General features: G+C 43.3%; 1 protein-coding gene across 4 annotated transcripts; it reads right to left on the bottom strand.

The window, feature by feature from the left end:
* Positions 1 to 21,671: 21,671 nt before the first annotated feature.
* Positions 21,672 to 97,575, bottom strand: LOC133344612 (zinc finger E-box-binding homeobox 2-like). 4 transcript variants are annotated; one of them, XM_061554624.1, is made up of 9 exons: positions 96,642 to 97,575; positions 37,904 to 38,173; positions 36,064 to 36,129; positions 34,061 to 34,312; positions 31,666 to 31,817; positions 29,874 to 29,976; positions 27,465 to 29,302; positions 24,764 to 24,956; positions 21,672 to 23,839 (listed from the first exon to the last, which is right to left on the bottom strand). In XM_061554624.1, the coding sequence occupies exons 1-9, from the start codon at positions 96,733 to 96,735 to the stop codon at positions 23,124 to 23,126; spliced, it is 3,684 nt and encodes a 1,227-aa protein (XP_061410608.1). In that variant the 5' UTR covers positions 96,736 to 97,575; the 3' UTR covers positions 21,672 to 23,123. The 4 variants fall into 4 exon arrangements, with proteins under 4 accessions (XP_061410608.1, XP_061410607.1, XP_061410609.1 ...); XM_061554623.1 differs by having other exon boundaries at positions 31,666 to 31,826; positions 96,642 to 97,572; XM_061554625.1 differs by lacking the exon at positions 96,642 to 97,575 and adding an exon at positions 50,838 to 50,968 and having other exon boundaries at positions 31,666 to 31,826.
* Between the last annotated feature and the right edge of the window lie 45,356 nt (positions 97,576 to 142,931).

The following is a 142,931-nucleotide window of genomic DNA, read 5'->3' as shown; positions in this document are numbered from 1 at the left end:
GAAGTAAGGGGTGAGGGGGTGGTGGTCAGGACCAGTTGTGTAAATCTGTGTCAGCGGTCAAATTGCAATCAGTTGTTCTCTTCATATTCAAATACTCAACCGTGTGACAGCAGCAATTGCATGCATAGTGCATATTTCAAGAAGGGTGCTATCTATAGGAGGTGCGAGTGAACGACAGAGTGATAGAGAAAGAGAGCTGCACAGGCGATTGAGGTGGTGGTGGTGGGGGGGGGGGTGGGATAAAGAATAATCGGGAGAGGTGCAGAGGAAAAGATTGCGTGAACAGGATCGCAACAGAGCAAAGAGAGGGGAGCGGCAAAGCAAGCGAGCGAGGGAGAGAGATTGTACACAGGAGGAAAAGCAGTGTGCTGTGACAGCGTGACAAACGCTTCCCCTCGCCCTATCTGTCAGCGCGCCTTCGACTTCCCACTCCCATTTCACCGACAGCTTAATAAACCCGGCTGCACACTCCATTAGACAGAAATATTAAAAAAGAATTAGGTTAATGGAACTGCAATTGCAATAAATGAGCCAACAAAGGCTTCATGACAAAAATGGCCTTTTATCTGCGGTCGGCGTGGGCTAATGACAAAGTGCGGAGCAATTGGCGATTGCTATTCCACACTTAAATTCTTTAGAACGTAATGGCCCATGGATGATGTACAATGCAGCACTGGCGTTGTGCGGAGTTCAGCAAATTAATACACTTTGCACTAAAGGTGCTACCAGTGAGTGGCTGGGATGGCAGCTTGCCCGGCATGTTCCTGGGCTTGCTAACTGCTGTGTTGAACATTAAGCCTTCACAGGAAGTGTGCCACTCTGGGGGAAACCCACTGAGCCTTAAAAACACCTTTGGTAGCAGACCAATATCTGGCTCACTATGACAAAAGTTAAGTGTGTAATTTTAAACATTGATAACATTAGTAAAACTATTCATACCACAATCATCGTGTTGGTCTTCACATGAGATTCATTTTGACCAATGTGGAACAATAAAAGAGGTTGTTTTGCTCTTAAGGTGACGTTAGGAATACATCCAAATAGTTTTTGCATGATATTTTTTCAAATCATAATTCCAGGTACACACTCGTATGTCAAAGAGCTGATTGTGACGTGGTTTCACTCTCTTTCGCGTAATGCAGGTGATGCAACCACCTGCATAATGTGCAGCATGTTTAAAAATAATTTTGATCGAAGAATATAACTAGAATGTAGAGTTTCACAAGTTGACACACATTTCAGAACTCCGTTTGCGCAGCAGCATATGCAGGAGAGGAAAATTTGCCTCCAACAAGACAAGACTTGGATATAAAGAATACGTGAAGGGCAAGTGGAAAGCAAAGAAGGTGAATGAACACAAATCCTCAGACACTCTTAAGAACACAAGTCTGTTATTTTGTCATTGTAGTAATTAAAAAATTCAAGAGTTGTGTGTGTATATGGATAAGAACGCTCGCTGGAATTAAAATCTGCCAGGTTGCCCTTCGTCACTTCTAAGATAGATAAACATTTTGTTCATTGACATTTGCTCATTTCACATGCTTTTTTTTACGGATGGTTGAATGAAATGTTGGATGGGCGGATTAATGTATTATGGAAGGATGGGAGCAATGTCATATTAGATGAATGAATGAAAGGCTGGATGGATGGTTGATGGATAGATGTAATGATGCACAAACTTAGGATGAATTGATGAATGTTCGATGGTGGACATGAGTATAAATGGACCGAAGCTTGGCTAAGACGCAGCACTCGTGTTTATCAGCATGGTCACGGGACCACATCTTAACGTCTCCACGGATCGTGAGCACTACTGACTTCAGAAACACCCAACAGAGCAGTCACACAAAGACCATCTCACAATCACCAACACTGTGTCACCTCGACCTCACGCAAACAATAAACCGTGCAACACAAGGTGGGTCGGTGTATTACGACTCTCGCCAGAATCTATTGATGATCCGAACTGTGTAATAAGGTAGAATGTTAATGATAATAACAATACGGCTCGCAAAAAGCCACATTGTAAATATGGTAGCAAGTATTCGGTTAGGTCCCTTAAAATAATTATAGGTTTTGAATAAACAATTAAATTAAATGCTCAGATGGTTCAAAGTGATTTTAAGTGGCGTTCTTAACTTACCCTATCAACTGTTGAGAATTCACATATAATCCTTGTATTATAATACTTTGTCATTTATCTAAGAGGCAATAATAATAATATGAGAGCGTGAGACACTGAAAACGAAGTTGCATATACAGCACTTATTGTTTGATTCATTCGGAATCCAACCGTGTACACAATAATCATACACATAATTGATTTTAGAGGTGACTATATTTGATTTTGGTGTATGTGTGTTCATGCTAATCTCGTTAAGGAGCATAACCAGTAATCCTCGCAGCGGCTTTTGGATGGACAGCGAACAAAGACGGTCACCGCATCGCGCGCTTTCAGATGCGCTTCTGTGGCCGTCTGGAACGTTCTTCCTTCCAATATTAGGTAGCCACTGGGTCTATGCACTTTTAGGTCTAGACTAAAAATATCAATTTAGAACTGCTTTTTGTGTTTAGTTTGTTGTCCTTCCCCTGCACCTCCGATTAGCACGGTTGGCTACGTACAGTGCAAACGAAGTTCAACATACACATGCTGTCTCTCCACTGCTTGATGAAGACCTGCCCATGCCATCAACAACCCTTGCAGTCGAGCAACTGCACAACCTATCTCACGCTAGCAAAATTAAATGTAGTTCCACCTTACATTTTTGTCATACTGTAAATAGTTAATTGTTCATCCACATGTCATTACTGGCAATACGTAGTGATTGAAAACTTTATCTTTAGAAAAAACAGAACCGTGTAAAACCATTACCAAAACATGAGAAAAAAAATCAGTGAACGCGGTGGCAAAATTATCAATTATTTTCATAAACAAGGAGACATGAAAGCAATACAATTTTGATGATTGGTAAATCATAAATGTTAGCTGTTAGAGAGAACATTTTTTTTACCATAAAGCATGATAGAGACAGAATCCTAAAACTATTGGGATAATTGTATGCAACTATCTATAGCAATATACAATCACATAGCATAGGAGAAAAGCAATGTCTCTGATAAGGAGGATGGTGTTATAGATGTCACACCTGAATACGTATTCACTGCCATTCACAGTAGGAGTAAAGCTACAGCTCTCATGCCAGATAGAATAACTGTGTAGGCATCATCAGAGAAGCGGGACCAGCTGTTAAAATACAATTAATGGACCTATTCACCAAATGTTTACACAGAAATGTATTAATTGAATGATGCAATGATGCCTCAAAAATGTGTATATCCCAAATGGAAGACAAACTGATTTGAAGAATTACAGATCTCCAAGACAAGGTATTTAATAGCTCATACATATCTTAGAAAACTGAATTACAGAGATGTTCGACTCCTTTTATACTATTTTTCCGGTAACTCCTATTCATAGTATTTGTAATATTTCTCCTTTTTAGCATTTTAATTTTGGGAGAAACCTTGAATACTTAATGTATATCAGAGTAAAATGGCCAAGCTCCCCTGAGATTTGTCAGAAACTTGGTCTACGGTCTCCTAGAGGTTCCATTGTACCCCTTATCTCGGCATAATTCACCAAGCTCAACTCCAAATCACTGAAATGCAGGCAGCAAGATTTCCCCATATCCAGCCAGGTGGCTCAGCGGTAGAGCGAGCAATGCGCAATCGGAGGGATGTGGGTTCAAATCCTGGTTGGGGGGGTTAACTTAGCCCGTTAATAAAATGAGAACCACTTTGTGGCGAAGGCAAACGTGGTGTCCTATGGATATACTCACACGTGTGGTCGAAGTATGGAGTTTCCATCACTGGCTCAGGGCTGTAAACAGGAGACTGGCTCCAACGTTATGCTCATTTGAGCCAGAAATCACTTTGACTTTCTTTGCATATTTCTCGAGACCACAGATTGTTTTAACCTCAGTTCCACCAGAAAAAAAAACATTGCCCATGTAGCAAGCTTTACAAAAGACTTATAAAACCTCTGCAGAAGCGCAGTCGCTTCATGTATAATGAACATTTCATAAATGGCTGCGTGAAAAGCAATTTAAAATTTAAATGTATAAAATGTGAGCTGAATGCCAAGGTAATAAATAAGCAGAGATAAATTCTCATGTAGAGCAAAATAAACATTTTGTCTAGTTGCCTACATTAGCATGTACTGACAAATCCAGTAATCCCTACCTTTTGTTTTGTGTTCGTTCCCTGGATTACATTTGTGTGGTTATAAAGGCAGATTAGAATAGGGAAGGATTTGGAGCTGTTTTTTTTTACGCGAGATAAAATGCTGTTCATATACCCTATCCCTTTGGCATTAAGATATAGCAAGGGACAACCCGTTGCGGAGGGGAAAAAGTGAATATGAAACACACAGGAGAACTGAATAATTTAGGACGTAGAAATTAATGCAATAAGTTTACTCTTGCAGCACAATGCGTTTCCACCAACAGTAACATACATCACTGCGGCAAAACACACACACACAATGTCTCCTTATTGCATGGCAGGGGCACATCAATTATGTGCGAGGCTGCGGTTAGTGTTTGAGAAATGTTATATGCTTTAGCTGAGCAATACTGAGAACATTTGTTTTGGATGGCCAGTTGAATGGGGCAAAGGAATTGATTAAAACATTAATGAGTCATATATATATACTGTAGTCGAGTATACATTGAGGGAGATAGAAAACTGTGTTATTAAAATGGCAACCTGAGTTACATTTCCAGCCGTGGTTAACATGAGTAGTGAGTGATAACCGGCATTTAGCCACGCCCTTCAGCAACTTGCACTGACCAGGTTGGTGAAGTATGGTGAAATAACGCCCGTGACTGACATAGCCCATCATGGGTTGTACATTATATTTCTTACACAATATCTGGCTTCACAAATGGAAGGTTGCACACTGGGAGCGACTCAGCACATTGTCCCACTGGAGTCAATTATACGAGTGATTGCCCATGTAGGGACTGACCCCGGCCACAGCAATGTGGAATATCCACCCATGTCGCCAATGGAAATGAACACCGCCCCATTCAGTAGTTGTCTTGAACATGGTGCCACCTTGTCTTGATTCGTGACGTGCACTTGTCACGTGCATGCTCATGAACCTCATCATCGTAATTGGATCTCCGAAGCCGAGCAGGAGAGTTGAGCCTGGAGAGTGCTGGGATCGGTGACCAACGTGACCCGAACAGGGCGCTGTGGGGCAGTGGCGATAAAGCCCCCATTGTTGTACTGCACTATGCTCCAACGACTTCCTTGCGCCCACCGTCACCAAACCCGCACTGACCAGAGTGGGGAATTACGGTCAAATAACCACCCACGAGCCACGTTTAAATGGGGGTGGTGGTGGTGGTGTTGGAGGTTGTTGTCCAGCAGTGGACACAAGGGTTACACGCGCGTGCGTGTTGTTCAAATCCCGGTCGGGAAACAACTTTCATCAGCCCTTGGCGGATGATCACTTCGCGGCAAAGTCCGCAGTGGTCGTAACTGTGCAGAAAACGGACGTTGAATTTTCATCTTTTTGGCTCAGGACTGTGAACGGATATCATCATCACCCAATTGCTCATTCGAGCAGGGATAGTCTTCGACTTTGATTCGCCATCAGTGGAGCCTGTGAAACTCGTGCAAATGCGGAAAGCAAGTCGGTATGAAACACAAGTCCTGTGCCAACGCGTGGAGTACAATGCTGAACGAGATCAAAGGATCATATTCTAAGCACTTAAAGTCACTTTGAGCCATCGCGAGCTTGCACGGAAAGGTGTGCTCCAGACACTTACCACATTCGAGTATCTAAACGGTGAGTCCGTGTCGCCTGCGGTGCGGGTGGGAGTGTAGCCACAGGAAACGCTGCATGTTGTGTGACCTTGCTGCGTGGGACGCAGAGGGCTCGATGAATCCCCCAGGGTGACACGAGAGGCAGGGACCCACTCGGGGCAGCATTTGCTGATCAATACGGGGCACAACGAAAAGCAATTATTACCGTTCGCGATTCTGGTGTACATCTCTCCATCCGTTTATTGTTGCAAAGGGGGTGTGTGTGTGGGTGGTGGTGGGGGGGGGGGTCGAAATGTACGCGCCGCTCTTTGGCTTTCAACAAATAACGCGTCGTTGTCGGATGTGTACCGCGCTGAATAATGCTAAACTTGCTGATCGGAGATTCCAAGCACAATTTATGGAACAATAGATTTACTGTATGAAGAGAGTGAACGCAGGCGATTTGTGAGAGTGTTTCTCATCAGTTGTTTGGGATTGTATAAACAAGGTTGGAAATTAAATGACAGACTATACAGTAATGCATTATGAGGAAATATCAATCATGAGTTCATTTTACGAATGATACCAAACTCTTAAGCAAGAATAGATGCTTTCGCTTTTCCAGTGATTTTTAAAAAATATTTCTAAAGGAAAAGCTGATCATTTGTCATTCCAGAACTTCGGTGAACCCTCAGTATAAATGAATCGGGTAAACATTTGTATATGTATTGTATAATTGAGACGATACATCTAGACTGTCCAGACGGTATATGCAACGGGGATTTGTGAAGTATGCAGTTTCATGTCACTCGGCTCTCTTCTACTCCATGCCAATGTAGAGGGCACCTTCAACGCTCTACGTTAACTAAACGCAAAGTTTACAATGCGTCACACTAAATGACGATTCCCTCCGCAGATGTGCACCCTCCAAGGTATGCTTCACTGCAGCGCGACGAACTTCTCCCTGACATCTCTCTCGAGGTATGAGTATCGGAGCCTTTCCCACTGGCCACCCACGGTCGATCCAGCAATCGATCCAGCGCTGGGTAATAATTATTGCTACCCAGCAAACGCAATTCCCCGACACATTCGTGCCCGTTTAACTGTGTTAATGTCAGGAACTGTGGCCTCATTAAACCGTCGTGACCCTTCGCTTGACCCTGGACCTACATATGCTGCTGTAAACAAACAGTGCATTGCAAAAAAAGAAACATCTATCACGTGATCATCTCAGTCATTCAATTTTTAAGTGCAGCATTCAGCCATCGATGCTACTGCTTGTAAATACCACGCTGTTTCCAGAGGTACGAATAAAACTCGCGTCCTTGTGCCTCGTTACACCAATGCTAACAACATAACAAACGCATTTTCTGCTGTGAAATGAACGTCACCAGACTTAGAGACCCCTTGTCCTGCAGTGTTATTCCAAGGCGCAGGTCATTGTGAACCTGTGTCAAAGTAGAGAATTGTCAGAACCAAAAATATATATAAAAAGTAAAAATATGTTAGCATGTACGCTCAGTTAACCCAAAAGTCTCCTTTGAAAATGAGATAATGAATCACATTTAGCTCTCACCTGGTTAAATAAGGGACATCGATTGATTGATTGATTAAACCTAATTACTGTGATGTATATCCCTCTGTCCAACCAGCGTCCAGACTCAGTCTGCCCTCTGTCGTGACCTTCTAACCTTGGACCAACTTGATCAAAAAACGCCTTCTCAGCCATTCTCTTTGCTCCTCTCCCTGCTCCGTGTATTAAAGTAACATCTCTCATCTTCAGTTTGCACATCATCATCAATGGAATCTTCATCTAACATTTCGATTCCACCTTTTGCATTGAATCCATCTGAAGGTGTACATGCACCAGCTAGGCAGGCCGAGATGGTCAGCCAGTCAGCTTAGAGCCAGTGAAGCTTTTTGAATTGATCAAAGAGGACATGTAGCCTCATCACTACACACGGAGGTAGATGAAACCCTTGTCTTTGACACCCACTGTACAAGGAGCTTGGCTTTGGTATTCCTTTCCAGCAAGAGCTCTTTTGGGTCAATGGGACGGTTAAACGGCACATTCACTCCAGCAAAAATCGTGTTTCATAGAAACAAATAATAAATGTACGAACAGCAACAACAACAACAAAAAACTCCCAGAAAATGCACATCGGTATTTTGGCGCGCACACAAAAAAAATGGCATATGCAGAAAATAATGGCCGCTAATTCGTGCATTTGCAAGAGGTTCACAGTTAACCAGAGAGCCCCAAGCAGCTACAGTAGATTGCAGGTTGCACTTTTGTGGTGCATTGTGCAGAATAACTGATTTCAGTCATTCAGACTCCAAGGCAACATTAAGCCAGCGGTTTAGTATGCCTGCCGACGTTACATTTCCCATGACAGCCTGCTAGCAGACGCATTATTTCCTCGTGTGCCAAACAGGCCCGGAATGTACCAAACCCTTGTATATCTGAGGCACGCGGTACAAAGCAAAGAAGACATTCAGCGCTGACAATGATGAGAAGGATGGTGGCCAATAAAGCATTTGCAAGGGTCTGCTGGTAACGAGACTGCAGACACTACATTTTTACAAGGTTGTGGAAATTGAAGGAATTCCATAGGTACTTTCCGAGAAAGGTGAAAGAGAATTTAAAAAGAGTGTGGAGCTAATTTGCCCTGTAGATGTTAGCTTGACATCTCAAAAGGAGCTGCAGAACATTCAGGGATGCACAAGGCAGCTGTGTTAATACAAAGGCATAAAGGGCTCAGGGTTGAAGTAGACTGACGTATGAAGGAGCTAAGCTTGATGGGTGAAGGGCAGGCCTGTCAGGACCCAAGTATTAAACGAAATCACATTAGTGCCGATTCCTACGACTCTAAATCAACCGCATACCATCGCACACACCCACGGCGGAGCCACATCTAAGAGAAAGAAATCAAGAGCGTGTGAAAAAAAGCGGGCAAAATATAGAGGAGGGAAGTTTGTTTTATATGCAGATGCTGATGTTCTTGTGTGATTCCTTCTAGCCCTTGTCGGTCTATGCGTGCGTGCACGAAAATGCCCTTGCAGCGATGCGTGTATAGAACAGTGTCAATATCGGGGGCAAAAACATCTCTACGTTGCGTCTTGGCAGGGCTTCATTTCTCAGCGATTCGCATTATCACTGAATGAGAGAACCTGGACATGTAAAAAAGTTGACGTGAAATGTGAACAAGGTGCCAGAGAGCCTCGCAATACGCCAGGACTCCCCGAGATAATTACAACCACTCACTCAAAACATCAGATATAGTTCATATTCCTTTAAACAGAATATTTAAAGCTGCTTGATTATAATTCAACCAAATACAGAGATTTATGTCCCGCAGAAAGTACTGCTTCTGTTTACTACCTAACTTGTAAACACAAATGTCAGAACGTTTTTGTTGAATTTAAAACTTAATGAATACAATAATACCATTGGAACCTCATTTGCCAGTAAAAAAAAAAAAATATGATAATTGTTTTTTTACCCTTCTATCTAGCAACAAAACTGACACCTTTTTTACAAGGAGTCATGCTTGCATAGACCACAATACCTGCAGTCATAATGCAAACAAAAAACGTAACACTGATAATGCATGCACTGTCCTTGAAGTTCATTGGTCCACACCCGAGACAGCTTTCCTTAGAGCCTAGTCTCACATGGGTTGGACCAGATGACGCCAAAAGGCTCTAAGGAAAGCTGTCTCGGGTTTGGACCAATCAACTTCAAGGACAGTGCATACATTATCAGAGTTATGTTTTTTGTTTGCATTATGACTGCAGGTATTGTGGTCTATGCAAACATGACTCCTTGTAAAAAAGGTGTCAGTTTTGTTGCCAGATAGAAGGGATAAAAACCCAATTATAATACAATAATACGTAATAATTTGCAGTCCTTCGGCAATCCACATCTGTATGAAGACATCCCCAAGGCCGTATCAGTTATGGGGGGCATTTGACCATACATCAGTCCCCTGGTCAGTGTGGGTTTGTGAAGGGTAGGACCGATGCAGGTAAAATTCGCCACTGATATTAGCCGTAGGCTGGAAAATAAAACTCAGATTGCCAGGGTTCGGAATACAGCTCGATTACCACTACCCCACTGGGTCCCACCCACTAATAAAGTGCACAAATCAAAACCAAATATATTCCCGTCTGTCTATTCGTGCATTGGTTGGTTGAACCGTAATAAAAAAAAAAACTGCAACAACACGCGCTCATTTGGTGCAATGAGGTATATGCATAAGGTTACATTAAGCACGTATGCATTTAATTTTTCATAAAAGTTACATCAATTGGCAACATAAACACGGTCGTGATGCACACAGAAATATGGCACGTAATAATTACACTCTTGCACGGTAGACAGCTACAAGCCCCTATGCAGCAAACATTACTATGGGCGCTCTGTCGAGAGGCATAAATAATTTAGAGAACCTTTTGAAGGGCGGTTAGATCAACCCCAGTGTGGGGCAGTTTACTCCGTACAAAAATGTTTGTTTGTAACAAGGTGGCTTCTTCCTGTGCGCTTGGTAAACACAACCGTAGAGAATTCTGATGTTTAACTTCAAAAGCAATAATAGTTCGGAACGCATTCAAGTCATGTGCTACCAGCCCTGGGGAATAGCCGTGTTTTCAATGAGGCAATGGAAGGATAGCATTGGCAGCCAACTTCCTTTAACAATTCGTTCCATGGGAATTTTACCGATAATTTACTTTAATGAGCAACATAGCTACTAATTTTAGTCTGTCTCACATACAACAACTGCTGAACGGATCCGTTTGGCTTTTTGGTCTTTAAGATTTTCTGTAAAATGCTGACTATTCACAAAGCCGCAGAGTCCTCAAAACAGACCCTAAAGCGATGTGCTGTGAAGAAAAAAGGGAAGATGAACATTTTTGAGCATCCACTCCTTAAAACAAACCTAATTGCAGATGGATTGTGTAAATAAGAGCCAGAAATAAATACATTCATATGTGCAGTTGGAGCGTTCCACTTGAATACGGTAATATTATGCAGTCAATAGTTATCAAAGGATTGATACAACGAAAAAACAAATCAGGCGTGGGTATAGGAATATAATGGGCATGCCAGAGCTGAGCGTCATTCATGGACTTCAACTATAACCCACAATTTTCCTTCAGTGGAGATTTTTTTTTTTACAACAAATTGCCTGTATTTGTATTGAATAAGACAACCTGTACTTTAACGTGGTTGGCTACGTACGGTGCGAAAGAAGTTCAACATACGGTATAAACATACATACATAGGCAGGGGTAAAGGCTGGATAGTGCTTCGATGGGTGACCGCCGCAGACAATAGGGTTGTTACAGGCTGCTGTGGGGCTATGTGGAGCGTAGCAGCGGAGGGTAGCAGAGGAGGTAGCGCAGCAAAATTCATGGCTTAACGTTACTTCTACGCTCCCTTGCCAATGCTCGTCGCCTTTACTAACACGCACTGACCAGGCGACTTGGTCAAATAACCTCCACAATGCACACGGTAGAGAGAGTCCCTCATCCAGCAGTGGATTGACAAGGGGCTGTACCTATTGAATCCACGTAAAAAATTATGAACGCGTAAAAAAAAAATCCAGTACAGAAATATGCAATTTTATTATGTGCGAATCATTTTCATGCACGCACGCAGAATAACCGCGTTTCTGCGATACAAGCATCCAGCTTGCCACGGCCAAAGGTTAATATCGTCGATTTAAAGCTTTCGTGACTGCAGGGATTCATCTTCTTGGTTCTTTCGGTAAAGTCACGTAGAAGGGAAATAATAAAATAATAAAAATAAAACATGATAAAATAATTCTCACGACGTTTCGGCCACAACGCAAGCAGCCGTCCTCAGGTGAAGACGCTGTCTCCCCGACAGACCTGGTCTTCACCTGAGGACGACTGCTTGCGTTGTGGCCGAAACGTCGTGAGAATTATTTTATTAAGTTTTATTTTTATTATTTTATTACGTGACTTTTTTAATAGAAACTGGGCCGAAAGATAACTTTGTGACCATTGTACAATTGCACTCGAACCTGACTTTACTTGCTCCGTAACGGACTGGCTGCACAGTTAACAAAAGCATGAACTCAAAGCTTCCAATGCCTTATTTCCCCCCCCATTAAAATGTTCTTTTTTTTAAGCAGTAATGATTATGTATGATGTGTATACAGTCTCTCAACTATACAATGTATACTGCGGACGCCACGTGATACTGTCTTGCTTATCGCAATTGTGAATTACATGATAACCTGCACAAACACAAAATACGCTGGTTTGTACCCAAGCAAACGCACTTCATTATTTATACAAAACAACATGCCCATACACGAGGGCAATTAATAACTGAAGTCCCTGCATGTGCGATTTACATTACGTATGGGCATAATAAGAGGCCGGTTGCAATACAGATCACGTTCCCATTACCTGCAATGTACGAAAATGCCGCCCTAATGGACATGAACAGGCCAAGTAGCACGTGCAGACACTGACATTACACAACATATGTATGTGTGTGGTGGTAAATAAAGATATAAATGCACCTCGCACCCATGGATACTAAACACACAAAAAACGAGTGCTAGATGATGCAAAGGCACATTACCAAAAGCATTCACAAACAGGAGCTCAGTGCAATAAAATAGTCCTTAACACTTGTTGTATTATGTAAATGAGATGCTCTTCACAGCAGTGTGACATATACAATATTACATTTAAATACGGAACGCAGTATGTGGGTACAATTTAAAGTTGACAAAATGACTACATTGATATACAAATCAAAGTATATCCCTGCCACAAAACATCTCTTGGCAGTCCTGAGACATGGCTGCAAATTATACATTCTCATAATAAGAGGTCTGTCTCTCTTTTAGAAGGCCACCGTCTAAGAATAATATTCAAATATTTAACTAACTTCTGTAGAAATGCGTTTTGTGTTTAGTTTGTTGTCCTTCCACCGCACCTCCAATTATCACTGTTAGCTACGTACGGTGCGAAAAGAGTTCAGCATACATACTAAATGTGGTTAAAAGTTCACTGGATAAACAGCAGTTGCCTAGCAGTGAAATAGGCCATGCAATGAGTTTAAGACGTGGGTAAGGGAGGAAACATTTAGAGACAACACAAACTGCTCATGATGGAATATGAGATGAGATTTTAAAGCGAAAGGAGATGTGACCTGAAGGTGAAGTGGTGGAAACTCAAGTGAATGAGCGGTGTGAATACATTTGCAGACATGGTGGTGAAGGGACTTAAAGCAAATCTAGTGGTTTCAAGTCAACAATGAGACCTGGACAGAAATAATAGAGAGGATGCTTGAAGTGGCAACAAAACAGCCTTGTTAAAAATCAAAGGGGAGGCGGGAGGAACCAATCGAGAAACATGGTGGTGGAATAAGAATGTCCAACATGTTTTTTACGAAGGAAAATAAATTGAATTTCGAGAAGTGAAATAATTTCTCATTTCAATGAAGAGCTTCAGCAATATCTTGCAGCACGAAGGAGTGCAAATAAGGCATTATACAATTCCAAAACGAATGCTGCGCATGCCACACGGTGCAACGAGGAGACACGTGACTGTACAGGCTGGCCAGGACGAGAGAAAACCAAATTAGAGATTTCAGATAGAAAGCCAATCGGAAACAAAACACCGATTAGAGCACGTGGAAGGGGTATTTTCACAAACTCCGAAATGACGAGAACTCCAGGGAGAAACTACCCGAGGAGGTAGTGATTAAAGGTGTGGTATATGCAGTCAAGGTAGAAGAGGTTGAGGAAGAATAATTTTAAAAACTAAATAATGGTAAGGCAGTGGGCCCCCCCATGGAATACCAGTCGAGGTGTGGAAGAGACGAGGAAGAGAAGGGTTACCCCACCCTGACGAGGTTCTTCATGAAGGAAGAAAACCATGCCAAATATTAATGAAGAAAATACCCTCGTACTTCTTCTGTTCAAGGAATGTCCAAGCTATGAAAGTGCAAAACTGACCAGTCATACCTTGAAACTGCTGGGAAAAGTGATTGAAAAGCAAATTGAAAGCACAAGTGGAGACCAATGAAAACCAATTTGTCTTCACGCCAGGAAGTGTGACTAAAGATAACCATCTCTTACTTTGAATATCAGCGTATATGTAGGAGATAATTTTTTCACATGGTCTTTATGGATGTGATATAAGTGTACAGTCGTACCATGGAAATTACCCTGGAGCTGATAATTGTTTTTTTACCCTTTCATCTGGCAACAAAACTGACACCTTTTTAACGAGCAGTCATGTTTGCATAGACCACAATACCTGCAGTCATAATGCAAACAAAAAACATAACTCTGATAATCAATGCACTGTCCTTGAAGTTGAATGGTCCACACCCGAGACAGCTTTCTTTAGAGCCTAGTCTCACATATTTTTTACTGGCAAATGAGGTACCAATGGTGACCCTGGAGCTATCTGAGAAGAAAAGGGGATCCCTGAAACCTCAGTGAGGACGAGTCTAAGACATGTAGGCCAGAGCAAGCACCTCTGTGAAGATCTCCTTGTGAAGCACGGAAGACTTTGCTATGGGAGTCTGAGGGTATCAGGGCTCCAGCACTGAGCTCCTCCCGCTTCTCGCTTGCACTCGACAAGGGGAAATAGACGGTGGCGCACCTCGTTTGCGGGCGACGTTGTGCAATGTGGGGCAAGCTGGGAAACGGTGCAGCAACTCCTCGACACGAAGAGTAACTGCATGGAAGAAGAAGAAGAAGAAGAAAAAAAACATGTTATGAGGGTTAATTAAATAAATATTAGTTGATTACTAGGATTAAATAGAAAGAGCAAGGTGAACACAACGTGGTGATGTTGTGGCAGACAACTTTCCCGAAAGCCAAAGCGTCCAAGTCATCGTGGTCCACATTGAAGAATAATGGCAGACTGGACAAGGATATCGAAGCGAGTCTCCAAAAGGCAACGCAGATATGGGGAGAAACCAGTGAAGAGATGTATGCCAGGAACATCCAGACCTGGTTGAAGATGTAAGGCATTCATCAGACCCAGTATTAAGATACGGGTATGAACGTTGCATGGAAATTTAGAGGAACAGGCGTTGTGCACGGCAGAAATGAGGACAGCGAGATGGAGCTTAGGGACCGCAGGGCTATATCGGTGTTTAAATGAAGAGCGATGAGGAGTGGAACAGGGCAACAAGCCCATTTCACACAAACTGAAGGCAAGTCAATTCGGATGACCCAGACGTGCCGTAACAAAAGTGGAAATTGCATCGAAATAAGAAAGATGATGAACGTGGAAACACCAGGGTGGAGAACAGGAAGGCAGGCCTAGAATGTTGTTTTCATTGGTGAACCAGGATAGGAGTAAATGTCGATTCTGGCCAGGACAGGAAGAAGCCAAATTACAGCCCTTTGACGATTCATCGCTGGATTGAGGTTTTCCCACACCGTGAGATTTGGTGAATGGGGAGGTCCAAAGGCTGGTTCAGATACCATTCTGCACTGATATTAGCCATGGCTGGGAATCAAACTTGGGGCAGGCTTCTCACAAATGTGGCATCCAAAAGCACACAACCAAATAAACAAACATTACCTTTTCTCACGCACTGGTTCTTTATACATATATATGCAGTATATATATTTAAAAAAATCAGTAGTTTACATTGGATACATTACTATTCAAGGGTCCGTTCCACCTATTTGTTGCCCCAGAAGCTCAATCTTGGCTTATTTTAATACACAATAATAGCCCTTTAAGAAAGTCATCTGACTACCCCATTTTTACCTTGGACTCGAGACTGAGTCACTGTCATTTGTTTCTATTGGAGGCCCCACTCATGTGTCGTCTTGATGCCGTGTCAACCGAGCTCTGGAAATTGTATCCAACCATAACAGTGTCGGCCATGAGGTGATGGGGTTTTTACCCTTGGTATTTTATAATAAATATGTGCAGATATTTGATTTGTGTGCATACACACCAGAATTCAACAAATGCAGCAAATGAAAATTGAATGGCCTGAAACATTCTAACAAATTGCATGTTAATACATTTACCTCCCACGAGGCTATATCTGTAGTTTTACACGTTTTTTTTTCAAATATGAAAATTGGTAAACAAATGCAAATACAATCTAATTATACAAAAACAATAACATTATTAATTTGTGCTTAATTGGTGTACCGGTGCATGGATAGGAGTAAAAAAATATAACAAACTAATTCCATTCGGATTAGTAGCCGATGTTAATCTTTGGTATATATCAGGCATGGCTGTTTGATTAAACAAACCAGCCTGAGATATATATATATATATGCAGATAGGTATTTAGTAATGTTCAATTTAAATCGTCTCCAAAAATATGTTGCAATGCATTTGAAGACTTTCAATTTTGTCTTTAAAAAATACATGTGTCTGTGCTTCCCATTAAAAAAAATGTATACAGATAAAACAAACCTGTTATTTTCTTTCCATTCACCTGTTTAGAAGTGGTAAATGTTAGACAAAATTTAGAAACCACTACATTAATTTGCGCAGCCCGTCAAATGTACCATAACTCTTATGCGGTGGCCAATCAACAGAAGAATCACACAAATCAATAGCTTACACCAGCACCACGTATGTACACATTCAACTTGCATAGAGCAATCATCATCATCATCATCATCCTCAATTCACTGCTGGATGAATTCCTCCCCCAAGTCGTCGCAATCTCTCACCATCCTGCGATGCAAAACGTCCCCCCTTTAGCACCTTGTTGGACAAAAGCTAACATCAAAATTTACATCATGCACAGTCTGTCCGAAATATTTTACAGCTCAATTTTTAAGCGACACGCGACGAAGTGACCCCCGCCATGTGTGTTACACCTCTGGGTTGGGCGAGTCACATTTATAAGTAGGTGAAAGCCGTTTCTCACAGGGTGACTCGTAACATGTGCACATTTGAACTAACCTCAAAAGTCGACTCGGTCCATTAACCCCTGGTGGAGTCTCTGGCGTTTCGGCGTGTGCCAAAGCGATGCACGAAGACGCTCCGATCATTTTTATGCACGCTTGTGTTACGCTTGATGGCGATTTGAAAAGGTCGCTGATGCGCAGTGAGAAAAACCAACGGTCCCAAAAAACACAGCTTTTGAACGACGCAGTACAGTGTCAGATTGAAAGTTGATCGGCAAAGTGTCCCTCAGGTTTCAGAAGCTAATTCTGGGGAAACAGGTACCGGTTTCCAGCTGGGAAATTGATTTAAGTACAAGGGTTGCATTTCCCCCTCCTTCTTGCATAGGGTTGCAAAAAAAAAAATCTGCTGCACAAACATTTATTGTGTCATATGTGTTATATGAATATGAATAAAAATCTGTGTATTTGCACGTGTTAAATGGATTGTTGCCTCGCAAAAGCATGAGAGATGTCCACGGCTTGGGGAAGCCCTTACTCCAGCAGTGGATTGATCACAGCTTTTGGTGGCCTTGTGCAATTGCCAAATTGGTCAAAGAAGCGCATTGTCAGAGATCGTGCCCTCTAATGAATCTATCTTTGCCGGCTTCTGCAGGGCTCATCACAGCCACTGGGATTTAATTCCAGCTGCGGGTTCTGGAAACGAGTCAGCGTAAACCTTTCCGACACAGTGCTCCTTGAAGAGATAACTCCTTTCGGTGGCTTTACAAACACCCAGACAACGCCGGCATGAGACGGTGCCGCTGTACAAACGACGCTGCATTCATGATGTATAAAGTCCGCTTGCTCCTCCGAGCAACACTTTAGCGGTGTGAGCTTAGTGCATCCACTGAGCCTCGAGGCTTTTTCACCTTTTGTGAAGCGAACACAAAAAAAAGTTGGCCTGTAAAAGTCTTCGTAATCACGCATTGTTCGTGAGCGTTCGGATCAATGCACCAGAAATGGGGAATTGTGCATCAGCAATTGGAGAATTGTAAAAGACTCTCGGTTCTGTCAACACTTTTCTACCTACACTTCTATGTTAACACAATGCCGTTGCTCTCAGTACATTGACAATTGCACCACTGCTGATGCATTGCCTCGCATTCCGAGCCCCGACTCTTCCATTACGCTCCACGCTGCATCGTCCGCCTCATAGTTAACAGACTGGCTGGCACGAAAGCAATCAGACGACACAAAACAATCAATGGCACTACAAGAAGCGATACTGTTATTCGTGAGAAGTACACTCTGCGGCTGATTAACAAGCATTTGAGCACACCTCATTGCTGTAGATCATTAAAACTCAGCCACACAATAGGGCATATATTGGATTATTTATGACTCATGTCTCACTTAACAGTTGCGCCACTGTCATCCGCAGCAGGTTTTTTTTTTAGAATATTAATCTGTGGGGATGTCACCTGACAACTGATTGTGCATTTAAAGGTGAGTGGCATTTCTTAATGAGCACTAGCAACAGTATAATTACAGGGACCTGTCAAGCTGCAAGCACATTAAGCACTGCATTTTTACTTTATTATCGGTGGAGGAGGAAAAAAAAGGGACACGCAATTCATTCTCAGGGTCCATGCATTCACGCATTGCCCCCATTCCGAACGCCCGCACTTGTAAAAGTGAATCGACGATGTAGCAATTAACCTTTATTGAGGACCAGAGCCATGAAATGCCCCTTCCCTCCGCCCCTCTGCTCCTGCCACCCTTCCCCTCCCCACCACAAGCCTCGATTTCTGGGAAAGCTTTCTCATTGCCCGAGCACCGCTGCCATTGTAACTCTTTTGTTTTGCCACAGAGGGAGAGAGATTTGTTCCACGGCTTTGATGTCACTAGGAATTAGGTTGACACGGCACACAGGCGAAATCCCACAGATTTGCCCTTTTAAACTCGGCCTGTGGGACCACCGAAAAGGTGACGCTGCGAGCCCACGTGCTTCTCCCACTTGAAGAGATACGAAGGGGAGCGAGAGCGTTACCTCCAACTTCGTGGCACCTCCTGGAGAGGAACCCCTGCCCGCTCCTCCTCCACCCCCCTCCGGTGCAGCACTCTAGGCGGCCTCATTATGCTGCCGGGGTCCTGTGGGGGGGCCCCCCAACAACGCCTTGAGGCATTGCCCCTCACGCTCTATCCCCGTCGTCTGCTGGCTGATAACACATCTGCGCGTGCTACGTTGCCGTTTTCTACAGGAGGCAGCAAGCAGGCGACAGCTGCTGCTGCTGCTGCGAGGGACTTTTGTTTCCCGGCAGATGAAAACAAATGTCAGGTTTGTGGTCAGGTGCGCAGACGCGTGGGGCCCTGCTGCTTGTGACCGTGGCTCGCAAGGTGCGCGCAGAGGAGGAAGAAGAACGGCAGCGGTGGCCACGCGAGGCCACAGGTGCCGTGAGCCTTTAGTGGCAACAAATGAGCACCGGGACCCATGCCCTCAATGTATTTTGTGTGGCGTGGGGTGGGGGGTGGTGGAATAAATAAATAAATATACACGTCTTGTTTTTGCTTTTAGGACAATTCTGTGTTGTAACGTTATGCTGTTGCGATACGAGAGTGATGTTGATGCTCCCACATTACACGTTGGCAAAAGAACGGGTTGCAATGACATTTGGTGGGGTAAAAAACAGGACAAATTGTTGCTTCTTGCGTGATTTGCATGTATTTCTGCCGAATATCAGTGGAGAAGACATTTCTGTAAATACATATTAGTTACTGCATAGATTTCCGCGCTTGTGCTTATGGATCTCCGATGTATTGTCAGATTTTTACTGCGTGTTGCTCGGCGTGACGTTCGACGTTTCGTTCCACGTGTTCGAAGCTTCTTCAGGAATTTAGAGCTCTCAGAAACTGAAGACGTTTCCAAGTGCATGGCAGTGTAAGGCATCGGACATGATGCTGAACAACACACAGTCCTACTAGAAAACACAAAGAGGAAGCTAGATTATGTATCCCTAACTTCTCCGTTGGCTGTAGAGAGATGAGCCTGCAGTGATAAACTAAACTATTCAACTTGTTTTTATTTTACCAGGTAAGGCCCACTCAACTATGAAACTCTCTGTCCGAAGCGACCTGGCCATATATGAAAGCTCAACGAAGTGGCTTATCACGTGGAAATTTATAGCAGCCAAATACTATAAACGCATGTTTCTAAATGTGGAAGGAAAAAAAACCGGCTTCACACTTCACATGCAAACTCCAAATTTGCAAGCGTCATGGAATCCACGACCTCCTGTATGCCAGGCAATGGTAGGAAACGTATCGCCACTGCAGCGCCCCTAAATCTGCACTAAATCTGGATATACAGTACTATAGACATGATTGAAGAGCCTTTACATTCAAATAATATTTTATAATTGAATCAGGTGGTTCAAATATTAATGCTGTTAAAACAATCTCACAGAATTTATGTTTGTTTTAAGGGTCCCATTAAAACTACGTGCGCTTAAAAAAAAAAACTTACAACTCGATTGCAGTGTTGATATTACACCCCCCTACCCCCCACGATGTTTATGATGCAATAGTACAATGCGCCCCCTTGCCGCATGCTTCGCAACGCAATTGCAGAGACTTCTCGGATGCGGCGAATCACGGAGACGCGCGTCCCCCAAACGGTTGTGTCGAGCGGCCACGTGTTAATGTCGGGCATTTAACGCCTCCTCCGGATGCCCCCGCAGACACGAGGAGCAGGCACGCCACCCCCTCCACACTCCACCGTAGCAGCACGCAAGTCTTGAAACGGAGCCAGCACACGGGTGTCTCGCGAAAAGAAGATCAGACCCGAGGCCGTGCGTCTACGTAGTTCATATCACGCTTGGGGAAACAAGGATTTTTGTTTCAGCGCGGGAGTAGACTTTTTAGTCTGCGGTCGTGAATGAAGCAATTCGGGAATGCGACCTGCATTTTATTTTGTATTTCATTGTACATGTGTACCTGCCAGAAACTGTGGTACTACTTAAAAACAAAATGTAGATATTGAGAAAATGTTAAGTCTTAAAATATTTTGAGGGTGAAGTTGGAAGAGATTTGGTAAAGTACATTGCCTCATTTGAAAGAAAATGTGACCTTTAAACCATTTCAGAGTTAATACAAATACACGATATGAGCCCTAAAACAAACATGCTGTTTATGAAAATTTTAATCAAACGGTAACCGTATTCCAAATGTAACATTTTGGACCATTACAAAATTTGTTAAAATTATTCGTCCGATATGTTCAGTATGTTATTAGCTCCCCGGACACAAAAGTTCAACACGAGGCCATTTCGGCGTCAAGGGTTTCTCTTCCTCTCTACCAGGGAGCGAGTGTGCAGAACTATTAGAGACTAACAGCCGCTTATTTTGATGGAAATGAGCTCGTTATCATATGGCACTTTTCATAGATATTTTTAGATCAATTATTTTAACTTCGCTCTCACTGGTGCCGACAGAATTTTTGAAAACTTACTAAATGAAACACATCAGAGGGATTTTCTTAATTGCTTTTGTGAGCCTGTGAACTATCCGCATGTCAAGATAGTATGACAGGGTGCATATTACATGCCTCATTAAAATAGTGTGTTAAGTTTAACGAGTAATAAAATGCAGGTGTGCTCGATCATGGGAGCGCAGAGGTTTGGTCCTTTTTTTCTTACATATTAACCTTTGCCCTTAACATTACTTACCTCGGCAAGTAGCAGTGGATAAGCAGCGGTATTCTTAGTTTTTTTCGGTAAAGTCAGGTAGGTAAAAAAATCAAAATTAATAAAAGTAAAATAAAATAAAAATCACGACGTTTCGGAGGCAACACAAGCTTCCGTCTTCGGGTGGAACCGTCACAGCACGCTTGCTGTAATCAAGTAAAAAAGATAAGCAGCGGCTTTTTTTGCTCCTTTGGCACTCAACAATCTCACCTCGAGAAACTGAGAAGACTGACCCGGAGTATGAAGAGGTGTTTCGGAAAGTTTATTGTCAATTAAATAAATGTTAATACTGTATAACGGTGATGCCGAAACAAGTCAAAATATAGACATTTCTGGCCCATCCAAAACTTAGCAAAGAAAAAAAAATTGACAGCAGATGGGGTTTGGTCAACAGGACACATTGGCTTGGGAAAAATGAACAAAAATAACAATTGATATACAGAAGGCACAACCAAAGTGATGCTTAGCAGAGGAGGAGGTGCGGGATGGGGATTGGTTAATCGCTAACGGGCTGTGCATTGGGCAGGCAAGCAGTGACTTTACCCTTGGCTTGATACATTATTATTATTATTATGCCAAGATGTCCTGGCAACTGAAACCCAAGCTGAGAGTAAAAGCACAGACCGAATGGTTAGAGGGGAAAAGTAACGTGCTACAAGGGGGCCTTTTGTGGCTGGTATTTATTTCCACAGTTAAAATTACAAATTCAAGTGTCAGCCATTTGGCTGCATCAGTAAACAAACTGCGATGAAATGTAAGGTCATTAAAAAGGGTTGGGCAGCTGGGAAATACTGTTGGGCAGATAAACAACAATTTAAAAAACAGAGGTTAACACTGCATGTAAATGTTACGGCAAGTACATTATCACGGGGAGAAGAGTGAAACATTTTTTTCTCCATGAACTGCATAAAATTCTAGCATCTATTTATAAAACCATCTAGTTTACTCTAAAGTATGAAATAAATTACAGAGATGAAAACAACAATTAAGAAACATAAATAGAAAAGTTATCGAAGCATTGTTTAAGAAAAATAACCACTAATTTGGGAGTTTAATTTGAAAACTTAGTGTAATGGCGACAATGTGAAATTGCACTAACAATGTACAATGCACAAAATCTGGCTACATAAAATAACGCCGGTGCATGTCATGAACTGAATACTGATGTAGTGTTGGAAGTATAAGCTACTTAAACTGGCTTGCCTAAAAAATAACACTGCTTTTACAAAAGAGTGGCACACAGATAAAAATGGTACAAAAATTTCTGCATATTAAAGGCTTTTCTACCTTTTTCACTTAAGGTAATTTCTCTTCATTTTATCCTTCAGGCTTAACAACGTCAAAATAAAATCTACCATACACTGATCAAAGTATTATGTTTAAATGTCTACATTAACAGGTTAGGGTACATCATACTTTTTTCTTTTTGTAAAACCAAAAGTCCAACAAAGTCCAAGAGAGCCTGTTGAATTGCAAGAAGTTTAGCCCGATATGGCAAGTTTGCAATCAAATGCTTTTCAAACAACACTGGCACATTGATTCGCTCGAACATCACTGGCACATCCTTTCACTCAACAAGGGGAAAAAAAAACAACTTAAGAGGACAGCTGAGGCACAGCAATGGTTAGAACAATAATGGTAGTCTTGGGCCACTAGGCCAGTGAGACGGCTCCAACAACAAGGAGCTGGAAAATCATCGAGAGGCCCCTAAGCTGCTGCTTGCATCTTCTTCATCATCTTCGTCGTCGTCGTCGTCGTCATCTTCACACTTTATTTGCGTCTGTCCTACTTGTATGCCTCTGTCCAACTCCCCGCTCAACTCCATTTCCTCATCTTCATTACCTGCTCTCTCTTCTTCTGCTGCTGCCTCGGAACACTTTTCCTCGGCCTCCTCGTCTGCGGCGTCTTCAAAGCCCCGTCGCTCGTAATCATTCACCTTCGCACACTGCTCTTCCTCCTCTCCCCACGCCTCCTCCTCTTGGGAACATTTTGATCCATTTTCTGTGGCACTCCCCTCTTCTCCTCCCTCCTCTTCCATCATGCTTTCCTCCTGTCCGACCGCCCCCTTGTCGGCATCCTCCACCACCGAGGCATCCTCTTGCGCTCCCCGAATGCCCAGCTCTTCTCCCACAATTCCTTGCTCCTCCCCCAGCATGCTGCGCTCCTCTCCCATAATGCTTCGCTCCAATCCCATAATGCTCGGCTCGCCATCCCGGTCGCCCTCTCCGCGCCGACAGTAGGAGTAGCGGTGGTTCATGTGCTGCGAGTAGGAGCCCGAGTGCGAGAAGCGCTTGCCACAACGGTCGCATTGGTAGGGCTTCTCCCCCGAGTGCAGGCGCGAGTGCTCGATGAGGTGGTGCTTGTGTTTGAACGCCTTGTTGCACACGTCGCACTGGTGCGGACGCTTGCCTGAAATGCATAAAATTAACCCGTAAAAACAACGTTTTTCACTATAAATTCTTTATATGTGTGGCATCGATTTTATTTTATTATTCATTTCTGTTTTTCTTGAGTAAGAGTTTCATTTTTATCACATTGGTATTTTAAATTAAATATGATTTTTTTCCCTAAATTAGTGGAAAATTTTGGAAACATTTTTTCACGAAAATTAATTGTCACGCACAACGAGTCTGTGTGGAAAATGTCAGCTCGATTGGATCACGGGAAGTGGGTTAAAAAACGACCGAAAAATTTGCACGGTCGTAAGCAAGCAAGCAAGCACGCAAGCAAGCAAGCAAGCGAACTTAATATAAAGGATTTGAAAAAAGAGGGAAATCGAGCGTCGTGTTAGAACTCCCGTTCACGAAAGGCGATCTTTGTAATGCGATGTGCTTCTTTTGCACCGTACGTAGCCAACCGTACTAATCGGAGGTAGAAAGTGCCACGCGCTTAGGTGACTTTCATAACGAGCGATATTATTTTTAGGAAGACACAGCACCAATATGCATTTGTGTAAATAACAATTTAATAATCAGTGGACAAGCAAATATTTCAATTGCAAAGCGGTATCGCAGGCGTTCGAGCAACCCGATATTATTTTCACGTGGCTAATGAAAAGTAATTTAAGCACATTATTAATCACATGAAAATGGATCATGAATCAATTACCTAATTTGTCAGATGAATATGCAAAACAGTAACTCCAGCATTTAAATTGGGATTCTTTAAAAAAAAAAATTTCATAAGACGACATTACAATTCCGTCCATGAATCAAGATCGCAGCTCGTCATGCTGCCAGTGACATCGCGACGCAAAGGCACGTTTAAGAAATGGTGTTGTGAAGGCCTGCTGCGATACGCTTTGCTTAAGGCGGCACACGCGATGAGACATACCCGTGTGTTCATACTTGTGCCGCAGCAGCGAGCTACTCTTGTGAAAGGTTTTGTCGCACAGGTCACAGGAGTACGAGCCCCCCAGTGCACTCTCCCCTTTCTTCTGACGCTTGCGCACAGAGAGACCCGACTCGGAGTCCGTCACCTCATCTGAGCCCAAAGGACTCCCCATGCCTTCTTCTGGCGAATCCGCCTGTCCAGACACGATGACAAGCATGATTATCTCGAACTCATCGCGTGGACATCACAAACGGTCTGTTATTTGGCACACACACATGTTTGCTAAGCCTTTGCAGTAACTTGATGACAGATTTAAAGGAGTCTCTTTTATTCGTTTTACGAAAATATTTTCTTGAAGTCATAAATGACTCAACGAGTCTTATTCACAAGGGCCTTGCAATGGAGTGGTGACAAGAGTAGTTGGAACACTGCGTTATAAGCCCCGCGACCTAAGTTTGATACCCGGCAATGGGTAACATCAGTGGTGAGTGATCAGAATCATAATATTTTATTCGTACTGGAGGAATCAGATGACCTACAAAGCTCTTTTTGACTGATGTCCAGTCGGGGTGGCTCAGAACGTTACAACAACAAAGAGTACAACAACACGATAGGAGTGCAAAGTATAGGCAAGGTTAACAAATCACTTTAAAAAAATATACAAATAAAACTAAACTATTGTTTTTCTTAGCGGGTTAAGCCTACGGAGCTATTAACGTATTTTTCAGAAGCGACCTGGTCCACAAATGACGGCTCAACAAAGTGGCTTATCGCGTGCAAATTTAAAGCAGGGAAATTATCTAAGTAATCTAAACGTGATATCTGATCTGGTCCTGTTGGGCTACCCTCCACCCTCTTGATCAACCGACATGGAGTAGCTTCGTGAAGTGCACACTCAAACAAATCCCCGTGACCTTTATCCAGCGGCGGATGAAGGGCCGGCCGTACGCGATTTAATTATTATAGCCTGCATCGGTATGTGTGGCCAATTATTTTAACGAGTGTGAATGTAGGAATAAAAATCTAGGAGGATAGGTCAGGATCACACTCGATGTACTTCTACCTACTGACCATCTTGAGCTCTTCGGAGTATTTCGTGCATGATGAAATGTGCGTGATCCAACCCACGCTGAGTAAAGAACCCCATTAGCAGCATTCAGAATCGTGTGACTTTTGGATATCAGGGCTGAGGTAATGTGCTAAAGGATGTCAAATTAGTTTTCAATAGCCTGCAATTAGTAATGCTTTTGGCAGTACCATTCAAATGCATTGACATGATGCTCGAATGCCCTGCCAAAATGCCCTTTTCTCTGCATTATCACATCTTTCATCAGTGACTGCTGCCTCATTATGTTTAAGGGCTACATTATACCTGTTCGCGAGGGTTAATTGAAACCCTGATAATTATTTCATAGAATTTGAACGTGATGTAAGTTATGCTTTTTTTTTAGTTAGTATTAAGCATTTAATTTGTAGTTGCCAAATGGGCTGATAGGGCGCAATTTTAAGTTAAATATACATATGGCACAATTATGTCTAATTCAGTTAGAATTTTATTTAAGTGTCTCAAAAACTAATTTATTAACAGGTAACACGTATTTTGTCGCAGATATGGTTTAGGGGTAGGCGTTAATGCACGCTTAGATTTTGCCTGCGCTGGATGAGCTTAAGGTGAAAATAGTAATTAACAGCATCCCACACCACTGCCTTCATTTTATGGTCAATCCGGTGAATTGTGATATGTAAAAACTACCAATATATGCTAATTAAGCTTAACATGCCCTCACATATATAGCACGGTTGCCTCTATAATGCTTCCAATTAGATACAACATTCGGTTGAGTTAAAATAGCCGCAGGGCAACGTTTCTCGATTCAACCACAAATATATCCACTGAGTGTACAGCAGTGGCAGTTTATGACTCCAGGTTGAGGACGAAACAAAGTCCGCCTCGGGTTTTTCAGTCTCACGTGTAGGTGGATCCAGTGAGAAACTGGAATGCACTGGCGGTGGCTTCAACAAAAGCCATTTTTTTTGTTCCACCGCATGGCCAACACGCAGGCCGAGAGGCTTCCCAGGAGGCCTGGTCTGGTGGGAGCCCAGCGCTGGTGCATCACCACACGCGTCCGCTCGCTGCCGTTGTGCTCAAATCAAATTACCAATTGGTCCACCTGAACGCATCGTCCGTGATTGCAAATCCAAAGGTGAACTTTACCGTTGGCCTCCTCATGTCTCGAGACACAAACCGCCACTGGTGTGCAGTGCATTAATGTGTGAACATTTGGCCGGATGATGTCGGCAGCTCGAGAGATTAACTCACAATCGACACATCGTGAGCTTGAACCCAGGTTGGGAGTTTAATCAGCCTATCATCCCACCAGTGTCTGTAAAATGTCCACCGCTTTGCAGGAAGCCGAACAGTAGCTGTTCTATGGAAATACTGACCATACCAGAGACGCCAATGGGGATGTACATCACCCCCATGTCACCCCAGGGTAACAACTGCTTTTACCAGGGTGAAAGTGACCTTTTAACGCGAAGAGCCAAATAGCAGCATCTCAAAGAATATCGGTAAAGTTCCGTTTAGCATAACCAGCCTTTACAGGAGTCTGCCACTTAATACTAATAATGCAATGTTCTCATAGGCAAATGCATTCACACATCTCTATGGTACCCAAAACCTATTGTCTGCACAGCTCACCTGTGTGAGGTGTCGTCTCTGCAGGCCTCTTCTGTCTTGTCCGTCAGTCAAGGATGCTGCCTCTGCCAAGCCTCCATAGGGCGGGATTCTCGGAAGAAAAGAACCTGTGTCCATCCCTCCATAATGCCCCAGCCCTGGAAAGCCCATGTGGAGCGTCGGCATTAAGCCCAGAGGTGGGGGAAAGCCCGTGAACACCTGACCACCAGGAGCATAGCTTGCTACGGATGCCACGCTTATAACAGGCTTATTCTCTGGAAGATCATCGGTGCTGTGGCTCGGCGAGGTCTTCAAACTATGAAAGGAGTTTAACACTGACTTGGAAACGCCTGTGCCGGTTGTCAAGTTTAACGGCTGCTCTTCTCCACCGTGGCCACCCAAACGGTGGCTGGGGGGGGACTCTTTGCCCCTCCTCTTCACCTGGCTCAGTTTTGGCACGGACAGGTCGAGTGGCTCGCACTGATCCTGCAGCCCGTTGGTCAGGCCATTGGGGTGGCCGTTTCTCACGCACGCGCTCCCTCCGTGCGGGGATGACGTCGGTGCTGTGGCTGCTGGAATGCCATCACTGCTCGGCAAGAACATTCCGGAGCGCTGGAGCGGGCTGCTTCCCCTGCTGCCCACACCCTGCCTGGCTGGAGAATGGCTCTGTGATGCCTCCTGGATGTTGTACGATGGAGAACTTCCCGATGTGCAGTAGCTGGGTACAGCATCTGTCACTGGTCCTTTCTTGTCCATCCATTGCCGCAACAAATCACCCGGGAGGCTCATGGCTAGAGAAATCTTTATGAGCTCCTCCGGGCTTGGTTCGATGTTTCGAGCGTAGAGGTATGACTTCAGCAATGCGAGCTGGTCATCAATAGTGGGCACATGGCAGCCTCCAACCAATGCTTTTCCAGCTGTGTGTGAGGTGATTGAGTTCTTTGTCTTTTTCTTGGGTGTGGGACAAGTGGAATGTGGTGGCGATGGCTGCAAGACGGCCTTAATTTCCTCGTTCATCTTACACAGATAGCGCTCATGTTGGTGGAGAGGAATGGGGCCTGCGAACGATTCGCTGCAGAACTGGCAGGCATAGCAGGGCCTCTCTCTGGTCACCGGCAAATGGCTCTCAGGTTCTGCGGCTTCGGTCTTTATCTTGACAGTCATCCGGCCGGTTTCCTCCGCGTCACTTTGCGTGCAATTCTCGTGGTCTTCTTCCATGCGCGCGGGGTCTTCTGCACTCTTCGCCACGACCGCTGCACTACCGCCGCCGGACATGTGGGGCGGAGAGGCAGTCGTCGTCGTCGAGTAGTTCTCCCGCTTGAACATCTCGCCACTGCCGTTCGAGCCTCGAAAGTCGCCGTTGCGCTTTTCGAGCGACGGGTCGTACGCCACCTCGGGCGTCTTGCGCGCGCCGGACTTTGCCCCGGATGCGGTCGCGGTGGCCACATAATGCGGGACGCCGAGGCAGTGAGCCGCCCGGATGCCGCCGTTAAGAAAGGGGGCGAGTCCCGACAGCCCCCGCGAGGCCATCACCACCATGGCGCGATAGTCCCCGTTGGGGTAGTCCACCGGCTCCGCCTTCACCTGCACGCCTCTGTGCAGGTCCGAGCTGGCGGTGGTCACGGCGCTTGCCGTGGAAACGAGTCGCGCGCTCTCCGAGGGCGGGCTGCTGCAAGCGGCCGGGGAGCCGGAAGGGGAAAGGCAAGCTGCGGACACCTGTGCGGAAGCCCCCGCTCTGCCCCCGTGTGTCCTGCCATTGGCTGGCAGAGCCCCGATGCACTTCTTGCTGCTGATGTGAGAGCTGTAGGATCCCGAGTGGGAGAAACGCTTCTTGCAGTTGGGACATTCGTATGGCTTCTCACCTGCGCACGACAGGCGAAGGAATCGCGGTTAGTGGTCACGATTTTTTGCGCCGCCTGTCAGAAGATCATCTAAGCAGTGCTTTGAAAGTGAATAAAAGATACCAAGCATTCATTCATGTTCTTTCCTGAAGTTGTGTGAACGTAATTTAAAAACCCCTCCACATTCATCATTAACTGCCTCATTCACATAAAATGTATACTTGGCTAATGTTTTGGCATTGTACCTTTGCCAGCAATATGGAGAGCCATTGTATAAAGTGATTGGCGTATTGTCCATCACATTTATGAAGCAGTGTTAATAATGAACATGATGAGCTTATGTGTGTGTGTGCATCCGAGCCAATGCAATCGTTTATTGCCATTTTATTTCAACGTAACTTCTACTTACGTGTATATGCATATACTTTTACATTTCAGAAACACCGTTTTTTAACACCATAAAGAAAAGTGACCCGCAATGTTCTGCCACCTCATAAGCAGTGTCACATTTATTGCTTCTAAAATAAATGCCAATTATTATCAGGGAGAGCAGACACATCCTCAACTTGAGAGCTACTCCCAGGAGACTCACCACTGTGAATGCGGAAGTGCTCTTTCAGGTGGTGCTTGTACTTGAAGGCCTTTCCACACTCTGTGCACTTAAATTTCCGGTTCCCAGTGCTCTGCGATTGACTCTGTAAATAAAGATGTTGGGAACAAACTGTTATATATAAACTTCAGTAACTATTTTCTTTTACTGCTCGTGCTTTTAAGACGCTGCAAAGATTAGTAGTGACATTCAACTGCCAGTAAAAAAAACTACCCTGAAAGTGTCTCTATACATTTCCGAATTTTTTTTTTAAAATAAGTCCACTGAATAAAGTGTACGGTGGTTTTTCACTTCTACTGGTGGTGCTGAGTCAATGATTGTAATTACACATTACTGTGGCAATTCCATGAGACAACTGTCGACTACTCACAAAATTGTACGAAGAATATAAAACAATATTACAACATTTAAAGCAATTACTTCTCACATGTATCAGTATTCCCAGGGTCCGCCTTGAAAAAAAACAAACTATATTTATAACCCCACTGATCTAAAAAAAGGAATTGATTAATGAGTCATTTTCCTGATGTAAACACTGTGTATTTTAATTAACTCCATTAACTGCACCTCTTTGTCAAAAGGCTGAAGAATTGTAATGGACTTAAAAATGAATTCATGATCTATGCTCACTATAATTCATAGAAGCAATTGCTAATAATAACTGTATAACCCCAACCAGTTTATAATAAATGTAAATGCCCAAATATTAAAATTATGCTACCGTCACACAATAAATCAAAGTATTCTTTTTTCTAAAGCAGGCAAGAAGAGAATGTTGTAACACAGAACATCGTGGGATTCTGTGCATGTGAGAACACCCTGACAATGAGGAAATTGCACAACAACAAGAGTTTGATAAGTGAATCAACCAAAATTCTATCCAATGTTTAACAACAGCGATGACTATGGAAGTGGCTCAACCGACTAAGCATATTCCTTATTTTAGACTGGAGGATTTTCTTTTCTCTGAAATAACATTTGGGGTTGCGAGGCGGTGGCTGGATTGCAATTACATTTCGAAGATTTGGCAAAGATATAGCAAATCAGAATTCAATAGCATTTCAGAGTTTGGGTCTGTTCCCTGCTGCCCACCATGAAACTCTCTCCCACTGAGCCATGACCATCTCCACAGGTCATGTTTGCACCATTCATACTTCCTACATCCACCTACTACTTTACAGAGGCTTAATAAAATAGATATCTATGGAACAGCATGTTAGCAATTCCATAGGTAGCTCTTAATAATGTTCAAATTAACCGCACAGCCCATCCTGGTTACGACTATAAAGCATGAAGAGTAGAAATAATCTATCTAGCTATGTGCTATATATGTGTACCGTGTCTGTGAGGATTTCCTTCGAATCAGGAGAACAGAGGGCACATTGACACGGAGGACTACTTCAGCAGTAGATAAAAAAAAACTCGTTAAGAAAGTAGCTCAAACAAAAGTCAATTTGGAGTTATATATATAAAAAAAAAATCTGAGAATTATATAGCAGATTAACATTTGGAGCAATAACCCTTCATCGGAGCATAGGTAAGCAAGGCTTGTGTCCTGAGTGTCCTCCTTCCGCGGTGCGCATCTTTCAGTCACGGGGCAGGGATAACGACAGCGGCGGTGCGTTTGGTGCGAGCTCGTACACCGCGGGCGATGCCCTACCTAGTTGTCGGATACAAGGCGGGGGGAGGGAGGCATGCGTGCGTGCGTGCGTGCGTCGGGCACTGTGCGTGCCCTGCGCACGCTGCGAGCCCTGCGCACGCTGCGAGCCATCACCTGGGCACGCTGCTGCTTGTGGCTGTCGGCGAGGCCGCCGGCGGTGTCGTTGATGGCGCGTTCGTGCCGGTAGCGGATGTGCTCTCGCAGGGAGCTGAGCCGCTTGTAGCCCCGGTTGCAGTAGGGGCAGGCGAGGAGCCCTGCGAACGCGTCTGGCGTCCCTGGGCACGCGACAACGCACAAAGGTAAAGATCTCACCCCCCGTATGTAGCCTTTAACAGATGGTAGGGGCAAGTGCTGCTGAGCAGCATGATGCACACGAGGAGGTGGTGTGGCCGGAGAAACCACGCGCCCGCTGCCCGTCTCCACAGTGCTGACGGCTACACACTGCACCGGGGTACTAATTTAAGGCCGAGCTAACTTAAGGGGAGAACTCAGGATTGGTGGAAAAAAAATTGCCACCGATGTTGCCGTAAGAGGGATTAAAACGAATATCACTGGGCTCCTACTGCAATGCGCGTACTGCAGTAACACTTTTCTTCGAGAGGACAACGAAAACTCGCATGCATGCACACACACCCTTTGCAGACACACAGGAGGGGCATAGCAATAGTTGCTGGTGTTTTTTTTTCACATTTCCTTTTGAAAGGAATTTCTGAACGTGCATAATTGTTATTTTTTATTGTTGCTTTTTTTTAGGATCAATGAAAGAGAATAATGAGAGCATAGTAAATTAATTAACAAAGGTCTGGTCATTAAATGTTGAATTAGAGCTTTCGTGACTGCAGGAATTCATATTGTTTGGGTCTTTCGGTAAAGTCACATAGGTAGGTTCTAAGAAAATAACCAAAAACTACGACGTTTCGATCACAACAAGGTTGAAAATGCCTTTAGAAGCTAACGAGCACTTTGTGTTGTGATCGAAACGTCGTAGTTTTTTGTTATTTTCTTTGAACCTATCTACATGACTTTTCCCGAAAGACCCAAAGAATATGAAGTCTGGTCATTAGCAGTTCATACTAGAATCTGCGATGACTGGAATATGGTAGGAATATTGAAGCATTGTTATAGCTATATATACGTTTAAAAAAATATTAAAAGATAATTCAATGAGTTTATTTATAATCTTTACCATGCATTATTGTGGCAGGGGTAATTAGTACATTGTGCTCTAATATATGCAGTACATTTTAGTGAAGTGTGTGTTAACAGCAGCATGAGAGAGAGCTCGGAAACAATGTAGCCAAGCCAACACGATGAATCATTACATATTAATTATACTACTTTTACAGCTCAGAATCTATCAAGGGGGTTTTCACATTCACATTGTAGCCATGGTGGAGGAAGGTTATTAGCATCTTCCAAATAGCAGCCTGTTCTCTGGGAGCATCGTGCCATTTTTGCTTCTTTAGAACTGTGGGCTTCTAAATGTGTTGTCACGTTGGCCTAACATTGAAAATGCAACAGTTATGAATGTCGGAATTACGGAAATATAGCTATCACCTTCCACAGGAATAGACGTATCTTGATGCAAGACTGCCTTCTTCATTGCCAGTAATTAACTGTATAATACCATCAAATATTAAAAATGTGTAATTACAGGCTGCGCTTGTGGAATCTGCAGAAGGCAAAGGCAGCCATTGCCTCGCAAATACTCTAATTTGCCCAGCTAATTAATTAGTCAAGAGAGTAATGGTAACATGCAAGGTATTATATAATGGATTGCATCTTAATGTCTTATCATAGTTTAATTTACACGGAAGTTAGCATCTGGCTTGGCTTGCTATATGGCCCCTATAAATACATACGTCTGTACCGAGTGGTAAAAGAATGCTTAAAAGTGTCACATTAAAAATACACAGAGACTCATAAGCACTCATCATCATCGGCCATCATAAATCCACTGCTGGATGAAGGCCACACATTCCTGCAATGCCACAGTCTTTCTTGATCCTCCATCGCAGCCAATCTCATCGCTCCATCTCTGCGGTGGGCATCCTCCCAGGGTTTGTTCCCTCTTTTGGCTGACATTCCATCACCAGTCTCATCCTTTAGCCATCATCTCGTCTAGCGGTACGTCCTGGCCAAACGCCACTTACGTTCCTTGACAGTCAACATGATATCTCAAATGTTTTTGTCCACTGCTTCCATCTGTTCCTCTTTCTGTTGTATTGCCTTATTACAAACAATGCTCACCTCTCTCAGTAGAAACTTCACGCTGTCAAAGTTAGGGCCGTAATCCATATATATATAAAATAAACATGAAAAATTTTACTTGCTGGATTGGGAAGTCAACAGTAGTGAGAGAGACTGCCTCAGATGTTCCACGACTGTCTCAGAACCTCGGCACGTGACGAGAGCAGCCCAAAGCGCGTCTGAGCATGAGGCTACTCCGATGCCACTCGGCAACGCGACACACAGAAGGACAGCGGCAGGGCGCGTGTGCGTTGCTCACCGTTGTCATCTCGCACGCCAGTCTCGGGCGTTCCTGGCATCCCTCCGGACACCTCATCGGGGTCCTCGGGGTAGATGATGGCCGTGTCGTGCCGCTGCAGGAACTCGGCGAGGGTTCCCTCAACGGGGGCGGTGGCTCCCGGGCTGCCACCCACCATGGCCTCCTCGTCCTCGCCCTCCGCCTCCACCGCGTCCGCCTCCAACTCCTTCTCTGCCTCGTGTGGCCCAGCCTGGGTCTCCTCCGATGGGACCGCTGTGGGGGGGGGGGGGGGGGTGGCACAACATAGTATCCCAGTTGCGCTATGGTGCCTGAACGGGACGATTCACATTTTATACTTTGTTCAATTCCTCACAGAATTCTGGTTTGAGGTCGATTCAGAATGTTATTCGTGAAGAATGGAAACGACTGAGTTGTCATCCTGTGGAGACAACAGCCCTCTCTCGGGGAATTTGGAGTTTCCACCAGTGGCCCAGCGTCACACGTGTAGATGAGCATCATCCCATTTTGCATTTGAGTATGGATATATTTTTTGTATTAACAATGCAACTGAGTCTACACGAGGCGATCTTCGGCTCAGGGCTTTATTGTCCATCACTCACACTCGCAACCCATTTGCACTCAGAGGAATCTGTCTCTCCTCAAGAGCCAGACAGATGCATTGCAGGCTCTGAGTTGAAATGCTTTAAGCATATGTCATGCATTGGCCCTAAAAGCCATGTTTCCTTAGCTCTGCAGGTAAGTGAGTGGTCATTTACACTACCAATTAAGGTCTTAGAAATGGGGTGATAGAAATGAGTGCAATGTCAAATTTATACTTGTTTTTTTTGTGTGCAGTAAATTATGACTTTTAGCCAGCATGCAAACGTGGGCCAACGTTCCCTAGAGAGGGGCCTTGTAGGGATCCCTCTCTCAGAGACCGTTCTTCCATCAGCGGTCTGAGAATTTAATTGCAGAGCTGCATCTTTCTTTATCTTCCCGAATTGATTAATGGACTCAGACCGTCAAACTCATGAAGAACCTGGTCTTGTCTCCAATGGAATATCTGAATACAGGAATTCAGCGTGTTTGCTTAATACCTGAAATCAGACGTTCAGACATAGCCTTGGCCCCTGGTGCCATCCAGCCACATCAAACACATTTATTATTAATGTATGTCTACAGACCCACTATCAATAAATGAACAGGGCCAAATATTTATAGTTGCAGATTTCACTGTTAAAATATTTTCCATGAAAGTTTTTCCGATTTCTTTTTTTCCAGTAAGAGGGATGACGTTTCAGATTAATTCTAAAGTTCTGTGATGAGCACCCATTTGTTTTCACCAATTTTCATAAAAAATGTAATGTTTTGGATTCAAAATATTGCCCGACAAATTAAGCATATTAACAAAATATATATTTACAATGTCTAATAGAAGCAAGTGGTATGTATATGTGATTAACTTGTGTTTAATTCACTATAAACTCAACATTCCCCACCGCACTTATGTAACTATGATAGCATTTTTCTACGAAATTTCATTGACAAGAGGTGTTATCCAGTGAGAAAATATTTTTTGGTATTTTATTTTATTCCACAATTTTACTTATTTAGTCGTAAAATTATGCTTGTGTTTGTATATTTTTGGGGATTCTAAAAAAATACTTTGGGATTGAATAATTTATCACCCCTTGTGATTAAAATGTTTTCTCAATGCAAGGTCACGATTCGATTAAAGAATCCATAATTTTTTTTACATCCTATTCAATTTAGCGGCATCTAGTGTCTGGAGGGATCACATGAACCCATGACCTACGACATATACGAATGGAGAAACATTGATTCTTACGCATATAATTTGATACCTGCATCATGCGCTTGACGATCAATAATAATCCACTGATGGATACTGGTATTGCAGGACTGTGATGGATGGCGACATCACAGGTTAGCCATTGTTCAAGCGGTGGATATGCAACCTGTGAGCTCAGAACACTGCAAGAACAGCTCTCTGCAAAACTTACCTGGCTCCACTTGGGACAGAAGTAGATTTTCAAGCCCCAGGCCATCACTTTGATCCTTCACGTCCTCTGCACATAAGAGAGACAGAGAGGTGACTATTGACCTGTGTGAACAGGTGAAGCAAGCCAATTCCCAATAGACATCACCCTCTCTGCACCTGCCTAAGCACACCTGTGCAGTTACCTGGCCATGCGTACACAGATTTGATTATTAGGGACCACTGAGTTCTTATTGTGCCTCTGGCTGGTCGCAGATGGGTCACTTCAATAGACACTCTGACCACTAACCTGACCACCTTTATGGAGTATGCTGCATACCTGCAGAAATAGTGCAAGTATTATCCCTTAGGTTCAACACTTCATATTGCAATCACATACACAATTATTTGTGTTCCATTATGCAAATATATTTGTAAAAATTATATTCGCAGCACGGATTTGAAAATAAATAATAATAACTTGCTGAAATTTAAATGCAAGAACAGCCTTTGCACCTACACATGAATGGAAATGCACAGAAACAAACTTCATTGTTGTCAAGGGATATTAAAAAGTGCGCGTAGTTCAAAGCAATTCAACGCTTATCTAGCCAATAAACCAGACAGGGATTAGGATCCACAGCACATGCAAATGACAGAAGTACAACATTCCTCCAACAAAGTAAAACACAATATTAAAAGTCAACACGTAACTACTCACAACAACCGACATGAGCTACACCACGTACACAGGTTTAGACATACTTTATTGAAGTACATATTGAAGCGGCATTATTATTACCCTTACAACATAGATACATAATTGCATGAAGGCCTTTAACAGCTCCTTGCTGCATGCTGATATGTTCAAGTTGTTCGCTTCTCCCTGGAAGCTTTATTCCCCAATGTAATTATTTTGCAAGTAGACATCAAACACACGATTTGATTCAAATGTTATTTTGGGGCAAACATGTATACATTCTGCTGAATGAGTCACGTTATTCCATTTACCTTCATTGCCTGCTCTTTACTTAGTTGGCAACCCATTGTCTCCTGCTGTGTTAACAGAGCCAGGCTTGAAGGGGTGCACGCCTATGGTCCAGAACTTTGGCAAGCTGAAGGCCGGTGGATCACGCATATTTGTGATAAACTCCCAAACCTATCTGGGCTGAGAGGTGACCAGGAGATGGCAGTACGAAAATTCGTTTGACTTTCTCTGTCGTAGCTGCGCGTGCGATCCTGTGCACGAGTGGCTTTGCCCCGAGAACTCTGGTTTCCTCCTACATGCACGGCAATCATTAAAAGAATTGGCCAAGCATCACAATACAGGACCCTAATGAAAGAGTCTTGAGGCTGATAGTGAAGCTTTCGCGAATAATAATAGGGCATTATTCGTTCGTGTATTCTCTGAAGTAAGACGCACTCTGAAAATGTCGGGTTATTTTGAGAAAAAAAAGTGTGCTTTGCCATCGGAAGAATATGGCACCAGGGAGAGCCATCTTCCAAAAGACAATTATCAACGTGCCGATTTAAAATTGGGACAAATGTCTCCTGAAAGACTATTCTGAATGGCTGGTGTTAGTCTTCTGCCCTCTGGGTGATACTGTATTGGTATGGAGAATCGTTTTTCAGATGATAATTCGAAACAACTAGATTAAACCAAGTCTTCTAAAAGACAAATGTTTTCTCTGGACTATAAAACTCAATCCAAACTTTTGATGAAAAAAACAGGAAAAAGTGTAATGATAACCTAGGGAATAGGGTACTACAATGTTTCAACTGCTGTGCAGCAAACCAAAACATCACTTCAATATGCATGTGTAACGGAATGTCTGGAAGACTCCAGCTTTAGTATTGCTGCATACCATGGTCAGCATGGTCCTTCTCATCTGAGTTGAAGCTTCCCTTTCTCCTCCGGCCCCTCCTCCTGACCAGAGGGGCCATCTCGGCTGGTTGCGAAGGGCTGGGCTCACCGCCACCATCGGCCGTTTCGCTCTGGCCGTCGTTCATCCCCACGCGCCCATCATCATCGTCATCCTCGTCCTCCTGGTCCTCCACGTCCTCCACGATGTGCAGCCGGTCATCATCCTCCTCCAGGTCACACTCTCGCATCACCACGTTCTCGAAGCTCACCACTGCGCAGCGACACACGAGGGGGACCAGGCGCACACAAATCAGCAACGCGGTGCAACACAAGAGCACATCTACCGAGCACGTGTCAGTTACCCCAATTGCCGTTCTCAGCGTGAAGCGTATCTTTGCGGTGGCAGCAGCAGCAGCAGCTAGAAGCCAGCATGCTGTGACGGGCAATGTGATGTATTTTACAATCCAAGAGGAACAAGGTTACATTCTCAGTCGAAAGGTAAACAGCCACAGACAAGATAATATATATCTAAATTAAGTGACCCCTGGTGTAGATTTCTAAGTTCTATAAGTGCCTGTCACATAGCGCACTCATAGCTGAATAACTATCAGGGGCAGCAACTCAATAATGTTCTCGTTTTTTTTAAGACAAATAATTCCAGTCAGCATGCAAAATCAGAAAAGACAAAACGTGAAAACATTCTGAAATTGCTAACTTGCCAGGCATTGTTTATGTATATAATTCTGTAGTGGGGTAAAGTGTCTCTTATCTAGCTGTTTCCATGGGTGCGTTGACGTCAGGTGAGATAGAGAGTGGGTCAGCACCTTGCAGCGAACTGCACCAATGAAAATCCCTGTCCCCTTTTTGTCTAGAGGCTTGACATGGCACAACTGCCCATGCGTTGTCAGTCAGGTTGGAAAATGGCCAAACTTTCCCAACGTTGAGAAAGCCAATACATTCAAAAGAGTCAAATATATTTCCATTAAAAAAATTCCCAAAGTAATTCAACAGGTCAATGCAACTAATTGTGGTCATAGTAATGAACCAACATTAAATCATATTGTGCAGTGATTAAAGATTTGAGGTGTTTTCGTATATTCGACAAACTAACCACAATTTAGTTGCACGTACTTTAATCTTGAGAACTGCTTGAGATGCTGATGATTATGAATAGAGTGGCATTGGAAGAGATATCATTCGATCTACTCGACGCTTATTGGGATTTCAACAGAAGGCAAGTCGTTTAAAAGTTGCAAATTCACACTCCCACGTACACGTGAATTCGGCATCATAAATTATTATTGTTTTTAATTCAACTGCCGTCATGAATTGAAGATTTCCACGCTGCTCGCATCAGCAATTTAAATTTATGACGGCCCTGAAAACGGCCGAGAATTGTGTTGCAAAAGCCTTAGTAGGGTCATGAATTTAAAACCCACGAAAGCTGCCACATCCATGGAAGGGCCTTATGTAACTCAATTGCTTGATTGACTATAGAATTACAGCACCGTGCATATTTCACATTGTACGCTTGTATTTCTTTGCCATAAACCCACAGTAAAATATATGGAAAAAAAATACATGATTCATATGCTATATTTTATATACTATTCTTGTGTTGAGACTATTGTGGTTATTTTAAACTTCAACAATATTAATTGGTACTGTGTTTTGTGCACTCCTTACTTTCTTGTAAACTACATAGTGTTGTATTTGTAGACACAATATAATTTGATTGCTTATCTAGTAGTCATGGCTGCCAGCTATGACCTATGAATCAGTGCCGCCGCAATATGAATCACTATCATGTATTTAAAACCTGAACATCACAAAACAGAGTAACAAGCACAAATTGTACCGACGTGTAAAGCTGAAAGAAGAAATTCAGATTTTAGAAAACAATCTAAAACCCGAAACATCACGATCACACAACCGGACCTTGGCAGGACATTTACTGTTCACAGCAATGTCAACCGATGGACGAATCTCAAGTGACCCAATAACGGCAAAGAGATTTATATAACGGCAAAGAGATTTATAGCATGAATTAGGCGACAACCAAAGATGAGATAAAACGATGAATTCTCGGGACATGTACCAGTGATATTGATTGCGGCAACATGCCCCAAGTAACTGACCATGGGCCTGTGGCATTGGCTTGGAGAAATGTACCCGGCAGCAGCAACTTTAAACATTGCTCATGATGAAGATTCCCTCGGCAGCTGCATGCCCAAAAAACAAGTCAATATGAAAGTGACCCAATTATTACAATCTTGTACCGCTCCTGCCACTCCTATGACTTTACAAATAAAAATTAACAAACAAAAAATGACACACTTGTCACCAACGTTGCCTTAAAAAGAAAAAAAATGACTACAGCATGACACACACACACACCAGCAAACCACATTGCTTCACTGCCTTGAAGCTGTGACCCGAGTTCATTAAAATGTAAAGCGGTGTTGAGACACCTTGCTATATGCAGCGTTCCATGCCTCCTCTGGCACCTGCTGTGACTCGTTCCAAGAGCCGACAAGCGGCAATGAGCCCAGGGATCTCAGATCCACTCGCTCCCAAAGCTCACTGATCTGCACTAACTAACAAGGCGAGCGCACAGAAAGCTCATTGTTGCTGGCGTGAACAGCCGCGCGTGCATATGCACACGTGAGCACGCAAACACACACACGCGCGCGCGCACACACGCGCGCCTACACATGCACGCACGGACACAGATACACAAGCGACGCAGTAACAGCCGCCTGCCAGGAACAGGTGCAAATTAAGTCGCACCCTGGTGGGGAATTGCAAAGGGTGGGGAGTCAAGTTGGTGGTGAAGAACTTCGCAAATGTTCAAGAGCCAATCCATATGCCGGGCAGTCACCTGCATGAAGCATCACACACACACACGGAGACCAGAGGTGCCAGAATGTTTGAAGTTAACCCGAACTCAATCAGGGACAAAGAGCAGACACGTACAGGCTTCCTGCCTTGGTACAAGCTGTGTGGTCTTCCCTGCGACCCCAAAGACTCGACTCTTATCCAACATGCAACGCACCACTCAATAGCGTGTATTTGTCTTGGCAATACTTTTAGAGGAACACTTTGCTCTCCAATGAATAAATCACTGGTTACTGTAAAATATGACAGTTTTTTTTTATTGTAGAACTTTCTGCACAAATTGGAAAACCTTAATGTGCCACTGAAAATGTAATTTAGTGTTCAATGTAATGCAGTTGATTTTAAGCGAGAAGTACATACTCTATGTGTATGTTTAATATTCAAAATAAATATTTTAAAAAATTGTATTTGGTCCTTTCAACTGTAGGTCTACTTTTTTCAAGACTAATGCCAAAAAATAAAGGTATAGGGTTACAGTTAGGGTCACGGGTCACAAGGGGTGGCGTTTAGAGTTAGGCATCTGGTAATATTAGCTTTTATATGTTAGACTCTTAGTAAATGTTGACCCAACCAGTAACTTTCATTGTTCTCAGTTTGTATTAATGTGTTTGTTAACCGACAATCGTGTGTGTGGGGGGGGTAAACTCAAAAATGATATAAATAACTGCATAAAAAAACATTGCACAACATGTAACACGAGGCAAGCAATCCCATCGGGACTCAAGTGATTCAATTACAACGATGGCCCTCGCTGATTTCGCAGGCTTCTTTTTTTTCTTCCCCAGAGCAATATACCAACAACAACAACTGTACGTCATTCCAACAATTACGGTAGATTTTTACAAGCGAGTAGCAATCCCTTTTAACAATAACATCATTACGACACTGCGTGTACACCATCGGCCCGTGTGCTCGTGATCACAACAGGTGAAGAAAACAAAAAAAACAGAGGTTTGATTAGAAGGAACCTCCAGAGGGTTAGTTGAGGCTTATTCTCCCAAAGCATTCTTGGCACAGTGGACGCTAACACGCTCGGGTCAAGTTCCCCCGCTCTCCACGCAGACACAAACCAACAGGAATTTTATGTTTCCTTGAATTTCGCGAAGGGACAGGCATGGACTCTGTGTGGCCAGAGTAGTGCTCTAATACCTCAAGTCCCACCGGGCGCGTGCCCTTGCACACACCACGCAGAACACGAGGCTGTCTAAATAAACCAAATCTAAGCAGTGCATCAGAGAGGGGGGATCACCCCCCCCCCCCCCCCCACCACTAAAAACTTTCAGAAGTTTTTTTTTAACCTCACTTTGATGATAAAATATGCCCCGTGTCAATAACACTCCAGATTGAGACTATTCACACATACACACACCAAACCTTTTTAAGTATGTGTACATATATGGATGTTATACAAAACTTAATTTAATTTAAAAATGTCGAGATCAGCAAGACATGTTGTAGTTTTTTTTCTCTCTCTCTCTCCTGTTTGTCATAATGCAGTTCATAAGTTCAGAGCACAAATGTTTCCAGCCAGCAGCAGTCTTGTTGCCAAGTCAAACAGTTACACAGAGTTAACTTCAAAATAGAACTGAATAAAATACATTCTCTTTTACTTTATGCAATCAATAATATTACATACCTTGCTGAAGATCAACTGCCATGGCCTTTGAACGGTGATCCAAAATCTCAGTTTTGTTGAAGCACTCTAAAAGAGCTGCTACTAATAAAGAGGTCCCAAAATGATGCAGGATAAACAACCTATATAACTTGCACGACAAATCCACGTACGGTCACATATGCCATCCCATTGCTGTAGATGATAAGACATAAGACTGACTCTTAAGACCAAGCTATGCTGGACTGCCTAACTGTGTCCCCACGTGCAGAATAATGTATGCCTGGGTACACATGTTCTACCTTCTGTTTGGCCTCATCTGCCACCTGAGCCAGATCACCTGCCATCGGCACGGGCAGGAGGTGAAAATTAGCATGAGCCTAAGGGAGGGGGGCTATGCTAAATGTGCGTAGCCTGTGGGCAGGTTAGCTGCAATTGGATGCTTCCAGAACATAGTCACTGTGATTGGCTCTTGCTGTGGTTGGCTCTATGCTCTCTCCACCCTCCCCCGCTCAATTTTTCTCCTGCTTTCTCCCACCATCTCCCCGAACACACCCCTGTCCCCCTCGCCCCTCTCCAAACACCCCACATGCTCTACCCTTCTCTGTTCCTCCCCCACATCCCAAAGGGGCTTCAATACACACTGGGGTCTGACTCATTGCACCATCTGACACTAGAGTGTCCATTCCAGTTGTGCTTTACAAAAGAACATGAATATACACACGTGCCACGTACACAGGTCTGCACCTGTGCACTTGTGCGCACATACACCTAAGTGCCAGTGAAACTTGCATCCTCTGTGAAGTGTCTTGAAGTTAATTGCAGCAAGGTAGCGCAGAGCAGGTAACACCTCTTGAATTTGACTGAAAACTGTGATTCCCCATTTATTTACCTTAGCAGGTCTGTTTACGTTCGTTCTAAGCTGCCAGTGTGAGCTGGGTGAGGGCTGCACATGCTACATCCTGCTGAGATGAACAGAGGGACACGGGCACTTGAGATTTTTCATCTGGACCCTTCACACCGAGGCCTAAACTACTTAAAACAACAGCACGTTAGCAGACTTAGAGGCTTAATCTCTTCCTTATGTGGCTTAAGTGCGGATAATTGGCAAGCCATGTGAAAGAAAATAAAAAAAAATCAATGTGCTCATCAATCCTTTAATGAAAACAAAAAATAAGAAATTGTGGAATTTAGTTAGTTCTTCTAAATCAATTGAAAGTTTTTAAAAGACCACACTTTTTTTTTTACAAAAGACTGACGTTTTTTTAAAAGTAAAATACATGTGTCATGATGCTCAACTGAGAATTATTGGCAGTTTTCAGCCAATAATAGAAATAACACATTTTCATGACAGCTGCCTGTCCATCCATGGTTACCACTGCTGACGCCCACGAGTCGTGCTTATTTATGAACTCCAGAGGGATAATCGGCTGCGTTGACCCCAACCAGTTTGTGTGTTCATGTCTATAACAAAGACAAAAATCCCCTGTATAGCTTCAATACACTTTCTGGGGCAAGTGGTGTTAGCGAGCACCTATGAAGGCCAGGGCACGGCACACGAGGGGGTGGGTGGTCAGCACCACACCCGGCTGCTTTTGTCCCCCGAGTGGTGATGTTTACACACGACACCAGGTACTCATTTCAGGCTGAGTCGACCTAGGGAAGGTCCGGGACCGATTCAGATCATCGTCACTGGTGTTGGCCGTGAGCGGGAGTCGAACTCGGGTTGCCAGGTTCGTAGCGCGGCTCGCTAACCGCTACACTACCGCTCATGTATATACCACTGCATACACATGCACTGTGCACACATCAAGCATGTACATGCACAGACTAGCACACATATTCCGCATACACACACGGCACACACATACTAGAGGAGAGGCTTGTACACATGAATGGGCCATACGACTCTCAAAATACTATAAGCAGGCACGCAGAGGCAGAGCTTTGTAACAACAAGCAGTGTGTTTACAGAGCAAGCAACCATTTCAGACTTGATCACCCGTGTCAGGACTGACAGGGCAAACAGCACAGGTTGTGGCATTTTGGACGACCCCTGCGAGTCCCCTCGTGCCGAGCCTCGAAGCACGCCATCTGTTCAGGTTCATGCATATATCCTGGAGGGGTGTGTGATCCATGCTGCGCTTTACGCCAAGGTGACAGCCGGAACACAGGATCCAGTCCGACCATGTGTGTTGCCACTAACCCTCTCACTGACAGCATCATCTTATTTCATTAAGCGCCATCTGTGCCCAAAATGCTAAAATGCTTGTGGACAATTTATTTTATTTTTTGGTCTTATTTTATTTCGGTCCTTGTTTTGTGCCACATCATTTTATTACATGTCCCGAGTGAATGTTGAACACTGGGAGACAGTTTTCATATTTCAGAGCCTATGAATGGAAGCATTATGATTGACCTGTTGTGAAGTTATAAGTATTTCTTATTTACAGATTAGTTGATTAAATGGTTAAACTTTACTGGCACTTATCAAGCATGCTCTTTTAATATTGTGAGATCAAAATCATTGGCCTGAATAAAACACTAATTCAATTAAATTACACTGCTGTATTTTGTAAAAAAAAAAACATGTGAACATTACAGAGGTTATAGTGCAAATGTATGGTTTAAACGCAATTTTTATTATTCGTATTAACATTTATTATTATACTCTTATAACCTTTAATATAGCAAGGCCATATGAGAAAAGGCCCAAAGGCTTTCAGGATGTATTCTAATTGTGCAGTCGTACGTGCTGTCTTCGTTAATTTTTACTGCATAGGAAACACTAACGTAAATTTCCAGAATGAAGACAATGCTTAGTAATGAGCTTGAAATTATGTTTAAGAGTATTATAGTTTAATATCCCACTTTGTATTTAAATATTCAATATAAACCAAAAAACTAAATGGCTAAATTAGCCGAACATATTAATGTGAGTGTGAAAATATATACTTTATTGAATATGTATTGAATACAGGTGAGGAATTACATTCGTCAAACTTATTTTTTTAAGTGGCTGCATAATACATGATATTGGGTACATTTGCATTTTGGATAAAATTACGTTAGAAAGTGAATTCTGATTAATTTTATTTCACGCAGAGGAATTATTACTACTCTAGATTTAACTCTAGAATATGCCACTGCACTGAATTGCTTCCCTTCATTTAGTAATGCCAGCACTCAAGCTGCTAACTGGTACCAATTAAAACGCAATTTCTTTTCCAGTCTTAAAATAATAGGTTCTCATTCAAGATATTTAAACAGCCAACAAGCCATTGTACATGTCTCAGGCTCACCCAAATTACTCACTATTGAGATGTGTAAGCCATGCACAAACTTGAAACATAATCCTGTCCAGGCAGCAACAACAACAACAAAAAACCCCACAGCATATTAAATAAAGTAGGATGATGGTCATAGCACACAAGTACCTTCCGTTATCTCTCTCATACCAGTGGCTGTCAAGGGACTGCCAGTGAGGCAGCATGCAATTAGCAAGTTCAATGTATTCAACAATTAAGAGTTAATGCGGGTTAATTAATATGCAAATCCCACGGCAGATGTGCGTCCGTGTGGTTGCGAGCATACGGAAGGCCTTTTTTCATGCATCCCTCCCCAGGCGATCCTTGCTTGCGTCTCGCCAGCTGTCAGATTTGTTTGCCGCTACAAGTGGGAGGGCCGAGCACTCTCAAAAATACGGGCGCCGTTTCATAGCGCGTGTAACAGAGGGCCTCAAGGCTGATGGCGCCCCACTCCACCGTGAGAGGTCCACCCGTTCAGGACTTCCACATAGCCCCACGGGCATGCTGGGATACGCACATTAACCTCCACTGTGATAGCTGATCGGCTCCAATTTAGCGCTGTGTTTGACCGCAAATTAAAACTGTACAGAGTTATTATTAGTATTTTAACGTTTTTTTAGAAGGCGCAACACGCCCAACTAAGGTATTCAGAGCGCAGTAGAGAAAGAAAGAAAATTAAATATCTAGTTTATATCATGGGAAAATTGGTAGGTTTTTAGTTGCGTTTTAAATGGGAGAATCTCAGCGGTCAGGCACAGTTCTTCAGGCGGGAGCGTTCCAAATCCACGGGCCAAAGAGCGAAGAAGCCTGAGCTCCGAAACGTTTCTGATGACAGCGTGGTTGACGGAGGAGCATGGTCGCTGCATGTGAGGACCTCAAACTCCGAGAGCAGGGATTGCAAAGCTGCGGTTTGTCGGTCCAATATTGAGGCAATTGCTGACAGAGTGCTTTGTTAATTAAGCAGCATAGTCATTTTAATCATGCACAGAGCTCAATTAGGTCCAGTGTGGGGGAATTGTGTCCCGACGAGAATGAGCAGTCAAAATGCACAAAATACCAGGTTTATTAAAAATAACAGTTTTTTTTTTAATACTGTCAATGACAGGAAAGGATATACTCAATGTTTGGCTAACTTGCCTTCTTCAGGGAATACTGAGGTTTACATTGATAGTCACAGATAGTCATGATGTGTGAAGTTTAGTGATGGGTTGAGTCAGATGATGGACTCAATCGGGCAAAGTGACTCATCAGCAATGGTCAGTTCATCATCTGACACCACGCAACTTCACCCACCAATACGATTTAAGATTCTCAACGTCAACTTCAATACTTCCCGAATATGGCAGGTAGGCTGAAACGTTGAGATAGTCCTCTCATCAAGAATGTTTATGCAAGTACAGTAGTGGACCACAGTCGATTGAGAGGCTGCGTGTGTGTGGAGTAAAGTGTGGATAAGCTCACTCCTTCCAAGATGTGTGGCCAGCGTGGAAGAGTAGGCCAAAGGACCCGGTAGAGGTGCTCTCTAGAGCTCCCTCTAGTGGAGGACTTTCCACCAGCAGTGGCAAGAGAAAGCAAGTGCAGGGCTGCAACTTTGCCGTTATCTTTAACACTACTATGTGAACGTGCGTGTGGGTAATTACATGTCCTGTATACAGGGTAACGTGAATTCATGCGTGGAAAACATCGTGAAATTCTGTCATATATAGGGGAAAGCATACTAAAATCTGAGCATGGGATACAATTATCCAGATGTAGGCCCCCGTCGGCCCATCACCTCCACCCCGGGCTACAAGCTGTCCCTACCCCCTTTGTGCACCCTCAGGCACCAAATACGTTCTCCCCTTGGGACCCTGAAACAGCTGCGTCCCAAGACAACTGTCAATTGCCCCACATTCTCTGTGGCCTTGCCGCATGTCAAGCACTGTCGGAGACATTTAAAAAAGGACATCATTTTGTTTTATTTAACTCAAGTCGCCAGCAGGAAATACCGCAGAAAAGATAGTATATACACAAAAAGAACAGGCGTTTGTATATGTAATCACTTAAGATTTGGTGGCTAAGAGCAAAGCGAGGCTTTTGAGAAGATAGGTCTTAAAAATAAATTATGAATAGATTGTTTAGAGAATGTTGCTTTTATTTTGTTGTTTAATTGCATCAACAATTCCAAGAGCAGCAGATGGAGCTCATTTGGCAAAACCGGCTGACCAGTCGCTTTTCAGACCCTCGCACCTTTTGACCTCTAACCTTTACTCGTTATAAAAGGTCAAAACTCAAAATGTGACTCACAGAAAATTTGAAAGGTATTCACCCCACGACACATAATGAAGACTCACCAAATGAGCTGTACCAAGAAAGGCATGCAAGCGTAATGCCAAGTCATATGCGTGTTGCTTTTTTTTCTTGTCAGGCTTCGATAACTCACAAGTTTAATCACTTTGTGTGTGAGTCAGCGTGTACGTGTTGCGCATGACGTAGATTGTGCAAGGCTTCAGAACCTTAAACCGTTATTGCATGAGTGAAACTAAACACTGCACTCGCTCACCGTACGTATATAGGAGTGTGGCTAACTTAAAACATTTCGGTGGGACTCTGCGAATTGGTAGCTCGTTAGGAAAAGTCCTGCGACACGTGAAAGCAATATAGCAGGCAAGCGGGAGCTGATTAATGTTCCGCAACAAAGTCTCAGCAAGGTGCTTCCCTGACCCCCATCAAACCTGCATGCCTGCCCCGATACACATACCTGTCCCAGGTGCTGCCCAGCTGGAACCAAACAAAGGACTCAGGGGAGCAAGGAGACCTCCTCTTGCTTTTGTGACGGAAATGAGCCCCCACCCGCTGGGTTGCAGTTGGTCATGCAAGTGTAAGCATCCACTTCCCAGCCACCTGCAAGCCAGGAGCGGTTATGTGCTCTACCTTTCCTGTCCAGCCACTCCCCAGTACGGCCCTCCCAAAGTCACGAGTGCTATAATTCAGAAGCAAGGGTGGGAGGAAGAAATCACTGCTCCTCCTTTGTCATTTAATGTACTTTTCCTTCCTGTGCCTGATTAATGTGTTTAGGGATTCAAGAAGCCTCTTTATGGCCTATGGCCTAAGCGTGAACAAATGTGAGCACTAATTACCGATGCAGTTGAAACACAGTTGGTTTAAAAAAAAATATTACCGTTTTCTCATAAAATGTACAGTTGCTTTGCATGAGCTATATTTCGTCTTATATTCACAGTTAAATGGTAGGTGGGTAGAGCTATAGTTTCCACCTATCTAGATTTGACCCAGACAGTCCAGGAAATGGCATCTGGGTTTGGGTGGCAGGAATTTGTACCGAGATCTGGTGGAATTGTGTTGAACTTTATTTACAATTGAATGCACAGTTTTGATAGACTTTGGCTGATAAAAATGTGCGCAGGTTTGGTCTGGGTAGAAAATGGAAACCCCAATGATGGAGTAGCAGTGGAGTGGTTTGCGCGCTGCGCTATTCACCCGGTCACATGAGTTCAATCGCCGGCGGCCGTAATATGTGAACCGGTTCTGGCGCCCCTTCATGAAGGCTCATTCACCACCATGCAGAAGTGTCGTCAAATAACCCCCAGAATCGACACAAAATGACGACAGTTTTATCCATCCAGTGGTGTGACAAAAATAAGTACATTATCATTTATTACACAGTAATTAATGTAACCAAGCGTGGTTTACTGATGTGTGCGAATAGACCAATGACAATCCATTGCTGTTTTATTCCAGAATTTCTGATTGAAATAACAGATAAAGATTAAGTTTCAAGATACATTTTCAGGAGGATCTAGTATTGGGATGTTTAAGGCAATTCCATTACTGACTGTTTGTCTTACTAGAAGGTAACGCTCAAATTTCAAAACAGTTATACAGTACAACCACTATTCAAGAGTCAATTTGCTGTACTGCTCAGTGGATTTGGGAATTTCCGAAATCTGCATGAGCCACTATCCATTTCCTTCCTAAAGACTGCATCACAGGAATGCACCATCACAATGACTTTTTTAAATCAAATTATATCACAATATATTCTTATACGTGATGATCCATTCATATATACTTCACTGATTTCTATGGACCCTCTTACTTTCTTCCCAACACCGATTGAATCAGTATTGCGAAAGCAATGGGCTCCCTATCTTAGAGAGGAGATTGTTCAAAGACGCATTGAGTTTGTTGAGATTGGTGGGAGACTTGTCTACGTCTTGAAATTAAATTGTATCTTCTCTGTGATATCTCCCTGGTATTTTATTAAGGCATTTCTAAATAAACAAAATATTGATATTTTTGGCACAAAGCCTTAGACACAAATCAACAAAACATTAAATTAAACAGGATACAACCACACCTAATGCAATATTGTTCGCAATATTCACAATTTCAATTGTCATTGCACAGTGCAAAAGTGTTTTGGAGAGTGAAGATAACAAAACAGTTCTATAAATAAAAACCAAAGCCGATGAATGAGCCACATTGGCATTTGCCAAAAAAACACCGCTCATAAATAGGCACAGGTGTAGAGTCTTAGATGCGGACTGTGCTATTTCCTCCAAGGAGGTGCTTCCTTTGTCAGCACATCCTGCTCACACATCAGCATGTTCAGAACGTCCGTGTGGGGGCGAGTTCTAACATTGCCACATTTCCCAGAAGCCCTATATATATAAAAACTATAATTGTAACGGTGACGTATAAACGACAGAGGGTCTAGAGTTTAAATTACTCTATCAATTAAACTCAATGCGTTCCCATTACAATACTAAACCTTTTGGCAGAATTAAGTGCTAGAAGTGGATTATACAACAGAGCATCATTATAGTATCGGCCATGAGGACTCCTCTAGCACATGTTGAACTTTATAAGAGAAAATAAATATAACAACTGTGCGTGTGTCAGTTCTCAATGCCTATCACGCTGATCATATTATAGCCATATACGGTACCCCCGCTGCAGTTGTGACAGACTTCCAGCTAAGGCAGAAACACACCAGGACAAAAAACCAAACGCACTCAAGGGAAAACAGCTAAATTGAAGTCCCACCGCCCAAAAGCAAAGTAAGCGCCGTTAATTAAACTGGAAGCAAACGTAGAGGGAGAGAAACTGTCCGTTACCTGAACATTTCAGCAGTTCTCTCTGAATGCCAAGCTTCTTGGAGATCAGACACAGCATTGTGAACGCGTGATCTAAGCGAGGGAGAGGCGCGTATCTCTGTAAGGTCCATGGGCAAGTCGAAATAACGTGAGCTAGGCACTGAGGCTCGCTCTATTAATATAGCGTTCAAGAACACGAAGCCACCCCCTACACTTTCGGCACCACCCACTCACATTCCTGCACTATAACACAAACCTAGCACCCCCCCCCCACCTCCACGACCCAGAATCTCAACCACCCTTCCTCAAACCCCCCCCCCCCCCCCTTGGCGCCCCGGCAGTTTCGCCCCCGATAAATGTTGATAAAAAAAAAGACACACAACACACGAACCGTCACAAACTCGCTTTCCCACCGTGCTTTCCAAAAAAAAAAACCACCCCTCCACAAGGTAAGGGAGCAGCGATGGCATCCGCAGTCACCTCTTTCCCGTGAAAGAAATGACCCGACCGGTTTCCCGGAAACGTGACGAAAGGTGCACGGCCACCCCGAGTGAATGTGCTTCACAGCTCCGCGTGTGAGTGTTGGTGTTGTTGCTGCGTGTCCGCGAGTCGGGGAGCCACTCGAATTAGGCACCAGTTGTTGGCTTGGTCACAGCCATTGGGACTGCCTCAGCCTTCCCCCCCCCCACACACACACAACCCTCACCTTCCGTCTGGTTATTAGTAACTTTATAGCGTGCGTTCCCCGGACACTTACATATCTGAAAGGGTACAGTAACGGCCAATACGTCTGGTGATTTGCCATCTGGGATGAGATAAGCCAACAGGCAGTTTACGGGATTGCGAGAGCCCAATCATGATTTCCCAACGGAGTTTGTTAGACGTGGACTGTATATGGGCTTTGTACACGTGGTGTATACATAGTGTATTTAAAAGTGTGTGTGTGTGTTGTGGAGTATAAGCTGGGGATGGTCCATCAACTTATTTACGTTACTTTACGAGGGCTGATGCTGGGTGGGGTATGTGCGCCCATTTAGAATAACAGCACAGTACCTGGCACGGGCACATGGGCACTCTATTAGGTTAACCCAGTAGAAAAAACATACCGTGGGTATCAAGTGTAATAGGTATCAAGTGTATTAGGTATCAAGTGACAGCGGCCTCAGCCGTGGTAACAGAAGGTGGTTTCATCAGCCTACTTTACCTGCATTTCTAAAAGCTCTAGCTCACAGAACGTGCCACAGGTCTTAATTGCAATGCAAGCAGACGATGTGACTTGAGTGTAAGTGCTTGTGTGAAGAAAGTGCGCGCGCACGCACGCATTTCATGCGCGTTTACGAGTTTATGTTTCTTGTCACTCATCCGCAGGAGCTTGCGTGCGGTGTTTGAAGATCAAAACACGACCTCCTCGTGGACACAAAAAAAGGTACTGTCCATTTTTTACGACGAATACATGCCGTAAATGTGAGGTTCAGAGTACACATCTGCACGCAAACTTAGACAGGCAGTTTTAAAGTGAGTCATTTAAAACGTATGTCTTAAATGTTAAAGAGCATATAAAAGCACGCACGCAATCACTCATCTCTGTTGATATTCCTAAGCCAGCAGCGGCAGTCACCCCACGTGGCAACCAATACTGAGAATGAATCACCGATAGGAATGATAATTTACACAGGGCCCCGTTGAACGAACTACAACAGCGCATCCTTTCGTTTTAATTACATTGCGCTGATATTTCACGTATTTTTTTTCTTGTTGTCCAAACTCCACATTTGCCAGCGGCGGTCGACGCAGAGCGGACAAAATCATCGGTCACCACCGCGGAGCAATTCCGCTTTGCGGTGCCGAAGAAGGGCGGATGAGCAACGCATGCCACGTGCCCCTGCCTTCTGCGAGGGAGCAGACAGAACGTGAGAACGGGTCTGCAAGACTTCCTGTGAGCAATTTCCAGCACTCTCAGCCACGCGGGCACCTCAACGCCGCCACCGCCATCGGGTTTCAATTAGGTCCCCCTTGGTACCACGCTACACCTGGCAGAGGCTCCAATGCCGACCGCATGTGAAATGCGGGGGAGGGAAGGCCGTGGGGGGATGTGTACGTGTACAAGGGGAGGTATGGCTGTGGAGGCGGTGGGTGGGTGGGTATCGCACTTAAGGGAGGGTTGAGTCTGCGGGGAATATAACGGTGAGCCTGGACTCGGGGCCGAAAACACGCACCGCTCCCCAACCCTCCACACCCCCCCCAACCTCTGCCCCACCAATCCTCTCTCTCACTCTCGCTGGGCCGGATGGCAGCCCTTTTCCAGAAAGTTACATTCATGGGAAATTCCGTCGCTCTCCAGCTGCTCCCCAATACCTCGTGCAAAAACGTAACACGAAAAAAAAAACACACACACACCCCAAGATTAATAACAACCATGGGGCTCTGGAGCAGCTAGCTGTTCTTAGCATAGGCAACTTTCCCAACACGTAACAACAGTTGTGTGCTCTCCAAAGAGGGGCGGTTACATGAACGCTTCGGTATTTTCAACAAAAACATCCTACTACGTATAGGCGGAAAACAGTGTTGTTCTTAAGTAAGGAAAATACGTACGTCTACATGAAATGTGTTACTAGCTGTTAATGGCATCACCAGGTGCTCTTGTATTTTAAGCTGAATATTTTGCCTTGCTGAGGAATACAATTAAGGGTCAATATGGAATGTGTATCTGCTTAATGTGTACAAGTTACAACTTCTGACCAATCATACGTCTTATTATTTAGACATTAGCCACCCAATTAATATCAATTTTTGGTGGTCAGGTGCCAACTTTGCAATGGCTTCAGATTTTAAGAGAAGGCAGTGATGGTGAGGTGTGGGGGCATCAACAGCAGTGGCTGTGACGATCGCTAGGCCCACAATGTCTTGTTATTACTACTCTTTAAGATACTCAGCCAAGCTGTGTCTGTCCTTGTACCAACGTCATCGGGAGGACTATATTGGGTCTGAGTTATTTGTAAAGTCAGTTACTCAATAATTGTCCACGTTGTAGTTCTCCAGGGACCTCCACTGCATGCGAGGATGAAGAACCCAGGACCAAAGACCCTAGCAAACCTTCCCACATTTGTCAGTAGAATTGCTCACCAGAGTAGGCTGTTAACTCCGTACTCATGAGACTCACGTTGGCGGTTTAGGTAATGCCATTCCCAAATTGTAACCACATTCAAGTGACGAACGGTTAAGCTAGTGACTGTTGAAGATGTTCCTGAGATTATGAACGAGAAAATAGTTATTGAGCTGGCGTTTTACTAAATAAAATAAAAAACTACGTATAATTTATACACAAGAATAAAACTGTCCAATGGAAAAAAAAATCAGTCGAGAATTACGTGCAGAAACAGGATATAATCTATATTTGACCAACAATGTTCATTGTCTTTGTTAATGGTGAACAAGTACAATGAGAGAAGCATCACTCGCCATGCGAATGGGAACACTGTTGCTTGCCTGAGCCCACTTTAATAGTAACACAGCTAGAGCATCATCGTGCTCATGGGAATACCCCCGTAAAACGATGCAAGATAAATACAAGAACACAGCCCGAGTCTTTTATAGCCTTTGCTGTGAGCCGGAAAGAGAGCCTGCATCCAGGTCTCCCAGCAGAGCCTCCTGAAGCAGGCCACCCTTGAGAGGGCTTTGCATTAAGCTCACATTTAAACAGAAACATTTTCAGGGAACTTTCTCCAGCCATGAGGTTTTGTGAATCAGTGGGGACTTATCCTTTTTTGGCACGGAAAGTGTACAGATTTTTCTCCGCGTGGGTATTGTTTCTGACAGGGCCTCAAAACCATGGCAGCTTCTTACGGTGGGATAACAATGGGGTAAACACGGCTCACAGAGCCATGGAAACCTCGCTTAGGAATGGAAAGTGTGGGCAAGGGTCTAAGTTTAGTCCACGTGCAGAATATGCATACAGTACAGCATCTCCTTTGAGCTAAGTTTTGGCAAACAGACACCCAAGTGAAAAAAAAGCAAGGACTGAGGCTGCTCTACTTTCCGTGTGACTATTCGCACCAGCAAACCTGACGAGAACGAGGTGTGATGGTTGAAACCGTTTGCCAACTTTTAATTAAATTCACGGGATGGTGGCGGTGCACATTTAAAACACCTGTGTGAGCTGGCATCAAAGTTATTAGCTAAATTGCTGTGAAAGTGGTCCCAAAATAACTCGCCAACAACGAAGTGGAAATATTGGGAGGTTCAAACGTTTGCTTGACCTGCTCTCGGTGTACGTACCTGCTCTAATGCTCACCGCTGTAGGCCGGTGTGTAATTTCATCTAGTTCTTGATAAGCATTCTCACTCTGTCCATTACCTTCAGCCCGCTTACACTGCATGTGCATGCATATTTGCACTACACTTTACTATATTGTTACATAGGATAAGAGAAGGTTTATACCTAACTAACACAAACACCGCAGCCGGACTTTGCAGGTAACAAAAGGAATGGCACAGCTAACATCCATCGGGGCTGAAGCAGGCTGCGTTGCGTGCGCGCGTTACAATTGCCACGGGGCAAAGTGAGTATACAATTGTGTGCTAACTCGACTCTGGGGCATCAGACTTCACATCCCATTACAGCGCTGAACACAAGAGAGCCACTGCGGGCTCGCACAGCCAAAACGAGGGCCAGGGGCGAATGCCTTCCAGTAAATCTGTTCCCGATGTCAACACGTTTTATTCACAGAGCTGAAACCTACCCGATGAATAGATTTGCACAAGGACCCCCCCCCCCGCCCCCTGTGAGGGTGGGTGAAGTCAAACGGAGTTGGCCAGCGATGTTCTGGACAGAGTCACAGCACACAATCATTAGATACAGGACCTTTTGCATCCTGGTCTGAACAGTCCAAACATGTCCTGCAATGTTTTTTTTTTTACAAAACAGGGGGAAGGGTGTGGTGTCGGTACTTAACGATTATAAATTGTACAAGTCCAGATTTCTTGTTTAAGGAAACTTTAAAAGATACTATCATTGGCTAGACTGTAGGCACACACCACAGTGTTGAATCAGAGCCCCAGTTAGGTTAAAAACAATAAAAATCCCCATCACTTCATTTTGGGAATTTTCCACTTTCACACATTGAGACTCGTGAATTGTGCATTCAAGGTGATGATGACAATGTGAATGTCGTTTTACTTTGCGAGCAAACACACTAAACCAATATCTCTGTGAAGTATGCATCCAATGTGAGGTTATGACTTCCAATCCAAGTGACCATATGCATATCTATCCTTCCACGTATCTGTCCCTCCACGTAAAACAACAACTATCTTTCACACACCAGCCACACAGGCTTCTGGGAGTGTATAATTTCAACAGCATTGGTTCAACACGCGCATACTTTGAACAAGTTACAACATTCAGTATCTCATCAGCATTCAGGCTTACTTGAACTAATGAACTGCCAGATGTTTGAAAAGTTCAGTGAGGGCACCTGAGTCGTAAAATTAAACATTAACGGCAGTGAATCAGGGCAGGTTAAACAACCTTTAATCTCACAACTGTGGTACAACGACAATTACATTTCAATTTTTACAGGTTTGCAATATTTCTACATCGTATACATTTGTTATGTGTACAAGCATGTAATACATTCTGCAACGATGTTCTTCCTGCTCTACAAATTACACGTGTTATAAATGAATGCTACTTCATAACGATGCCGCTGGCCCTGGCCTTGCGGTATCTTGCAGGCATGTTAGTGCCTTGTAGCCACTCACTTAGGAGCGATGGAGCGGATAACGGTGCGAGTGTAAACATTGCTCAAAAGTGCTTCAGGAGTGAACTACCCCAGGCAGGGTGGCTCACCTCTTATCTTATGCATGTGCCACCGGCCGGCCAATCGGGAGTGGCCATCTAATGCCGTGGGTTGGTTTATTGCACGCTTGGCAAAATAACCATGGGAAAACACCAAGCGTTGGCCTTCGTTTTGCATCGTGAGTGCACACGAGGAACACATTCCTACTCCCTCCATTTAACGTGCAGTTAATGTACTAATATTCTGTAGATTACTGTGAACATGGGACTGCAGTGGACGGACGTATATAGTCGGGTGAGCAGAGTATTAATAACCACGTGAGAATCCATTCAGAGAAAAACAATTATGCAGCAGAGATCTTGGTTAAATACATGTAAAGAATACATACAGGGTACAATGTTGAGTACATTTGCCGAAGTGCAAATGATTAGTGTCACACGAACGTAGAAAACTTCGTGGCAGTTTATTTTTTATACATTTCCACATTTGCATATCCTTAATTACGGCAGAAAAAAACGACATCGCATTATAATGCTGAATTATTTATGTATGGTTATGAAGAAATTGTTTTTTATGCAAATAGTACATACCTGAAATGCATTTTGCCATTAACTCTACAAGGGACTTTCTACCAACTACATTTACTATTCCTGTATATACATTAATATATATAATGCATAGACCTATATCTCATGAAAGCACACTATATGCTGATCTGGAAATTCGACTGGGCCATGAAAGGGTTTCTGGTGCGGTGTACGCGATGACATTAGCAGGTGGGGGAAGCACACACCTGCTGAAAGCAACGTGCAGTGCACGCATCATCATCATCATCATCACTCCTCAGCATCCCAACCTGTTGTGACACCATTTCATAGCTGCGAGGGCTTATTTTAAAATATGACCACTGTACGCCACTCTTCACTGCACACATAACTGTCTTCAAGCTGCTACTCAAATGGATGTTCACTTAAATAGGATTATTTACGAGCACAACGGTCCTGCAGGTCTCCACTTATCCAGCACATGCATTTTAGCCCCAGCAGTGCATATAAGTTAAATCAAATTAACTATGAGTAAGGTTTGCCTGTTTTATACTTATTTCACACACGAAATAAAACACACTGGAAATGCCTGTTTTTGAGTAAAATATGGGTTTTTCTGGAACAATCTGTCTCCTTGGAACTTTAAAGTCACACGCTGGACCTAGTGTGGTAGACATAATGTGCATTGCAACGAAATAGCAAATAAACACAAATATAATAAAAAAAATATCAGGAGAAAATTAGCTCGATGTACTTAAATTCGTGGATAGTATATCATATTTGTACTGGTGACAGCCTGCTTTGTATGCCAATTTTTTGTATTTTTTGTTTGCTAAAAACTGATGAAAACATTTAGAAGTGACTAAATAATTAATTTACTTTGGCTACCTAATCAGTAACACCTCATGGAGATGACTGGATTTTTGTGCACGCTTTGCATAATGGTTGTGGCCACAGTGTTAACATTTTCAGGTAAGGCATGTAATCATGGTTTATATCATCCATGCTGGCAATGGTCGATATCTACACTACTTTTTTTACCCTAGCTTTCAGGCAAAGCACTCAAATCTAGCACACCTACTGCAACAGCAGTTTAACATTCGATTATATTTTTTTCTCCCACAGTACATCAAAGTGCTAAATTATGAGAGTTAACATTTTAGCTCGTGCCGAACTAAAGGTTAAACACACACACGTTACCAGAATAGTCTTTCAGGTTAGATTCACTGGGGGGGGGGGGGTGGTCCCCAAAAACTTTACACTGAAATGCACATTTCGCAGAAATTGCTATATTCTGTGAAAGCATGATTACAAACGGGTATATATTTATCAGGACTTCCGTCCTTTATTCACCGCTCGACCTTACCCTGCTCCGTAGATAGTAGGCACACAAACCCCTTGCCTACACCCAGGAAAACGCATTGTGTGGCATTCCGTGGCTTTGCCTGCACCCTTGTATACTGGGCTTCAATACAACACTTGGGAGGGCAGGTTCCGCAAACTTGGCAACTTCACAGTCAACATTTTACAATCATCGTCATCATCATCGTCATAATATATCCTGGGTGTTTTTTCGAAAGTTAAATATCTACAGATTGAAAAAAAATGGCTTGTAGTATATGGCACGAGCCGATGGTTTCAGACACATGACGTTTGCGCCTGTCACCATCCCAGAGTGGATGGAATTGTCTGACTCCGTACTTCCAGCACCACAGTATCCCATGAGCATTTCTCCCTCGTTAAACAAGTAGAGAAACTATGTATATTCAATTACAAACGTGACGATCAGTCGATCATTGCAAAGTGTGTGTGTCCGGTATTAAATGCACCTGCATTTAATACTGGTTGACATGGAAATGTTCACAGCATCAGATCACGAGACTCACGTTGACTCACATTATTTTTCCTGGCTCTCATAGACATTTGGAGCGGTATATACCATGACAGTGTGCGCAGGTGCGTTCATAAACATAATCATATCTCACAAACGAGCAGAGTGTTAATTGGGGGGGGGAGGGGGCGAGTCATGGGGTGGGGGGGTATGAAAGTGGTGATAATTAGAAATAGGCTTTATGGTCAAAGCTTAATGCTACAACACACTGTACTACAATACAGAGGGTGTACGTCTCCAGTAACAAGCAGCAGAGCATGAGTATTAATACAAAGTAAGCAGTGCCACTTCATAATACGGTACTCCAATAACTCCACTGGCTCCAAATGAAATCCCAAATCAATTTGAAGATCACACTCACGGTTTCCAAGACCCTCTCTCTTCCCGCTACTCCCTTCCACGCACTCTCCTACCTCACCCCTCTCATTTCACTCTACTCCCTTCCACGCACTCTCCTACCTCACCCCTCTCATTTCACTCTACTCCCTTCCACGCACTCTCCTACCTCTCCCGTCTCATCTAGCTCTACTCCCTTCCACGCACTCTACTACCTCTCCCGTCTCATCTAGCTCTACTCCCTTACACGCACTCTACTACCTCACCCTTCTCATTTCACTCTACTCCCCTCCACAAAATCTCCAACCACTCCCTTCCAACCTTGCAACCCATTGCATGTGTACATTTCACAAAACTACTTGATCTACCAACCATTGCCTCCAATGCACTGAATTACATGAGTGTGCCAGCATGTAAACTGACCAAACTTTAGAATTCTATAGTATAATGCACATCTTAGCTAGTTGAAGAGGGTATGTCCACCTCAGTCTCAGTGACCTTTACGTTCCCAAAAGTCAACTTTATAGAGAAACAATATTGCATCTACAAATTGTGCTCAATGAAATTGAGACTCCATTTGTTTTTGCTGACAGGTTTTTGTCATATATTTATACCTTAGCCTAAGTAAATTACCAATACCAGCAACTATAAAAATAGGGTCAAATCTGGCTGTAGCCTGATGAGGCCGCTTGTAATTACCAGTGAAACGTCGGAACTCGAATTGTAAATGTTGTGGGTTCAGTTTAACACGTAGGCTTTCGCGACCAATATCATCCATAATAGAGGTTTTTGGGTTAGATCGCGTTCACGCTCCAACACACCGGTGTCTTGAACTAGTACCAAATTGGCATGTTTTGTTTACGTGACAAACCTTACTAATTGGCTGTGTCGGGTGATGGTGGGTTTAACGACACATTTATTTACCTTTATTATGGACAGGGTCACTCTCACTGAAATCATCACTATTTTAGGCAAAGCTAAATGTGGCAGTACCACACTGGACTTGACTGTTGGGTACACCCTGAGTAGAGCCCTCTTGTGGATTAATACCAGCCAAGCTTTCTGGAGAAACATACGTGGTGATTCACATTAGGGATTTGCTATGGGCCAAGTATATTATTATATTATTGTCGACTAGTTTCCCACACAGAAAGAAAATTACAAGACTTTCAAGTGAGCAAAGCAGATGGTTGAGAAAGGCAGACAGGTTAATACATACATGCAGACAGGTTCAAATATGGTGTTGGAGGAACAAGGTGAATGGGTTACTCAGAAATAAAATTAGTCAATGCTGTTTGATAAACAGAGCTTCCTTGACGTACTTCCCTAAAATAACAAACTCAAGGCAAACATTTGAAACTATCACATCGGTTCTGTTTCTGAAATTCACAAAATAACACTTCAACTACACCATTTTACCAGTGTTATAGTATGCCAACACCAGTGTTCCCTAGAAACGATGTAACTGAGCAGACAGTTGAATGATCAGAAAGAAAAAAAGAAGTGTGCAGCTCAGAAACAAATGAGTTTTGAAGAGTAGGCCATCATACTTCTAACTGGGGTTCTCCAGAGCTTCCTCTTCTGCCAACAGTGACTTTAGCATTTTTTCATTTATTTTACCAGGTAAGGCCCACTGCGCTACATAGCTCTTTTTCAGAAGCAACCCAAAACTGCAATGAGGGCCAATCAACTTCAAGGACAGTGCATACATTATCAGAGTTATGCTTTTTGCATTATGACTGCAGGTATTGTGGTCTATGCAAACATGACTCCTCGTAAAAAAGGTGTCAGTTTTGTTGCCAGATAAAAGGGTAAAAAAACAATTATCATATGTTTTACTGGCAAATGAGGTACCAATGGTGCAATGAGGCCCGTTTACCTCCTTCCTCGGAATACGTTACCACCACAGTCAAGTGACGTAAGCTTTTGGACCAACTCACCTATTTGTCGCCTTAGGTCGGCGTTCTTCATTGCAAGGCCCGCGGGCCACTGGCGGGCCCTGGTGGCCTTTAGTATTTCCCCTGACGTGCGGCGCCCGGCAATACACAACACGTGACAATACCGCCCATCATCGTGCTGTTAAACCCAATGGTTTCAAATGTGTGGCGGCCCTCACACTGATGATTCCTTATCGGCGAAAATGGCCCCCCTCTGAACATTATTGAAGAACGCTGCCTAATGCAATTCTCGTACAAAAGAAAACCCTGTTATTCTATGGGTAACACGTTCACTGTGTTACATCTCCTTCACCTAAGTACGAACCAGAAAACCTTGCATCCATGTCGATTACGAGGTACACATTCACGTATTGCACTTATGATGTACCCCTCTTGGTATGGCAACATGGAGGACTTCTCAACAGGTCATTACTCCGGTAGCACGCTACACTGAGCTCTGGAGGAACTTGAGACTATGTCATTACGCTACCCTCACGGTGAGACTTCTCCATTGCTTTTTAATGTATCGAGCACGCACCTGCGAAACAAAATGAAATATACGAGCAGCTTCCGTGAAATGGTCATTTGTGTCGCCTTTCTCATGCAGGAGAACGCGTACAGGACTCGGAGCTGTCGCGATGGCAGTACCGTATGTATGGGGTACAGATGATTTGTTTGTTTAATATCACGCTTGCTGAGCACAGGTCCAAAGGCCCATATTGCCATGCAGCCAGCAACAAACAGTGCGAGTGAAGTAATAAAGAATTATTGCGCTTCATGTTTGTGACCAAGTGAATGAAGTAATGGCTGATACAATTTTGCAAGGGCTAGATAGATGGACATTTTACACAAATACGGTTGTGGCTGTAATTATTATTTAGAAAAATCTGTCGGGTCTCCAAAAATCATCGCCCAGAGGTTGATTGGTTTTAATTGTAAAACCAGGATTCGCCTTAAATTATATAATTCTATAGGTCTCCTGCTGTACACTAAAAAAAATATTCAATCCCTATTATCGGTGAACCAAGTAATTCGCCTCCTTTGGAGTGTGATGCCAAAAACTCATACCAAGTGTGCAAACTCTGCTACCAGGAACTAGATTGGAATACAAATTCGAGTTAAGCCTAATTGTCTTTTGGCCAGAAGTAAATGGCAAAAGCAAGGATAAAGCTCTCAGCAGTTTGTAGAGGATTTAGTCCTGCCAATGAATGTGCCAAACATAGCCTCTCATGGTACCGAATAAAAGGCTAGATAAGCTAAAGGACAGGGTAAGAAACACAACATTGACGGTAAATGTTGAAAAGTGTCCTGTCAAGCCTGTGTCATTTCTATACACTGACCCTCAACCCACCTCCACTCCATCACTACAAAGGGAAACTGGTGCTTGTTGTCCCAAACATGAAATTGGTAGTAGTCAACCTGACACAGACCGAGAGTGGTCGGCTTACGGCTCTGCCGTGGTGAAAGGACCTGCAGTCTTCTAAGGCTTCTAGTGATTTTACACCTTTCGGTATTTCAATAGACGCTCTCCATTTGTGCCGTGTTGGAGTGTATTGCCCTTCCTGTGTGGCAGGCGGGCCTGAGAAAAGTAACGGTCAGAAACACTGTGAGCTGGCGGTGAGTAATCGCCGTGTAATAGTAAAAGCACTGTTGTTGGGGGAATGACGTGATGTCCTGAGGCTGACCACATTCTTTTGGGAAAACTCGCCTACCACAGAATGCCATCGTGACATCATACCATCTGCATCACCACCCTCCACACACTCAAACCATGGTGACCAGACACCCATACCAGGGGGGAGCATTGTGCATTCCTGCATACTCAGCACACACTGCTGAAGGTATTACCCATACCACTCTCACCAATGACAAAACGGTGCAACATGCACGTACTGAACATGTAATGTAATACGTCTCAAGAATTTCCATGTAAAATGTGCTGAGAATAGCAATAACATTCTTATATAAGTTGCCTGAATTTTAAACATAACTGTTACATTCGCATCTGCTACTGGTATTGTATGACTATTGCTTACTATTATGCACGTAACAATACTTACATTGCTTTAAAAATATTTAACAAGATTATTCACGAGTGTGTGTTTTAGTCGAGTTTATAACTCTGTAATACTTCCGCGACAATGAAAGCGCTCAACAATGTGTGTAACATCAAAGTTATATATGACTAATAAACAAACTCAGCAAAATCACTATACGTAATTTACTGCAAAATCATACGCCAAAATGCAATAATACATCACGTTTTAATCACCACGAGAATCACCGCCTGCCCTTTTCATCAACTCACGTCGTGAGAGTATTACTCTCCTCTCATCTACCCCCCTGTTGTGACGACACAGTAGTTCCCTGTGCTATTATTTAGTGGCCCAATATCTTCAAACTCTGTGCGACTAAAAAAAAAGCATAGAGCCGCACATTATCATATATCATGTAATAATTAAACAAACATGACTCCTGCAACCATCTTTAATTCTTCATGACTGGATGCAAAAAAGCATCGAATCAGTCCATCGGGGTGTGAACAAATAATGCTTGAAGACAACCTCCGTTGGGCCTTTTGCCAACCCGAACTGATCCAAAAGTACACCCCTCATTCAAAAAGAAAAGTCTACGTGATTTCCGGGTTTAATTACATATTTAAGTGGTGCTCATATTCGGTTTACAGCCCTGAGTCAGTGGCAGAAACTCCACATTCCTACGGCGGGAGCGACTCTGCGCATAGGACAACCAGTGTTGACCTGATAATTGGTTCTTTACCCTTCTATCTGGCAACAAAACTGACACCTTTTTGCAAGGAGTCATGTTTGCATAGACCGCAATACCTGCAGTCATAATACAAACAAAAGAACATAACTCTGATAATGTGACTGCAGGTATTGCGGTCTATGCAAACATGACTCCTTGCAAAAAGGTGTCAGTTTTGTTGCCAGATAGAAGGGTAAAGAACCAATTATCATATTTTTACTGGCAAATGAGGTCCCCATAGTGCAGTGTTGACCTCTCCACAAAGTAGTAACTCCTTTTATTGACCCTGGAGGGATGATGGCCTGAGTTAACCTCTATCCCGGATCTGAACTCACAATCTTCCACTTGCAAGCCGCTCACTACCTCTGAGCCATCTAGCCAGTCGCTAATTCGTAGATAAAAGCACACAGTGGCTTGTGCTGGTCATTGTAAAAGTATGATTGTGTATGGACAAAGTCAGTGGATTTTGTTTGGAAAATAGGGAGCCCCATATGATCCCCGAGAGAGACAGCAGTGAGTATAATACCATCCCTCCGTGGGTTTGAAGCTGCCACAACTTGATTCTAGTATTTTATCTGAAGTCAAACTTCTTCATTGTGTTATGCAGGGCCTGGGATTGTAAACAGCTGTCAAATGTGGCAGCCTGGTTTGAGGAAAGGGGTCATGTGAGCTGCCAGCTTATGCATCCTCAGGACACAAGGGACATCGAGCTGGATTCACTTTATCTTGATAAAACAAGCCCCACCATTTAGTGCTCGTGTTGGTTAGTAAGTCAGTATAGAGCGGTATATGAAATGTGACTAATGAATGAACCCATGGGATAATTGTGGCCTGGAGAGAGGCACGGAACAATAGGTGCTTTTGGTGTCTTAAAGAAATTAAAACTGCTTGGATATAATGACACGTACATTTTATTATTTGAAATTCAATGTATTATTATTGTTTTATTAAATCCACCTCACATTTTCTGACGAAATATTCATTACACTGTCGAATAGAAAAATGAAGTGCATATAATGCTAAAAGAACTTAACAAAGAAGGCCACGAATTTGGGTTTGGGATAAACAAGAAAAACACAGAGGTGACTTACCACAACTTTGCTCAACAATTGGAAATATCCGTCAGAGTGATGCAGCTCAGAACCACCACGGAATGTCTATTGCTAAGACAGCTACTGAAAGTGGGCTGAAATCAAAACGAGAGCAGGTTATAGCGCCCTTGAAAAACGGAACTTAATAATTAAAAGCATAATATTGCGCCTATAAGCTAATCGTTTTTTTGTTAATAAATATGCACTACCTGGGATGACTCAAGGCTCAGAAACGTGGACATCAATGATTTGAACAAAGCTGAAAAGTGTAAAAAATAAATGTGGACAGATGCATGCTTGGAATTACATGGAGACCGAAAGAGAAGTACATGGATTAGAGAACATGCACACGGTTAAAGACATCGTTATGACTTCAGAAGGGTAAGTGGGCATCGGTAAGACACTTTGCTTGAAGGAATAATAGTCGATGGTCAAGAATAATTACGCAGCGGCAGCCAATTGAACGGAATGCGTGTGATAAGAGATCCACTGCACCGCCGAAGCAATGAAATCGGCTCATGGCCAGGCGCTAATGTTGATTGTTGCATCGTGGGATCATGAGGGAAGATGGCGACTTGGGGAGGCCTTCATTTAGCAGTGGATTGATCACGGATGACGATGAAGTTAAAACAATCAACCAGTATCATCAGTGTTGTGGCCAAAATGTAAATGAGAAACACATGTTGTATTTATGCATCTACCGCAAGTTTCCTGTAGTTTCCTCTAATGTTTCCGATTGTAACATTCATATATTATTTAAAAAAACTGCCCGGCAAGAAATATATTCTAATTTTGTTTTGGAGGGGATTTCCTACACGAGTTGGGAATTTCCACCCAGTAAATGGAATGCCCTCTTTTCCAAAGCCTCCACAAATTGGTAGCGCTGCGAAAACCGTATTTTAAGGGCACTTGATTTTTTTCACAAGTTAATTAAATTATCTCAGCACAGTACTGTACTTAACTTGGCAATGACTCACACACAAATGGTTTGTTTTAAATAAAAAAATTCAAACCTTCAATGTCTGCAAATTGTGGGTTTTCCCCCGGTTCAACATACCTTCCCAAGGACTGCACATTTCATCACACTTGGAGTTGCCACACTCAATGCACTCTGACAATAACGATGAGAGTGTCACACTTCTGGGACACCTGTCTCTGCACTATATCGTAGGAACCAGTGCTCTCATGCACAGCCTTGTTCAGTTCTATTTTGACGTTCCATTGCATGCCTTATGACATTCCTCCGACCGTGGCTTATATTTTTCCTAAATTGACAAACTAAGTGGAATAAATAAATAACAGAAATCCAGACAAAACTTCTCAACGTTGAGAAGCCACCATCGGAATGTTATAAGGCATAAAAAAAATCGAAGTTGTATATGCCGTCAGACGCATAGAAGAGAACGTGAGATAATAATTCAATTAAGAGATTTCCAACTGTGCTAGCACCCACAATAACATCGGGTGGGTGGGTGCGGGCTGGTCGTTGTGGAGGGAGGGAGGGAGGAGGAGGGAGATAGGCGGTGAGCTCGCCGACTCTGAACTTACAATGGTAAGTGATCGGGGCATTTGTGCTCTGACGCTTATACTTTGGCTAAGCCTGCGGTGTAGAATTTTGTCGAGATCGTTTCAAATGTCCATTAGAAGAGTGCTCATCTGGATAAAACATATCAGGGATAAACAGTACCTCCTCATACAGCTCATTATCCATGGTCTGGGAGAAAGAAGTCTGCTCCTCTCACTCCAGACAACCACAATGCCATCCTTTTCATGATATTGGATGTACATGTGGACACAGGCAAAGATCCCTCCGTATAGCTTTAATATACTGTAGGGGCAAGTGCTGTTAGCGAGTAGCACCTTATTGAAGGCCGGCACAGCACAAAGAGGGGGTGTGTGGCCAGCACCACGCCCGACCGCCTTTGTCTCTCCGGTGGCGATGTTTACACACCGTGCACCAAGGTATTCATTTGAGGCTGAGTCGATCTAGGGGAAGAGGCGCAGGACCGGTTGAGACATTCTAGATTTGAAGCTTTTGTGACTGCAAGGATTCATATTCTTAGGTTTTTTCGGTAAAGTCACGTAGGTAAAAATTTTAAATTAATAAAAGTAAAATAAAAAAAATAAAAATCACGACGTTTCGGAGGCAACACAAGCTTCCGTTGGCCGCGTAGCCCCGGGTTCGTAGCGCAGCGCTCCACACACACACACACGTGTGTACACCTAGACACATGCTATATTACATCTCGACTGACCATTGGAGAGAGTGCCGTTCGTGAGCACCGATTAAAAGGCCGGGGATACCACACAGAGGGGCCACACCTGGGCCGCCTTTGCCTTCCCATCGTCGACGTTTGCAATGCCAAACCAGGCACACTCGCGCAACGAGATGGGGGCAGCCCTGGCACGTTTCAGATGTTTGTCGCAGACGCCGTTTGGTCATAGAGTGAGAATCGAAGAAGCTCGGGTCGTCTAAGTTCCAGGGATGCAACGCACGAACCACTACAACCACCGCTCACCCGCAACGTGCACACGCACACACGTGTACAGGGACTGTTCAGCGTGGTCCAGATGTCTTGTGACCCCCCTCCAAATTAATTGACCCCCAACAATTTGTTTTTACCCCCCCCCCCTTTTGCTTATTCATTTCTGTTTTCACATTCATTGCTGTACACAAACAAGAGATCAAGTTGGAGGAAGGGGTCACAAGACATCTGCACCACCCTATCGATACTATACATACAAAGATCCCCCGTACAGCCTTTAACATGCTGTTAGGGCAAGTGCTGTTAGCAAGAACCACAAAGGCCGGCACAGTACACGAGGGGGTGGGTGGCCAACAGCACGCCAGACCGCCTTTGTCTCCCCAGTGGCGATGTTTACACACCGCACCGGGTACTCGTTTGAGGCTGAGGCAACCTAGGGGAGGCCCACGACCGGCTCAGACAATCGTCACTGCTGGCGTTGGCCGTGAGCGGGAATCGAACTCGGGTCGCCGGGTTCGTAGCGCAGCGTAGCGCTAACCACTACCCCACCGCTCCCCCATACAAACACAGACAAAGGTCCCCCCCCCCCCGTATAGCCTTAACAGACTGCTGGGGCAAGTGCTGTTAGCGAGCAAACACACAACAACACAGAGGCAAGGCAACCCCCAATCCACATCCTCGTTCTTAGTGCCTCACCCGTTCAAAAAATTGAAATTCCCATATCTCAACAACCACCACCACCACCACCTCCCTACCACCTGAATTTCAAAAATCCCGAGGCACCGATCTACCTATATTTGACGTTTTCGTGACTGCAGGGATCCATACTCTTTGGTTATTTCGGTAAAGTCACGTAGGTATATAAAAAACTATCACTGTGATTTCATTTATTTTATTGTTATAGCTACGTGACTTACCCAAAGAGCACCGATCTACCTGTCAGACAGGTGTACGGATCGCGGGGTCTCGGACTGTACATCGGCACTGTGTACGTCGCTGTCCGCCCATCCACCCCGCACCTCCATTACCTCCTCACCTTTGCCACCTACTACTTGAGTCGAGCACGGCGATCGTGGGGGGGGAATTGTTTGGACTCACGTTGACCGCGATCACCTTTTGCCGCGGTCGCTGGCACTTGGTTCGCCTTTGGGCGTTGTTCTCTGCTCTCTCACACTGCTGCTGCTGCTGAGACGAGGCCACGGATGAAAGCTGCCGCTGCTGCTGCTGCTACATCTCTGGCGTATGCCAAGCGGTGTCGAAGACGACGCATCTTATTAATTATCAAAGCATGCTTTGTTTGCGTGTTCACAGCCGAGTACTGCGTGTATGGTTTAATGCAGACTCGATTCCCAGCGGAAAAAAAAAGGTTTCCGATTCCATTTGATGTTTGAACATCTTAAACACCTGTACGTATTGCCGGAAAGGGTAACCGCCTATTCTTATTTTTTTCCAATGCGACTTTGTCGAACGAAGTTGCTAAAATCACCACCAAGCCTGCGGGTTCCAGCCAGTGGTTGAACATGGGCCGTGACACTACGGTTCCTTGATCTGCGGCAGTTTCCGTGCGTGTTGTTTGTGCAATGTGAGCCATCACACACTTTCCCCAAGACGTCCACTGTGAAACAGCCGGGCCGAATGCCCCTGTGTGGATGTTTAAATACTCTTTTTTTCGCGCCGTACCTATCTCTCCAGAGCTCCCTCGAGTGGAGGCTCTTGCACACCAGCAGTGGCCTGAGCGAGCAATTGCAAGGCTGCACCTTTACCTCTCAACGTGCGTTTAAGTTTAAGCAGCCACCCTACATTTGTTGAAACACAATTGGTAATTAATACTTTTTTAGAGAAAATCTCAAAGTATATATACTGTGCATACAAACCTTGCATGATGTTTCAGTAATCAAAGCCATTGCGGTTGTTTTTTCCACGTACTGCACATTACCATTTTGTTGAGGTTAATAATTATTCTGGAATAAAATATGAATTAACATTGCATTATGGGTAATGACCAAGGGTCAGTAATCGACAACAGATATGATCATCATACATGTAACATACATGCATTGAACAAAACCACTACGAAACATTGCGGGCTCTGTGTTAGGGAAAGGTGTCCTATCACAACACTGGGGAAATGTAGAACACTGCCAGTGTGGGGAATGGTATCTCTTTGCGACATTTGAGAGGTGAACATTTTAAGCAAAACAAGACCATGTTTTTCATATCGGGTCATTTATGCATTATTTGTGCTAAACGTCCCAATAGTGAACTTCATTCAAAATAACATAGAAAACCTGAAACCAAATTTCCAGACATGTTCAGACCACATTCAATATCTGCAATGTCAATATATTAATGATTGTCTTGCAATAACATGTTATTGCCTTCTTCAAAATGTTTTGAAATAATTGCATCAATATAGTCAACATGTGTTAAGTATAAATGTTTTAAAATACCCTGTGTACTCTGTGTACTTACTCTGTGTACTTAAACTTGCGTAATGTAAATAAAGGACACTGAATGTTTGGTATATAACAATTTTTATTAAGAAATTTATTAAAGGTATGGTTGTTTTTGCCAAGGAAGTGTCACTGAGCCTCCAGATTATTTTTCAGGAGGGACTTGCAAAGTTTTCACAAAAGGGGTGATGGTTGACAATTAAGTAATTTGCATGCCATTTTTAAGCATTGGGATGTTTAGCAAATGGCAGTTGTTTTTCTAGCGATGGGAGGAAACTGAAGAACTTGGAAGAAACCCATGCGGAACGGGAGATAACATGCAACTCGACACACAGAAAGGCACGTGAGTCAGGAATTGAACCCAGTACCTTTCAACTGTGAGGCACACATGTTACCCCTACGCCGACCTTCCGCTGAATGAAATTATTCACCTTGAGAAATGAAGCAAACAATCCCGAGCAAAATACAACTAATAGAATGTAAGCAAGCGAAAGTGAGTAAACTGCTTACCATGAAAAGCACGGTGTGTTTGAACTCTGATAGCACAAACTGCTGAGTCCACATGCCAGCGATAAGGACAGGGGAGCTAGCACACAAAGACACACGCCACGGTGACGAAGCGTACAACAGGGGCTGGCATGGCCACACAGCGCGCATTCAAATGGAAGGGCACATGTCCGTCCAATCATCCCTATCTCTTTGTTTGAACAAAAAAAATAATTTCACATGTGGCACAGTACACAATATACTGCACACATTGTGCAGGGCACAGGAACCCCATACACTGTAGGTAGGTCGATTGATTCATTCTTTGTTTATCTGTTTACATTAGTATACAGTGACTGCCAGGACGAGTGGCTTTTTGGGAATGTCACTTAATCATCATGTTAATTTTTATCAGTACTTACAGAGCTGCTGCAGTACACGGGGCATTTAGGCGAATAATAAAACTGAATTCCCACATTGATGAAGAAATAAATTCATAATTTACACTTGGTAGTGCCAATATGGTAACACTTGCGTTTATTTATTTTAATGCGAACACATGCCATTGCCTTTTTAAGATATGCATAAAAATGTCCTTGAACATTTTTTGTTTGGGGGGGTGGAATGTTATAAACTAAATGTTTATTGCAAAGAAAGAAACAATTTATTTCTATAAACATGGTCCTCTTCCATAAAACTCTACACTCAGATTGCAATGCTAATGGAGGGTTGGCTACAGCCTTACAATTTATAGAACACTACACTTTTTTGACAAACGTCAAAAATGGCTGTGGATGAATGCAATGCAGCAGAAGAACTGAACGGAACGTAAAATTCATGGAATGACAGCTAATTGCTTTCATTAGGGTTCAAGGTTGCTTGTAACTCCACTTCGGTGAAACTCTATGTCAGATGCTCACTGAAACGTGAAATTATTCAACATTTGTTGATGTACAGTGCTCTATTGGGAAACATAAACTAACGATATGTTAACCACAATGACTGGGTAAAAAGGTTAACAATGGAATAATTCTATTCCTCCAACTGTCGCCTTGCCTAAAATGCTTTTGGAGAAACTCCACAATAATGCCCAAGCAGATTTCATTGCTGCATACGTCGCCTTGATTTTGTGACGTTTCAGAGCGTAGGTTAACATTAAGGAAAGCAGAGTTGTGTAGAAATTATGGCAGTTGAGATGTGTCTTTGTGCCCAGGTCTGATTTGTCTAAGCCACTAAAAAAATAAAAAGCTCCACCACCCACCACAGCAGGACCTCAACCTCCTGCCACCAGGCGCACCATCTCACAAAGGCCTTACCAATCTCCCACAGGTCACACACTGTCCCATAGAACCCATAAAACCCTTCTCCCACCCCCTCCCGATCCTTTCGCACCCCCTCTGGCTGAATATCGTGAACTGGCGCTACACACACACACACACACAACCCACCCCCCTCCTTTACCTCTGGCTGAATATCGTGAACTGGTGCAACACACACACACACACAAAAACCCTCCCCCACCTCCTTTCCCGAGACACAAAGGCGGCGAGTTGGCATACGCGAATGAGATCCCAGTACCTCTGTTCACACAGCGCTGAACGTGAGGGGATTTATTTGAATAGCTGCCTGGCCTGATGCTTTCTTTTTTTTTGCACAGTGTACAGGGCCTACACTTGCCCAGGCTGTGCGGTCTGTGCACAAACACATCCTCTGTAGATGTTTCAATGCATATGGCACAGGTATTCATTCTGTCAATGTGCAATGGAACGTGCGCATATGTTTGCAAGCGATTGTTGGAAATGTAACGCTTTGGTTTGTAGGAACAAAACGTTTCTGTTAAATAGTAGACGGGACTTCTTATGTTGGGATTGTATGTTCAACGACGAATAATGTAGGGTTAGGGGAGAGGTTGCAATGAATTGACATATGAACGTTTCACCAATACTTTAGTTGCATCTGGTGCTCACCATCAGTCGCATCCTCACAACTCGACAGTTGTGTTTCAAAGAGCGCTGTGCAGCCCATCGTGAGAGAGAGAGGTTGTTGGAATTCAAATCAACAAAACTGCTGAATATTGTAGTTTTTAAAAATGCGTTTACTAAGAAGTTTCAGTTTTTCCGTTTTCAGTTTCATTTATTTGGTATAGTCCTGTGAGCCATTCGGCTCTTGAAAGTGAAAGCATGCTCATGGAGTTGGTGCTTGATTAGCCTTTTATGCTCTAATTGCCACATTACAGCCTCAGAACATAAGTATATTACCAGAGTAAATATTAGTAGCTGTCTATGGGGCTGTTTTTCCAGTAAGGAACCATGTTGTCGTAGTTCAGGAAAAGCGAGGAATCTGATCACATGGCCAAGAGAAACTGAATCGTGAGACTGCTATCTGATTGCAAACGATGTCTGGATTGCAAGCAACAACCAGAAGAAATTAGCCAGACACACAACACGGTTTCTGAAATAGGGCTTAGCAATGCTCTGCAAAGAACCAAGCTTCTGATTGGAAAAAAAAGATGATTAAATGACAATCACGTGGAATAATAACTTTGTGTAGATTTTAAGAAAGTGTTGTATCGTTTGAAAATATATATTAGGCCAAAATGCTCTGAGGGGACACACACAGACAGCTGGAGAAAGGCAAGTAAATGTAAGATCAGTGCAGGTGGACCAGGTCTCCAGAGACTGTTATTTCAGCTGTGTCACTGGGTATCACACAGATTGAGTTTTAGGGCCCGGCTAAAATCAATCACGTAATTAATGCCAGATGGGAGAAATGGTTACAAGCGAAGACACTTTCATAACCATTAAATATATCGACAATAGAAAGAAAAAAAGTTCCTATTAGGAGATAGGATGATTATGCAAGTAGTGCACGGAACGTCGGAATGAACACTTTTAAATATCAGCGTCTAATTACGTGTTAAGATCCCGATAGATTTTGTGAAGATGCAATAGCATCACCATTTTAATGAAAATTTGCGAGGATCTTTCTCATATAACATTTAAGGCAATGCATGCCCATAGCAGTGGTGGCAGAATGGTTAGCATATTACTCCATAAACCCAGCTACCTGAGTTTGATACCGATCCATGGCTAACACGAGTAGTGAGTCAACTATTAGAGAACAGAATCTGTCATAGCTACCTTTCATTCACCACAGGAAATCATAATTAGCCAGGGTTATATGAACCAATCTTCATATTATTTACCAACATGCACTGACCAGTATGGTGAAGTATGGTCAAACAACCCCCACGACCAACACGCAGTGTGGAGGCCTTTGTACACCACAAGGGCTGTAAAATAGTTTAATTATTGCGTGCACTATTTTCATACCGTACATGTAGATGCAAGCCTCTCCTTTACTTCATTGTACAGTGAGAACAGCGAATACATCTTATATAGTTTGAAGGATGTAGATGTTTCAAGTGCAGTTTGCAGTCTAAAAAAAACAATATTCAGGTAGCTTTTAATAATTCTTAATTATTTTCAGAGTTTACACTTGATGCTATAAAGGAATATAAATTACCTTGCGAAGGGGTATTTCAATTTTTATTGATGGTAGATATTTTCCATTGTGGCCAGATATTTCGTAATGAGTTCAGGAACATGTTTTACTTAAATCTGTAGCACTCACTGAGAAAATGCCTTGTACATTTTTCTGACACATACTTTTCACATGCACGCGAACACACTAAATATACAGGACGCATGGCTTGCACATTCACAACAGAATGTCTAACTGCAAATACAATGATCGCCCGTTTTCCCTTAAAGATTGTGGGGTGGGCGAGTACTTTAAGGGACTATCTGCTAAAGTCAGCACAACCCATGCAGAGGTGTGACCAACTCCATTCCCCGATGCCTCTATCGCCGCAGCGCAGATGTGAACACCACTGCGCCAGGTACTAATTCACGGGCTGAGTCGACCTGAGGATACCCAGCAGTGATTCAGATAATCACTTACCAATTTTTACACATGGCCGGGAGTTGAACTCAGGCACCCCGGGTTCATTTACGCGGTTACGCTAACTGCTGGGCTACTGCTCACGCTGTCTGCACGCATACACTCAGGTACGCTATTGTAATGATGCACACGTGATCACTGACATAGAGATGGATGCATGTGTCAACCAGGGTTATAAAATGTGGTACCACCCCTCACCTCTCGCCCTCTCTCTGTTTCCTGCAATCACTTGATCGGATTCAGCCAAATATAACCAATATGGGGCCTATTTGGTCCTTAATGAAAGCCAGATTTAGCCATTCTGTAAAGCCTCAACGTATAACATAAAAAAACATGTTGAAGACTACTGTGCAGTAGCAATTAATAATCCTATATTATATCCATTTGTATTGTGCTGTAAAAGCAATGCGATGCATGTGCATTGGCTTGGGACCAATATGACGTCAAAGTAGATCAGTGATAAGTGGGTCAGTAGTATGTGAACTATGTATATAGAAAACATTTGAATAGAAATATTCTGATACAGAGCGTTTAGAAGAATAGCAATTGATGAAAATCCTGCGAGTTTGTTGGGGCTATTTTTCCTCCGGTTGCATCACTGTACCATATCATGTTTCAACAAAGCTGGTTCGAGTTTATTTATAATTGGTAATTTGTTGCACTTATAAAATGGTAAAAAAAATATCAATATCCAGAGAATGACTGTATAAATACATTTGAATTAAACAACGGATAACATTGTACTGTGTACCATTTTTCCGTGCTATTTTGTGTATAGTTTTAGTTAAAAAAATCACTAAGAAACGTTATACACATATAATGGATAAATTTCTATACCATTAGCTGTAGAGACCAAAGAATGTACGGTATACTGAAAGTTTGATAGCAAATAACATATATGTGTAACCATCAGCATAATTAACTTTTAAGATTTACAAACAAATATCCTGTCCTACAATGAACTAATTTACTTCAGTTTAATTAACTCGTAATGCAATACAGGTATCCAAAATGTTCCTGACAGTTCTATTTCCCCAATTACCAATAGCTGTTCAAGAACGTTAGTGCTTTTAACAAGCCACTACGTGAACCAAAACCGCTAAAAGATCGATAACAACCAGGGCAGGTTCAAAAGCATGACTTTAGCTGAGAACAAGAAGAAGATACTCTCATGGTTCACTTGAAACATCGCACCAACTACAGCAGGACCCACATTGCAGATTAACCTACACACTGATCTGCCACTGATTAAAAACAATCTATGTGCCAGGCATGCCCAATAAATTAAATGAAGCATGCCTTTATAGTATTGCATGCACATTCACCCCATTAGCCACACCTGTCGCGAGGAATCACACACCAGGTTCACCGTGCGAGCAGAACTAGCTCGGTAGCAATGACGAGATGGAACTGTTAACATCTGGGGGATTCAATGCTGTGTACACATAACAAAGGCACAGGGAGAGCTGTTCAGTAATTTTCAAAAGTGCTGTTAGCGAGCACCTATGAAGCCTGACACAGCACACAAGGGGGTGAATGACCAGCACCATGCCCGGCCGCCTTTGTCTCCCTCGTGACCATGTTTACACATTGCACCAGGTACTCATTTGAGGGTGTGTCGATCCAGGGGAGGCCCAGGATAGGTTCAGGTAATTGTCACTGGTGTTGGCCTTGAACGGGAATCAAACTCAGATGATAGTGCAACGCACTAACTGCTACTCTATCGCTCAAGAGTACAGATACATACACACAATAACTCAACATATTTTGCTTTTAAATTATCCATAATCGTGACAGGAAATTGATAATTTTCCACTAGAATTTTTAAAATGTATCTTTTAATGATCAAATTTGTAGCCAAATAACTGGGCTTGTTTCAACAATGTTAAATCTGTAAAGTTACAAATACGATTTTTTCTTCTTCTAAAAGTGCACAAATTATATAAATTACTGACAGTGTATATATGTAAACATTTAATACCACTGATTTATGTTTTTTTTATATTGAATATTACATGTTTATTTCATTCACTTACCTTAAGTTTATGTTTTAGCCGGATAGGGCCAAGGAGCGGGTCTTCAATTGCTTGGTCAAGCCACCGTAGGGAGAAGTTCCTCCACTAGACGGAGCTCTAGAGAGCGCCTCTAGAGGGTATTTGGCCTACTCTTCCACACTAGCCAGACATCGTTGAATAAGTAGAAGTACTCACATTTTACCTCACCACAAGCGACAGATATGAATAATCAAATACTATAAAACTAAACTGCATTATAAATCCTAAAATTGCATGGTACGCTGCTTAAAGTGGAGCGTATTCTGCTTATGAGGTCCATAAGATGTCACTCGTATGCATTGTTTGCTGATTCGATACATCTGCACACTGCGTTTGATGTCCATTTTACTGCATGGCTGCTTCTGCAGCGGGGTCACCTCATAAACAAGGTACTTGTACCCCCGTGGCAAATAACCCATACAAAGAAGTTTCTGAATGAATTATTGAATGTGGTCGTTGTGCAGAGACACGACTATTTAAGGTCTGAGTTAGTGGCTTTTATTTAGGTGCTGTTGCATGCTACAGCTCCTGCCACAGAGATTTAAAGGCGGGAGGATTTTACGTACATAAACATAGCGTGCAGTGCAGGAAGGGCAGGGGGCAAAGATTTGTGTAGGATGAGATCTGCAGGCTTCATGCACTCTTCAACTTTCAACCGCGGGGCTTGCTTTGTTTATAACTCAGCAAGCGGACACCAACCACACACCACCTGGTGACAGGTATGCGTTAGTTCCGCATCAGTGGTAACGGTATCGTTAAACTTTGCACATTTTTGAACACTTCATGTTTGTGCGGAGCATACTTGGGGGCAGCAGTGGGCACAGTGGTTATCCGACTGCGCGACGAACCTGGCGGACCCGAGTTCGAATAAAAACCACAGCTTTAACCTCAGTTGTGCAAATGATGTCCACACGGATCTTTGCCCCTTCACTAACCCACATTGAGCAGTGTGATGAAGAATGGTGAAACGACTCCCGTGATCGACATGGCGTAGTGGACGCCTTCATCCAGCAGTGGATTGTATATCTCTCTGAAAGATACGTACACCGAATTATCATTCTGCTGTATATTCCCTACATTTTTTTTCTCTCTCTCTCCACTTTATTGGTGCCTTTAATAAAGAGGCATGAACACAAATAATCCTGGCTCCAACTCATGCGAACTCCTGGGAAACGCATGTTGGGACATGCCTCGGCTGAGGTCAAGGCCTATCTTAAACTAGGAGGCGCCAGCATTCATGCTGAATTGGCCATGGCATTGCTGCATGCAAGCCAAAATCATTACGAGTGCAAAGCCACATTACAGCACAACTTTCTGAAGTAAGATGTATGCTCAGATGCAAGCTGGTTTTTTTTCTTTGTTTTATATTCTGGAAGATTAAAGCGACAATACTAAATTAAGGCCATTATACTGTACATCAATAATTTATTTTATTAATAATTCAGGCATAATCACAGCCCGATGAATACTGACTGGAAACAATGTAATTACAAATGGGGAAAGAATGACATTTTTTCCTCTGTTTGGCATTTAATAATTGATCTAGAGTAAACAATAAAAATGCCCTCTAAATGTATGAAATAATCACAGACTGTAGATGTTAAGGAACTGATAAGGATATGTTTTAAACCTCTGGTTTCCTAATTAAACGGCCATGGGACGATGCTCACAGACTGTTTACAACACTGAGCGGGGAGTGTAAATTCCAAATTCCTATGACGGGATCAAGTCTATCCATGAACAGTGACTGTTAACTTTACAAAAAACTGAATTTTTCACCCCTGAAAAGGGATAAAGTGCTGAGTCAACCACCACTGGTATTGGAACTCACTTACTCTCCAACCGTGAGTTTCTTTGCTGTAAGCACTTCACCACTAGGCCATCTGATGATACCGAGAAGGGGGAAAATAACAACAACAACAACAAGCTGTTGTATGTCCCATCCTCAATTTGGCAGGGTCTCACCAATAGGCTTTACCATGAGAGCTTCGTGTCCCAGGGGGCGGTTAAAGGGGGTGGAAAAAAAATGACCAAAATTCCCGCCCCATGCTTTTAGTGTGATTTAGCTTGGGAGAAGCCCAGGACATGACCTGAGATGGGATGGCATTTCCATGACAACACCTTCTCCGCCGTTCTCTCCCCGTCTCCCCATGCGTCCCTCGTGGTCCCTGCCGTCTGCAGCCTTGTGGTGGGAGTGGCGAAAGAGGTAATGTAGCACTTGCGTTCCCGTGGGCCCGCTCATTGCAACCAGCGTTTGGTTTCCAATGCAGGATCACATTAATCCTTCCATCCACAGATTTGCTTTTTCATTTTGCTTTTATTTGTTCACTGCCGCCTGCTACTCGTTCATCGTTTCCAAATGGCCCTATATCGCTGCTGGCTTAAAGCGAACCACGTGGGGTTTTTGTTGTTGTTGTTGAGGGATATTTGTACACGGCCATATGTATACAGAGGTCTGAGTTATGGCATTTCAATGGAGAAAAATGCATGCAAGAATGGCCAGTCCTTATTCCGCTTCAACGCTTTGACGGACAAATTGAGACCTTAAAGGGTTAATGCGGTCCATATTTGTCGTCTGACTCACGTCCCGGCTAGATCAGTTGAGCCGTGATGTCAGACCCACTCCAGAGACAGCTTACGCTGTACTGACTAATCATCAGCTGACGGGGCTACTTACAGCCCCTGTGTCCGTGACTCAGCGAGTCTCTTCACGTATTGTCACGCTGCAGTATCTCTCATTGCAACAGTAACCGAACAAAACCCGTTTGAGTGTCACAGATGAACTCATGTGGGTGTAACATACACAAACATCCACAAGCAATGACAGACACTGCCAGCTGTTCCGTTCGGTCCAAACATTAAACCTCAGAAATACAAATTTGTGTCAAAGTGCCTCCATGTATAACAAGCATGGGCGCCCTTAGATAATCATGTAATTTCCACATTACTCCTGTACAACACATAGTATCTAAAGGACAACCACCAAAAAAGTCCTACTGTTATTATAGACCCAAGTGAAATGATGGCCAAATTCAATCATTACTCAACCACTGCGCATAAATAAGGAAGTGGAAAGCCATTACATTTCCCTGTATAATTTAATACGCTTTTGCATCTAAACTAAATAGGGACGTTGGATTGGTCTCCGCCACTCATGCAGTGATTTGTATCAACTGGCAAAACTGATGAGCATCTAAAAATAACAATGGCAATTAATCTGTTTATGGACTCACAATCTGCAAAGCTATTGTGTCAAATCATGTCATATTCCAACACAAACGTATTTATTTAAAATACATTTAATAAACGAATCACAGCAGTGCCTGGTAAAGAAGGTTACAGCAGAAGGGCACAGTGGTAGATGACACAAACTTACACTGCGAGAGGTGTAGTTCTCCACAATTAGAGGCTGACACCTGTGCTTTAAGAGGCAATCACATATCTGATGAATCCACTCTGGCACATGCTTATACTTACAAGGAAATGGGCTGCAGCCACAACCCCCACCTCCGGATCAGTGTCCGGCCTCTACAGGCCGTGATCACTGGGCAGGTGTACAGTGCTCAAAGTGCGCTTTAAATTGCTTCATTTTAAAACAACAAGCTTGGCCTAACCTCAAGAGGGCTTTACACAACTGGCTATCGATTGGGTCTGCCGCGTGGTGCGGCATGCTCAAAAGCAAAATGCTCACCATTTGTGTTGGGCGTTTTTTTTTAAACCACGCTCCATCGTTTAACCCGTGGTGCTTACCTCTTCCGCCTCTCAAGCTCCCAAACACTTTTTCTTACGTGCACGTCCACACACACACACGCGCACACGCGATCACATGCACACACACACGCACGCAAGTGAGCGTTATCCTTGTACGCGTGTGTCCATTTATTATGGGTTGCGAACGCTTGCACGTGGTGAGTGAGATCCTTGCTGCGTGCTTGTCATCTCCAAACAGACTGCTTGCTCTCCCAGCCGAACAGAATTAATTTGCCGAGGATTTAAGCAGCTCAGTGTCCGCAATGTCCAGCCATGGTGGCGCATGCTTTGTTCGCGTGAATCGCGATGGTGTGGTCTGGCAACAGCAGAGTGCATGCTTTAATAATTAGAGCAAGCAAGCTGCCTTTGTTGAGCAGCACGACGTCAAAACAGATCCATTCTTGGTGTGACCTCAGTGGCTTCCAATAATCCATCATAATACTGCAGTCAGAAAGATCAGTATACCTATCCTGGTACATCATAAATAATCTCAATTATACTTGCTTTCCAGGGTAGTTAATCTATTTAATGGTGAAAACCAATTTGTACGGTAATAAAAATTACTATCCACATATATTAATTTTAAATAATTGTTTGAGAGATTAATCAGTTTTAGGGCACAATTTTATGTGCAGGGAATTAAGAAATATACAATTTCTACAATAAACAATTTGTTCAATGAACGCTATATTGATTGAAATGCACGACGGAAAATAACAAACTGTTGTTTTCCACGTTAATACGATGTACTGAAAAACACTTTTTTTCAGGCCCAACTCTTTGATGAGTCGCTAATGGGTTTTTGTTGTTATTATTATTCAACAAGTGAAGTAACTTTCGTGCTGTTTTTCCACACGTGCCATTATTCACGACAGACAAGTGACAATCACGTGTTGTTCTGTTGCGTCAATGCGCCCACAACAGACGGTACCTACGAGGAAACTCCTTGTTCCCTGAACAGCACGGAATGTTCCCAAAACTTTATCTGAAGCTCTGGTTTACTCCCAAACTCAGCAAGGTCACCTTTCAAGTCACGCCATCTTGTCCACGTCCGTCAGGAATTGATTTTTTTTCAAACGCTACCCTCTTCGCCGTTTTCCGTCGCTTGGCCATCGCCTCTGCAATCCCCCCTCCTCCTCCTCCCCCCCATCTGCGCCATGCCACGGCAGAGTGACAGTACCGTAACCAGCAGCCAGGAGCAATGGTCGTCTTTTTCGCCTTGCCCCACCAACGCCCCAGCTCACCAATGGCCCCATACAAGGAAGTCACAGTGGGCGTCGCAAGCTCGGACAAAAGAGCCTGAATATATGCCCTGTACATTCGATATAAAAGAATCTTTTGTTTTGCTAAAACTAAACAATTTTGGTCAAACATTAGGTGATTTCATTGCCTTATAAATAACCTTTTTTGGAGGCCAGTAGCAAATTATCTAGCAGCTGCGGTAGCTGTGGCAACAAATGGAACACTAAAGTAATTCATCACTTGCTAAGTTCTTTAGTTTAGATTTTTTTCCCCTCTTTCTCCCCAAAGTGCAGCGCACATCAGGCACGGGGATTGACAGTTGATCTATTGACCCACCAACATGCAACCTCTGACTCCAGGAATAAATGACCTCTTTCCCCATGCTCAAAAAACGGCCAATGAAATATTTAAAATGCCATTCAGCTCATGAAACAGTGATGAAAATTTCAAGTTAAGTCCCCAGAGAAGTTTGTTAAAGACTAAATGTGTATTACTGGGACTAAAAATCCCTTTAATGTATATTGCATACCCATAAAGTGGCTGTTAAAAAATATACATCATCTTTTTGTCCGTGAAATAATTTCAGCAGTATCAAAGTACTGCTTTGGCACTCTTCCACGTTTTACTTTACGTCCCAATTTACGGCATTGAAATCCCATTACATTTAAAACAATGGTTTTACATCTGAAATTGCTCACCGCTGATTGAACGCTAAAGAGCTCTTCACGTGAATGCGAGCTTCGGAGAGAGAAAAAATAAAGCACGTATGGAATTCAGGGAATGGCATCCAAAGCATTCATAGAGTCTAATATAAGCAAATTACATTAATGACTCCAATTCCAAATACTCCGCGCCACATTGTTACAGGTACCTTTTTTACGAGCGCTTTACATGAAATGTGATCTTATTGTTAACTACAAGTGAATACACAATTAATTAGGCAATGCTGTGCCGTGCTCAGATGCTGTATACTTACAGTTAAATAAAAAAAAGTCACCTCATGGCCCGACAGGTCTGGCTCAATTTACAAGCATGTAATTAAGAAATATGTGCACACACGTGCCTTTGAAATATGCTCAAAAACTTGACAGCAACGAAAACAGACATTGCACCAAATGCAAGTCACCATGAAATCACGAAACATAAAAAATAAATTCATATACTATCAATTCAGCTTCACAATTCATGGCAGCACTAAACTGACAAAGGCACCCCAAATATGCTCGTGTTGAATGTGTAGAGCCACATGCCAATACAGATCTATAGATATACCGAACACTTTCAATACATATTGCGCATAACAAAAATAAGTGGCATCGACAAAGTAAAAAAAAATCGGTGCGATGTTTCTCTTTTTGTAGAGACAGGACGTGGAAGTTAATCATGGTAGCATTGTGACATGCGTGAATTAACATTCTAAAGTGACGACCTGGCACAGAGGTTTATTTTACATTCAAATTGTCCAGAGCAGATGGTACAAAACACGGGCGAGAAAAATAAACCGAAGTCAGTACACCAATATTCATGCTGTTTCAGCATATTCACGTGAAGCCGAAATGGTATCTGCCTTTCTAACTGCCCAGCGCACAGGTGTTCAGGTATCGGTCGCTCTGCATTCTCATGCTGCATCACCGCGTGCCACATTCTCGGCAAAACTTTGCTCGATTTGCCCCGCTCCGGTTTGGAATCTCACGGCGGGGTCCCTTGCTTGCTCAGGCCCAGGACAAATAAACACGCCAGAGAGCACGGGTAAAATCAGCCCTCTCCCGGGGAGAGCACAGGATGTGGAAGTCATTAAAGGGTGGCCTCTGGGAGCACCGATTACAGCAACCATAAACTACAAGCCCCACTCGCGCACAGAGGAACGCCGATGCCACCGCGGTGACACACGCATGTATAATAACGGGCCAGGTATTGCATTCTTGCGCGCTTCGTCACTTCATTTCAGGCTGCAATATTGTGTTGTTTTTATCGTAATAAGGCACTTCCTCATCGCGGTAGTGAAATAAACGCGCCAGTCAGAGTGGTATGATCAAACGCGTGTGTATTTAAACAATATTCCTTGCGAAGTTATTTCCATTACAAACACGTGCTTGAACAACAACAGCGATGCACATATTTTCGCGAAGAACAAGGCACTCGTAAGTAAATTGCAAATGAGCAGTCACTGTCAGTGCTGATTTGCAGCTAATATTTAATCACTTGCCAATCCATCGAGTCTTACAGCTGCACTTATGCTGCAGGACTTGGCTTCAGAAGCTCAGACAAGCCACAGGGCAGGCGTTCACTCAACGAGATAGCAAACTCAACTCCGAGCATTGACAGTTCACAACAAAAGTTTAGTCGATTGTCATTAGCAGTTGTGCTTTTTAAAAAATCAGCGCAAGTGTTCTCCAATTAAAGTCTACATGCGTATCCATTAATCCGTGCCTTTGCATGCAAGGGTTGATTTCCAGGCAGCTGTGCACGTATTGCGATCGTGAGAGAACGTGCGAGTGAGTTTGCCTTTGCCCGCTTGCATGTGCCTTTGTGTGGAGTGGCAGCGGTTAGCGCTGCGCTTGCGCTACGAACCCGGCCACCCGAGTTCGATTCTCGCTCACGGCCAACACAAGTCACGATTATTTGAACCGGTCCTGGGCCTCCCCAAGATCGACTCAGCCTCAAAACGAGTACCTGTGGCGGTGTGTAAACATCGCCACTGGGAAGACAAAGGTGACCGAGCGTGGTGACGGCCACTCACGCCCACGTGTGCCGTGCCCAGCCTCCATAGGTGCTCGCTAACAGCACTTGCACCAACAGTCTGTTACAGGCTATAGGGGAGGGGAGGGGGTGGGTCATTTAGTCTCTGTCTTTGCATGTGCCTCTGTGTTTTAGCCCGCTATCTCGCACCGTGCTGGACTGGAACGTCAAAGGTATGGAAACAGCCCGGCGGGCAGGTCGCCACCCAGAGGAAGAGGGGGGGACGGGGGGGTCACGTGTGAGCCTACTTCACCTCGCGAAGCCTGTAATTATGAGCGGAAGAGAAGGGCCGATTGTCACGAGCGCTCTCCAGCACTGCTTCCTTTGTGAGAATGAAAAGTGAGTCCCTCTAAGCCGGCACATCGGCCCTGATTCGCCGTTGGGGTGGACACTAAACAAATGAATGTATTCACACGGCGCGGACGTGTGAGACTTGAAGTGACATATTAACGGTTTAGCATATTTCTTTAATGAGTAAAGTGCCGACTGCCCAAATGCGACTGACAAGCAACAGCTCACAAGGATAGATTTCCTTGCAATGATTGACGTGGAATTGTTTGAGAAAATATGGCAGTATTTTGGTATTGAGCCACGTGAGTGCATTTAAGTAGTAGTTCTTACAAATGTCAATAATTTATTTAGTTTTTCAGTGATAAAAAGTACGGTCAATTTAAAAAGGTGGAATTATGCAACGAAAAAATATAATATTTTCACGAATATTTCCTTAAACACCCAGCGGAGTTCGATGTTTAGTCGACGGCATGAATGCTAACCGCTAAATTAAAGCAGTTTAATGCGGTGCCAAAACTAATACACTACGGCAAACAGTCAGAAATGTCACTTGTTAAGTCTTCGCGTTGCCGCGACATGCCAGTTTCACCACCTCCACGCTCCGAGGCTAACGGGTCTTGGTCCTTCCGCGAAGAGATCTCTCTCATCCACAGGGCGCACCACAAGGTAGACAGGGAGGGACAGAGAGAGAGAGACAGCGTCGGGGGAGATTTCGGCGCCTCTGTTAGCCCCCCCCCCCCATTTCGCCCACCGCGACTGACAATGAAATCCCCACAGCAACACCCCCCACATCGCTTTTAACCCACCCCAGCACCCGCTATGCGCCCCACGCTTAAACATCGGACCTTTTGCCCCCCCCCTCCACTGCCCCACGGCTGCCCTCCCCCCCCTCCTCCCCCTCCTCCATCTCCCCCTCCTCCTTTCTGCGTCCCATTCGTTCGCTCATTCCTCCTCCGCGTGCTTTCTCTCTCTCCCTTCTCTCTCTCGCTCTCCCCTTTTTTTCTTCGTCTTCTTCTTCTTTGGAAAACAAGGCGCGGGCACCGGGCATGAGAAAATGGCCACGTGAATGGTAAACTCCTGGCGGCCTTTTGATGGAAGGGTGAATGGGGGCCACTGAGTCAGGGCGTGGAGCTCAGAGGAGGCCATGTGGAACCTGCCCTGGGTGGGCGGGGTCGGGTCGGGTGCGGGGGGGGGGCGCCGTTTCTAAAGGGGCGAGCGATGATGATGATGAGCGTGGGGGGTGGTGAAGAGAAGGGTTGGTGGGGGGGGGCGGAGTGGTGAGGAGGGGTAAGGTGGCGAGATGTTAACTACCTCGTCTGGTATACAGGAGGTCATGGGTTCGAACCCAATCCTGAACACCTGTGTACTTGGAGTTTAATCTCACCGTGGTGGCGTGGGTTTTTCTCCGGGTCTTACGGTTGTTCCTTCAACATTTAGCATCAACGTGCGTTTGGAGTATTTGGCTGCTATACATTTCCACGTAATAAGCCACTTCGTTGAGCTTTCATTTGTGGCCAGTTTACTTCTGAAAAAGAGCTATGCAGCTCTGTTGTCTGTACCTGGTAAAATAAAAATATATATAGTTTATAGGTAAGATAAGTGGGGATCAAGCACTAGTAACGAGTTCTTAAAATCAAAACATGTTCAGTGAGCCAATAGCTGGGGCCCTCACTGCAGACAAATTACATTTGCAAAGGGGTTAATAAGATCTATCTGTGGGAAATAATTACTTGTGGCACTTACGTACCGATGCTAATAGGTTCTGATGAAGGCCTCCTAACTGGTATTGTACAGTACACATATATATGTTACACATGCCCGCACATGCGTTATAAAATTACTCAGAATCGTTTTAAAGTAGTGCTGTTGCCAATAAACAGATGTGTGATCTTGATTACATAATAAACACATATTTGACCTATGTAAACTCTCAATTGTTATTAATAGTATGCAGCATTGCCGTATTGTGCCTATTAAGCTATGTAATCATTGTGACCTGCATCTAAAATGCTAAATTGACATTATTTTGGGAATTTTTACATGTGCATAATTGTTTGAAAGTTAATAGAATGGTACTCTTCTCAAAAGCAGTTCATTGCCAACATTGGAGGCATAATAAATATAATTCGTAATATAGAGCACACCGCTTTCCCGCATGTCCTCTTGTGTTCTGCAGCATTGATTTAAACCGAAGCTTTTATTACAGTAACAATATAAATCATTAAATCACGTGCCACTGCTCTTGAAACATGAAGTACTAGCTGCCCATTCTGGACCGAAACACCATATGCACAGTTGTCTGTTAGATCAGAAACAATTATACAAAGTTATTAACCACGGTGACAATTACAGCTCCAAAGACATGCTCAATTTTGTAACCATTACGGCAGTAATTGTGAATATTAATAGTACATTAAAAATACACCCAGAAAAACATCAATATTTTTGGCATCCACAGTAGCCGTAGCTCAAGTTATCTGTTTTGTTAAAGGCTGTACTCGAAATATATCTCTTTTTTTTTTTTTAAAGGCAAACTGCTGCCAGCCTGCATCATGGAGGGGTGATGCGTTGGGCCTTTCACAGCGCGTTAGCATCACACGCTGGCTCTGGCCAGACCCCCAGGACAATCAATGCGTGCGATACCGCCAGCGGAGCCGCCCCCACAATGGGGTCCTTTCAGAGCTCGCCAAGAGAGTGGCCCCCCCTCTCTGCCCCCACCCACCCGTCCCCCCCAAACATTACCACCACCACCAACACCACCATCACCACCACCACCACCATCCTCCCCCTTGTCACAAGGTGTTTACGCATCAGGAGTCATCTGAATCATGGAACCAGCCCAGCATAGATTTGCCTTTTGCAAGGCAGCAATGCAAGACTGCCTAACACATGCATACGCGCAAGTATTTAAACGCCGTGGACATTCATGATACGCGGGCCGCTGTTTTGACAATTCCGATGATGTGTGCAGGTTCATTATTTTCTTACCTTTCCAGGTGGCAGCATTTATTTGAGAAAAGCCGATTGTAACTTCTGATCAGGCAGCGATCCATTTATTTTAACAGAGAGCAAACTGCCGGTTGTTACACTATATTTTACCTCGTCATTGGCACCTTGACTACAGGGTTATTATCGAATGTGTCGGGTTCGTTTTAATCAGCAGATGAATGTCATTCAACAGAACAAGTTGGGCATTCACATGTTTCTCCGTATCATAGGCACATGGAGCTTATCATCTTCCAAGACTTGAGAGCGACCAATAACTGAGCCAGACCTCATGACATTACATCGCAGCGTGATGTACACTGTTTACAAAATACCAATAATAAACTTAAATGAAATAATTAAATGCCATTCAAAATAATAATAAAAATTCTCCCTACTTCTTGTTAGCATTAGAGTGCCGTGCTTGTCAGATCTCATGTGATGATGCCAAGGCTTGGATGGAGAGACGCCCACAAGCTCTAATGAGCCTCGGAACATCAGATGCACCTCCTGCTACCGTCTCAAGCCCGCCTTCAAAGGCATTCCACCCCGGTGCCGCAAATAGCGCACAAACGTCAACCAGGATAGCAATCACATCAGCAGACTGCAAAAACACACACACACGCCAGCCAGCCAGCCACCCGTGTTGGCAGATGGCTCATGAAAGTGGCTTCCCACCTCCCCACCACCTCACCTTCCTTTCCACACCAACTGTCTGTCTTTGTGGGGGCTTGTAACCAAGGGAGGTTCGCACAATGGCTGCAGGCACCTTCGCTATTTCTCCTAAAATGTTCCAGTGGCTCTCTCCACTCGCACCCCCCCCCCCTCCTGCTCCCTCTCTTGCCTGGGTCCCTCTGTCAAAACCACAAAACCAAGCAAACCTCAACCAGCGTCCATCCTAGCCTGACCCACGCTGCCCCCAAACTCATGCTCTTGGCGTGTATTTTTGTGGCCAGACTGTAGGTTTGCAGGACTTTGCAGTCGAACCGATGATGACTCTGATTTTGTCTTTAGTTTGCTGTCCTTCCCCCGCACCTCCGATTAGCACGGTTGGTTACGTGCGGTGCGAAAAAAGTTCAACATACATTCCGAAACCATACTGAGTAAAGTTCCCACATGCTTTGATTTGAAAGTTGTCGAACAGAGGACACTATATTTTCCCCGAGCCAGTGTTAAAGATATATTGAATAAAAAAAAACAGACTTATACATTTGAGAGAGTGTAAAAAATAAACTCATTACACTTAATTTGAGCCATACAGTAATAAAGTACCCCTTCAGCAGCACTCCCTATTACAACACTTTGAAATGCAATTTAACTTGGTTGAATATAATATCAGTCCTTGTCGACACAATGACATGCTAGGTTTACAGGTTGCCATGTGTTCAACGCCACGCATATATATTTGTATAATCCGGTGTGAAGTTACTGCTCACATGTAGTCAAAGCTCATAATTTATTCCAACGTTGCAATATTGCAAGGAAGATGATTGAGCAAGGATGACAACAGCCAGTAAAAGAGGACACTGTTTTGCAGCAGCTCTCTGCTAGGTCTGTATGCTGGACTATTCACAGCGACCCTAAACTACACACAAGGTTCTCTTGAATCAAATCTCAATCGAACCGTATTTGAATTCCTAAAACATAATGTTTGACCATCTCGTAATGTTGTATTTGCTCCGCGTCACCCAGTGGGATTTTCAGATAGAATGAGGAACATTCTCCTAGATCAAGGGCAGCTAAAACAAGTGCTCACCATGTCATCCGGATTTTAATCATTCGTTGTGCGGTGAGCACACATTGCACCCACTCGGATATTAAAGGGGCACGGTTGGCGAAGGGATCACGTAGACAAGCAAGCATACCCATGAGACAATGCATACCCACGCCACAGCTCTCATAACCCCCATAACCCCATGCCCAAGACCCCAGACTGCCTCACACACAAGAGCTTGGGAGCTAAGCAGATCATACAGCCACCGGGGATTATAGCATAAGCTTATGCGCGCTGCGAGGCAACGCTGATTTTTTTTCATCCGAAGGCTACACCTGGCCAGACCAAGGGTATAAAGGAGATCAGGCTCCAAGGCTTAGCACAGGTCACAAGGCATTGCCGTGGCATTCGTTGGTAGGCACGCAATGTGTTCGCGGTCGAAAAACACCATTGAATGGACGCAGTTTTAGGTATGAGGATGCAGAAAGCGGTGCGTATGTGCGGTGATGCACATACCGCATATCAATACTTAAAATTAACATGGATGCCCTGAAAAAAATGATGGGGTCAAAGTTTATGATCGAGATACATGGCAAACATTTTTTTATACAATCCCCAAGGAACGTTTGCGTGAGAGGAATTGATGGTAATATGGGAGTTGCTTCTGAGTTGAAATGACAAAGAGTTACAACTTCCTTCCGTGGAAAGCCGGCCCTGGGATGATAACAGGAATGGCCATTGAGGTGAACGGGGAGACGGCGTGACAGTCATTACGAGCCCATCCTTCCATGGAAACATTCTAATTCCTTGTCACTCAAATGTGCGTTAGTGAATCATATTCCCAAGAGATTCAAAGTGCCCATTTTTCCAATGGCGCTACGAAGAACGTCTGATATCCATTCGTGTAAGTTGTTTAATGACTCATGATTTGAGTTTGTTTTATTGTCATTACGCGAATACAAATGCAAATACATGACCCACTAACACACTTAATAATAAATATTACTTAAGTTGTATTATTTCGCTAAATATCCACTCAGTATCACCATTTGCACAATCCTAAGTTTATCAGTCCTTTCCCCCCAAAAAATTCAAGCAAAAGATAATCCTGCTTGCGACAAATACAATTTAATATACATATACACACACGCGTGGGTCAAATCCTGTTGAAAGTAACACACAAATAAAGAACACAACGCAAAGCACAGCATGTTCATTTGCAGTCTCGCCTTTCTGGGGCTGATCATTCTCAGTGATAAAATTAGTGCGATTGTATTGTGCATTACTACAAAAGCTAATGAAATACGCATGAGAGCATGTCTGATATTGCGTACCGTTATCCAATGCTTTTCACGAATAATATGAACATATGTATACAAAAAAAACAAGCGCAGCAAACTCACTGACTTATTCTCGAGTGCGTTCGAATACGTGGGACAGGTGACAGACTTGACGTGCATGGATTTCACTCTCAAACATATTCGCGTAGGGAAATTGTGCTCGTGTTAAAAGTTCGTATATAGTACGACACCTGACCTCTGATCTTAGCAGCACACAAAATAGAGATGGCCACGTAAGTTAAAGCGCGGTGCTATTTGTCGAAGGACGAATGTTTTATAATTTAACGAGTACTGCGTCCAAAGAAAGACACACTGTGATTAAAATACTCGTGTATTTCTCCACCCATACACTAGCAATGCCAGTGGGAGCAATGCAACGCACCGGTACCTCGAAATGCATGCAGCTCCTGCCATAATCAAAGCGCACACTCACGATTTGCGATGAGCGTAACGTAATGGCAAGAAACATTTAAACGCGTTTCAACTCCCAGCGTGTCCACAATCATTACGTTCTGCTAGTACCCATTTCACACACGAGATATGTTTGTAATGAACGCGTGCAGTTTTGTGAACTTTACACGTCCTACTAAGATTATTTTAGAATGGACGAGAAGAGAATCCGTTGCTCTGCAACGGAGAATAAGAGACGGCTGTAATTGTCATCCTCATCTCACAATCCTCCTGAAAGCAATCTTCTTCTTTTACGTAATAAAATGCGAGGTTAACATTTCTTCATATTCTCTAGGATTTGAAGAGTATTCTGCCAAAATAATTACATTAACAGCAGCACAATTTGAAAAGTGAGAGCTGTTTTAAATGAACAGCAGGCAGTCTTCTGTTATAGTTAATCCCACGTCTTTCCATGTCGTTATCTATGAAATGTTTTCCGAACTTTTGCCGTCGTTTCAATTCAATGCTTATTTGTTCCATGGAAAAATCCCGTGCAGCCAGTTACCCGGCTAGCTTTGGTGGCAACGACTCGCAGCCACTCACAACAAGAGTTACTGTTGGGGTGGAGAGAAGCCGAGCCAGCAGCAAGTCAGAAAAGAAAAGGCATTGTTTGTTTTTAATAGGAGTATGTAAAAATGGCACACGCTGAAACAATGCACATAAAGGCTAACTACTGTCATTCAACAGTGCACAGGCGTAACAATCGCCAATCGGCACACTCATTCCTCTTCAGATAAAATGTTTTAATAAGATTCGTACAAACATGCTATAGATGGTGCATATGAAATCGTGGGCATGTTTACTTATCCACAATATAAAATACACAACACACATGCGCTGCACATTGCGTACAATCAGCATACTTCTGTATAAATCACTCCAATGTCACGTCCCTACGCCGGGCTTTTTATACTCCCTTTGGACAAAACTGCCGTAGGCCAACACTTGCTGTAGACTACGGACAGCGCTGACTTGTGCATCCTGTTAAAGCACACGCGTTCACACCCACTAGACCCCACTGATGGCACCGCCCGATATCTCACCCTCCCGGGCATATAAGTTCGGACCCCCACCCCTGGCTTCAATGAGTCTTCGGCGCAATGGGCGGCGATGCGGTTTTTTGCGTTATTCGAGGAGCGCCTCTTCCTACGCCGCGCGCTCTCGTGCCACGGGCCGGGCTCTCCGCGGCAGAAGCAGCACGTGGCACGAACCCCTCTCGCGCACCTGCCACGGCTACACACGCTGTTTCCTCGCCCACCCCAGTGCGGGCCGCAAAACCATGAGTTTCAAGCGACACACACACACAAAAGAGACGCGCAAAAAAGCACTCAGCCTATGTGCATTATGCAGGGACCGCTGATGGTTTTTGGTATGATACATAACGGCTGAGTGCTTTTTTACGCGTTTTTGTGTTGTTGTTTAAAAATATATACTAGCGTTCACGACTGCGACTGAGGAACTTCTACCAAGGGTCTATTAAAGTGTCTTACGATAATCGTTACAATCTCAAAACGCCTGCTCTATTTTTAGTTAAAGGAAAATATGAGGAGATATGCATTTTGTATCTTCCTATATAAATACAAATACGTTTTAGTTCATCACCATATTAGTATATTTCCAGACCAAAATTAACAATCAGTATTTGTTTAAAGCAAACTCTGGAACGGTTTTAACTTTCTGGGTCTCATCAGCAGTGTCAGGATTGTTAACCAAATGCTGCTGGATTAGCAGATGATATTGGCAAGCTCATCTCTATTTTAAAACACGGTTCCTTGTTCAATGCCAAAGAAATTCCGGACATACGTATATGTTTAATTGCGTGCTTTAGATTAGATACATTGCGCATAATTGCATTTTATATTAAAGCTGGCATTAATGTTCGGTGTACTGCATACGAGGCCCACTCTTTTGTTTAAAGCCACCATACACACACACATTCTCCAGTTTTCTGAACAATGCGCTAAATATGCAGCGCAGGTAGCCGATAAGAGAAATTCGTGAATGTAATCTGATGCTCAAGTGTTGTATGTGTGCATATGAATACAGCAATGCAATGCACGCCAGAGGGACGCTCACACATGAAACCCGCTCCTCCTGACTTATTGAGGCCATGCAATGTCCACCTCTGGTGGTGTAGGTAATGTCTGTAACCACACGCAGCACGCGTCCGTGCGTACGGATGTTTTTGTTGATCTAATTGGTGAGATATGCACTGAACATGGAAATTTGACCAACGAGCTCAAAATCTGTTCAATATTACGATCACAGCACCGTGCCCATATGAGATTAGATTAGCGTGTCATAATGTGCGATTCATGTTTTGTTTGTTTCAATGAACGTGGAGGCAATCATGAGCACAACGCACAAAGAGACAATCGCCTTACAGACAGCCGCCCCTTTCGCACTAGCCTCGCTGCAAAAACGCACGTCCACAAATAAAGCGAGGACAACAATTGCAATAGAACACATTTAATGTGACTAAAAGTAAACCGGTTGAAGTTGTAGCTTGCCAAAGACTCAGCTGGGTACCTACACGGCCGTCTTCCTCAGCCAGCGATCCTTTCTATCGACGCTGTCGGTGTGTCTTTCGGGAGGAGAGAGGGACGCGCCTGATAATAAACTTTAGTTGACCGTCGTCGCTTCATTGCCAAGCATTGCGAGCCTCCCTCTGCTGGCGATATTGCTGGACAGCGGGGGGTTGTGAGTGTTGGGAGGCGTGGCATATTTACAGCAACAGCAGCAGTTGTATTATTACGTCTACTGCTGTGGTATTACATTTCATCGCATGGCGAAACGTATTTACCGTAGTGGACAAAAACAATTACAAAGTACACCTATTTAAAATGTGTCGCCAGAAAACCGCGTTTCGCCTGTACGGATAATACTGACGAGTAACCTCGCGAAGGTAAAAACAGAAGTGTAACGGCACTCTGTGAAAGCTTGCTGCGAAATGTCACGTTTACGTGTTCACAATAGTGCGCCATGAAGGCTCCCTTCCGTTTGTCGCTTCTGCCAGGGGCTAAATCCCTCGCAAGTACAAATTTGTGCAGCTTGCATCACGCGTCCGCGCGAGACGTTACAGATCAACTTTGCAATCATCGATCGGGACAGGTTGGGCACAAGAGGCTCTTGGCGAGAGTTTGTGTACGCCACGCGAAATTCTGAAGACAAACATGTCACAGGCGGGGTGGTGCAATGCACACAACTCCGCGTTCGGGGGGGGGGGTCGCCCTGGCAGAAATAGAGTGCACGTAGACGCGTTACAAATATACACGCAGCCGGTTTGTTCGTTAACAAGTTGCTATAATTAACGTCATTTAAAATAATCACTTGCGGATCACTTTGTAAAAAAAAAAAACCCGAAGGGTGCTTTTAGCACGGCGGACCCACTTGTGAGAAAAGAAATCACGGGACTTTTTTCGTGTGTTTTAAACATCCTAGCATTCATGTCCACTTTAATTCCATTCATTGTACAGTGCAGCAACATCACTTACTCGTCGTTGCCGCCGTTGATGATGTTTGGTTAATTCCAATCAGAGCATCACATCGGATTGTTTACACTGGGCAGCAACAAGCATTAAGCGGCGGTCATCACTTTTGCCCAAAAAAGGGGGCTTTTATTCCTCCTTGCGTGGCACGACAACAACCACTGTTATTTTCGTGTTATCTGATGCCTCGCTCACGCATACACGCACACACAAACACGCAGCGGCAGACACAAACAGTATCAGACACATGCACACGACGCACATTGCACACACACACACACACCGTGCATCTTGCACTGCGCCACGAGGCGTGATTGCAAAAGTGGTGTCCGCTTGGTGTGTCTGCCTGCGTGTGTGTGTGTGAGAGGTGGGAGCGGTGGCGCAGTGGTTCGCGCACTGTGTTGCGACATCAGGCTGCCAGAGTTGGATTCCCGCTCACGGCTGAAATCAGCGGTGATTATCGGAACCGGTCCTGGGCATCCCCTAGGTTCACTCAGCCTCAAATGAGTACCTGCTGCGCCGTGTAAACATCGCCACTCGGGAGACAAAGGCGGCCGGGCGTGGTGCTGACCCACGCATTCCCTCGTGCGCCGTGCCCGCCTTCATAAGGTGCTACTCGCTAGCAGCACTTGCTCCCAACAGCCTGCCAAGGCTCTGCGGGGGATCTTTGTCTTTGTGTGCGGTGCCCACAGAAGCTTCGGGTCCCCGTCCCTCCCGGGGTCTCGGAGACCCCTTTCTCTCCCCCCTGTGTAACCCGAGCCCGAGCCGTCTCCATCACACATCTGGTTCGCTTCAATTGGCGCTGACAGCGCCCCAACACTGCCGGGACGGCAACTACAAAATAAATAAACAGCGTCCTGCCCGGAGCGATCGTGGGGATATATTTTGTGTTCTTGTTTTTTTGAGTGCTTTGCTTCGGCCCAAAATTTAAATTGGTTTGTCGCGAGGAGCTGCTGCGGGTGGCTTTGGGGTGGGGGGGGGAGCGACTGGTTGAAGAGACGCGGGGCATTCAGAGATGGAGACAGCGCAGAGGTATCCGGTTACCCGTGGGCTGGATCGGCAGAATGTACCCCGCTCCTCCCCTCCCGAGAATTAGGGGACCGCTATTCGCAAGTGGATAGCGGCTCCGAGCCTGCGAGCCGGCTCGCGTGGTCCCTTCACGCGCATGTCACACGCGGAACGTACGGAAACAAACGCACTTTTGGCACGCACACGCCATGGCTTTCGTACGTACACGCGTGCCCCTATATTGTAGCACGCGTTATAAGATAACGTGGCTATGTCAAAGATTCGTCTCAATTATTTATTATTAGGCTACGCATATATGTGCGCACAACTACTCGCCACAAACTTACATCGCCGATTTGAAATCCCGGTTCAAGAACGTGCGTATAGCCGCACACTGAAATACGAAATGAAATTACAAAGGGAATTAATGCCACGGTACTTTGCACGTACGCGCACCATCGCTTCGACACACAAACAGCGGCAACACCGCACAGCGTCACCCGCTTCTCGCACAACATCATCTCTAACTCGGAGGGTTTTTTTTTCTTTTCCCCCCGTGACGCTGGGGCTTTAAACGTATGGAAGAGCAATTGGGTACATAACGGGCACTCACCGCTCCGCTATCCGCCGTTGGGAGCCAACCCACCCGCAGCGGAACACCAACTTAACACTTTACTAACCACAGCGACGCAACTCGAATCAAAACTTTTTTGAGTTTCTTACCCGCGTTCGTTTGTTCCTGCCCGTGGCACTTTTTGCGTGTTTTCAACACGCTGCCACCTCGTTCGTAGCGAAGCGTGGGGTCTCCCCCCACTCTCCCCCCACCATCACCACCCACCCACCCACCACATCTCACCTCCCGTCCCGTTAGCGCGCGGTTCAGGCCGTGCGTGGAACGCTTCGGCGGCGGCGCTTCGCAGGTAACGGCGCAAGAGCAACAACAAAAAAGCGAGCGCTGTACGTCGGAGAAAAGCAAAAAAAAAGTAATAAGCACGTGCTCGATGGAAACTCACCGTTTTTTCTCTTCGGGTTGGCTTGCTTTCGTCGCTTACACCTCGGTCCCTCCGCCATGATCGGCTGTTGCTTCATTGATAAAACTCGGAGCATTTCTCAGCTCTCGGAAGCTGCTGCGCTCGGTGTTCCCAGCACACAGCTACCTCCAACCACCACCACCAACCACCTCAACCACTAACCCTCCCACCCACTCGCCCACCTAACCCACCCCTCTCGCCCACCGTTGCTGCCGCCGCCCTGCAGATCACTCGCGTTGACCGCGCCCCGCTCCGCTTGCCAAACTCATTTAAATACAGCAGAGCCTCGGACGGGGATGCGTCCGTGCTGTTGCCCTGCCTGTTTTGTACTCTCCCCCGCCCGCCTGCCCGCCCCACTATAGCTCAGAGTTACTAACACCAACGAGTATCCTTACGTTACGCTCGCTCGCTAGTTCGCTCGTGATGAAGCCGGCTCGCACGGAGGCCAGCCGCGCACTATCAACACGCACGCAAAGCAACCCCGAATAATTAATGAACAAAATAACAACGGTACAAAAAAGAGGGCAGGCACGCTTTCGGAGCGAGTTAATTAAGCTGAGCGGTAGCTCACGATGCGTTCATGTTTAGCGTCATCTCGAAACAGACCCGCGCAGCCACGCACGCACGCACGCGTGGGTGCGCGCACAAGGGGGGTGAAGAGAGAGGGGATGCGTAGAGCGGATACACTAGCGGAAAGTTTTCTTTTTGTGTGTGTTTTAAGCCCTCTGCCTCGCACGCACGCACACACACACACTCGCTCTTCTTCTCTGGCTGTCTCTCGCTCCCCCCCGCCCCCCGTCGCCTTTCTCTCTAAAGCGAACTGTGGTAACGGCTACCTCCGCCCGGCACCGTTACTCGTGCGCAGCTCACAAGGGCGGTCGCCTCCCCGTGCGCGAGCGAACTGCGCGTCTGTGATGCGGGGCAGCAGCGAGCGACGTTTACGCACGGAGCGTGGTGGATACGCGTCTCGCACCGTGACTCCACCACCAGTCGATACGAGCGCGCACTCCTCCTCGCTCTTGCTGCTGCTGCTGCTGCTCCTCCTCCTGACCCCTCTCCTCCTACTCCTTCGTCTGCTCCCGCTGTTCGCTGTACGTGCCATGGGACTTCTGGAGATGACAACTGCTTCGCGAAGCCAAGAGGGGAAGCCGCGCCAAAGGAATCCGTGGAATAGTCGCTGTAATATTCCGTGTCGGGCATTAATTGTGCATTTATTTGGTGCTAATAAGCGAGCCACGGTAGGGCATTGCGCACTGATTTTTTTTCTGCACGTGTATCACGGATACATTAATAAGTGCAATTGCAAACAGAATTAAACTATGTGAGCTGTACAAATACGTTTAAAGTGGCTATTTGGATTGTTAACATTAAAAGTTTAATTCTGAGTGCACAACCATTGTTAAGTGATGGTTGGTCTTTTCGTTTATAATCTTCCTACTTGGAAATCACGCACTAGCAAATTGTTTCTGTCTGTTATTTCAAGCACGTTTTTGCTTATTTTCCGTGTGAGATTGTTGCAAGCTCGTATAGCCTAAGGCATTAATAACAGCATACAGACGCGAGTGTATTTTAGTCGATGTGCTTTTAAATGGGTCAATCCCTTGCGAGTTATCGTACATGGTGCGTTGCACAGATATATCGCATTTGAGGGGTGTCAACACGACATTGGCAGCGTGTCTTCGCTTGTGCTTTTATTGACGAAAACTTATTTTAGTCTCATTTTGAAAGTGCCGTCGCAATGTACTCCACCGAATGCAGGATTCTAACATGTTTTAGCCCAAGGTCTGAGTGCATATTTTTGCCTTTTTTTAAACATACACGTCCTTTCCTTCTATCAACATCGTTTTAAATGTATCATTCTGTATATATGCATCTCAAACCGTGGACACATATGGTGTATTAAAAAAAAACTTTTTAAAATTTCTATATACATGGCAAGTAAAAAAAAACATCACCAAAAGTTACAACTCGATCTGGAGTGAAGCGGTAGCGCAGCCGTTAGAACACTGTTCCGTGCACCCTTCGACCCCAGTTCGATTCCCAGACACTGATCAGCTCGAATTACGGCTTGGGAAGCCCTTCATCCAACAGTGGACAAACAAATAACTGCGCATTATGACTGTATTGTCGGGATTAGAAGACACACTCCCCCCCCCTTAATTTAAAGTAAAATGTGTGAGTCCATCTTATAATCCGGTAGATGTGTTTATGCGTCGGTCAGATTCGAACAGCTCTAGTTACACACACACACACATTTGATGGATGCGTCTTTCCGGGACGGCTTATGCTCCGGTCCAGACGATGCGATGTGTATTTAGCGTAACTCAATGTGACGCAGAACCCACAAACCGGGGGTATGAGAATATTACTCCGTGGAAACAGTCCCAGAGTTTATTCCAACGCTACTCTTTCGAGTCGCGTCATTTCACGGGGGGGTGGGGGGGGTGGGACTCGTTTTACCCTTCAGCGTGAAGCGCAGAATAAGCCACTCGTGGCATTTTAAAAACATTACGAGCGCGTTAAGTCACCCAACTGCCCCTCAATCCTCCACTCGCCCTCTCCAAAGACATTCAACAATCGCTATGTTCGCACCAACGCACGTGACTGCGAGAACGGCCGTCCATAGTTTGAGCTTGCGGGAGGATTGTGTGTATGAATTATCCTAGCAGGAGGTGTCAACTGTGGATATAAACCTCGCCTCGCTGTCACGATGTTGCAGTGTGGTAATCTCACGCGTCGTATTTTACATGTTTCCAAAATCGTGCAAAAGAGTGAACGAGCCGTCGGATAATGCAATAGAAGAAACTCTTCAAAAACCTCTGCAGTAGCCATAGACCCATTGCGCACAGCTCAACCGAGATTAAAGCATGCGCGTTCATTGATTATAAAGTCGCAAATGTTAAACTCGAATTGCAACGGGCATATTTCTACGTTTTGCATTGCACGCTGTGTAAGAAAAAAAACGTATATAGAGGTGCGCAAATTCGTCCAGTCCGAATACCATCATAAAACGTTGCCCTATCGTGCATTGCAGTAACATTCCCAGAATCTGTTCTTTAATTCGATTCTGGCCGAAACAGATGTTGAAGGGAGCGTGCTTGATATTGCATTGTTACTGCTGCTCCTGGAAAATGAGAAGCATTCACTGCAGAGTGCATCGCCAATTGTTTCATTCGTTCGAGTATTGGTGCATTGTTTTTTTGTTAAATGTGCAATACGTACATTATATGGTATGTACCTGAGAGCTGGAGAAACGCACACTACTCGAGCAATTGTTCGATTAAATTTAGTTTGAGCCAGGACGGAGCCCATTGAGAGAGTTGGACAAATAAATGGAGCACAGTAAAGGAGAGGATCGTTGTGAATAGGTTCCACTTAAATATAATAATTGACAGTCATTTGTCAATCCAATGCTGAATGAAGGGCTCCATAGGCCATGCCAGTCATGAGTCTTACTCGACCAAGTTGGTCAGTGTGGATTGGTGAAAGGGGTAGTTGACCCAAGACCGGTTCGGATATAACTCACCACTGATGTTTGCCGTCCTGGGAAATCTAACTCGCGACGTCCATCGCTCACTGTGCTAACCACTGCACCACCGTTCTACTTAATAATTGTAAATAAACACTGTACATAAAAAAGACTACAGTATACTGTAATATTCCCAAATCTAACTTTCCACACATATTTATTAATGTGACGATATGTTCGCACGGCTATTTTTCAGCCGCAGAATTCATATCCCATGCCCTTGCAGCTAAGAATGCTTGAGCGTTCATTGTTTGCATTTCTCGTAAATCTGAAATATTTACTGTCAAAAATTTGGCAGCCCACACAGCAGTTCATCAGATGGGGCATCTCGTGGCCATTGGGGCTCGCGACGGTGAGGCGAGTAACTCACGTTAAAGGGGGCCGTCAAACCCAGCCCCGTGTTGTGCCATTGGATACGCGCGGGGCGTGTTACACGAGCGGTAACCAAACTCCAGGACGTTGCGGCCCCCTCCACGATGCGCGTTTCCATTTCTCGCCGTGCGCTCAGCTCGCACGTCAATTGGATAATGTGCCTCGCGCGTATCTGTTGAGTATTGATTGGTGTACAAAATGGAAAGCTTTGAACAGGAGTTGGGCGGGAGGACGAGGAGAGGTTGGGAGTAATGGGGGCGGGAGGTGGGAGGTGGGAGGTGAGAGCAAGACATTGAGGTTGGAGACAGCTGTAACGACAAAGAGAGAGAGAGACAAAATCTCCCGTTTAGCCTTACAGACTGTAGGAGCAAATGCTGTTAGCAAGTACGCATTTAGGCTGGCATGGCACGCGAGGGGGTGGTGTGGCCAGTGTCATTCCTGGACACCTTTTATCACTCGTGTCGATGTTCACACACTGACAACATGTACTTATTTTAGTTTCGAGTTGATCTAGGGAAGGTCCAGACAGCATATGGTACTGTGGAGAATTCCCAGACTTTAAGCATGGATGTACTAACCGCTACGCCACTGCTTTGCACCCACTACGAACAACAACGAGGACAAAAACTACACCATCAGCAGCATGTTCAGCACAAGCACCAGGAGTACAGCAGAATCACATCACCATCACTGCCATGCACATCACCACTGAACCATCATGTTGCTTAAGTTACATTCGGTCCCACTATTGTATTGACAACTCGGTCTTATCACAGCGGATTAGCCGGTGAAGTGACATGCAGTGCTCTGACACTTGACAAGTATGACACACTCGCGGTGCGGTGTGTCCGCTGTGGATGGAGTCATAAGACACAGTGTCGTCAGTCACACACCGGCTGGAATGTGCCAACTGAATACTGTATGTGACACTTGAAAAGGTCGACTAATGAGAGTCTGTTACATAAGCTCGTGGAGGTTAGAGTGAGCTTGTTGTAGGAGTGTGTGGGTGATGGGAGTCAAATGAAAGCGTTTCTACGGCGGTAATAACCTACCATTAATACATAATTCAGTTACCGCCAGTTAATGATCACTCCAGGTGAGAAAAAAAAGTATGTATCATTCGTTTTCCTACTTTTTTTTACGTGAACCTCTTCTCAAGTAATTTCTCAGTTTTCAGAAAAACACGGGGATATGTTTTTTATCCGCGGGCTGCCGAGCGCCGAATGCTACCAGCGCTTCCAGCGCTCCCTTTCCGCTGTATGAAAACATTGTGGAAATTATTGTGGCCTATTCATAATTCATTGAATATCACACATCTGTGTGTGATTAGGCAACTGCTGCAGTGTCATGCAAGAAGCCAAATATTGGTTGTGTTATGCCACTCTAGCCACTCCTGTGGATTCCATTTGTAATGTCTCTACCGCAGCCTGAAATGTATCAACATTTTTTTAAAATATCTGTCAGTCCTTAGAACAGGTGAAGCTGTAAAGCATTTTTCAAACGTGTTGCTCTCTCCCATGAACTCAGCTAACAAGCCATTCTTTATAGTGCTGCTCACCACGCCGACCCACGCGTTTGTTCAACTACCATACCTCCCATCCATCGTGTAATGTGTCCGCACATACACACATACACATGGAAAAATGTGTTTGGCTGACAGAGAGGCATGCATCTCGGACACTGGCATTACTGTGGACTTTCGAATGACCAACGTAACCAGGAAGGAAAGAAAGGGGGCATACAAGACACTTTGCTTTGCTGTGGAGATTCGTGATGTAGAATATGTTGCTTCAGTGAAAAGGCAAAGCAAGCCACTCACTCTAGAGGTCGTCAGACTTTGTTGACATGCACCTTTCCCCGGTATTGGGAATTCAAGTGGTTTGCAACGATGAATATATATGGCATGTCGTGTAAAATGTTGAAATGCCCCCGCTACATAAAGAGAGCTCATAAGGAGTGCAAGCACTCACAAGTGCTCCATTGACACATTTGATCATGAAGCCATCGTTCAATGTCAGATTTAGCATTTCCATTGGCAAGATGTCCAACTTAATACAAGCGTGCTTTATCTTAATCGCAATACGCGTTTGGAACACAGGAAAGGAGGCACAAGTAAACTTTTTTCCTTTCAGCATAGTTTTCTCAGTGTAGCCCAAAGGCACAAAACATCAGGTGACCAGCAACAAACAGCACTCTCAAAGTTCATAACGACCAAGTTGTTTGGCTTGAGTAAAGGTATAAGATCCTGGGAAGAGACGATGGGAGGTAATGAGCGGAAAGCGAAGCGTTGTGACCAGTTGTGTGGTGGTTGAACAGAGTACGGATTGAACACCGAGTCTTAAAAATAGGTGAAGGAATCGATGAGTGAGGTTCACGGAAAAAGGTAACCACTGCGGTATGTTTACGAAACCAATATTACAGAAAAGTGATAAGGGACTGACCGGCTGACTGGAGTGAATTAGTGAGTGCTGGATTGTTAACTTGGGAATGGACACCAGAATGGTAACATCTGAGGCTACGGGGGTTAGCTGCCTAAATCCAGTTTGGCTTCGGCGGCAGGAGAAGAAGTCCCACGTCAAAACCCCTGCCTGCTAAGTGCTACCACATACACATGCCAACAGTCATCAGGCTCTACTGAATAGCAATGAGGGGAATCTTTCATGTACACATGCGAGTGACAATGCAACAGAATGATGTGAATTCACTCGTGGCCTTTTCTCTCTCTCTCGTTGTTGTTGTTGTTGTTGAAGAAACCTCCCAGTGATGTCCTTATACGGCTGAGGTGGGGGCGAGCGGTGCGCTCGGAATGTCTCCTCTGAATTCTGTAGAGGTGATAGCAGCACTCCCAGTTCGTGCGTGTGTGCGTGCTCACCTTATCTGCTGGAAAAAAATGTTTTACGAACGTTGGGGAAGAAATATAAACAATGGGATCCTGAAATTGCATTTGGCGCGTTGGTTCAAGGTCATTTATTAGTGGCCACCTGAACAACCCGGTGAAGGCATGTTAGCAACAACGTTGCCTGCAGTGACTTATTGCGATGCTATTTATTCGTTTATTCTTACTTTCAACGTCAATTTCATTTTACGTCTATAATACCAGTGCAGAGGCTGTGTACAGGGTCTCTGCACAAGAGTGGATGGATTACCTGTACTGGACAGGAAGCAAAAGGGGCACTTTCTCAACAAAGTTAAACTTAACACAAAGGCCGTCGTGGCTTGCTTTGGTTGGGAATATTTAATTTGGAATGTTCCAAGTCATTGCAGGAAACAATACCTCTTCCACACCCTGAGCGCGCTGTAGGTACACACACGCGCGATGGCAGGGCTGTTTGCTTATTTAAGAACATGCGTAAGGTTGAATAACTGTACCGCGAGAGGCAGAAAGTGGCAACCCCACTTCTTTCCCTGTGGAGGAATGCGATAAATTAAAGGAGGGAACTGCCCCAATCAGACCTATCGCTGTGTGCCGCGGCTCGATTCACTGACAGACCAGAGGCCTAACGCCTGTTCATAATCCTTCCAGGTTCGAGTAAAGGATATGGACGAGAAGCGGTCAAGGTGTTTTTGGGGGGTTTTGAGAACGGTCTTTAGATTTCAATTAGCTAACAATAAACACGAACACACTTGTTCTCTCATAGAGAGTAAGTCATAAATAAGGATGGGATTAAAATGTGAAATTTGGGTACTTGCAATTGTGTTTTAGAAATATGTGCTTGATAATATAGTATTAATATATTAAATGATAAAAACATTAACTTTTAGACACTTTTTTTCTTAAAGTAACCTCCTTCCCCTTGAAAAATATCTCAATGGGCTCACACCAGATATTAAATGGCACTTATTCACGCGTGTGTATAAATCCACTGCTGGATGAGAACCTCCTAATGCCATACACATTTACAGGGTTATTTGACTATACGTCACCGTGCTGGTCAGTCTGGGTTGGGAAAGGCAGGAGAGAATAGACGTACAATACAACTATGGATGTTTCTGCACTGCCTTCAACCGCGTGTGACATAGCCCCAGAGCCTATGACACCTGTTGTGCATGGTGATTGCTAATCCAAGCACTATCCAGGCCTAAAAACCTGCTTGGCTTTCAAGATTTGGCAACAGACGGCAAATTCGATGTTGTCAAAAGCTACACACAACACATAGGCACTTGCAAATGGATGCACCACAAATGCATGCATGCATATTCTATACTTAAACAGCGTATTATTATGCTTTATTTTTATTTTTTATTACTTCCCTTCTACGTGACTTTACCGAAAAAAACAAGAAGATGAATCCCTGCAGTCACGAAAGCTTTAAATCGAAATTAAACAGCGTAATAAAGAAACGTCGTGATATATTATTATTTTTTATTTTATTAAATTTTTCCACCGACGTGACTTTACCGAAAAAACCAAAGAGTAAGCATAATAAAGATCATGCTATATTTGAAACTAAAAAGTGTACTAAATATCATAATGCTATTGTAATAAGTAAATGATCTATCCTATCATCCTGTGCATAGCTGGATGCTTTACAGCAGTGTCGACTGTATTAGCATTAAAATAAGTCTTTTATGTTCGTCTGTGACTGCCAGTATTTTTGCGATACGTGTGAAGGTACACCACTGCGCACAGCCTTGATGGCGTGCGGGTCAGATGGACTGCATTTGAAGGAGAAAAAATAATAATAATGTGAAACGCAAGGACAGTCTGCTAGGGCGTAGATAAGGCGAAGTTGTTTTCCACGTGATACTCCAATGAACCTGCAGTGCAGGCAAGAGCTGGCAAGGAATTCCTTTCAAGTTGTAATAGGCAGTTCACTCCCAATAATAGTCCTTTGATATGTGCAGTAATTACATTTAACTTCATTATTGAACCAGTAGGAGGTAAGGAGAGAAATATTACGAGTTGACGTCTCATATTGACATTGTCACATTGAAAAATCAAGTAGCGTGGGTTTCTTTTTTTTTACGGTTGTTTTGTTTTTGTAGACGTGTGCACTTACTTAGGTTGTTCACTTAAGCAAAGTCATTTTTTTCTGTAAGTTTTTAAATGCACTGCCAGCAATGTTGAAACTCACTTTCATAAAATCTGGGTTACGTGACATTTTATAGCAATGTAAATACGTGCAAAAAAGTGATGTATAGATGCCACGTTGCCATTAGCTGAGCTCCTCCGCAACCACCACATTTCGGTGGCGTAATGATCTGCAGTGACTTCAATTAATAAGCGTCCTTCACTATCGAGTGTCTGTGAATAGATTGGTATACTACACAGTGGCGGATGTATCGAGAGGGCAATTGTGACCGATACATCTATAAATAAAGGGTGCACAACACATTTAACGTGTCACCCCTGGGCTGCATCAAAAAAAGGTGTGAGACATTTATTGTGAACTACACTGTTTTAAATAAGGGTGTCTCGCTATGACCCCCCCCCCGCCCGCCCCCCTGAAGACCCACCGCCGAGCATAAAGGGGCTCTTCAATTGTCACTCGTATCCTCATCCATCATGGTGAACTTGGAACGTGCATTATAGGCCAGTGTATAGGTTAAGGCCCTCACTGAGAAACAGTGGTCGGACTTATTTTGTTATTGAATTCAAGACGGTCAATCAACTTGTAGCTATTGTTTGCTAATTGAAGACTATAACACGCAAATTGCTTTTTTGTCCGATGGGGCTTTTATTTATAAAACACGTATGCTCTTTTATACATTGCCCAAATAGACTTCAAGTTTGATCGCTTCGTACATTGCACCGTAACAGCCATATTTGTGACCAAATAACACATTCAGTGGCTTTGTTGTCACTAAATCACAGTGAAGGCCTACACATAATGCACGACCAATGGTGATTAATACTGGTATAGGTCCAATTTGCAGATGCTATGGGGATGCTGCCATTTGACAATGGTTAGCACACTGGACTTGCAATCCAGAGGTCGCAGATCTCCCAATGGGCATGTTTCTTGAATGCCCCACCTCTGTACAGCCAGCAGCCGGAATGGTTACTCCGTCAATCGGCAGGTTCTGTGCGATGGGGTAAGGTGCTCCGTACCTATTCCACCATGACATAGTTGGCCAAATACACCCTAGGTGGGTTCTCAAGAGCTCCTTCTCGTGGAAGCGTTTCGTCGTGTGAGCGAATATTTGCAGGTTTGCACGTTTACTATGACAGATATAGCAGGCGCAGTACTCGAGATTCGATTGTGTTAAGCTGCGAGTGGTGGTCAGTCGCATGTTACAATATTCCATGAGAAGTCAATGTTCGTTTTGAATTGTTTTGTCCTACTCGCAAACCTTCATTCTAAGCAGCCAAACAAGTCAATGGTGGTGTGCTCGTGTCCATTCGTGACCCTGGACCACAATAGTGGGAGTTAAACGTTGCCATGACATGATCCATTCTTCCCATAAGATGGCCACCCTTGAATTTCCGCAAAGCGATCGTGGAGGAGTGGATACACTTCATGCTAAACAGGTCAATGGATAACTGCAGTGTTTAACGGTCTCTTTTGAAAAAAAAAAACACGGTGGACGTGGCACCCAGATGTGTACAAAAGTTACTGTAGAGGCACGTAACTTTGCAGTAACGGATAGCCTCCTCGGGCAACACACGGCATGATAAGCAGATGAGTTCCTAAGTTTGCCATGGTGATGCTGCATTTCCCTGCCGACCCCCCCTGCCGCCCCCAAACCTCCCACACGCCTCCTCCTCCTCCCCATCCCTCCCTCCCTCCCTCTAGACAAAGCAGTGCTCCTCTGCATGCCTCTGTGTCTCACGGGCCCCGAACACAGTCACCGGGCGCAAAGGAATGCTGTAATTCGCTAACAGCTGACATAAGCAGCATTACCACATCCATTACAGAGTGCGGTCAGGTAACCTGCCCCGCAGAAGCTTCCTCAAATAATCCCTCCGGAGCTGGTTTCTCTTAAAAGCGATAAAGTTCTTTTTTTTTTATATACACGACGCCTCGTTGTCGTGGCCAAGCTCGGTAGAGGTGTTTTCCCAGCACGCAAGGGAAACGGCAGTGTCAGCGCGAGCATTGTGTTACCTTGCAGCGAGCCAGGAAGAAAGGCAGGAAGCCCCATCACTCATCCTAACGTGCTCGGGAGGGGAAGGGCAGGTTGAGTGAGCCAGTTTCTCCACAGGAAGGTCGGGGCTTTGGGTTTTCGTAAAAAGGGGGGGCGGGGGGAGGGATAGAGCCCCGTGCAGTGGTTGATGCTGTGGGGTAACTGGATGACAAGAGAAAGAAAGAGTGAGGGATTGGGGATGGGGCGAAGACGATATGGATTACTGTTCTCATCGGATGAGTCCAACCAATATTCCTGTCATGCTATTGATCGAGGTATCATTGGCGAAATGTACATGGTGGTCCAGATGTCTCGTGACACCCAATTAATTGACCTCTAACATTGTTTCCCCCTTTGTATATTCATTTATGTTTGAAATAAACGTTACTTTCAAAAATATCAAGTTTTCGAGAATTAAATGGGGGAGTCACAAGACATCTGGACTAGCCTATACTCGAACACGCTGCAACGAACCCAATGACCTGAGTGTGATTGCTGGCCATGGGTTTATCACCAGTTCAAGAGTGAGATCTGAACTTGTCCTGAGATCAGATGTCCTGAGCAACACCACACTGACCATGGTCAAACACCTCCATCCAGCAATGAAGAGACGACAATCTGTAACATTATTAACAATACTTTCATTCTTGATTTGTTTTCTTTTATTATTTTTTCTTCTATCTACGTGACTTTACCGAAACGAACCGGAGAGTAAAGACATCCATTGTTCGTTGGTGTTGCTGACCGTGTGCTAAGTGCCATAGCACGGTGTCTGGTTGCAAGTTTATTCTTTCATTTAATGCGGCTTAGCCACCATGGACATATATATGAAACATCTCAGATAAGCAGCGGATGATCCAGACCTGCAATGTATACGTAAGGGTTGTCGGATTTAAAAATAATAATAATAACTTTTAACTTTGATTTACTATCCAAAACATGCCCATTTAACTAAATCTTACACAACATTCATTGCTTAATTGTAGTCATGTTTGTAGAATAGATGTATTGTAGCATGTATTTTCCGTGCGCCACACTGTCCAAATTATTACCTAAAATGTCATGTTAAAGAGTTTGAGAATCACACAATGAGATTGTTTAATCCAAGGGAAGGGGATAAATGCATGTTCGTTATGGATAAAAATCACATTGTAAGGCATAGCATGCCAGAAACAATGGGATATACATTTCAAAAAAATATGCTCCATTGCTATTCTTTCAGGCTTAGTAAGTCACTTAACCTTGCATATATTATTTATTATGCGATGTCGTGTTTACATAATGCATCCAGAATATATCCTATGAGTCATGTCTAATGGCACATGACCTAACGTTACTACCATTACCGCACTGTAAACAAAATGGTGCATCTCACGTGTGGACTCTGGGAGAATAAGTAGAATAAACAAACAGATAAACAAACACAAAACTCCTCACGATAGCAGTGTTTTTCTTATTATTGTGACATTGTCAACATCTATGCTTCTGAAGTAAAGCGCGGACATGAATTGCTCAGAACAGAGAAGACGAGAAATATTCGCTAAGGGGTTACATGTCATGCCAATTTTGTGTATTCCACATCAGATGTAAGAAGCAAAACGAAATATTTTGACATTCCTGCAATTAAAAAATAAATATTCCTTGAGCTATTAAATAAACTGGGCACAACGAGGCTGACCTCTGCCACTGTGTATGTCCTGCTGTTATGAAGTCCAGAGCAAACGCAGAACATTTTCTAAACAGTTTTATTTAGATGAGGCATTATTTCATTCATTCAATATGCAATGCACTTTCAAATGCATTTAATTCAACGTGCTTTTTTTTAAAGCAAAAGCCTTATTCATATTTTTGACGAATAACGGTTTCTGCTCATATTTGGCCCAATCAGTAATATTTTCTACTGATTTGTGCATGTTTCCACCAACATGTAAACATGAATCTACCCACGGCTTGATATACAGGATGTAACATTTATCCACAATTTAATAATAACATTTAAATTGAGCTTGACTTATAGAAGCACAGTACTGTACGCTATTAACAAGGATGGCGCAGTGGGAATTTTATTTAGACATTTTTTTTGCCGATACCTTTGACAATGCAATAACCAAATGTAATAAACATCACCATGCATTTGTTACTATAATAATTACTATTTTAAAAGGTTGCATGCAAGATAATTATCACAGTACCGCACTGCATATATTATCGCTGTGTCAAGTTTATTGTGCTCTTACTCACAGGCAATGGTGTTTCACAGATTTGGAGACTGTTAAGGAACATTTTCTATATTACAGTCCTGAACGATATTTATCTGATGATTATTTTTGTTCATCGTGCATTTTTGTTGTTGTTGTACATTCTTAGTAAAAGACACAAGTACAAATTTATGCTTACAAGGAGATATTTTAGGCGATAATAATCAGATTTATGGTGAGTGAAGTGCCGTGCTATGTGGACGGCTGTTTATTTGTGGAGACGAGGTGAGCGGGGAGGGTAGAGACACCACACTTTCTCAGCTTCGACCCTGGGGTATTCTCAGAATGACCAACATTTTCCCAAGCCTAAATCTCTCTAAGCGAGTATGATTTAAGTGGTGTGCATTCGCCAGGTTGGCAGCACGACAACACTGGCGTGCACGTGCGTGTGTGCTCGGATTCTTGACTGCCTGACGGCCGGAGGTGGTTTGTTTTCTCGCTGGGAAAGTGAAACTCGTGTACGAATGGGAGACACCGATAGCTTTATGCACGGGGAGACAAGATCTGCTCCCATGCAAAGTTTAATGGGTCGTTCCATTTTTGTCTGAACAAAAAAAAACACAGCCCCGTTACTCTCAACTGTCACAATTGGGGTATATATAGCTATCAAACATGGAATGGAAATAAGATGAGTTTAGGAAGTTAAGATTCAATGTTGGCTTGACAGTATGTTGGTCTTGGACTTCAATATGGGTTTATAATATTTCCTTGTGTTGATTTAATTTATCCCCAATGCCTGCTATTTGATAATACATTGTTTTCTGAAGAGGCTTTTAACTGCTTATAAGGTTTTGTACAGTTCGTCTTTTTCCATTGCCAACAGAATGAATGCCATCTTCAATTAAAGTGTTTTCGGTCTCAATCACTTCATACACTTTAGGGCCAGGCACGTGCAGTTTGAACGTGTGTGGCCCTCTCTACTCCACACACGTTCAACCCAAGGGTCACTATGAATGCATCAACGTTGCCAGGATTCATCGCCGTAGCTTAGCGATGAGGACGTGCGGTCCCATCTCGGTACATTCTCTGCAGAGAATGACTTGCTGTGGCAAAATCAGCTTTTGTTTAAAACATTCAACCTGACAGCTGTGTTCATGTCATCAACTTTGGACTTGGCACTTCTGCAGCTACTGTGACGAAGCCAGAATAACTAAAGACGTTTCTAAAGATATGCCTTTGAGAACATATTAAATGCTAATCATGTATTATAAATGTGCATAACGTATACTTGGAGTGGACGGGTGGTGCAGTGGTTGGCATAGTGTGCTATGATCCCAGGGGCCCAAGTTTGATTCCTGACCACAGCTAACATCAGAGGCGAGGAACATCTGAACCAGTCCTGGGCCCCCCTTCACCAACCTGAAATGACCAACTTGGTGAAATATGGTTAAGCAACCACCATGACTGACACGGCATGGAGATGCCTTCATCAGTGGAATGATATTGGGTTGTGAATGAATGGATGCTTTGGTAACATAATAATGTATAATACGTATCATATCAGTGATTATTTACGTATGGTATCTCTTCGATTAGTCCCTGTCATATGAATCTGGAATGTCCACAAATGGCTCTGATTGATTGAACAATTGATTGCGCATGGTATTTCAAATGTGTTACAAAATGTTAAATAATGACCAGAATAATCATTGACTATCTATTTATATAAATCTTTGTCTGTGAGAACTTGGAAGTCTGATTTATAGTACAATATGTATAGGGTCGATGGTAGAGAAACCTCTCCTAAACCCGGCTTGCAGAACATTTTTGGCTGACCTATTACTCTTCTGCCCGTTCCCGGTGATCATTGCGACACAGGAACGCGCGCTTTCAAAACAATACGAGAAGATGTTTGTGAAAAATTGGAGAAATGAATGCATCAACATAAATGGGGAACATATTTGCCATCTCTTTTTTTGCCAATCACGTAGTGATTATCACAACCAATAAACAAAAAAAATGAAATTCAGGAAAGGATACATTAACTTCTTGGAGAAAGAAGGCTTCAAAGTTGGGCTGAAGATAATTATGGGCAACACAAATGTCACGTGCAACAATTTGCTCAACAAAGTATGCCAAGACTCATGGACACATGCACGCTTGGGCTGACACTGAGAGGACGAGAACATCATGTTGATATCATGTTGATATCCTGCGACTGTGAAGAAAAGTTAGCGGGCTTGGGCAGGACAGGTCACTCGAATAGATGATAGCCGTGGGTCGAGAGTAATGTTGGAGTGGAAGACAAAGGCCGTACACTGCAGAGATGGAACGATACAATCAGCTCGTGTGTAGGAGCTCGACAATCCGTTATATCACGAGATCATGAGATGTAGCGGTGACTTGGGGAGGCCTTCGTCCAGCAGTGGATAGACTCTTTCTTTCTTATGATGATTTATATATATACTGTACAAGCGCAAATGAGAACTTTTGGTTGGTGGTGCATATTTCTTTAGACCTTTTCGCTTCCATTGGCAAATTATGCCTAAAGAGGCAGGAGGGATGGAGCTTATGAAAAGCCATTAAATGTGCAGTTGATGTAAAAGGCTTCTATTAAACTGCATAATTGAACCAGCCTTCGTTAGACCGAAAATGTGTTTTTGTACAGATTACATTCAGGTATTTCAAACCTATTTGCTAAGATCTTACTGAATACGAAACCTTGGTAGACTACATCTTACGTGTCAGATTGTTCTGTTATACGACCCTGCATGTTACACTTAGCAGGTTGGCTGGCATTCGCACAAATTGTAGTTCCTGCCGCCTGACCTATATAAAAGATATAATTAACTTGTAATATTTGTAACTAAAAAAATATTCAGGTCATAACTTTGCGATGCACAGCTGTTACAAAAACACTGCGACTGCACGGTTTTGTTTGTTTTAATTAACGATTAATATTTTAGCAGCTGCATCAGAGTGAGCTTTGTACAAGGATGCTATTTTTGTTAGTGGACATGATTGTGGGTTTACCATTCAAAGTGAACCAATTAATTAATTCAAGAACATTTGAGATCCAATAAAGATATCATTGGCAGTATATATATGCACACACTCGTGTAAAGCTATAACCACATGTGGTATGCTAAAGAGTGCACATCTATATTAGACGCGGTAAGGTATTAGTTGTATATAATTTTAATCAAGTGAAGATAACAATACTCTTGAAGAGATGAACTATGGACATGGGTACAATTTCAAAAGTGAAAATAAATAATGACTGCAGGAATTCATATTCTTTGGTTCTTTCGTTAAAGTCACGTAGATAGAAAAATAATAATACAAAATAAAGGGTGAAAAAAAAGCACTGATGTAGACTGTAGCCTGGTTCTTAATCGGAGCGAGTGTACTGGCAGTCTATAATGTAGACTGTAGCCTGGTTATTCAGTTTGGTGAGTGTACTGGCAGTCTATAATGTCGACTGTAGCAGTGGTTATTAAGTTTGGTGAGTGTACTGGCAGTCTATAATGTAGACGTATTCTTGGTTCTTTCGGTAATAAAAAATAAAATAAATAAAAATGAAAACAAAACCCACGACGTTTTGATCGCAACACAAGCGGTCGTCATCAGGAAAGGGGGGTTAGCCTCTAAAGGCAAACTGTTTATAAAGGTTTAGAGATGGGCGTAGCCCAAGTGTGTCAGCAGCATGGGCGGGGCAGCTTATGTTAATGTAGAAAACAACGATACCGGCAGTGGGTCTCCACCAATCAAATGGACGCTAGGCAATCATTGCACCGCGCTCCACATACCCACACTGCTGACGGTGGAGGTTGACAAGAAAACATAAATCAAGTCATGACCCAAAGTGCTTGATGACATCTTTCCAATGATTGCTGAGTTCATACCCATCCTCTCGGTTGAAATTGTGTCTGTGTCTGTATATATGGATGGCTTCATAAACGAAACTTTGTTGATAGCCAGTAGGCTTGCAAAGTACCTTCGTCTTAGAGAAATAAATTTCATGTGAGCCAGCCGCATTAAAATAATTATCAGCCACGGCAGAAGTATTGGTCCTACCATGTTTCAAATCTGCCTTATGCTCACGAACACGGTCCGAGACATGTCGCTTAGTTTCCCCAATGTAATATAATTGTCCACATAAATTAATGGAAATATTAAAAAGATAAACAAAGAAGGCTATACTACTCAGACTAATCATTTACGAAATGTTGTCATCCATTATTGGGCAATGTTGGTCGTGAGGGTTGTATTTATCATACATCACCACGCTGGTCAGTGCAGATTGGTGGATCAGGGGTGGAGGAGGACGAGGAGGAGGAGGAGGAAGGTGACCATGACCAGTTCAGATACCAGTCACTGCTGATCTTATTCATGCCCAGAAAATCTAACGCAGGTGACTGGGTTCACAGTCCAACATGCTAACTGCAACCATCACTCCAACCCAAATAAGCATACCATGAATACATAATTACGGCAAACGCTATTATGCGGGTAACAGTTGAAACAAAAAACGAGTGACACATGTACGTACATTTGCGTGTAACGGAACGTGCAGGCACGTGTGTGATGAGAGAGAGAGGGTAAACTTGTGTAGGCACGTGCGTTCAACTGATGCACTTTCTCCCCCCCCCCCAAAAATTTTTTTAATGCTCTTCTCCGCAAGTTGAGCTTGATACGCGACACGTTGAAGTCGATTTCGCGTGGCATTTTTGGAAGGCAGGGCATGCGGAACAAGCACTTCGCAGTGCTCCTGCAAATAGCGCTTCACGCACTCCACAGGGCCGCACAGTCCTCGCACAGAGACGCTGCTGTTCAGCGACGCCGAGAAATGCCAGGCTAATATTTATCAGCTGTTGCTGGCAGAAATGAAGAAGCTTTATCGCCACTCTGGGAATCGGTGCTTTACAAATGGCAGGCCAAGCAAACACCTTTTGGACTCGGGCCAATCATGGACTATAAAGGGCTCCCGGTGCGCGTGCAAGTTCAGTGGTCACATGAGCTTACGCCTGGATTAGGTGTAGTGGGCATAACCAGCTAGGCATGTGATGGAATCAGATGTCACCTGATTTTGCAGGTGTATGGGGAAGGCCATTACGCTAATGAAGGAAGTGGCAGCGCACCATGAGGTTCATGTCAAAGCGTGGCGCGCCCATAGGGCTATCTAGATGTGCAATGCAGTTTCTCTGCTAAGACATAGGCTTGCTATTGTCCATCCACTGCACAATTTAATGACACTGATCAGCAACGTCTCCCTCCGCTTCCTTGTGTCTGATACAAGCCAGATGATGAACTCCATTCCTGCGACCAAAAGGAGGCTCAAATCCCCACCCACAGTGGAACGAACATTAAACAAAACATACCCTACACGTCGTCCATAACCTGTGCAGACTAAAGTGGCTTCTTGGGCATTTTTTTAATTACTTGTCATGATTGTGTTCTTTTTTTGTAGGTCTGGAATGGTGCAACACTCAAAGTTCGTGTTTCTCACCCCCAGTAAAACGATTTGTGCTTGTCGAGTAATAGACACACATCACGTAATTCGCAAGTACAGGCTTGAATTTTGAAGTTAGAGTACATATCTTTTATAGCATGAGTTATTCTTGGTTCTTTCGATAAAGTCACATAGAAGGGAAATAATAAAATAAAATAAATTAAACATATTATATTATTACTTTATTATGTTTTATTTCTATTATTTTATTATTTCCCTTTTACGTGACTTTACCGAAAGAACCAAGAAGATGAATCGCTGCAGTCACGAAAGCTTTAAATCGAAATATAGCATGAGTTGTAGAACGATACGGTTAACCTAAATAAACTCTTGATATTTAAGACAACATACCCCAGGACAGGACTGAATTAAATACACAGACGTATTCTCATCATACTGTCTTATACGCTTCTAGAATGATCTTCCCTGACCACAAACACTAATGTTGCTGTGCTGTGCGGCTCATCCTATTTTGAATGCAGCTTCCTCTGCTCGCCATGCACCCTCCCTTCCAGGATCCAAACAACCAACCTCCTAGATTTGAAGCTTTCGTGACTGCAAGGATTCATATTCTTAGGTATTTTCGGTAAAGTCACGTAGGTAAAAAATTTAAAATTTTTACCTACGTGACTTTACCGAAAAAACCTAAGAACCAACCTCCTGATGACGTAGCCCAACTACTCTATACTAAGACCACTACACTGCTCATAGTTAGTGCGTGTGTACGATGAAAGGTTCTGAGATTTTAAAATGCACTGGTCTCAAGACAGATTCAACCAGATTATAAAAATAGACATTGCTCAACCAGATTATAAAAATAATAAATGTAGCATCAACCATGGTCAATCCACTGCTGGATGAAGGCCTTATCACGATCATGTGGCATAATAATCCACCTCCTGTAATTCCATATATGTAACTATAACACAACTTAGTGGCCGGCATTGAGATGGGTTAATATGAGGGGATAGTAAATTACATGATGGCATATGATATTGCTTTCTTCACTAATTATATATGGAAATGTAAAATATGGCAGTGATTTAAGATGTCAAAGTCAAAGTGCCTCATTGCTCAAATGAGCATGAGGCAGTGCTCATCTTGGCGCCACGGTGGCTAGGAGATGTTAACTACCTCGCCTGGTATACAGGAGGTCGTGGGGTCAATCCTGACCCTAACGCCTGTATATTTGAAGTTTGCATGTTCTCCCCATTATTTTTTTCTGGGTCCTCCGGTTTTTCCCTTCACCTTTAGAATCAGCATTCCTTTAGAGCATTTGGCTGCTATGAATGTCCACATTATAAGCCACTTTGTTGAGTTATTATTTGTGGCCAGTTCGCTCTGAAAAAGAGCTATATAACTCAATGGTCCTTACCTGGTAAAATAAAAAAAATAGTTTACAGTTTTATAGTTTACAGTTTATCTCTGCTAATGGCCCCAATCCATTGGTGGAAAGTCCACATTATAATGAGACGCTCTCTCCACCGCACTACCCATGTTGACTGCCTTTAAAAACAATCATGGTCAATTTATTACAGGACTGTGAGTGGCATGGTCCAAGCATAGCACGATTGACTGTATAGTGACCCTGTATATACCAATTGTTACTTCTAATTTACCCTTAATTCTCAGCCATGGATAACATCAATGATGAGTGATGTCTGGACCAGTCTCGGGTGCACCCAATTCACCAATTCGCACTGAGTATTGTGATGAAGTACGGTTAAACAACGTGGCATAACCAACAGGGTGAGAGAATGAGGGCTTCATCCAGCAGTGTAATGACATGGGGTTTAACAAAAGTATGACTATTTTAAACAGGTCTAGGGGGTAAAGGTGCAGCACTACAATTGGTAAATCACGCCACTGCTGGCAGAATGACTTCCACTAGAGGGAGTTTCAAAGAGCCCTTTTGGGGGATAGTTTAGCCTACTCTTCTACACTGACAAGACGTCTTATTATTGTAAATATTTACCCTTAAAATTTTACTTGCCCAGACACACGATCATTCACTTTCATTGAGGTAATGTATGCACCATTACTTTGGAGTGTCTTAGAGATGCAAGCTTTCAAGATACAGTGTCTGCAAACACATACACAGTACCTTTATTTGACAAATTGCATTCTAATACATTTCAATAGATGGGACACATAATAAAACACATTATCATTGCAACGATGTATAAACAAACTACCATACAATAATTTTACAATATCACTGTTATATGAGAACTTTCCATGTTTCCCTCTAAATAAACTATATTAAACATTTTAACAGCAAACATGGTTCCATACTAAACAGTAGTATACAGAACATAGAATTCATAGCATTAGCAGAGTTATTACTGGGATGGAAAAAATCTGCTTAGCCTAATTCACTCGGGCCCATAACACATGTGTGTTAATATTGGAGTAACATGTTAATTTAGTTTCTGGAATCTCAGTGTTACTGATGCAGTTAAAAAATTAACCTAACATACAGCAGATGTATTGGATAGGGTTTTTGCTGACTTTTCAGACACTTAGAATTATGTTTCTCATGGAATTTTTATGCAAGCTCTATTGGTAACATTTCTCATAAAGACTACGTGTAACGTAAGCCAACCTGATGCATAAATTGCACCCCTCAATGTCAATTATACACTGCCATTACTTATGCCCAGGAGTTAATTGAATTACCAGCAGGAGCAAAAGAACTGCGGTCTATTTAGGTTTTATAGCAATGCTATTTGTTTGCAGCTGAGACAGTGAACACTTGTATCAGCGTGAGTGTGTGCCTACGTACGCGCGTGTTTGCATATTAGTTTGTTTTATTTTTCAAAACTCTTAGGTTTTCACCGTCGCCACACTTTCCATGGTAACTACCTCTTCAGTGGTGCGGTGAGTGTAGTTGCGTGAGAACGCAGCGAGTGGAATGGCATTCCTGAGAGGGCTAGCATGTGCCCACTCCACTCTAGGTGGGAAGTGATGGCATTTTTCACAGTGGCCTAATAAGCCTGAGTGATAGTTTGGCGCGTCAACGACAGAGCTCCCTCCACACCTACCTTGTTTTGTTTTATAACCTCCCTTCAATTTCACCCCCCACCACCACCATGCTCATCTCACCCCACCACCTCCTGCCACCCCTCCACTCCTACCCATGTGCGATACCTCCAATCACCATACATGGTCTTCTCACGAACCTCCCACGTACGCATGCGTGCGCATGCACGCCAAACATGTGACAGAAAATCTCCTGTTTAGTCCTGTATACTGCCAAGGAAAGTACTGCTCGCAAGCACCTATTAGTGCAGGAATCTCACGGTGGGGCCATCATCACGCCAAGCTGCCTTGGTCTTCCCAGTGGTGATTTTTGACACTGTGCACCAGCCACCGACGTTTAAGCCAAGCTGGTCGAGAAGAGGCCCGGGGCCTGTTTTGAACACAACGTGGTAATGGTGTTCTGCACCGTGGCCATTCGTGGAAACTTGAGTCTTTGGGATTACAGTGCAGCGTTCGAAGCTCTCATGAGCTTACACACACACACACACACGCATTTAAACATCTACGTTAGTACACGTACAGCCACTTGGTGACTTAGAAAAAAAAGAGTCCAATATTACAGAGGCCAAATTGAGAACTGCTGCCATGCTTAGAGTTTAGACACATTGAGGCAGCAAAGGTTATTTTTACCTCCTCTAATGTTTGCTACCAAATAACTCAGGCACTTGGCGAGCTTTCACAACCTTGGGGGTTTAAACTGCAAAGGTTAAGCAGCGCAGCATTTAGGTTATTGGCATTTGGCAGAGTGGAACATCTGAATGTACGAACAGGGCCAGATGGAAGCATTTAAATAAAATATTGTGCAATGGTAAACTCAGAGAGGATTGGATGAAATGAGTATTGCAATTTCGTATTCGTCAGTGGTATTATGCAAAATTGGAAATTTGTTAACTTTGAAACTATTTCATTAATGTAATTAAATTGTAAAGTGAAATTAAATAAATCATTGCATTCAGCACATATACATTGCACTTAGTTTCACAGTGTTTACTGCCCGATTAATTGTTCGCCATATATATTGAAGAGTGCACAACTGAAATGCAACGTCTCCCGGCATCGCTATACCCCAATACATTGAGAGTTCCACATCACTACGGACATGTGTACCACAAGCTCTCGCAGGTTCGAAAGGGGCGCAACCAGTTTCAGAGGAACAGACAGCTCACAGCAAATCTTGTTTGCTGCAACAATGAACCCTAAGCACCCGTGATGGTTTGAAGATTGGCATTGAAGTTGTATTATTGTGTCATTTGTTTCAGCCAACGTAACTGTACCAAGAAATACTGAGAGTGCTTTTCAAACCCAGGTGGCATCTGCCTCACGTGAAACATAACTTAAGTGGAATTGAAAGAGCCGCATAATACCGGGGAAATAAACAACTAGTAAGGGGGTATTAAAATTGTTTAATATATTGGTTGTGATTTGTTGCCACTAGTGTTACAAGAAAAAAAATATATAATGCTATATGTCTCTTATTTCAATGCACAAAGGTGAAGGCCCAGGGGGAAGAGTCTTTTGTCAGCAGCATAGCTGCAGGGGATCATGATGCCATGCAATGTAATCCCCTGAAAAATGTATTTCTTCACAATCAATTCAAACACCTGCATACATGCAGCAATCAAGCTTTATTGTGGGGGCATCACAGGTGTTGGAAAATTGCGCCGTTGTGCATTCAATTATTGTATGGACGATTTAGTGTTAAATCTACTTTACCTAAACCGCTGCTGTTAACCCAAAAAAAAAACACTCGGGGGAATTTTTTTCTTCTTGTTGTTCTTGCAAGTGGATAAGCGTTCACGTTGAGCAGTATTAAAACGACACCGTATAACGACTGCGAGAACACGCATATTCTGTACAAAGCGCCGCGTGATTTTAATAATAAATGGAGTTGATAACCCTCTAGAGAGGGCCAAACGAACAGGCTTACCCCCAGTTCTCTTAAGGCAAAGGTGGGGCATTTCAGAACGCGCTCGGTTCGAGCCCCTTTGCAAGCAAGCAAGGAGCTCTTTCACCTAACGCTGGCGGTTTGCACTTAGCATTTCACACGCGGGCGCGAAGGCGTGCTGGTGAAGGTGTGTTTGTCTGCACGCCCGCTGGCACCAGATGGTTTCCATTAACCCCTGGTATGGCTATCCCACTACTCCACACCTCCTCGAATGCACGTGTGCACAGCGCGCCCGCCCGCCCGCACACACACACACTTGCTGTAGACTGAACAGACTGTTGGTGGCGAGTTTGCTGTTCGTGAGCGCCCTATGAAGGCCGGCGCTGTAGCACGAGAGGGGATGGGTGACCAGAGACACGCCTGGCCGACCTTTGGCGAACTTTGTTCTACTGATCGCACCGGGTACTCATTTGAGGCTGAGTCGACCTAGGGGAGGCCCAGGACCGGTTCGGATAATCGTCACTGGTGATGGCAGTGAGTGGGAATCGAACTCGGGTCGCTCCCCCCCCACACACACACACACTTGCTCTTTCCCACACACGCACACACGCCGACTTGAACACAAACGTGCACACTTGTCCGCATGTAGGGTGAGACGCATGCACTTGCGTACGTGCCCAGTTTATTTGTGGTTGTACACATACAAGCTACAAAGACCACACGCATGGTAGCATTTCAGAGTCTTGCGGCATGTGCGGTTAGCGAGCACCTATTAAGGCCAGCTTGGCACACAAGAGATTGGTGTAGCCATCCGCAACCCTGGCAGCAGTGATGACATCGACCGCACTAACTACTCGTTTTAGGTTGAGTTGACCTATAGGAAGCTCGAACAAGGTTCAGATAGCATTTGCCTGTTGTGTGCATAGCCTGGGATTGAACCCAGGTTGGTGGGACTTAAAAGCAGTGCGTTAACCACTGCACTATTGGCCCCCACACAAAGGCACACACAAACGTGCACCGTTTACACACACACACACATCAACACACAGTGACAATGACTCTCTTGTTAGCATGAAGAGACTGTTTGGGGCAAGTGCTGCGATTGACCACTCGTTGCCAGCAACAATGCACAAGGGGGGGACGGTGGAGCCAGAACCACACCCAGCAAGCCTCCATCTCCTCAGCACTCGCACAACAGGTACTCGATCAATTTTAGGCTGAATATATACATAAGAGCTGAACGCGCAAGAGCTGTTTAATCACGTTGTGAGTGATGTGCATTGTTCAAACGAATTATGAACAATAATAGCCCTTTATGTACCCAAGAAAGAGCCTCGCTGAGTCTCAAGACTGTTTTTAGGAAGGTCCTCCAATTGAGTTGTCTGCTCAGTTCCTTAATGAGTATTTTTTTCTTGAGTGTGGGAGGAAAACAAAGGGCATCCTGAATAAACTCACATATACAAGGAGACAATGCAAAAAAAATAGCGACTCGCTATTCACTACAGGTTGTGAATCGCACACAATATTCAACATTTAAAGCATGAAGACATGTGACAATATGCTCCGTTTGCAGAGATTGTAGCAACCTCGTCACCTATACCCCACGAAAGCAAAGGCCAGCGCTGTTAGCGAGCACCTATTAAGACCGGCATGGCATACACTTAACGGAGCGCCAGAATCAGTTCAGAGATTTGTCAGCGATGTAGACTGAGCAGGAATCGAACTTGGGTCACCAGGTTCGTAACTACCACTCCCTTCACACATGTGGACACATATATAAAGACAAATATCCCCCATATAGCCTTCACAGACTGTTGGAGCAATCGTTGCTAGTGGCACACGTGGGGGTGGGTGGCCAGCACCACGCCCAGCCACCTTTGTCTCCCCAGTGGCGATGTTTACACACCACACCAGGTACTCATTTGAGACTGAGTCGACCTTGGGGAGACCCAGGACTGGTTCAGCTAATTGCAACTAGTGTTGGCCGTGAGCGGGAATCGAACCTGGACCACTGGGTTCGTAGTGCAGCACGATAACCGCAACACTATCGCTCTCCACAAAAAAAAAGACAAAGATCCCCACAACACACACATACGCCCACACATACACAACCACCAACCTCCTACCAGTACCTGATGCAAACCTGGGCCCTCGGCCAGGACAAATGTTTGCTTGCCATGGAGCCCTAAGCCCAGGAGAGCTATCTCACAAACAGCTCACAAACATTAACTTGATTTTTTTTGGCCTCATGAAGCACTTTTATAACTCAGTGGTCTCTCAATGAATAAGCCCAGGCTTTAAAAAAATATTGTGTCTAAAATACAGACGCAACGCTATTCAAATAAAACAGTGGTATAACAGTCAAAAGATCTTAATGTGACAATATTTATTCTCTTTTGGCTTGCGCGGCTATTTTTTTCCTCACAAAAAAAAGGAAAAATTTGTCGATTCAATAATTTTTAGAAGGAAAATAAATGAGGTTCGTGTGTTGGCTGATACGAATAGGGACTGGTGAAAGACGACGACCTCAAGATGCCAAAATAAGTTCCTCACCAAGCAATAATTTCATACAGGGCCAATGCAGAGGGAGGATAGTTTAGTTTCCTCCCACACAAATGTGGGTCTTGTGTGTGTGTGTGGGAGTGCAGTGAAACTACTGGACATCTTTGAAAAAAAGAGCTTGATCGCACATCGGATTCCTCCAGTATTAATACATATCTTCTTGGTTTTTTCGGTAAAGTCATGTAGAAGGGAAGTAATAAAATAATAAAAATAAAACATAATAAAAGTATTTTAAAAACTTTGTTTTTAAACATAGTAAAATGATTTTATTATGTTTTATTTTTATTATTTTATTACTTCCCTTCTACGTGACTTTACAGAAAAAACCAAGAAGATGAATCCCTGCAGTCACGAAAGCTTTAAATCGAAATATTAATACATATTCTGATTATAATTCTGTGGTGTAGTGGCTAGTACAGCGCCACTGTCCACTAAGCGATATTCAAATCCTCGTCAAGCACATCAGTTAAAAACGCTTCTCTTTTGCTGGTCACCTCTCCTCGGTTAAGTTGGCCCAGAACCAGAGTCTGGTGGTGGTGTGTGGTGTCCATATCAGCATTCGCTGGGACAACAATGAGCAGACAGGCGTCGCGCTTGCCACAACTACCACCCTTGTGTGCAGGTTACCGTGCAAAAGGTGCTCGCCAAACAGCGAGTGCTAATCCAGACCAGTAGCTACAATTCTGCGCGCTGAAATACTAATCAGAAATATATACAGAATATACTTGTTGAAAATGCAATAGTATAAACGCTTGAATCATGTGTAATCATGTTGATTATACTGATAACAGCCAATTAGTTACATTTAATGCCTGTAATGACGACAAAATTCAACTCGTTTTTCATTTAAATTCCTCAACACATAAATAATTTTATTGGAGACCTTGATCTTGACTCGTGGGTGCAATTTAAAGCACTTTAACAAAACAATCCTTTGTAGGGTTGTAAAAACATTACCTTTGTTTCAATGTCCCTGCTAAATGATGTATATAGTTTGGTATTTCCCGATTTTAAATGGAACCAGGTTGGACAATATCAATTTGATGAAACACAAGGGCAAGGAAACACTCAGCTTTTTTTTTACGAACGAATGCTTGTACACGAGCCTTATCCACCTATCAGAAACCAGAGTAATTTACACTTGGGTTAATGCATATAACGCTATGCATGTGCTGCACATGTAGCAGCAGTTTATATAATTTTCATATGGAAATGTGTCTCTCAACAGACAGTTACTAAGGAAAGCAAAAGTTCGAAAAGAACTTGTATTCATGTCTGCATTCTGTCACTATCACGTTCAATTTAGTATTATCACTCATTGAATCATGCTCAGCCTCAGCATTGCTGGTTTATTTTCATTCCCACCAAGACTCTTTGGTCAATAGAGTGTGTGTTTGTTCCATTTGTTTTTTTTCTTCTTCTGCTGAACTAATAATACATCGTGGCCATAAATATTCCAACAATCAGGACTGTCACATTAGGAGATTGCTAACATGCTCTGCACTTTAAGATGCATCACCAACGCATGTATGGAACTGTTTTGTTACAGAGTAAAGCAATAGTTCTTGCACGAGTTTATAGAAATTCCCAATAGAAATTCACACAGTTATTAGCACGAATTCACATTTTGCAATATTCCTCCAAAACTGCTTCGAGTAACTTTGGCAGTGGCAACATTGTAGGCAACACTTCACCACTGAAGTGTTGCCAATTTCAGAATCAATGTTGGTCATCTTAGGCATGGCTTTAGTATCTGCTTGTTGTGAATTTATAATTTACGACTTTAATTGTGATTATTGAAACCCCTTCCTTTATGAATTCGTGCTCCAGAGACCTTGATTTTTCAGCCTTGAGTCTTAGCTGAGTATTGCATAAAGCGTCTCTTTTGGTCCTCTGATAATATTGAGAAATGCACAATGTTTCTTATAGCCATTCAAATATCGCATTGCATTTTTCCTGAGATGAAGCTTTTGTGTGCCAAATTCATGACCAAAATGAGTCCATCACAATATTTTTTTCACTTGCCAAACAAAAAAAGTGTCAACATTGACTGTAAAGAATCTGTATGCAGCATATTGGAACCACACAAATATTTCTAAATTAATAAGTTAAATATTAACATCTGCTTGCCCTGTTGCTGTGCTAACGCAGAATATTCCTTACCATAAAATCCACGTGTCCTTTGCGCGGGTGGAAACGGTGTTCACGAAAGGAAGAAAAATCCGTAGGATCACTTGGCATTGCCCAGAGGTGTCACCTAACAGGCGAGTTGGGGTTCCCAACGGCGGTTTGCGACCAGACTGGATGCTGGGGGCAGGTTAGAGTGGACCAGGGGGCTTTCAGTGGATGTAACGTGTCTGCAATTCTTCGAGCTTTGTAACTCAGTCCACCCGGGCATATATTACCTATATTGAGGAAGGTGTGTGTCGGTGCATGCTTGTCAGCATGTGTTGGGGGGATGATTTTTTTTTACAACTGTGTGGAATGTGTGTGTGTGTGCAGAGACGTAGCCATACAAAATCATGATAATGCAGACCATCCAAAATTCCTGAGCTTCGTTGTTGTAGCATCTGTCTATATTATGCGCACGTTGGCTTTAGGAAACATGCAGAGGAGAAAAAATATGACATAGACTGGAACGAGTTAAGCAGGTGTCGAAGAGATACCGGCATAAAGGATATTTGTGGGGAGTAGAGAGAAGGAGGTTGTATGTTTTGTAGCGTGTCGGGCTATTTAAGTACATGCAGGCTATCTCAAATTCTTCAAACTTGTAAGTGTGTATGATGGGCACGTGTTACCTATTGGTTGAGTATAAGGGGTGGGGGTGGGGGGGGGGGCTCTGCGATAACCTGCCAGCAAAGTTCGTCCACACGTGGTTTGAATCGGCCCGTGTTCCTTCCTGTGCCTGTGGGGGCCACCTGGTTCTCATACAGCGGCGTTTAAATGGACACGAGTGTTCCCAGAGCTGAGCAGCATATATAGACGCACACAGCGTGTAAACAACAGCCAGTCTCTCTTACTGTTCACGTGCTTTCAAACTCAGCTGTGACATTTTAGAAAATTCCTTCTCGTGCATTCGTTACGGCCTATTTGCCGTGCTACTGGCAGTAAATTTCAGCCACAGAAATATATAAAGTGAGTAAAGAGCAAGACGTTATAAAATAATTCAATATGTTTGAATAAGCTTCATCCGTGGATTATGACAACAACACAGCACCTTCATCAATGACACTCACTTAAAAGGATAAATGTATAACCAGCGACGTTTCGGGCAATCACCCCTTTTTAGGACGTAAATGAGATGGTGAGAGCGATAGAGTGCATTACAGTTGGAGGCTATACGGTACACAAAGGGGCATTATAAATGAATAGGTACTCTTTAGTAACTATTGAAAAGCATACAAACCGTTCACGAATCAAAACGTTTTTTCTAAATAAACGCATTTGTATATAAAGTAAACCTATCTCCACTGTCGTAGTTTTATTTCATGTTGTACATAGCACCTATTTGAATGTATATAGCCCACTCCACATTGTAGTGGCTTGATGTTTATATTTTGCTCGAGACTTAAGTCAAAATACTAGCCTGACATAGCAGAACGTATACTTTATTGAATATAATATGCAGAAAATATTTTCTGAATTAACATTACTTCAACGAAAGTTGCACAAATGTATTAAACAATCGATGCCACCATTTGTATTATTAACGATCTATTTACTTTTAAAGTGGCAGAACACAGGCTTGTTTTTAGTTCGCAGAGAGTCTCAGACCATTTCTTTCAACAGTACATGGTATCCATAATAAAGGTTTTTGGGTTTGATCGCGTAAGCTTAAATGTGTCGTAACCCTCCACCAACCAACACAGCCAGTAAGGGTTGTCAAGTAAACAACGCGCCAATTAGTTACTACTTCGGCCTACCAGTGTGTAGGAAAGTAAATTCGCAACATTTACAATTTGATTACGCCGTTTCGCTGCTAATTACATTAACCAGCATCATCGGGCGATTTGCCAGAATAGTGAAGCGATCCACCTGCTGCAAAGTCTGAAATAGCGCGGGATGACGTCATCAATGTGGACTAATCAGGTGCAAGGTGTGCAGATGTCGTTGGGGTGTAAAATGGCCGGATTAGCTGTAAACGGCCATTTCTGGTTCATGAAATTAACAACAGTGATGATGATGATGATGATATTTTAAACATCAGTTCAGTGCATTTCAAATAACAATCTAATAAACACAGGTCAACTCTTGTGCTTGAAAGCAAAATACAACTGTTGAAAGCATGTTGCAAATTCCTCCACATCTAATTCGTGTTGATGTTATAATGGGTCATAATATGGCATTGTTGATTTAAAATGTTGCCAAAAAGCACGATGAAGAATTTATTTTCCAGCTCAAGCCAGGACATTTCTATGCATACACGGTAGTTGAAATTAATTGGTAACAGTTCAAAAGCAACAAGGACATCCGACATTGTAAATGTCCAGTTAATGACGTTTCAGGTACTATGGCTCTGATCAAGTACTTAAACGCTGCCTAAATATGCATTGGCACACACGTGTGCACAAAAGCATGGACACAGTCACACGTGTGCCCAACAATTGAGGAGTGAGTGCATACCCCTGGTCCGCACGCTATGGGCGCGAGCCTCTCGGACTGGAGAACTGATCGGTCGGGATGCTCTAAGTGAGAACATTGGACGGATGTGGGTCATCCATTATGTTCACTGCCCTATTCCGAAATAAATTAACGAACGCGAATGTTTCGCACACAGGTTTGCGTAGTTACAGGTGTGTGTCTCGTTCATTTATATACGGCGGTGTTTTATGCAAAGCTTCGTCACTCACATCGATGCATGCGGTGCGCTACAAACAACGGTATTTAATGTGGAAACAAACTCAGTGTATATTGCAAAGATAAATAAATAAATAACCCCGAAGCACCTATTTATAATCCCGAAGCAAATTCCCAATGAAATGTGAACAGTTGGGAAAATAAATATTATCCCCTTAATTTCATTATTTACGCACCCACATTAATTTAGCAAAAAGGAAAATGCAAACTATATTTCTATTTAAGTGGGACACAATACGGTGAAGGCCCCTATTGTAAGCACGTTGCAAGATATTTGCACAATGCAACGTGTCTCTCAGCCGGTCCTCAAATGATGATTCTGTAGTGGAGTGATTTTTTTTTCCAGCGCAGGGATAATTAGGCGAGAAGCCTTGTTAGACTGGCCGCGTCACGGCAAAGCAGCCTCGCTCAATCCCATCGAGGCCTCGTTACAGCAACAACATCTGCTGCTCGATGCGCGCATGTTCAGGAGTGGGGGCAGCTTGCCCTGGGATCAGCAGCGAGTTGTGCCGTTTATGATGTTGTGCTCCTTGTAGTTTGGCATATTCCAAACGCCCCCCCCCCCGATGCACACAATATACGTGCAAGGCATAAGGGGCAGAGATAGCATGGATCAGGTGTGATTGTGCAAGTCAAATCTGTTTCAATACCAACCAGCTTGCTCGAATCTTAAGGTCAATTGGCAAGCTACGAATTGCACTTGGGAGAAAAAAACAGTGCTGTCTGTTCAACTTGAAAGTTAACTATCCACGTGGCGTGGCCCAAGTCACACACATCAATTGTTGTCGATGGTGATAAAACGCATGCAGTGGATGAACATTTTTGCAAGCTAAGCTATCGCACTATTAGAGATGCTGGTCCAATTTGGCTGCAAGTCAGAGGAGAGATGTGGATTTTGGCATAGCTTCTGATTTCATTCACATTCGTGCATTGTCCAATTCAAAATCCCATCATTATTGACAACTGCATGATAAACTGTCAATATGTCATGCAAAATCAAAACGAACGTTACAGGAATGTCCATTGCTGAGCGGAAAAGACTGACATTATTTCTGACACTTTGCTAATGGCTAGACAGTATTTAAATACAGTAGTGAGGGAAACATACTTAAATGAATATTCTCATTTAATCTATTTGAGAGTACCCTTACCCAGGTTATTGTCACACATATGTAGTGTATACATATTTTATTCCTAATCCAATACTTGCTGGCATGGCTTATCCATTGATCAACAGACCATGTGGCATTTCTGCTCGAACTGTTCATCTTTGGAGCCATTTAGAAAATTGTTGGTTTGGGAAAATATTCTCCAAAGCAATAACCAACAGAAGAGGTTAAAATTTGAGGTGGGATGGAATGGCATTTAGAAATCTAGGGAGAAAGAAATGCCCCTCCAGACAGGTCAGGCAAAAGCTGTAACCAAACAGCAGTCACTGTATTCATGTGTAGTGGGCTATTTGACATATTGGCATGCACATTCACTTTCTGCACAATGACCCTGTGATTCCAATCATTTTCACCAGCAAAGCATCTTTAGAAATAATAAAATTCAACATCGTATGCAGGCCAGACAGCTTTGACATATCCAAACTCATGCTTCATCTGATTTATTTTCATTCATTTTAAATTTGCTTTGATTTAAAATTATAATCAGATTTTGAATGATACGCAAGTATTTTAAGCTGGGGATTCCTTTTTAGTAGGCTTATTTGTTACCCTATTTAGATCCTCTCTGTTTTATAAATATATTATTAACCGTACAATTATTACTCTTCAAAAATGTGTAATTTAAATGACATTGTTCAATAGCATTAAATAAAAAGGTAACCAACCCAAATTGAGGCCTAGATGGTCAGAATCGTATGGTGTTCATTGCAAATACACAGCTAAAATTAAGTAATTCATCATTTTTAAGTACCCTTGTGTATACGCATATACGTAAAGTCATTCCCAGGGCTTTGAATGTGCATTTTATAGGTAATAAGGTTGGTAAGAAGTGTTCGTTTGGGAGGTAGTAAGGCATTAGTGAATGGAATGAATAAATGATAGTGTTGTGTGTTTTTATAAGGCTTGCCATTGTGCGCTTTAGAAAGGTTGCTGTTGAAGAGCTAGTATTTTCTTTGACTTTCAAACGGAAAACATTAAAATTTCTACAAACCATAATCCAGCTTATTTTGTTTAGCCTTCTGATCAGATACGGACAATGTAGTTTCATGTTAAATCTGCTGCCATATTACGTCAGTGACCTTTCGCGAAGCAATAAGTGAATACATATGTTAACAAAATGTGTCGATGTTATTGTTGGGGAGGTCACTCCGAACAAGGCCCTCTTGCAAGGATAATAATATTTATATCATAAGAACGTTTCCTGGATCGGGGAGTACGAATCAGCACCCATAGCCTCCCATACAATTCGAGCTAGGGTCACTTCTCTCAGATATTCTCTCTTTAAATGTAAGGCATTTTCTCCATAAGTAATACTATGGTATCTTCCTTTTGTGCTGGCCCTCCTTTTGAGGTAAATAAGTGGCTGATTTTAATTATAAAAGACTGCAATTGCTAAACTGCACACAACACATGCATTGCAGGGGAGAATCATGGGTTAAAGCAAATATAATCAGAAACCCATTCTATGTCTCAACATATTAATGCAAAATAAACATATATCTCAGTCTATCAGCCCCTTGGCTTTCGAGACCAATGTTATCAAGCAGCGTTTATTTAGACAAGGAAACTTTGGACCAGTTTTGACAAATGCTGCTTGATAATACGAAAAAGAATGTGAACATGCTGATTGACTGAACAGCATATTTATTTGTGTATGTGGAGACACAAAATGGCGTTATGCTTATGTATTCCTCAACTGCTCAAGAACGGCGTCGGCTATGAGAATACGATCAGTCCCTGAAGATGTTTCCGCAAGGTTTGAATTATTTCACTTACCTGGTCAGTGATGTGAGTAGTATCAAGATAAAACTCCATTTAGGAAGCTACAATGCGTCTTTTATTCCTTTTCTGACTGCAACCACTTCAAAGGAGACATGCAGTTTACAATTTGGATTGCATCAACCTTTAAAGGGACCATACCCTAACTAATTCTATCTTAAGAAATCTGACAGGTATAATCTAATCGTATTATATTTCTACAAACATAAAAGTTCCGAAGCTCCAAATTTTTGTTAAAGTATTTCATTTTCATTAGACGTTGGATTGGTGATACAAAAATTAGCAAGTGGGGATTTTTTTTAAATCAATTGCTTTTGTAATGCTCGAAACAGCATGTGTCCTATTTAATTTTTTATGCCCTTCCAATTAGTGCTCTGTCCCATGTATCTATTGTGTTGTGAAATCAAATTACGATTTCATTTAATTGTGCGCTTCACAAGGCCGTTAAATACAACATCGTCCGGGCCACGCGTACACACATACATCCGTGCATGAAAGCACTCCCACACAAATGCCTTGAAGCACTCCACACCGCACAGCGACAAAAAAAAACTCCCCAGCACCGCTGAACTGCTCAATCGTGGTGTCATCACCAAGGCATCTGTGCAATGGCACAGTGCTTACAGTACATATGAACATGCATGGGTGTACACACACATGAAACTAATCTTTGCAAGAGAAGAATTCGTGTTGTAGAAATAAAATATATATAATAAAAAGAACGGCTTGGTACGCCTGAGAACAATTACACTTTATTTTCTAGTTGTGTATAAAAACAGACCTGGCAGAAACATAATGTGTGTGTGGGGGGGGTGGTTACTCCACATGCCAATCTGCATGTGTTTGAGCAAATGCAATCATTTTATTCTGAGCAATGTGGATCCAATGAATACTGTAAACCCAAACATGCAAGTTATTGCAATGCTGAAAGGATTTGATTTTAAATTCTGATTAATGATAATAATGTTTCTCTCTTTGTGTAACTTTTGTAATGCATAGGAAATATTGTCATTGACAAAGAAAATTGAACAAAACTTCAAAAGGCACACACTCACGGATGGAGCTGCATGCTTGGAAAATAATAGTGTGTATGTTGAATTGCTTTCGCGCCGTAAGTAGCCACTTCGTGCTAATCGGAGAATTGAGACACATCAAGAGGAAGACAGGGATTAGAGAATATGCACAAAGTTAAAGACGTTCGAACTGTGAGTGATTTACAGTGAGCATCAACAACAGCCAAGGAATGGGGCGAGTCTGAGAGAACGTCGACGGAGAGAGATGGAGCGATTAAATTAGATCTGGTGTAGATGATAAGTGGATTCATCATATCGCAGAATCATGAGAGGCGGTCACAGACGGGAGTGGCCTTTAACCAGCAGTGGATTCATCACGGGCAATGATGATGTTTATGTAATTTATGTATTAGTTTAGTTGCAGTGCAAGAACATGTTCTCCAATATATATGTTTGTATGCACGTATGTATGATATCTACATTTCTTGCCGAGTTAAATACGAGGTTTAAAAAAATACATTTATAGGGAATATATTGTCAAGTTACAAACACAACACAACATTTATTTAAAATGTTTTTTTTAATCCACATAACTAAGCACAACAATGTACATACAGAGTACAGAATTGCAGATTTATAAAAACAAAAATGGAAAAAGTATTGTGTTTTATACAAAAAAAAGTTAAGTTTTAAAAAAAGTATCCATTGATGTAGACACATCTTGGATCATTAAGAGGAAATCAATATACGTGGAGGCAGACACCAACATATGAGCTTGCTTTGCTTTTAATTAAGACGATGCTTGTCGAGAGGTCTACAGATTTACCTTTCAAAGTGCTCCGACACGACAAACCAGCCCTGTTTCAGCCACCTGTTTACAAAGCAGCTTTGCAAGCCATCATTTGGCTCAATGTGCATCCACTGCCACACTAGGCAGTCAGCAGAGTCGGTCATCTCTAGCTTGCCTAAGTAAATATATTTATCCTTCTCCAATAGCCTCTTTGGCACATGCACTCTATTGTCTTGTTTCCATAACTCTCCTACTATGCAAACTGTATGCCAAGACATATTCTGTCTCTCGGCTAGGAATTTTAGAAGAGCATTTTAGAATATTGTAATATTTAACGATTTAAAAAAAGAAATCTGCTACAACTTGCCTCAAATATCTTGATTTTAAGCTTTCGTGACTGCAGGAATCCATACTCTTTGGTTCTTTCGGTAAAGTCACGTAGGTAGAAAATAAAATAAATCACGACGTTAATGATGGACGCTAGTGTTGCGCCCGAAACGTCGTGATTTATTTTATTTCATACCTACGTGACTTTACCGAAAGAACCAAAGAGTATGCCTCAGATAGTTTTTTTTACAGTCATTTTTAAAAAATATATGTTTACTGACAATTACAAGTTTATTTCTTAAATATTATATTATGTTGATCAAAAAATGTTCACAACATGTATACCTCAATTTATTCATAAGGAGATGTCTGATCTATGTCTGTGATTGATGTTAATGTGTTAAATGGTAAGCAAGCTAATTACTGTATTACCTATATCGTAATTGATCCAACCACATCTTGGCTCAGACCCATGGCTTAATTGAAATGCTCTTAAGGCAAGAAACATACTCTGCCCGGTGCCCTCTGCTCAACAATGCCACATTAATTGAGTCGATCGCAGCTGCATTATTAGACAGAATTGCACAAGTGTGCTTGCACCTTTCTTTATATGACCTCTGTAATGGACTACATGTGCTTATGTCCATTGCAACTCATTCAGTGTGAAAATTGTGTCATGTTAATGCATTGCAAAATGTTAAACAGAAGAGTAAGAAAACCCTTTGAGGTCAATGCAGAGCAAAGACTAATGTTATCCACTGAACAATTGCCATTGTTGTTATTTGGTATTTTATTTAAATCCACTGCTTTGTTCTCAATGTCCTGCAAGGTGTCTTGAATATTAATGCAAAAATTGTGCTACTGGACATGCCGCCATTCTTGTTTTTCCTTGCGATGCAAATAAATCACTCAAAGGACATCCAACGGTAATACAAGGCTGGTAACCTGAGGCTTTTGAATACTTTACAGGAGCCTCTTGAATCTCCATAGTGGAGGGGGGGTGTATTTGTATTTGTGGTGGCTGGATAGCCCTGGTATTCAGCATTATTTCCACAAAGCAAGTTCATAAGGAACTTGACAGATATATTCCAGAAACTGACCAGTAATCTCCGTGATATTGTCCTTTCAAAACAACTGCTACGTAGGTGGCTTTTACAAAAAAACACAAATAAGTACAAACATTCTCATCTTGTAAAATAATGGAGATACAAGAATAGATGCAAAGAAGAATCTTAATCTCACAAATGATCCCTTTGCGGGTTAATTTAGCTTATGTTTGACATCCCGTTCTTAAATAGAAATACTAAGGCAACTCTGTTGTTTTACTAACAGTCAACTGAGAGATGAAACTCAGTGTTTTTTACAAAAATATATATTATGTACAACCGTGTATATATTATCGTAGATTGCTTAGAAACGTTAACAGTGTATATGACCTTTTCTCTTTCGAAGCCAACACCATTCCCACCCTGAGGGTATAGTCAGCAGACTCTTTCATGCCACTGATGATTTTACTTTTTGAGTATTTTCTCCAGGAATAAAAGCAAGCCAAGCCAAACCACTCATTGGTTCTTACGTGCGTTACAACAATCGTGCTTTGGAATGAGAAAAATGCTGAACCGAATGAACTCATGAAGCACCTTCCCAATTCCAAAAAGCCTGCCTTGATATTCACCAACATTTCAGTTATTCCTAACTTTTCAAAATGAATGTTGAGTTTTATCATGGTATGTACCAATAATCATACCAGTCGTTTTTAGTCTTTAATATCCTACTGTTCCATTGTCAACCCCGTATTTACATAGGTGACTAGTTAGAGCCAAGTGATCATAGTACTTACCACGTTGCAGATCCTATTCACTTACCCGCAAAAACGTGTGGATGACAGGCTGGATCGGGGTACGGAAATCAGGATTTTTCATGGACCTTTTTAGTCCCTCGGATAAGAAGTCATGGATACTACTATTGTGGATAAAATATATTCTACTTTACAGTCCCATGAGAATCGGGTATGTGGATCTCTGTATTGACCCAGCACACCATGGAACCCTCCCAATCAAATACCCCAATGCGTGCAGCCGAGTCCTTGTGCGTTTTAATTTACACTGCCCCATTAGTTAAGTGCAACGCCAATGCTGTAGCAGTGCCCTGAGCTTAACTGCAGTGTTCAGCTGGTCTAGTGACGTATGACCTGATGACGGTTGCTTGTGTTGCGATCGAAACATCGTGATCTATTAATTTTCTATCTACGTGAATTTACCGAAAGAACCAAAGAGTATGGATTCCTGCAGTCACGAAAACTTCAAATCAAGATTGCAACAACAATCTTGGGGAGCGGGGTTTTTTGTGGTGGAGGTACCAGTAATGATGGTAATTTTGATGAAGTTTTCGGAGTGGTGGTCTTTGTGGTAATTTATTATTTTATCTTTAGACGTGACTTTACCGAAAAAACCATAGAGTAATTCCTGCAGTCACGAAAGCTCCAAATTCAAGATAGTAAGGAGAGAGCTTCCTGGGCAATCACAAGGTTGAAAACTATGTAGAGCTGGTTGAGACTGGTGAAGAACTAACGCACAATGGGCTGTAGGATGTCCCTCAAAGTCCATATCCTTGATGCTCATCTTGATGAATTCAAGGAGAACATGGGAGCGTACTCGGAGGAGCAAGGCGAGCGCTTCCACCAGCATATGCTGGACTTTGAATGCCGCTACCAAGGACAGTTTCACGAGAATATGATGGGAGACTACATTTGGGGGCTGATTCGTGGAAGTGATTTACAGTATAATCGTAAATCTCGAAAAACTACTCACTTCTAAATCTTTTGTAGTCATTTTTGTATTACTTTAGTATAAATACATGTTAATTTTGATTCATATGTTTTTTTCTGACTTTGTGAACGAAAAAACACAATTTCCCCCGTTTTTTCATTGAAAATAGATACATTTCAAAATATCACTGTCCTGCTCACAAAAGCAAAGTTTGTGGGGAATAATAGCCATTTTCTATACTTTTTAGGCATCAGCAATTACGAAATAACACTTAATACCCAGGAACAAAAATTGTATTACATCGTGTATTCAACAAAGAGATGCACACACGCTGCCAACTAGAACAAGCTCATCAACTTTTGCCGTCTATAAATGGCTGCACAGCTGTAGAATACGCAAAGGGCCACCCTGTATTTGACTCTGGTCAAATGCTGAGTTACTGTAGCCGGTGAGGTAGCCAGGCATTGTCCCTGCCAACAATTTTTAATTGTGAACACACCACGACGTTATATGGTCAGCACTACAGAGTTGGCAGAGCCAAAATGGGCAGAGAACATGGGTGTGTTCTCTCTCGCATGGGGAAAACTCTACAGCACTAAACAAGGATTCGCACGCGTGTGTATATATATTAAAAGCACTTCCCCGAAATAAGTTTGCTTCGTAATAATAGCTTCGCGTTGCAAGTGCACGCGCCATCTTTTTTCGGCTTTTCTCTTTGAAACGAGGCCATGCTCTTTCGCCGTTGTTGCTTTAAATGACTTAAAATCGGAAAAAAGTGGCTGTACAGTGGGTTATCCCCCCCCCCCCCATTGTTTTGTTTGCCTTCCCAGGCCACCACGTCGTGGAAGAGAGAAAGAGAGAGAGCTAGAGAAAGAAAAAAAACCCACTTTCGACGCACAACCACGGGCCCAGGTTTACCACAAAGCGCACTTGCAACATCCTCCGCACGTTTTGCATTTCGCGGGCTGTGCGGCCCTTTCGCTTTGCCAACGCGGGTCGAGGCGGCCGCATGACCGCGCGTCTCCCAGAAGAAGCACTTCTCCCGTTTCCTGCCCGCACGAAACCCAAACATCTCAACGCAAACCGCACGGCAGCCTCTGCCACACCGCGCCCCCCCCCCCCCCCGACCTCACAAAATACAAGTATAACCCGTAAAAACAAAGTTTTTCACTCTAAATCTTTTATATGCGTGGCGGCTAGAGTCCTCTCGTCCTCTGGCTTGAGATGGCTGCCACCTATGGGTCAGATGATTGTCTGCCAGTATTAAGCAATTGGTAATTAAAATTTAAATTTGTTTTCCCTAAACAGTGTAAAATTTTGGAAAAAAAATTTCACGAACATTAATTGTCTCGCACAACGAGTCTGTGTGCAAAATGTCAGCTCGATTGGATCACGGGAAGTGGGTTAAAAAACGACCGAAAGATTTGCACGGTCGTAAGCAAGCAAGCAAGCACGCAAGCACGCAAGCAAGCAAGCAAGCGAACTTAATATAAAGGATTTAAAAAAGTGTGGTTCTTGCTTCAATAATGCCACATTCACCCCCCCCCCACACACACACACCCCAAACGGAATCTGGCGAGGTACACGTAACGTTTTCCTTGCTCTGAAAAGCACATTTTTATTTATTTCTTAATTCGCACTTTGCAAAGCGAGGTGGGAGGGGCGGGGGGGTTTGTTGCGTTTTTAAAGCGGCCGACTGCCAAGGTTTTCCAAAGCCTTGCTTGGCACCTAATCTTTCCTGATAAGTGTATGTAAAACAACCGGCCTGTGTTTAACCTGAACATTATGCATCCGCCACCGCAAGGGTTTTCATTGCAGGGCGGGCATTCCTTGCGCCATTCGCGCAGCCACTGAGTGCAATGTTGTTAGAGTATCTCTACACAAAAAAATAAAGTGGCTGATTATCAGGGTGCGGGCAGGAAGAGAGTTCAAACCTTGGCTCCTTCCATTTTTTTGCCAAATTGGCTCTGGCTGCCTGTTGTTAATACCTCCATATCCTTTGCTAAAAAGGTCCTTTAGCTCAACCTAACAGCATTAACCACAGCATGCAGGCTGCATGAACCTCCATTTACCTCTCCCCTTCGGATCTACTAACTAGGTGTGCTATCTTTTAAACAAACATATGGATCTCTATATATGTTTAGAGCTCCCTGGTGCTGCCTTTCAAAGCCCAGTATCTCTCTGAAGATCCCATTGTTGATGATGAAATGCCACTTTGCTGCCGCATGCCTGGATGAGGATATGCTCTTAGGCACTCAAGTATCGGGTATTTGAAGGGGTATTGGCTCTTCCAAAATAAACACAAGAGAAAGTATGAAACTGTTGTATTTGTCAAACTAGCTCAACATTTTTTTGTGCATCGGTTACATGATTAGTTTGATAATATTACAGATATTATTTTTCGGATTATGATTCGTAATTTGACATTTTAGTTATAAAAACAGCATATGATAGTGTATTCCCTTGAATGCATTCCTCTATAATATTGGTAAGTCTCTTATTTCCATTTTGTAAGTGATTTTTTTACATATCAAGTGTATATATATATAAAATGTGTACTTGTTCCGTGTGTTATATGCTTGAGTACATAACTGACATTTATTTCCCCTCGTACTTAGTGGCATGGGCACACTAAAAGCATCCATATGCGAGTGAAACATGTGCATATGTATGAAGCTTATGTATGAGTGAATCCTTGTGAGTGGTTATCAAAATGGGAAATTGGAGAGGGTCATTGCAAAGGATGATGCATTTCAGAGATCAACAGCTGTGATAAAAATGGAAAACCACGGCAATGTTTATGCGGCAGAGGAGGGGTTAACAATGAAAGGTGTTAATGGATTGCAGCAAGGAACCATTAGTAATGAAACAAGGCTTCGTAACATGCTCTTGAGACGTTAAAATGCATCACAATAATGAGATTTAACACTCGACTTAAACCAACACCAATGCTGGGTATATCCTCAGACGCCTCGCTCGTGCTGACAATTGAGCACAGGTTTATGTAAGCTACAGCGATGTCATACATCAAGTAGATTTTATTGCATACACTATTTTTTTTTAAAGCAGGATTTCCCTATCACGTTAAGTAGATAGATGGTTTAAGGGCAGCACCCTGGATAATATGAAACTAACTTTAATTAGGGAACCAGCAAATGTGTGCACGGCATATACTCAAATACTAATAAGTGCCGGGTGTCTGTGATGCACAAGTGGACATTCAATGAAATGTGGTTTTATTAGAATTGTATCAGTACAGTCACAAAGAGAGAGTTCCAATGTTTGTGGGATTGGATAGCGATTGTAAAATTAAGAATTTAGAGTTGTCTTTTCACATGCATAAGACTGTTTCCACCTTATTCGGATGAAAATATGTACGTGTGTTGAACAATATTTCACACCGTACGTAGCCAATTGTGCTAATCGCAGGTGTGGAGGACAACAATCGAAACACAAAAAGCAGTTCGAAAGAAATTCGTTTTCAATCTAGATCATTTAAAAGCGTATAGCTCCGAGGGCTTCCTAATATCGGAAAGAAGAACGTTCCAGACAGCCGCAGAAGCAAATCGGAAAGCGCGTGATGCAGCGACCATCTTTGTTCATTCGCGAGCCAAAAGCCACTGCGAGAATGACCGGAGTTCATACACATTTTTGTGGGTAAATACAACACAGTATGGACAAATACAACAAATGTACGTTAACATTTCACATAATATGATAATTATGGTCCCCAGTATGATATACCTGGCCCACATTGTGTTGTCTTACAGACAATACACAATGCTAGCCGCTAGTATCAGAATAGTTACAGTAACAGTAAAAGAATATTCAGTATAAGGAGAACTCAATTCTGTCCCCACATGTATGATATCTTTTACAATGAGTTTGTATGCATTACTGCGACAATCCATGCAGTGAATTGAGTGGCATCTCTAGATTGGAAGTTGAGCACAATTGTAACCTGTATGTTTAGGCGTCAGGTTTGAGAGCCACATACCAGATTCTAAGATCCACTCCCAACTTTTGCCCTTAAACAATTGGAAAAAAAAATAGTGCCGCTTACAATCAGGAAAAATACGGTAGACACAGTATCCCACCTGTGATTTCAATGTGTGCGGTGCAAGAGTAACATCTAGTTACAATGCTTGACACATATTGTTTGATTAAATTCCTACATCTAATTCACAATAACGTTAGATTAAAGTTTTTTTTTTCACAGCGGAATATAAACAAATGCAATAGGACGTGTGCACGCATTTTATTCGTGTGTGTAAGTGTTTTCGTGCCTGTGGATGCTTGTGCTGTGAGATGTTATCTCCTGCGCCTGGTATTCTGACGATGTCTGCATTTTTGGAGTTTGCATGTTCTCTCCAACGACGTGTGGATTTTACTATGGGTCCTCCAATATTGCCCTCCACGTTTAGAAACACGTATTGATGTGATTTGGCTACTCTAAATTCCCACATATGATGAGCCACTTTGGTGAGCTTTCATGCGTGGCCAGGTCACCTCCAAAAAAAAGCTGGTAAATAAAATAGTTGAGTTTAGTGTGACTCCAAACACCTGGTTTTTTCCCAATGACCATCTTCCAGTTAGGCGTTTGTCACTTCACGTGGTCTACAAGTCGACCTCACCTGGCATATGCATAACGGTGACATCACCGTCACTTCGCGGCGGCTCAGGACGACTCGTGGTGGATTTGGGGGTGCTTACGTTTTCATCGACATCCAAAAAAGCAAAAAAAACCGTTGTAATCACCCCTGTTTGTGATACATATGGAATGATGGATTTTTCACGGTGAGCCTGGTAACCTCCCCAACAAGGGCGCGTGTCAGCCATTAGCGGTGTAATGTCACACTGGCCGTGGAGGGCCACTGCACCCCCCGTGTAGTGCCCTGCACCCTGTTAAACCCTTTATTATGCCGTGCACTCTCTCCACCTGCTCCCATTGCCACGAGGCTGACCCTCACGGGAGTCTTAGCGCCGCTCATGTTCTGCACATTTGTGTAACAAGCTGTGTGTGAACTACGGTTATTGTTTTTACTTCATCATATTTACACTCGACCCGATTGCCATGAGTTGTCACGGCCCTCGTGGACCGCAAAGAAACAAAAAATATCTTTAAAAATAAATGTTACGTTATTCTGCTATTTCGTTTTTCTTATATTTTGGCCAGTGAAAGATAAAATATAGATTATTGGGGGAAATATAATACCAAAAAATAAACACAAAGGAATAATAGTGAGACTTGAATGCAAAGTCTTGAATGATTTTGTTACACTTTATCCACTTTACTACAATATACTTACTCCTCTATTCAAGACAAACAAACAATGACAATTTCTGCCACTGTTACAGAATTTTTTGTGGTAAAAATAATATTGGATGTGGGAAACAGGATACCAAATTAATATTTTAAATCGTACATAATCTAACCCCCAATGAAATGTTTGATCTTTAGTATTATATTTCCCCCCCCCCCAAATTGAATCCCAATGCACAACTAACTTGATTTCGTGAGACGAAGTCTTCATCGGGATCTCTCACAGAGAAGTGCGTTCAATTGTATTAGAGAGTGGCCCAAAGAAGATGTCACAGAGCCACCTAGACCAATCCCTCCAAGTGACCTCTGGTTTGCACAGTATCGGGAAATACTTTCCCACTCACTCGCTATGCCATATAACAACAACAATTCTTGTCACATGACAAGAAAACCAACGTTTAATTTTCAGAGCTGGAATTTAACCTAATTAAATTTCGATTTAAAGCTTTCGTGACTGTAGGGATTCATCTTCTTGGTTCTTTCGGTAAAGTCACGTAGAAGGGAAATAATAAAATAATAAAAATAAAACATTATAAATAATTCTCACGACGTTTCGGCCACAACGCAAGCAGCCGTCCTCCCTTCTACGTGACTTTACCGAAAGAACCAAGAAGATTAACCTAATTAATTGCATCTCATTGTGCATTTATTGGTGACTGTGCTGAGACCATCACCTCACGACCCTTGAGCAGCCCTGTATTCCAGCGCAGGATATCAGTGGAGCCAGCTCAGCCCTCTGAGCCAACCAGCCACCTTCGGATCTTTTATACACTCAAAGTGCACGTAATGTACAATCCGACTGGAAAGGCTCTACCACCAGAATATGGAATTTCCACAACCAGTTCAGGGCTGTCCAATGGAGATCAGCATCACTGCACGCTTGTTAGACTATGGAGTCACCGGCTCTTTGACATCATCTTGATAGCACCGTGTTGTTTTACACACTGGTTACGCATTGTGATTCGGAATAATACAAGGCTTATTTATTTATAGAATTTTAAGACAACAAGTTTAATGGTGTCTGACTGTGAAGACTTTAGCTGACATATATCACGTGCGGCCACTAATTGGGACACGGATGGTGCGTTTGTAGCCATATGTGTATGCACAGTACACCTGGGCCCCTTTTGAAAAGAAAATGTTGTAAATTACAGCACCGGTAGGAATATAACGGCTCAATATTTATTTATTTACTTACACCACATTTTATTCCTGCTGCCATTTGAACCTTTCATAAGCAGCTCGCCTGAAACCATTTCTCTTTTTCAGCTGCCAAAACACTTGAAATGACCGCCACTGAGTTGCATCTGCTTGCACTGAGAATAAAAATTATGAGCTAAATGCATGAACTTAAAAGCTAGAGGTAAACTCTCTGTGAGGGTTGATGCCTAAAGGCTAGTTTTGGGCTGGATTATTTTTCATTTCAAATATATATATATTTTTTCTGTCCCCCAGTCTGATATAGGCATGTTTGCAAGTGCGCCATGATATCTTCTTTATTTTAAAACATCTTCCCAACGAGCAAGGTCAATAAAATATTATTAAAAATATATAGGTTGCTATGAAAACTGTTTTTCAATCACTTTCAATTACCAACTCGAGCCAATCCTAGTCGTCTGCAGTGCGGCAGATAATCCTGAAACAAACTGATGACAATATGACAAGTTCACAAATAAGTGATCTGCACAATACATATTTCACACTTTAGACATGCCATAAAAGCTATTTAAGGTACTTACACAAAACACCAGAATATGGGGTAAAAGGTTGGAGGGATCTGAGCATGTGACTTCACTTAGAAGTATTTTGGAAATTCTATGGTAACAGAATTGGTAAGAGAATTACAAACACACGGCAGGCAGCTTAGACACGTACAATAGAAGAAAAGGCCAATTTTATATATCACGTCAACCTGCTGTGAAAGCACATTGAGACAAACCATACTGATTGTACAATTCTTACTTATTAGGTTCTGTGTTTATTGCTGTAATTCCATTGCTGGGGAACTGACAATTTGCTTTTATGCTAAATCCATGGGGATAGAACGGGGACAGTTTTGGAACTGGTCTGATTAACTTGGG

The sequence above is a fragment of the Lethenteron reissneri genome, chromosome 20 (assembly GCF_015708825.2).
Source record: "Lethenteron reissneri isolate LAM-NWPU_2019-01 chromosome 20, ASM1570882v1, whole genome shotgun sequence".
NCBI lineage: Eukaryota > Metazoa > Chordata > Hyperoartia > Petromyzontiformes > Petromyzontidae > Lethenteron > Lethenteron reissneri.
Note: the sequence above shows the minus strand (reverse complement) of the source record. Positions and strands in the feature narration are given on the sequence as shown.

Bases quoted from the DNA above. Each gene is read 5' to 3' on its own strand.
- LOC133344612 (XM_061554623.1), bottom strand. From the start codon at position 96,735: ATGCTCCGAGTTTTATCAATGAAGCAACAGCCGATCATGGCGGAGGGA. The intron at 29,303-29,873 runs GTGAGTCTCCTG...TGTCGTGCGCAG, and splicing joins GCACTTCCGCATTCACAGTG to GTGAGAAGCCATACGAATGT. The intron at 24,957-27,464 runs GTGAGCTGTGCA...GTGTCTGGACAG, and splicing joins AGAGACGACACCTCACACAG to GCGGATTCGCCAGAAGAAGG.